The following is a 140,763-nucleotide window of genomic DNA, read 5'->3' on the forward strand; positions in this document are numbered from 1 at the left end:
AGAAAATTAGGGATGGAATAATCTTTTCTGTTTTATATATATATTTATGTCTATTTTTTTCTTATTTCTTTATTCTTTTTTCAAACAAAAAGTTAAAGCAGATGAGGAATGTCAAATGGAGGTGGGCCAGGGTACAAAAACATAACCACCAGGAAGAGTTAAAATGCCACGTGCAACTTAACCATGGTTAACCTCGACTTCAAACCCATATTAAATTCCCGCTATAAATACCCCACTTTTCCAACCTTCTCTCTCACGGACCCCAAACATTCTCTTCAAAACAACTGGTATTAACTCAGCCACTGCAGCCTCAGGAAAGAGAAAACGAAGACCCTGAAACCCTAATCTTCTCTCTCTATAAACGTTATCTTTCTCCCGCTCTAGATCATTCACTGTTTCTCTCTTCTCTGATTCTTCGATCTTCTTTCACTTCGGGCGTCAAAGGTTTGATCTCATTAGTATGCAGATGAATATTTTGTTAATCGACTTTTTTCTGAGCTTTTTCTGTTTTGTCATTTCTGGCTTTCGCGATCTTTCTGCCATTTTTGTCTTCAAATCTGAGATTGCACTGGCCTAATGCAAGCTCGCCCTATGTACTGTACTCTGTTTTGTCGACTGCTCTGTCGCAGTAAATTCCGCTTCCGCTTTTCCATTTCTTGTGCTTTCTCTCGAGGCCCTTTATTTTCCAGGAAAATGTGTTAGTTTCCTTTTTAATTACAGCAACTTTTCTCGATTCTCAAGAAACCCCACTTTTGATACAGCGCTTTGGTTTCTTTGCAAAACTAGACGTCTACGATTTTCCCGGAATGTGTATAAAGGTATCCCAAACGTTTGCTTTTGATTGGGAACTTAAGATTTGTTTTCCTCCTTTTGTTTTGTTTTTTTTTTTTTCATGGAAAATGTAAGACTTCCCAGTTCTGATTTGTTGCTTGGGAATTTGAACACTGCTTCACTTTTTGGAGTTTTTTTTCCTTGGTTGTGCTTCTTTACAAGGTGTTCTTCGTTTTGTTGATGCGCTTATTTTAGGTTAAGAATAGCTCGTGAGTGGTGAGTTAAGAACATGAAGTCAAATCGTAACCAGTTCGTCATATTGACGGTTGTTCTTTGACTGATTTATTCAGATGATGTGATATATATACTCCTTTTGTGTTGCAGATCTTGGTAATCGAGACTAGACCATCTCCATCACTTCTTTTCTTCGCTGAGCTCTCACCGTGCCTCTTTCTATGGCGGTTTAGGGTTCTGAAACTCAAGCTCACAATATCAACAAGGGTGTCTGTTTTTCATTTCGCTTGCAACAGCTAGATTCACCGGCAATTTTTTGTGTTTCTTCTCAAGGATGAGAGCTTTCTCCAATCGGCCATTCTCTGTAGTTGCGGCTACATTCCTGTTCTTTCTGGTGCTTCTGCTTGCGTCTCATACAGGTTTGTCTATGTACATCCCAGATTCTCCACCTTCATTGTTTCCTTTTTCTCAGAAATAAAAGAAAAAGGTCCTCATTATTTTACTATTTCCCATTATTGCGCTTTAGCCCACCTTTTTGCTTATCCATGGCCTCTCTTTCTGCGACATGATGTTCTCCATATTGATTTCTTATTGTCTTCAGCTCTCCACTATGTTATTAACTTAATATTCATTTTTCTTTCTTTTGTTCACTCAGCTTTGCAACACGGCAATGGTTCCGAGAAGTCAAGGCTGATGGGATACATCACTCTCTCTGTCCCTCATCGCAAGCTTCTTCATCGTGGTAAGAGACCAAAACCCATCGTCGTACTCGGCAATTGCAATTGTCTTTTATCTTCATATCTCTCTTTTCGGGTTGTGTTAACGCGGAGATTTGTAGAATCTCTACTGATATGACTGTGTTACCGCGTCCCTGTTTTCTTCGACTTCGAGTCTGAGTCCACCCCCAATCCTCCGCCCTTTTGCCTCACTTTATTTGCTAATCAACACTCCCTTTTCTCCCACACCCACGACCCTACCGTCCTGCTCCAGATGCGTACGGCTCTGTTGTGGGAGATGGCGCACGTCTACTTTTTGGTTACCAATGATTCTAACATGCACCGGCCCCGCTCTTCATCCGGATGCTTTATTTGCCTCACTGCGCATATTAGCACCTCCAGACAAAAAAGTGTATTTTGTCTGGAGACGCGTACGCTCATTCCTTTGGTGGTGATGGTGGTGGCCATCGTTAGTAACTTATTACTCAGCGTAAGGTTTATGCGTGTGACTGCAATTGCATGCTGTGTACTGTGGAATTCTGAATACGTGGCCTCACCTTTTGGCCTTTTCTGTTGTTTGTTTGTCTTGACATGCTTTCTGTAGCGCTGGTGGAACCGAACCGAATATGGGGAGAGAAATGTTCCAAGGCTGATATAGTGATCAACCAGGGCCCCACGTCTCCACTCCCTAGCGGCATACCCACCTACACCGTTGAGATCATGAACGTGTGCTTCACCGGCTGTGACATCTCCGGCATCCACCTCAGCTGCGGATGGTTCAGCTCCGCTCGCCTCATCAACCCTCGAATCTTCAAGCGCCTCCGCTACGACGACTGCCTCGTCAACGACGGCAGACCCCTCACCAACGGTGGAACACTGTCGTTTCAGTACGCCAACACCTTTCCTTACCCACTCTCTGTCTCCTCCGTTGTCTGCTGATATTAATAACCACACCTCCATGCAATAAACGACAACCATATAAAGAACTCGAAGCAGGACTTGCTCCTCCTTTTTTGTCTTCCGGCTCTGCTTTTGCTTTATATAGTTCGTTTCTCTTTCTTCTTTGCCTTTTACGCATTTTTTGAGCTGGGGATGGTTCCACAAACTCACACATTGTAAAACTTCCATTCCAGGGTGATGATTTCAATTTTTGGGTGTTTGTATATATACTGCTTGCTTCTTGTACGTCTGCCAGCAACGCGAGTTTCTAACTGTGATTAGAGGAATGTTCTTTGCTTTCTTAGTTTGTTCTTCTTGATGAATTGAATACATCTGAGAGATGATTCTTGCTTCTGATTAAGTTTTCAGTTATCCCCCTCTCATTGTCGGTTGATTAAATCACATCCTCAAATTCGCCATTATCATTTTTTATTTACTATTTTATTATTCCCATTTGCCTGACTTGTGACCTAGCCCACTAGCTAGGTGGCTGCAAAGCCAAAAAGTAGTGAAGTAAAAGAAAGAGAAAGTGGGCAGGAAGAGTACGTGTGGCGCTGACAAGGACAAGGGCTCATTAGCCAAGAATTAGCTGAAACACCCGTCTATATAATATATATATATATATATATATATATATGTACATATATGGGTTCAGCATTAATCATGGAGGTCATTTCAGTGATGGACGATGAGTTGCTTTCATAGCTAATGCAGCGCTAGCGTTAGTAGCTGGTAAGCTCACTCACCATCAAACCGGCAAAACCCCCGTGGCGCGTGTGCGGTTCATATCTTCCCTAAGTTCCCTTCATCAAATCTTTCCAGCGCCGCTCTCTTCTGAACCGCCTAGAAGTATCCACCATCGAGTGGACCTCCCCCCAAATTACATTACTGACCTTACGGCCTTCCTCCCCCGTGGCAACATTCTACGGACAAAATAGGAAGTGCAGTTTCAAATGTGAAAAATGTCCTTCCATTTTTTTCTTCTTTTATGAATGTATGATTTTCAGAAAATTATGAGTACATATAGTACGTATTTATTTTGAGGTAAGGCTATTAATATACCAAATGGATTTCTCAAATAATTTTGTCCATCGGCCTCATAAATGAAACGCTTCTTATTTTGTGAAAAATCGGACATTTGCATGCAATTTTGTGTTACGCTGGAGTGGAGACGAAATCATTTGATTCCCAATTCAATCAATTAAGCCCTTCTAAATAAAGCGAACTGAAAGGCTTGATTTCCAAATATTTGTCATCTAAGTCACTTCTAAAAAGCATTATTAATAAAAGAAATAATCACGATATAAAAATATATGACTAGGACGCAGAAGATGACCAAAATATTTCTACTTTTTATTTAAAAAAAAAACAAGTATTAAAGTTTTTTTTATTAAGTCAAATAATAAAGATTTTCTGATTTTGATGATAATATTTAAAAATATAAGGTAATTTTTTATTTTTAGTTTGAAAAATTTTCGATTATTTTTTAATATAAGAAAGATAAAATGTATCCTACCCTCACCAAACTTAACAAATATAATATACATTTTCGTCTTCCGATGTCTTATTGCTTACTTCTTCTCTCTTTCTGGTGAGGACTGAGGAGTACTGCATACTTTATATATGATAAGAATTTGCCAAAAGCTGTCTTTGAAAAGTTGGAATACTCTTTCCATTTTCACCTTCTTGTCAAACGGTACAAGCTGGCAAGGGTAATGAAGATAAAAGTCATTATTTTTGTAATTTTTTTTTAAAAAAATTGGAATAATAAGAAGTTGTTATTAAAAGTGGATTTGATAGTGATTTTAAGAAACATTTTTAATATTTTTTATTATTAAAATATAAAATAATTTAAGTGTTAAAAAAAATAAAAACACTTCCTGTAAAACATATTCTAAAATCTAATACTTATTACTTAATTACTTAAGTTTACTTTAAGTTAAATTATATTTAAATTATTCAATTAAAATTTTTATTTTTAAGTATTAAAGTTATTTAATAAAATTAACTTAAAATTTATTATAAATCATCAAATTTATATATTTATTTTTATAAATTATAATTAAAATAAATAAGATTGAATAATAATAAAAGTCATCGAGTAGCAAAAGAAATACTTGATGTAATTAGGATAAATGAAGATAAAAAAAATAAAATAAAAACATGAATTTAAAATATAAATTAACCATCTTTACTTATTATTTAAAATTATTTTTTACTTTAAATCATAACATTAAATTATTTTACTAAATATATTTAATTTACATAATAATTTAAATTAAATTATTAAATTGGTTTACACCCACTAAGTGGAATCTCCAGTTTGTTTAACAATATTTTGGAAACAATTATATTAAAAAATATAGTTATTAAAAAGGGTTTTTTTAAATCTTAACTAATTTTCAATTTATTATATTACGCTTATAATATAAAAATTATTAAAATGTTTTTTTATGTTTGTAATTCTTTTTAATTAAAAATATTAAAAAAAATGAAAACAACATAGATTTGTTGTAAAAAAACAAATTGTTTTAAAAAACTACTTTTAATTTAAAAAAAATTTATCAAATCTGTTTTTTGACATTTTAAAAAGAACATCCTTTGTTCTAAAAAATATAAAACTATTTTTAATACGATCATCAAAGACGCCTCAACCCCGTGCTGGCCTTTTCTTTTTTTACTTTCTATTTTTTAGTAATAATATATATATATATATATTTTGGCTTATTTTATTTTAATAACTTGATAATTAGAATTAGTTGAGTCCAACCACCGGAATCTGAATGCACCCATTCCGGGTCAAACTTTTGGTTGGGTCTTGAAAGGCAGTGCCTTGTAGAAGAGGAAATGAATTTTGCCCTATAGAATTGAGAGTAGGTGTTACTTCCCATTTTTTTAATAGCTTAGTCAATTTGCTTTTTGAAATAAAAGAAATTGCATGATAAAGTATTAAATAGTAATTTTCATATCATATTAAACCCTGTGGCTGTGGAAAAGCAAAAACTCCTTGTAATCTTAATAACAAATTTCATATTTTTTGAGGAATTTTCTTTAAAACAATAATGTGAAAATTATAAAAATATTACTTTTATAAAAGCTTTATATTTGATATTTGGGTGTTTTCGGGTACCCATCCAATCCTACCCTAACCCGTCCCGTCCCGTTGCCTCGCCGCTCACCCAAATGGGCAGGGTTTGAGTATAAATCCATAAACTTTTATTACACTTAAAAATGGAGGACAAATACTCATGTAGACAGCCTATAAAAACAAGTGGCTTCCAAGGGGGAAAAGCAGAACAAAGGGGTTTATCCACACTTTCTCACAGGAGCTGCTAAAGCAAATACAGCAAATAGAGGTTTCTCTTATCTTGTTGGTTTGAGAGCGCAGAGGGGAGGAAGATAATGGCGAGCGTATCTGGAGGAGTGGCTCTCTCATGCCCATCAAGGCTCTCTCACAGATCCTCTTCTTCATCTCGTCGCCGCCATGTCTCTTCTTCTTCCGTCAAAATGGCAGTTTCAGTTGATGAGAAGAAGAAGAGTTTCACTCTTCAAAAATCTGAAGAGGCCTTCAAAATCGCTAAGGTATGATTGCGATTCTCCTTCCCCTCTTTTCTGCTAATATTTTCCCAATTCTTTGTGGCCTGGTCGGTTAATTGGGCTGTTGGGTGTATTTGTGGGTATTTACGGGGTAATCTAATTTCTTCTATTTGCGGATGATTTGATCTGGGGTAATGCAGATACCGATGTGGTTGAGTTCGTGTTGGTGGTTGCAGTTGAGATAAGATTGTGGGTTTTGTTTAATTTTTTTAGTTGCAAATTCATATGATTTCACCAACAAATGTTTGATGTCAGTTCAGGTGGTATTATACGGTATGGGATTGGACGGCCATTTCCAATTCCGCCGGTTTTTGCTTGATGTATGCATGGTCAACAAAAAAATAATAATGATAAATATATGGTGAAATCTGAAATATATATAGCCGATGAGAGAAACAGAAATTGGGTCTTGTTATAGCCTGAATAGGAGCGATATGTTAACTTGAGAAAATGGAATTTGAATTTTGGTTAGTGAGTTACTGGGTGATGTTTCCCTTTAGCATTATGAACTAGTTTTATGGTTAGGAATAGTTCCACTGGGAAGTGGCTAAATGGTTGATTGTTGGGAGTTTTGAATTGGGAAAAGATATTAGTTTGAATTTAAGTTTCAATCTGATAATTAATTTCAGTGCTTCAACTGTGACTCGTGAATAAAAATTATTTAGCGGACACCTTGTTTACTGGGATCCATAAATGAGATGTTCCTCTTGTCGTGCCGAGGAACCAAATACCAGTCAATGAATTCTTTTGTGAATCTAACCCAAGAAGGGTAGGAGGGGAGGGACGGGGGCAGGCGGGGACACATGGGCTTGCTGAATGTGTAATTTCATTGAAGTATACTAGGACAGTGAGATATGAAACTATACACAAATATTTCTGAACATTTTGCAAGTAAACAAAGATGGGTTCATTTGAAAGTACTGTAGACAGGTGCTAAGATGGATAGATGTGCATGTTGTGTCAACACATGCCTAATGTACCTGTTAGTGATAATTAGAAGGGTCTTCAACGTAGCTGATCCTGATTGCCTTTAATATTGTGACCTCTGCTTGGTAAGCTATTATTCTTGAAGTGGTTTTTTCACTGAATTAAATAAATAATGTGCTAAAACTTCTATAGATCCTGTACTTTCTTGTTACAGTGTGTCTTTCACTGAGTAGAATGGCTAGGCTATGGAGTTATCTTGCACACTGAGGTCTGATGGGTTGTATATATGTGTCTATGTCTAGAAGAAAAAAAAAAAAAAATTAACTCTCTAACTGCCACTAAAGATTCAGTATCAGATGATTAAACTCTAGGTCTCTATCTTTTTCAGATTTTGTTCTCCATGATCTTTCTTGAGCATTTCCTGATGAATGCATGAAATGTTTTCTTGTTAAAGTATGCAATTTGATGTGTGGAGTTGCAGCAAAAACTCTTTTTTTTCCTTTGATAAGTGAGTTGCAGCAAAAACTCTACGAACATTATTAGGGATATTGATCTAGAGGTTGGCATTGGGACCTCAATGTTTAAGTTTCTAAAGCTGCTCTATAGGTCACAGATATATAGAGAAATGGTGCTTCATTAAATGTGAGATTTTCCCCAATACACAGGGTAGCGGTTTTATCAGAGTGTAGCATAGGAACTTCAATTGAGTTTCACAGTTTCCAAAACACTCAATACCCATGATGACATGGTGACAAGAATGATCCAGAGTTTTGTTTGGCATTGGGTCGCCGTCCTTCCAAAATTATTGATGTTTAGATGTTCTCAGGAGCATCTTCGATGTAACTTATTCTTGTACTGGTGCTTAATGGCATTATTTGTTTGAAAATTCTTTGATTATGAACTCACTTGAGACCATTGGCAGGAGTTGATGCCTGGTGGTGTGAATTCACCTGTTCGTGCCTTCAAATCAGTTGGTGGACAACCTATTTTGATTGATTCTGTCAAGGGCTCTCACATGTGGGACATAGATGGCAATGAATACATTGACTACGTTGGTTCATGGGGGCCAGCAATCATTGGTCATGCTGATGATGAGGTTCCATTCCTTTTCCCTGTTTTCTTAATACAAATTTACCATGGAATATCTATAAATGTTGTATATGGGATATCTTGATAATGCAAGTCAGTGGTGGCATTCTATGTTTGAAGAATTCCCTTCATGATTGTAGTAGTGCAAAGAATATCTGTTGCTATATGACTCTTGACATGGTTTCATCTAGGATGCTTTATTTAAGAGAGAGATCTCTTTGCTTGAAATAGACAATGTCTGCGCCAGCAAGCCTTTTTTACTAACCACAGAGAAGAAAATAAATCTAAGGATTTTGTTGCCATATTTTGCTGAGTCAATCGCTGAATGAAGGCCCTCTTGGTGGAACCAACCCTTGTCTCATTCTCCATGTGTCTTGGGATTCTTATACACTTGGGCGATGAATTATGCTTTAAGTTACCAGTTTATCCGGATTGTCCTGGACTAACCTTTACCTGCAGGTACTGGCAGCCTTGGCTGAAACAATGAAGAAAGGAACAAGCTTTGGTGCCCCTTGTCTTCTGGAGAATATTCTGGCCGAGATGGTTATATCTGCTGTTCCAAGCATAGAGATGGTTCGCTTTGTTAACTCGGGTACTGAAGCATGCATGGGCATGCTCCGCCTAGCCCGTGCCTTCACTGGCAAGGAGAAAATCATAAAGTTTGAGGGTTGCTACCATGGCCATGCTGATCCGTTCCTTGTCAAGGCAGGCAGTGGAGTTGCAACCCTGGGGCTACCTGACTCACCTGGTGTTCCCAGGGCAGCCACCTTTGAAACTCTAACATCACCCTTCAATGACTTATCAACTGTGGAAAAACTCTTCGAGGCAAATAAAGGAGAGATTGCAGCAGTCATCCTTGAACCTGTTGTTGGAAACTCTGGCTTCATAGCTCCCAAACCTGACTTCCTGAATGCTCTCCGAGAAATCACCAAAGAAAATGGTGCTCTCCTTGTCTTTGATGAAGTTATGACAGGTTTCCGCATATCTTATGGTGGTGCCCAGGAATACTTTGGCATTACACCTGATATAACAACACTTGGAAAGATCATCGGTGGTGGCCTGCCTGTTGGTGCATATGGAGGAAGGAGGGAGATCATGGAGTTGGTGGCACCAGCAGGCCCAATGTACCAGGCAGGAACCTTGAGTGGGAACCCATTGGCAATGACAGCAGGCATCCAAACACTAAAGCGGTTGAAGGAGCCAGGATCATACGAATACTTGGATAAAATCACAGGTGAACTTATTCAGGGCATTTTGGATGCTGGAAAAAAGGCTGGGCATGCCATATGTGGTGGGTATATTAGTGGGATGTTTGGGTTTTTCTTCACAGAGGGACCTGTTTACAACTTTGGGGATGCAAAGAATAGTGATACAGCAAAATTTGCAAGGTTTTTTAGGGGAATGCTGGAGGAAGGTGTTTACTTTGCACCTTCCCAGTTTGAGGCTGGGTTTACTAGCTTGGCACATACACCTGAAGATATCCAACAAACGATAGCAGCAGCTGAGAAGGTTTTCCGGCAAATTTAGAGCACTGAGCTCTGTTGCAGTTAGTTTTAGACCTTTTACTCCTTCCCTTGGTTGTTCTTTTTGTAGGCTAAATGAAATGGTTGTTCTTTTTGTAGGCTAAATGGAACGGATTTTTTGTATGGTCTCTTTCTGTTGTGATAATGGCTTATTTAAGCCTTTTTGTTTGTCTTGACGATGTATTGTATCATGTACTCTAAATAACCGTGGAGAGCACATCCCTACTCCGTTTCCCCTCTTAGAGCTCTTCCTATGGCCTGACAACAAGGAATCTCTTGTCTAATTTCTTTTTTCTCTATTGGACTGTTTGTTTATGGATTCCAATAATTAATGGACCAAATCGATTGATGTACAGTGAGAGGAAGTCAAGTCTTGTATTTCATTCTGCATAACCATCGTTTAGGTGACTCATCTTTGGATTTAAGAGTGAGATATTGTGACACACCTTAACGAATCCTTCTCTAACATGACGCCCTTTGTGGCTCAAGCCCATTTTCAACTTCGATGCCAATTTTTGAATCATGATTTAATTAATCTTAAAAATAGTTCTCAATTATTAAAATAAAATTTTATCTGAGAATGGAAAAGAAAAAAAAAAAACCAGTATCCTCAATTTATCTTAGGAAATATACAATGCAAAAGTTTACCAAGTCTACTTCATGTTTACAATTGTTTCTTAGAAAACTCGCAAAACAATGAATGGTGTCATGGAAAAGAAACCCAAAGCTAATGGGAGCTGTGCCACAAGGTCATATGCTCATAGCCTGGTGTGTGCCTGTTAGCCTACAATTTATCAATTTGCAGAATCTGCAAATCAAGCATGCTAGAGGTGATTGATACGATGAATTATTAAAAAGCTTACAGGAGACACCAGGTATTCTGGCATTTGAGAAGAGAGCAATATATGCCATTAATAGCTGCTTCTTACTCCCAGCTGCTCTAGCCACTTAAAACCCAAGAACAAGTAACTCATCATGAACACAGATGTTCTTTCTCATTGAAATCTGATTGTTGTTTTTGTCTTTACATTAAAGGGTCTATACAGCTTCAGATTGCTGCTACACATTTTTCATGCTATTTAGGAAACAAGAAAAAAAGAACGAAATTGAGACTCTATTGATAGAAAAACCAATGCGCCACTAGATTCCATGAACAACACTGATATTATATAAACACATCATCCACACTGCACTTGTACACATGAATGCTGCAGTGACTAACACCAAATAATGGTGGATGGAAGTTTCCGCAGCTAAAAATGTTGAAACCAGGGTGATCAACTTCTGGGTTCCTGCATGTTAGCTTTCATAATATGGAACATGAGCAGACAACTTTCTTGGGTGACTTATCAATCTTCTTTTCTGCTCAGAAAAAGAAATGCACACAAAAAAAAGCATCATATATTAGAACCCAACCTAAAGAATACTAATGAGTATACATTTGTATTGTTACAGATGAAGACACATTTGCAGTGATATTGCACTGAAGTAAATCTCATAACATGAATGTCAAAAGCTGTAATGATGCTGATGGGTGTGAACTGTGATGTTTGTGTAAGATAGAAGGATCAACCAGGATTATTTATCATCATATCAGCAATCACTTATTGCAAACTTAAGATAAATAGCAACCTTCTGATATAGCCGGGTTGTAATTTTATCGGCTGGCCAAAATAAGAAGCTGGCTTACAAACTAAGGGACAGGTGAAACATCCTAATGGAATATGCATGTGACGCATGCTAGTAATGGTATTTTTGATACAAACCTCAAACTTCTACTTACCAAAAAAAGAAGCACAGAAAGGCATAAATGTTCACCAATAATATCCTCAGTGATTTTCAGACCAAAAGAGTTGATTATTTAATGTGGGAACCGTATTTCATGTTGCTGACTTTCGGAAAATAAAAAGTTTTTTCAGATGCCATCGATGTTATTGTCCAATCATATCCCACCACTGGACAATTCCACCCTCCATGCCTGGGGAATATCCAAGAAAGAAAATGAAAAAACAAATTGAGAATCACCTACTATTAATATGATTTTCCATTAATGGAACAGTTCTTAGCATTTTCTACTTTAGGAAGGACTAGAGGCAATAAGCTCGATAATCCTATTTTCTTGGACTAGGGCCTGCAGTGGCCTGACTTTAATTTTGAATTCACTCCTCTATCTATCAGCCAACCTATTTCAAAAATTTATGCCCGTTTCTTCTCATAACAAACCATATTGATAAAAGAGAAGTACAAGAGACAAAAAAAGGAAGTAAAGAAAACTGCCTAACAACTAGATTACTGAGCCCATTTTGAGTCATTAGTCTTACTATACTAACTTCCCTATAACAGTCAAAAAGCTCAAACAGACATTTTGCAATCTTCTTTATAATAATAGAGGAATGCCATGCAAGCCGATAGCAAACTACTAACCAAACTAGAATCAATTAGTCTATTGATATGAAAAAATCCTCCACCTAGAAATCAGATATTGCAAGTTACAAAATGGGTCCAATCATCAGCAAGTAAAAGTTGCTACTAAATGCAATTCCAAAGTTCAGGTTAAGAAATTTTTCACAACAGCATAAAGTGCACACACAACCATCAAACTAAGCTTCAAATCCACTGTTACAAGCCATCCTTATATGGAACAGAATAGTCCTAAATCAACATGGAACATACCTGTCTTTGTTTTTGCTAGAGATGGTTGTACAACAACGTGCATTACAAGAACCCCTCCTGCAAGTTCACCAAAGGGTATTCTACACTGACCAACAGTCTTGTCATTTTCCAAAATTTTACCAGAACTAATCAGTTTAACTTCATTTGCAGCCTTCGGTATAATGGTTTTACCTAAGATAGAAAGAACATATAAGGAAATCACATTGAAAACAGAAAGAAAAGAGAAAATATCCTCCAAGTGGAAACAAAAAAAAGGCTGATTCAGCCCATGTCTTTCCTGTACCTTCTTCCCAACAAGTTTCATATTAAAATCCAAATAATTACAAATCAAACAATTCATCAATAAGCATCGATCTTGAATGCTAGGGATCTCAAACCGAACTATCAAAAACCATCAAACTTTTGATGAAAAAAGAAAACGCCAAGTTGGTTACCGGCTAGGAAATACAATTCAGTAGTTGGGATTCAAATGCCATAAATTATATTTGTTCTCAAGATGCTGATTATTGTTGAACCATGTATGTCAAAGATACTTGGAACATTATTTCATAGCAGGCAACAAGGAAACCTGCACAAACTCCACAGGGCTCAAAACTTGAATTTATATTATCCATTACCCAATAACAGAACGGCTTCATCCAAACTGAGGCTGACAAGCACAAATAATATCTCATCTTCCAGGAGAATTGTCATAAAAAGGACAAGAAAATTAACATTCAGCAATATATTCAAGCCCTATAAAGGCTTCCTCCCAAAGGAATTCTACATAAAATTCTAAAACCAATAAAGTCACATGTAAGGAATAACTTTACTGACAAGAGTTCTCCAATATGCTTATTGAAACAAAGCTTGACATATATGCTCGTCCCCTCAATGGATATTTGTGAACATTCATACTCAGTCCTCTCCTTCCCTCCCCCAACCCAAATCCATTGTTTTGCTCAAAGAAAAGGGCATTATAGGAAACAACACACAAATGAAAATTTCTATCCCTATATTCCATTTTGGAGTTCAATAGAAATGGCTTTCTCAATCAACAAGCCGAAACCTCATAATTTGGAAATCAGCAGTGAAATTCGGCAGCTGCCTTAATGAAAATCTCATGGGTCAGTTCCCAATTTCATCAACAACCAATTTTGAATCTCTTACAACTGAATTAACAAACAGAAATGGAAAACAGTACAAACCAGTACCTTTCGGCCAATCCGAGACAACTCTCTCCTTGAGCATATCGACCGTGGAGGTGGATGAGTACCGAAAGGGTCCAACATCAGATCCATCGTACAGCCTAAACTTTATATCAACCAAATCCGAACTCATCAATTAACAATAATTAAATCCGCAACTCCCCTGTATTTGTACAAATCGACCCATCAGAAAAAATCAAAATAAAAAAAAGTTATTAAGAAATTAAACCAAATCAGTAGCAGAGACCTTGAATGAATCGCTCAAAATGGTGTAGATCTGTTGCAACCACCGATTCAAAATTTCAAGTGCTTGTAGCCTTTTTTCTCTGGGGTTTTTAATAATATATATACACAATATCTAATGAATCAAGTAAACTCAGTGATACTCCTCCACAGACGACGCCGTTTTGGGAGATCTGTAGCTGTACCCGATCGTGACGGCATCACTGCCCCATAATTCGATGACTTTTTCTTCCCTTTTCCTTTTGTTTAGATGGAGTTGGTGAGCCGACTGGGGATGAGCCTCTCTAATACGACGTCGTGCTTAGTTTAAATAAACGACGTCGTGTTTAGTCTAAACAAACGACGTCGTTTAACAGAAAAGTTGAGAATAAGAAGAGTGTCGTCGATCCGACGTCGTTTTAATTGTCGTTCTTCGTTTTCGGCTTGAACGAGTTCAAACAAGACGACGTCGTTTTTAGAGCGGAAAATGAAGAGGAGGAGAGATGAGGCGGCGGAGATGGAGATTGTGTGGCAGACCCCAGCGAACCCGCCGGAGCGCCGTGATTACATATTCCGCAATGGTAATAAAAAGAAAAAAACATTAGAAATTCGTTTCAAATAATTGCGATTATCTCTCAATCATCGGCTTTGTTGCAGGGAAACGCTACGTCAGACCTTACTACTTCGAGTTCATCTCTCATGTACTCCTCCATATCGCTCTGAATCGTATTCGAAATCCTAATTTATCATTTCGGAAATCTTTACTGATTTTCTTTGTTTTTTATTGCGAAGGTTAAGAATCGTTGGGCGGGAAAAACCATCGTCGATTTGTTCACCGAAGAGTTCAAAGGACGACCTTATGATTATTACGTATGATTTATTTAATGTCTGCTTGGTTTCCGAGTTCTTAGATTCGTTGACTCATCGTTTCTCTGATTGTTTGAAAATTTGCTTTTAGTTTATGGTTCCGAAATAAAATCTGTAGAAAATCGCCTCAAGTTGTGTTTATGCGTGATTATGTGATGCATCCTTGAAATGTGTGTAGAGTGAGTTCGTAACAAGGTTTTTGATCTGTTGTATCTGGGTTTCGTAGTTTGTTTCTGTGATTTTCACTCGTTTGGTTTATGTAATGCAGTTCGAGTTTGTAAATTACATGTTGTGCAATGTAGGTTAATGCTGTCCAATCGGGAAGGATACAAGTTGATGGAGAGATGGTGCCTGTTTCGTACATAGTCCGATCATCGCAAAAGATAAGCCACTTTGTACACAGGTTGTTGGTCTTAATGATGCTTTTTCATTCATCAGTAACATAAGTAGCGGATTTCTTCCATTAGATTTTGTTTGGACATTTGATTGTTCATTTTAGGTTTTATTATTCAATTGAAAATGATTAATATTATAATTTGATTCTCTTCAATGCCTCTCCAATACACTCAGTGGTGCATAGGCCTTTTTTAGGGACAAAATTAGGGTTTTTTTGGCTGTTTCTTTCAGAGAATCACTTCTAGCAGTTTGTTCAGTTGGTGTAACATCACTTTTTTTTTTTTTTTTTTTTTTGGGATATATTGTTACTTCTCTTTCTTTTTTAGCCTTTTTCCTTTTTTCAAGTCTGCTACTATAAAATTATCGAGCTAGCAATTGATGTTGTGAAGGCTGTAGGCATGAACCACCAGTGTTGGCGTTGGATGTCTCAGTTTTGCAGAAAGAACCAGATGTTTTAACCATTTGTAAGCCAGCATCTGTTCCAGTAAGTCAAAAAATGGTTGTGCTTTTCATGGTGGCTGGACAAGTTGATTATTGCTTTATTTATTTTCACTCCATTCTCGTCAATACAGATTGAACTTTCTGTTGGATCCACCTAAGAGTTCTGCAAGAAAATTTGTTCAGAGACTGATTTTACTTTTTCCATTTGGTTGGTGGAAATATTCTTTTATCAAAAGTGCTGTAGAAAATTCACAGACACTAATTTTTTTGCCTCGTGGGCATTTTCATATGATCCTGCTTTTGGTGTGCCCACCATGAGTAGTTATGCATGCCCTATTTCTTATTGTCTTTTGATGTCTGACTTTTGATTTGAACTACATAATCAAATGACTTGCAGTTGGCAAAGTAATTTCCAAGATTGAGAGATTGCAAAGAGATGTGGTTTGGTGTCAGGGAAGGGAGCTAGGGTAGAGAGAACATGTCATGGGTTGGAATCAGGAGTGTCAGCCCTAGAGGAAAGGAGATTCTAGCCATGTATGACAAGGTTTAGCCCTTGAGGCTAAGATTCTTGCCCTTTGGAGGGTTCTTTTGTAGGCAAAAGATTTAGACCTCTTCAATCTCTTAAGTAGAAGAAGATTCTACATTATCATGTCATGTTGACAATGGAAAAAAAAGTGGAGGTTTAATGGGTGGTTTGGTTAAATTATTGATATTTCTTTAGAGTTTGCTTGTTTTTATCAGGTTCTTCTCCTAGGTAATCATTTAGAGAATGCATGAGCAAAGCATTGAGCACAACTCTTTGTTTCTTTAGCAAGATTTTTTTTTTTTTTTTTCAATTGTTAGATAGTGTACAGTTATTTAGGTTATTTACTTTTCCTTTTCCTTTTCTTTCTTTATTGTATTGTGGGTCTCACTAACATGTATATATATACCCAAGTCCAATGTGTATTATTTACAGTTTTTCAATAACAAAAATTAGGGATTCTCCATTTTCTCTCTTTTCACATGGTATCAGAGCCTAGGGAGAAAAAAACCCAAATTATTTCCGGTTTATCCGTGAATCCATTCTGGAAAATCTTTCAGTGACCGTGTTTCATTCTGGTCACCTTTCCCATCTCAACTTTCCGATCAACCGTATCGCCGTTAGAAAACCCTCACCACTGGCTACTTTTCCGGCGAAGTCCTTTTCCAACACCGACCATACCATCAGGTGCGCAAGGAGGAGATCTTCAAGTTTTCTCAAAGCACCAGAGGGAGATTCTCTACCACGCGCCGGCCACGTGCGTTTCTTCTCCAGCGGCTTGAACCTCATGCGCCGGCGCGTGAGGGCGCGTGGAGCACTTTCCGGCCACGCGCTTCCACCTCCAGCCTCACCTGACGCCGTCTAGCCGCCCTCCATACGTGCTTGTGCCATCCGAGCCCTGCAAGTGCATTTTTTTGAGTTTTTTGTCTCCACCGGCCCTCTAAACAGCCTTTCCGGCGACCTCCAGTGACTTCCTCTCCACCCCGAGCCTTGCACGTGTCTTAGGAAGTGTTCTTCTACCCTTCCAGTAGTGCCACATTTGTTTTTCTTTACTATTTGGTCCCTCACAGCCGCGGACCTAGGTTTTTTCTTCTTTCAGCTGCGATCTGAAGCCGTATTAGGGCTCTCTTCGATCCAAACATATTTCGTTCTCCAGATAAGTAGATATGACTACTAAAAGTTTCACTTTTTCCTCTGTCATATTTGGATCTCTTATGATTATTTCGGAGAAATTGGTTGGCAGTGAAAATTATTTGTCCTAGTCTGCCTCTGTGGAGCTTTGGTTTATGGGTCAAGGTTATGAGGATCACCTTGTTATGCAGGAGGCGGATATCCCTGAGGTTGACAGAGTACAATGGAGGAAGATAGATGCACAATTATGTAGTGTGTTATGACAATCAGTTGATTTTAAGATTCTACTTCATCTTTGGGCCTACAAAACATGCTTTAAATTTTGGAATCAGGCAAAAGGGCTATACACGAATGATATCCAACGTCTTTATAAGGTGGCTTCTTCTATTGTCAATATCAGACAACAAGACATGGATTTATCTATTTATATTGGCCAGATTGCCTCTCTTAAGGAGGAATTCTTGACCGTGATGCCTCTTACTACTGATGTTGGGGATCAACGAACACAGATTGACAAGTTCTTCATGGTTCTTACGCTTATTGGTCTCCGTCCAGATCTTGAGATCGTCCGCGATCAGATTCCTGACAGTTCCTCCGTTCCATCCTTGGATGATGTGTTTGCTCGCCTCCTCCGTATCTCTTCCACTCAGACTTTGCCATCTGATAACACTTTAGATTCTTCTGTGTTAGTTTCTCAAACTAACTCTCGAGGAGGACGCAGTGGTAACCGAGGTAGAGGTCAACGTCCTTATTGCACCTATTGCAATAAGCTTGGCCACACTAGTGATCGGTGTTATCAATTATATGGGCGGCCTCCCCGCATTGCCCACGTGGCCCAGTCATCTGATTCTCAGCCGCCTCAGCCTCCCAGTTCCTCCACATCTTAGGGTATTTCCCTCACTGACAGTGAGTATGATGACTATCTCCGCTATCAGGCCACCAAGTCAGCTTCTGTTGCTTTTGTTGCCCAGACTGGTAATGCTTCTGCTTGTCTTACCCACACATCTTCTCTTGGATCTTGGATTCTAGATTTTGGCGCTTCTGATCACATATCTGGTAATAAGGATCTTTTCTTTTTTATTACTACTACCTCTGCCTTACCTACTGTTACTTTAGCTAATAGTTCCCAAACTATGACTAAAGGTTTTGGTTTAGCTCATCCTCTCTCTTCCCTACCTCTCTATTCTGTCCTTTATGCCCCTGAGTGTCTTTTTAATCTTATTTTCATCAGCAAAATAACTCGCACTCTTAACTGTTCTATCACTTTCTCTGATAAATTTGTGACCTTGCAAAACCGGAATACGGGGAAGACGATTGGCATAGGACGTGAGTCTTAAGGCCTTTATCACCTCACCTCGCCTTCAACTTCTGCAGTTTGCATTTCCACTAATGCACACCTCCTCATCCACAGTCGCCTAGGCCACCTTAGTCTATCCAAGTTCTAGAAAATGGTCCCTCGTTTTTCATCTTTGTCGTCGCTTGCGTGTGAGTCCTGTCAGCTTGGGAAACATACTCGTGTCTCGTTCCCAAAGCGTTTGAATAATCGGGCAAAGTCTCCTTTTGAACTTGTCCACACTGATGTTTGGGGTCCTTGTCGGACCGCGTCTAGTTTAGGATTTCAGTATTTTGTCACTTTCATTGATGACTATTCTCGATGTACTTGGTTATTTTTAATGAAAAATCGAGCTGAGTTATTCTCTATTTTCCAGAAATTTTATGCTGAAATCCAAACCTAGTTCAATATTTCTATTCGTGTGTTGCGCAGTGACAATGCTAGGGAATATTTTTCTGCACCATTTACTTCATTTATGTCCCAACATGGGATCCTTCTTCAGTCTTCTTGTGCTCATACTCCTCAACAAAATGGGGTAGCTGAACGTAAGAATCGACATCTTGTTGAGACAGCTCGTACTCTCCTTCTCCATAGTAATGTTCTTTTTTGTTTTTGGGGGAATGCTGTTCTTACAACATGTTATTTGATTAATCGTATGCCCTCATTTGTATTACACGATCAGATTCCTCATTCCCTTCTTTTCCCTGACCAACCACTTTATTTCCTTCCTCGTGTTTTTGGTTGTACTTGCTTTGTTTATATTCTCACTCCTGGACAGGACAAACTTTCTGCCAAAGCCACAAAATGCATCTTCTTGAGATATTCCAGACTTCAAAGGGGTTAACGTTGTTATTCCTCTGAGACTTATCGCTACTTTCTCTCCGTTGATGTCACTTTCTTTGAGGACTCACCGTTCTTCTCCACCTCTGAGTCTCTTTCTGTTTCTGAAATCTTACCCCTTCCCATTATCTCCCCACCTGATGCAGTGCCTTCTCGCCCACTTTAGGTTTATCATCGCCGTCATCGCCGTCATCGTGTCACTGTTCCTCCTTCTTTGGCCGAGGTACCTGCTGACTCATTTCCTATCCCTTTGGCTTCTCCTGACCCGACTCTGTCTCCTTCTGCTGATTTACCCATTGCTTTTCGGAAAGGTAATCGACCTACTCATAATCCTCATCCCATTTACAATATTTTGAGTTACCATCGATTATCTTCACTATATTCTGCATTTGTTTCTGCTATGCGTTCTTGACCTCTTTATCAGTTAGATATTAAAAATGTTTTCCTTCATGGGGATCTTGCTGAGGAAGTTTATATGGAGCAACCACCTGGTTTTGTTGCTCAGGGGGAGTCTGGTTTAGTATGCAGGTTACGCCGTTCTCTATATGGCTTGAAACAATCTCCTCGACCATGGTTTAACCGTTTTAGTTCTGTTGTTCAGGAGTTTGGCATGTTCCGCAGTACAACAGACCATTCTGTTTTCTATCATCATAACTCTTCGAGACAGTGTATTTATCTGGTAGTTTATGTGGACGACATCGTCATTACAGGCAATGATCAAAATGGTATTCAGAAATTAAAGCAACACCTTTTCACCTACTTTCAGACTAAAGACTTGGGGAAACTCAAGTATTTCTTAGGGATTGAGATAGCTCAATCCAGTTCCGGTGTGGTTCTTTCCCAAAGGAAGTATGCTTTAGACATCTTGGAAGAAACCGGTATGTTAGACTGTAAACCGGTAGACATTCTTATGGATCCAAATGTCAAACTTATACCAGGGCAGGGGGAGCTTTTAGGAGATCTTGGGAGATATTGACGACTTGTAGGTAAACTGAACTACCTCACCATTACTCGTCCAGACATTTCTTTTCCTGTAAGTGTTGTTAGTCAATTCCTACAGTCACCATGTGATAGCCATTGGGATGCTGTAATCCGCATTCTTCGATAAATCAAAAGCACACCAGGCCAAGGTGTGTTGTATGAGAACAGAGGTCATACCCAGGTTGTTGGTTACACAGATGCAGATTGGGCTGGCTCACCCACAGATAGACGTTCCACTTCCGGGTATTGTGTTTTTATTGGAGGTAACCTAATATCCTGGAAGAGTAAGAAACAAGATGTAGTGGTCAGATCTAGTGCTAAAGCCGAGTATCGAGCTATGGCCCTGGCAACATGTGAACTCATATGATTGAAACATCTTTTTCGGGAGTTGAGATTTGGAAATGATGAACAAATGAAGCTCATCTGTGACAACCAAGCCGCTTTGCAGATTGCATCCAATCCAGTCTTCCATGAAAGGACCAAACACATTGAAGTTGACTGTCACTTCATTAGAGAGAAGATCACATCAGGATGTGTGGCGACTAGTTTTGTCAATTCAAATGATCAACTAGTAGATATTTTTACTAAATCTCTCAGAGGTCCTAGAATTAAATACATTCGTAACAAGCTTGGTGCATATAACATATATGCTCCAGCTTGAGGGGGAGTGTTAGATAGTGTACATTTATTTAGGTTATTTACTTTTCCTTTTCCTTTTCCTTTTCCTTTTCTTTCCTTATTGTATTGTGGGTCCTACTAACATGTGTATATATATACCCAAGTCCAATGTGTATTATTAACAGTTTTTTAATAACAAAAATTAGGGATTCTCCCTTTTCTCTCTTTTCACATCAATGAATTGTAATGAGCATTGTCCTACCTATCTTCACCTGTGCTTATAGATTTATTTTATTAGACTAATATATATATATATTCCTTTTTGGATCTGTGCATGTATGTATTTTGGATTGTGTGCTTGTTCATAGGATTTCACGTCCTATATGCAATTATACTTATTATTTCAATGTAATGAAATGGTTGTTTCTGATTTTAAAAAGTCAACTTATTAAAGTGATGTGAGCAATTGTCGATCAAATACTAATCATCTTCATCCTTTAAGTTCTTCATAGTAAAGTTTTGACAATCCTGCATGTGTGCTATTTCCATGACTCAGGGACTCTTCTCTCCACTCACACACCTTGATTTGAGTTTACTTCTTTGACTATTACATGGTTCTAAATTTTGGAGTTTCCACTGTTATATAGGTGCATCCATGTGGTCAATACCGTAAAAACACTGTTGTTGGCATCCTTCAGGCGGAGCATGGCTTGGCACCTCTATTTCGTATCCAAACAAATTATCTTTGATAGCAACTATTGTGATTGTACTTGAACATAATCCACATAAGTTTCTAATTCATCACAAAAAGGGGGGAAAAAAAGAAGAAGAAAGGACAAAGAAGAAGTCTTAAGTGTGTTTTCTTGTTCAAATTATTCATCTGCTTATTTTTCTGGTAAAGTGTTGCTACTCTGGATTTCTTTCCTTCCCTTGACGCTAATGTCAGCGATCCATAGGCTAGACCGCCTAGTTTCAGGACTCCTGATCTTGGCCAGAAGTGCTTCTAAGGCTGACAGTTTTAGGCAACAGGTTAGCTTTATAATGCTCATATTTGTTTATCTAAAACTTGAAGTAGGAAAAAACTGAGTTCCTTTTTCTTGTAACCCTATGGCTTGCTATTGGGTGTACTTATGTTATAGTTTTAGCTGTTTGCTATTGGGTATTACATGTTTTTACCTTACATGTGACATTTTGCACAGTGGAGACTCATCATATCCCTTTCGTTATGTACAGCATGTTTGATAATAACTTTATCTTTCTATTTCAGTATATGTAGTGAATATAGTTAGGCAGATCCACAAACTTGTTTTTATGATTTTTTTGTTTTTAGTTGTATCACTAACCATGTATGCCTAATTGTAAGAATACTTGGATTTGTTTGATGAATTTTAAATTTTTTCAGAAATATGTTGTCATCATTTCAATCCATATATACATATATTGAAATTGTATTTAGATAAAAGAACTATTAGATACTCAGTACATATGCTTGGATTTTTCCTTCTGGATAGTTATATAAATATTTTAAAAGAAAAGTAAAGTTGTTAACATCTTAAATAAAACCCGGTTACTGCAGATTGAAGCTGGGATGGTGCAGAAACAGTATATTGCAAAGGTCACTGGGGTATTTCCTGATGATGAGGTATTCTTTTGTCCAGGCTCTGGTCATGCAATTCATGTGAAAGTAAATATGTGATGAAAGAAACAATAAAACAGACAAATATGCATGGTTGTTCATGCTATTACCTTCCTACTTTGTGTGCTGAAAATATTCAAAGATGTGTGCTTAGCAGTGCCCAAACCACGGGCATCAAATCATGTGTTTTCTCAAATTCTGCTTTTCAACTCTGTCTCAGAACTTTGTGTATATCATTGCCATGTGTGTGATTTTACCTTTCTCTTTTTCTCATCCATGGATAAGGTGCTGGACATTTGTATCATTCTCTGCTCTCTCTCTCTCATCTGTGGATGAGGTGCTCAACATTTTTATATCATTCTTTGTGATCTTACTTTTGTTGCTTAAGACAACACCCTTGAAGTTCAGAATATATTGATTAGTTAGGTTATATTGCTTTGTATCTTTAAGTTGCCATTAGATATTTATTTCTTCTTACATTCTCTCTTGGAATCCTTAATAGCATTCTAGAATACTTGTCAACTGAGTCATAATAACAAGGGGCTAAATTCACCTGTTTGCCAATATTATGTTGTTGAGGCAGTTGTTATAATGGACACTATTTAGCAGAACCTAAAATCTGTTGCATTCATTTACATGTATGCATTTTTTGGGGAAGTTGTACCTCTAAATTTTGCTTAATGGTAAGGAGACTAAGTTTTTTTTTTTTTCCTGTTTGATAATTATAGTTTTTCTTTGCAGCAAGTTGTCAATGTGAATGTAAATTATAATGCTCGGGAAGGAAGAAGCACAGTAGAGGCAAGGCTTTCCACTCAACCACTTAACTTTTATAGATAGTTGTTGATAACTGTGAATGGAAGAAGTGAAATCTACACTAGTAGCCTTGCAATTGACCAATGTCTAAAATAGCATATTGTATGTAATGTCTAAAGTAGCATATTGAATTTTTCTTTCCCATGGTACATGCTTTGTTCTATTTCAATAATTAACTGCCTCAAGTGTCGTTCTTTGTTCCTTTTCAGTGCTTTGTTAAGATAGTGACTTTTTACTGGTGTTACATCCATTTTTTACCAAACTCCTTGCCATATTTAATTCATTGCTGAATGGTTAGTTGAGGCATTTTCATTGAATAAACATATATCAATCATATTTGCTTAATTTGGAAGCATCGTTCCTTTATGCAGGTTGGCAACTGTTGTGGCAATACTCCCTTGAAGGGAAAGTCAGCCTGTACAAAGTTTACTAGGATTAGTACCAATGGAACTCATAGCATTGTTTTGTGTGAACCAATCACTGGTCGAACTCATCAAGTAAGAACATTTATAGTTTATCTTAAATAAGTATTTGTCTGTCCATTCTCTGATCAGGCTTTTTGGAAATATAGTTTCCCTTTTGTTGGTTCTGCTTTGTAGTTAGTAATTATGAATAATTCTATAATTCTTTTACCATGGCTTAAAGAAAGAAGTAGCTCACTTCCATCATTCTTTTTATGTAAGTCAGAAATATTCTCATCCTTATGAATGATTTTATAGCTTACATTTGCATATATTGCTTCATAAGAAGAAACAGTGTTTCCCTATTTTGTTGGAATTTTTTTAGAAGTAATCATATTTCATCAACTGTCCTGCATTTTATTTTCAGAAATTTCAGTGACAATCCCATAAACTGATTGGAGAAATAGTAACTCCTATACCAAAATTTTGTTAAAACTTTGATCATTTAAACATAAATTATCATATTCAGATCAGTCTCTCTTTGGTGTAGATTCGAGTTCATTTACAATATACAGGCCATCCAATAGCCAATGATATGCTCTACCTCTCCGAATTTGCTGTTGATCGTTCTACTAAAGGATTGAGTGCTGATAGAGATGCAGCTAATTCAGGCTGTTCTCTGCCATCCAGTTCTCCCAAAAGTTGTGTTGACGAATATTGTGATGATAATTCCACTGTAGATTTCAGCATTGATCCTATGTGTACAAATTGTCCAAATTTGGCCCCTAAAGGGTAAGAAAATTCTCCCATAACGTGATTCTTAGTTAATAGGACTTTTCAACAACCACACCCCTACCCCCCTTTTTCTCAAATAAGACCATGCAAATGTAATTTCAGATACTTCACTAAATATGCCTTTATGTGATGGGTCATTTATTATTATCTGACATTTCTAGCTTCCTCTGAATGTTGCTGCTGAAATTGCAGATATGATGAGGATGAAGAGGGTTTATGGTTACACTGCGTTAGATACTCCGGGCCTGATTGGGTTTATGAATGCCCACATCCAGAGTGGGCATCGCATGACTAACTGTTCTTTCCCTCTTTTAGAAGAAACGGTATTGCTCTTTCTTTCTCATCCAAAATTGTGTGTGAATTGTAGACATAGCTAATCCAGGAAGGGTCCAACTAGATTTCTTTATACCAATACATAATTCTACAATTACTAGACATATGAGCAAGAACATAGTCACTAATTTTGATTTCAATTTTTTGAAGGGGGGAGGCTTCATCAGCGGCAGCCCCTTTTAGTTGACAGCCAACGGAGTTAAAACTTGGAGCAGGCATTCTATTAGAGGATACTACCCTCGCATTTGGATACAATTTTGTTGATGTTTCCTCTGTTTGGGATGGGCTGCTATTTCAATGTGTAAGGACTCTATGTGCTTTTGTTATTTCAATTAAAGAAGGGCCTTTTATGATGTAGCTGTGTCCAGTTATCTCCCAAAAACTGTGGAGCATGGTTCAAGGGGTGAACAATTTCTTCCTTTCTGTCTCCCTTTTTTTATTTTTTATTTTTGAAAAAAAAAAAAAATCCTTTTTCGGTTCTATTGGGTGGCAAGCAGGTGGTGTTAGAAGATGAGGCAGAGAAACAGAGTGGGAGTCTGTGTTGTAAGTGTGCAACCAACTGGGTGGCTGGTTCTGGCCTCTTCATTGGTAGCTGTCCGGATGTTGTATCGAGCAGGTGCATCCCACTGTTGGATGGTTTTAGAGAAATGATTGACCTGGGAATCTGGTATAGCTCTGGTTGGTATATCTCATGGTCCCGCCTGACGAGGCTCTAATCCAAGGCTAAACTCCCCATGTGGTCAGCACCCTCATCCCAGGCCCAGATGGAGCCAAACTCACGGAACTAATTAATTAGGCTCACCATTTGGCAGGCTCATTTTTGTCGCCCAACTCTAGGCCCACTCAAGGTTGATCAAGCCTATAGTTGGGCCCATAACTTCCATATTTTAGTACAACCCACTTTTACGTATGGTCTAGAGTGGTTTGGCAGAATCCAAGGCTAAACTGGCTGTACCCTATTTGGGTTGGGACTCTGAGGCCCAAAGCATAGATAGACTTAAGGGAGTCATTTAGGCCCAATGCCCAATTCCAAACCAGCTTGGCCGAGCAGATTCACATTTGATCCTCAATCTCAGGCTCAGGTCATATTTACTGGTTCAAAACCCGACCCACACAAGGCCGCCTGAGCCTAGCCTTAGCGCCCAACAACTTTCATCTCAGTCAGCGGGCACCCATGGGCCCATTGCGGGCCCACTTATGGCCCATCCCACTAATCTCACCTTATTGGGCACGAGCCCAAGGCTAAACTGAGCGTAGCCTGTTGGCCCACGTAACCCCATTTGAGCCAAGACTCCATCTGTAGTCCTGTAGCTCAACTTAAGGGACTGTATGGGCCCAATTAGGCCCATTTCAAAACCAGCAGCATTATCGCATTTCAGTATCAATCTCAGGCTTAGACAGATTAGCCCATTTTCTGGTTAAAACCCAGGTCCAATGCAAGCCATTAAGACCAACGTCCATCTTAGGCTCCGGTAAGGCAGAATTCATGGGCTAATTACGGCCCTTTCGTGGTGCGGGCCACTTTCACCGATGGCCCCTCTTTGATTAGAGACAAATTCACAGCCAAACCGAGCCTGCCTCCTGACTGCATTTGGGCCGTAACTGAATCGGAGGCCCAGATATAGCTCAGTTAAGGGACTAGAATGGGCCTGATTAGGCCTAATCTCAACCCAGCCTCACTTAGCAGGTTCCTTCGTTTGAGAACCCAGGCCCACTCATGGTCAACTGAGCCTCACATTTGGGCCCAACCTACACCTCACTCCCAGGCAGAGCCTATTGCATGGGCCTAATCAAGGCCCAATCCGAAACCAGCCTTGTCATACTGGCCTCTCCCATGTGAGCCTCGATCTCAGCTCAGGCCCATTTTGATGGGCCATGACTAATGGCTTTGCCTGCGCCGGTCCATCCCACCCCTAGCCCCACCCATATACCCGCTTTTCACGTTGGATCTGCATCTCGTCTCATGGCAGTTAGGCCTCGCTACCCAAGTCGATGTCTTGGTCTGATCAGCAACCAGCCCAGCTAGCGTCGCCCCAAGGCCACACTCTGGGCTTCAATCTCAGGCCCACGCCCACCCGGCGGAATATAAGACAATTGGGGTCACGAGCCACACAGGCTAACCTGCTGCATCGGCCCCACAAGGCCACACTCTGGGCCTCTATCTCAGGGCCAAGTCCAACCGGAGGAAGATAAGACAATTGGGTCCACGAGCCACAGGCTAACCTGCTAATTGAGTAATAAACTGAAGAGAACCATCCACCAACAAGAAGCTGGCTTCTTCAAAAAATTTATCAGCATAATTAACTAATATAACTGTGAGCTTTACGATAATCTAAGTAATTTACATGTGATATTACAAGAAGCTTCATCTTCCATCATCAAGGAGGTTGGTAAATTTCCTACGAAGTCAAGTTGCCATGTAAAACTTCTAAAGCACCAACTACATACCTCGCAGTTCTAGGACCTCGAAATTGGAGGTGTTGCTGGTATGGGCGGCTGACTGAAGAAACCTTCTGGCCCCTGAAAATTCTGGTATGGAATCGGCGGAGAAGGATAAGGGACAGCAGTTAGTGGGGTTCTAGGCATTGGAAAGCCAGGAGGTGGAGGCAGTGGTGGTGTATAGTTGTACGGTGCACCTATCATAGATCCAGCTGTCTGCATAAATGGTGGCGTGGCTAGCTGTGGGAGAGTTGGTAGCGGAGGTGGTGCTGCCTGATGCATGGCCAGATCTGGATGTGACACCTGAGGGGACAGTTGGGGAGGTGGCTGCTGCGGAGGCATTTGCGAGGTAGCTGTCGCCTTGTTTTGGAGCGAATCAGGATGGGGAAAAGGGGGAAGTGGTGGTTGTTGGGAATGCTGAGGTGGGAAGTAGGAAAAAGGAAGGTTTTCAAGTTTTGGCCTTTTCTCAAAAGGAAGAGCATCAGGAGATTCTTCCTTTGGATTTCCATCCGCCGATTCTGACGCCAGAGAGGAAAACACATAAGATAGCATTTGGGCCGAGGAGGTTGAAGCTGCAAGCTTTGCTGCCACAGCAGCAGCTGCAGATTTCCGTGGATCTTCTTCAAAGCGGGAAGAAGATTTACCAGTGAAAGATTCCTCCCTTGTGTACATTACCGGAGCTGATTGTTCCTTGTCTCCACCAGTGGCTGGAGTTTCTGGAGTGAAAGTGGAAGGTGCCTCAGCATGAGCGTTAACATCCCTCTGCTCTGCTGTCATATGCCCTCTGTTGCAGTTCAGCAATTGTTGCCGAATGCTGCTTATATGTGCTGATTGTGACTCGGCAACCTGAAACAAAAGATAATGCAAGAATATTAAATCCTAACCCCATGAATGATATTAAAACATCGAAATTAAATGGTCCATCACGAGTTTATCATTGAATATTATTTTAGTAATGACAAATACTTTGGTAGGAAGCAATATTTGATGAACCTTGTGCATATAGCCTATCATTTGATGTGATCCCTGATATATTACAGAACTGGTCAGGATTGCTATTTCAATGTGTCACTTCCTCAATACAGGCCAGACTGTTAAGGCACAGGGGCCTCATATATAGGATATCAAAGCATTGGCAGAAAATTCAATTGTTGAGTAGACTGTTGAAATCACTCCTGAAGATCTGAAAATGACATACTAAATCCCTTCAGTATATCTCATTCCCTCTCATTATTCCACTCCTATTTCCTTCTCCTGACATCTATCTCCACTCTCTAGTCTTCATCTTCTTCATCCTTCTTCTGAATTTCTTTCTTCACAAGCTCATATAGTAGTGGAGCTATTCAAATCCAGAAACCTAGCAGCAAAAGCAGCCAATCACCAAAGAGAGGTCATGGCATTAGCCAGTAGCCTAATTTTTAGGCTTTTTCTCAGTTTATTGTCAATTTCAGAGTTTTTTTTCCAGAAGTTACTATATTTCACTAGATTCTTCATTCTTCATTTGAGTCAAGATATGACCTTTTATTTCAAGGAAATTGCCATATAATTTGCTAATATGTTTTGTCATAACTGATCTTTTATAGAGGGTTAATAGGCAATTAGCATCTGATTAACAAATTTCAGTAGGCTTGGCCTTCAATTGGATCAGTCATCTCATGGTAAACAATGTTCGCCTGGTTTTGAAATGGAGTATAAGAACCAAGAAGAAGAAAGTACCTTGACAGAACAAATACAGAGTAACCATAGATGAAAGAAACCAAGCTGCTAGACCCTCATTTGTAAGGTATAATTCTAAGATCTAAGTTCAGACCACTACAATATGAGAAATTTTTTTAAGAATGAACAGATTCTTCTATCATGCATGAATTTTTCTCTCATGGCTCAAGACCATCTGTAGTCTGTGCTGTGAACTTTAGAAATCCAAATGAGAAGATGCTGAAAATTTTAATTAAAAAAACGCCATGAATGAATTGTAGGAGCATTAAAGTATTACCTGAAGTTGATTGTGAACTTGATCCAGCTTGAATTCCTGGAAATAAAACCATCAGTTCATTAATGAAATATAAAGAAGTGCTAACAATCTAATACCATGCATTCTACAAAAGCAACCAAAAGATCAACCTGCTCTTGGAGAGCCTCCTTCAAATGAGACACGAGACTTGCTCTTGATGATTCAGCTGTTCTCAGTTGCTCAATACATTCTGTCAGTATGTCATGCTGCCCTTGCAACTCCTCAACATATTTAGATCCATTGAATTGCCCTGTTTTCAAGGAAGGCAACATAAAAGCAGTTATACTACCACTACATATGACATGACATTCAATTTCAGTCAAAGAACAAGAACAGTTTTACAGAAAAATTTATGAGTTGGAAATTTAGATGCCTATCTACAAAAGCAATTAAAAGAAAGCACTATGCACTGTAAAATTCTAAAAATCACCACCAGCTTCTCATCCCTTACCACAGTACTGAAGGCATAATATTTAATAGTTGACGGCAATCAATAAAGCAAAAAAAGCAGATCCCATCATATCATTCCTCTCCCATAACCTGTGTAATTGTGAATTTGACAAAGACACTCCTTGCAGTCATGTTCAAATACAACGTAGAAATGCAGCATTATAATATTACTTGAGTTCATTTAGAAGTAGCAAATTCAATATTCATTTCAGACTGAAGCCAACTTAGATTAAAGTGACCCATAACTACTGTAATACAAGAACCAAAATACACTTGTATCTTAAGTGGAACTGCTTTATTAATGCCACTGCAGAAACAGTACAAGGTTAATCCTTTTTGTTATGGAACAACTGATGAATGCAGTCCCCATCCTCCCCCCATTGATTTGCCATATCCATGCTCAATGCAAAACAACAAAGCCTTATCTACACTCCTCAGGTTCAGCTACATGAATATGTTCAGGCTTGGCTACATATTATGGTTTCACAGTTCCACTCTTTCTAGGGTCATGCATACATATGCACACACAATTGTGTGGACCACAAGCATAAAATTATGCATACATCCCAAGGGTAGACCAATGTGTGTGTAACATAATGTCTCCAAACATAAACACTCATTTTTGAATATTTATTTAATAGAGGGACACAGTAAGAACAAGTCCAAAGAAACTTTAGTTAGCTAGAGGTGTCTTTTTTGATAGGCAAAAGACTATATAAACTATTAAAGAGAGCACAATCCAGGAACATGGACTAATTAGGAATATGCTCTATTTCTTTGACAAAACACTCATGGGATACACATCCAGTGACACTGTGTCAATACATATCCAATACCATGTCATGAGCTTTGCACATTTTCGATTGCCCATTCAAGATTTCTTTTTTTTTTTTTGGCATTAAATTATGCTTCTAAAATTTAGTAGAAGGAACGGACAAGCAAAATAAACATCTATATAAAGATGATGAAAATTTATAAAACCAAGCCTTAGATAAGAAATATCCTGTTCCCTACTTACAAGTACCTGAGCTGTAATCACCACCAATCTCCTTCTCTGCTTTCTCAATGCAACCAATAGCGCTCCTGCATTTGCTCAATAGAGTTTCTTCATCCACTGGACTACCATATACATTTTCATAACTTGAAATGATTTTTTCCACTGCAGCTTGGAAAGGATGTTTCTGCTCCACAAATGAGTAAATAATTGAAACTCTTCAACTTAAATGAAGAAGTAACATCCAACAAAAATGCACATGACATCATTGAGATGATTGCACTCACATGTCTAAAGCTCAAGTTCTTGCTATATGAATTGTTATTATTATTTTTATCATTATTCTCCACAGTCTTCCCCATGAGCTCTTCTTTGAGAATTTGTCCCCTAGAACCGAATACCTTTCTCTCATCCCATATATTAATCTGTGTGGAAACAAGGAAAGTGAATCAATAATAGAAATAAAGTCCATTTGAAATATAATTGGAACTATTTTATATTTCAACAAGAGGAAATGGGGAATGACGCACTGCAGGGGAGGGGTGATCAAATAAAAATACATTAACACATAGAAGAGGTTATCATACTTGGGCAGATAGGTCATTCTCACTATATTTTACAAGTGAATTAGAATTAGAGCCTCTTCAGCAGGCAATCTTTCCATGAGAATGTGCTATTTAAAAATAACCCAAAGGAGGCACCATAGTTTACAATTAAGGGACACAAGCATAGAACCATTTTCATATAACTCTTGTACTTCACAAGATTGATGTTAGTTCATCCTAAACTAGAACTGATAGGTGGCTTTCAAAAATCAAAACCATAATAAGAACACACAAACAAACTTCTAAGCTTTAGCTTTGTGTAGAACATCAGTTGCTAAAAGTCATGTTCCTTACCACTTCATTTGGTTGCTAAGAAAATGAGTAAACTAAAATGAAACCCTGTGAGGAAAAAAACATGAACATGGCAAACTTAAAGCATTTTTCTTCTCTTTTCTTCCATTTTCTCAGCAACCGATAAGAGGCTAGATGTGAAAACCAATTAGATCAGATAAAAGCTCATTACTAGTAGCATATTGGCTAAGCATTGCTTTGAAAATGTCAAATCTCTATTTTTTATCTTTACACAAAGGTTAGGTGACAAAAAGCTGCTAATCTGATGGCTCATAATAACTCCTTTGCATAAAAATGAACTTCAAAGTTTCAATACATCTTTAAAATAGTTCAAAACTCTTGAAGACGCTATTGTGCCTATGAAAATTGGGTTCAGAGGTCTAACACCACTAGGTTTTTTTTTTTTTTTTTCCGTTAACAAAAGCACCAATAAGACTGTTACCCTTCCCAATTCCACTACAGGACTTCAGCTCTTATGCAATAGCAGAAAGTTCTGCTTTTATATAAGAGGATTGGCCTCTTGGCTAAAAACAAAGGTTGCATAAATTGGCAAAAAGTTCCTTCTTCTGTTGAATTTTATGAGCCTATAGAGCTCTGCGAAATTTTCTTGCTACATCTGACTTTAAGAAGTAAAAATGCATGACAACAGAATCAGCTCACTATCATCCACTATTGTTATCTGCAAATAGTTGAACACAAAATTAACAATTCTTTCACACAGAGCAAACCATACCCTAGAATTTGATATCTTCTACATCAGATTCCCATTGCATGACAGAAGTTTTCTGGTGAATTATATCATTTTCGAGATAAAGAATCAACAAATAAGCAAACAAAACTAAGATCTATATACCAGTCGCAGCACAGCATTTTTCCCAAAATCGTCTCCACTTTCTACTACATCACGAAGAGCATTTGGAAGAACCTTCCAAAATTCACCAACAAACTCCAAACCATTTCGCCTACTATTCTGCAAAATATCATTTGCAAGATATAGAAAGGAGAGTCGCTGCTCCCTCAGGGAGCAATGGAACTGTCTTTCCCATGTTTCAACAACTTGTTTTGCTCTCTTCCTATGGAAAATGCACCAGTGTGATAAAGCTTGATGACGTTAAGGTTCACATCAAAATTATGAGAAGACGAGCAAAATTAACAAGTTTAATCCCAAAGAAAAATATATGAAATGAACTACAAGTAGACGTAAAAAAAAATGAAAAAATTGTCAAAAAGAAAGAGAAAAAACAGAAAATGAAGATGAAATTGTCTGTTAGTTGACCTCTTGACTTTCAATTTATTTGTAACTATGGAGAAAGATTAGCATAAAATTAAGTCCCCTTTAATTTACTCTGCTTATTTACCTATCAAAAAAACAAAAAGATTAGCATAAAATTAAGTGCTCCAACTAGGATTAAAGATGTTCAAGAAAATAAGCATCCCAACATTTTTGCTAAAAAGAATCTGCCAAATTCTTTCCATTGAAAGCATGAAGATTGCCTTGCTTGACCAATAAAGGTTTCACCACCTAGAAGATCCTGTGCCTGGGGCTGCTCCCACCTCAGAACCTTACTCTAGCAATACAGGAGTAATTCTTTTATAACCGAGCTCCAGTTTTTCTTATCCTCTTTTTTTTTTTTTTGCAAGTAAGAGAATGTATTAAAAGGTGCTAAAAGCGCACAAAAGTACACAGGACGTATACAAAGTACACTTGGCAAAAAATAGGAAAAAGGGAATACACAAAAAATACGCCCTCCCTCATCCAAGCCCCAACCAATCTAAGAAGTCAACCATATTCCTATACCCATCGCCTATATACACCCTAACCCACATAGAGAGATTGTTAAGGAAAATAAAATAGGAACAGTTTTTCTTATCCTTGGTCTTAATAATATAACAAATAAAATATTACATGGTTTTTCAATAATATTTTACTTAAATTTTAATCTGTATATCTTAGTAGGTACCCATATAATCACCTGTGTGTGTGAATATATATATATATTGATTGGCATCTGCAGCATGGATATATGTATAGGTTTTACTTCTAAGTATTTTATTTTGGTTCAATTTATCTTTCCAGTCAATTTAAGCTCCAAGTTCATACATCAGTGAAGTTGTGCACTTATTCTGTCAAAATAATCATGCCTCACCACTTTTATGCATGTCATAGAACAGATATTAATGCAACCAATTGCATGCTGAATTTTGCCTCTAAAAGTTCTTTCCAATAAAATTGTCATTAAACTCGTCCAAAAATGATCGTCACACCTCTCTCTCCCCTACTAAGAGAACATCTTCCTTTTTCTTTTCATCCCCAAATATAATTTTCTCAATATAGGATCATCTCGAAAGGCCATGATGTCAAAAAGCTCTATACTCCAAGCTGCAAATCATCTTTTAAAGCTTTCAATTTTTTTGTAAGAATGAAACTAGGGGAGCCCTTAAGAACATGATTAGACCAACAAGCCTTCAAAAAGTCACCAAATCCCTCCACTTTCAACCACGTATTTCAAATCTAAATAGGCTTTTACCTCTCCTTATTCCCCACATTCTAAAAGGATAGGAGCATGATCTAAAACAAGCCTTTGAAGGCTTGCACCAAAATAGCGCTCTGAAGTACACAAGAAATATACTACGAATGCTTAAAAGCACTAACAAAAAATAGGGACCAACAAAAAACTAATTTTTTTTATAGGTAAAAGGGTATTGTATTAAATAAAAGTATACACGATGTACAAAATGACAAAAGCCAGTCAGGGTGAATACACAAAAATAAGCAACCGCACCCTATGGGGAACCTAACCAATGCACAAAATCTAACAATGACATACCACCAACCCCAATGTACAATCTAACTCAATCCCAAAATAGATACAAAAAAGAACTTTTAATTGTTTGGTCCAAACTTTCATTATTCTCAAAAGCTTTCCTATTTCTTTTCCTCCAAATTGACCAAAAAAGGCATAAATGGGCAATTTTCCAAACTTTTTTCCTCTTTTTGCCAACTAAGGAACCACTCCAACTCAAGAGCACCCCTTTCACAAAAGAGTGCATCATCCACTATACATCAAATAGAGGAACTCAACCAGTCCACAAAATCTACTATAGAAGGAGGACCAAAGTTTAAATAGAACCTAGACCAAGTGCAAAGATTACAAAATAAAAAATATTTTAGTCCTTCAAAACAGGCCTTCAAAGTATTGATTGGGTTGCATTAGAGAAGTGATCCTCTAATCCCACAAGACAAGAAAATGATCCAATCAATACATTTGAAGATCATCTTGTCCCTTGAACCAAGTGAAAGGCCATCCTGATAAAGGCACATCCTCCAATTGAAACTCCTTAATAAACTATGAAAAGTCTCTCATAAAGGAGGAAACATGGCTACAAGTTCTTTTCCCTAAGAATTAGATCACGCTGATATCCCCTCCTATGCACCAAGGTTCCTTCCATAGCCCTCGAATGGCATGCAAATTCCTCCCAAAGCCCCTTTCTTTTCAACCTCACAAAAGGAGGTGTGACCTATGTACACAAGAGGTATACAAAAGGCATATCTAAACTAATTAAACTTTAGGTGCTACTTCTTACCTCAATATCCATCCAAAATGCTATGGATATGATTTTTATGCCTATCAACTAATATTCCCACATTTTTACAAAACGAAAGGTATTTTCTATTAATCCATGGGTATAGGACCACCCCAACCTCTCCATTCCAATTTTTGACTTCTAAAGACTTTGCCAAACACTCTAAATCCCTTGATCCTAACAACAAAGCCTCATCTAAGGGATCCATACATGCCAAAAATCCCTTATTCTTGCCAGCTTCAACCTCCATACTAGAGGAATTGTTCAAAATGTTTTCGTAGAATTCCATTGAGTGACCATCCTAGAGAATCATTCATAAAAAGGAAATCCCCACTAAGACTCACTAGACCAAAAAGAGCAAAGGAAGAACGAAGGAAGCAATAGAGGCTCCTATCATCTCAAGACCCATCCGGCAAAGAGAGAGGAATCAAAGACTTACTTGGCGTTGAAGCAAGGTTGCTTCCCATTGGACGAGATAATGCCAACACGCCTAGCTCTATTTGTGACATCCCACATCGGATAGGGGGAAAAGTTCCTGGCGCTATATAAGTATGGACTCCTCGTAACCTTGTAGATGCGTTTTAAAGCCGTGAGGACCCCTTTGGGTCAAAAGCGGACAATATCTACACCGTTGGGAGCGGGTTGTTACAAATGGTATCAGAGTTGATCCCTAACTTCGGTGTGGGTTTTGTTTGGCCCCATAAGGGTGTTTGTTTGTTTGACCCCACAATCTCGTGAGACACAACGAGGACGTTATGTCTACATGGGGCAGGTATTTGTGACATTCCACATCGGATAGGGGGGAAAGTTTCTGGCGCTGTATAAGTATGGACTTCTCTTAACCCTGTAGACGCATTTTAAAGTTGTGAGGGTCCCTTTGGGTTCAAAGAGGACAATATCTACACGGTTGGGAGCGGACAATATCTCTGATACCATTTGTAATGACCTGCTCTCAACCGTATAGATATTATCCGCTTTGGACCCAAAGAGGTCATTACAACTTGAAAACACGTCTACAGGGTTAAGAGAAATCCATACTTATATAGTGTCATGAAATTTCCCCCAATTCGATGTAGGATGTCACAAACACCACCCCCCTCCCTACCCCTCCATGCAAACACAATGTCCTCGTTGTATCCCACAAGATTGTAGGGTTAAACATACAAACAAACACCCTTATGGGGCCAAACAAAGCCCACACCAAAGTCGGGGATCGACTCTGATACCATTTGTAACGATCCGCTCCCAACCATGTAGATATTGTCCACTTTGGACCCAAAGAGGTTTTCACGGCTTTAAAACGCATCTACACGGTTATGAGGAGTCCATACTTATATAGTGTCAGGAACTTTCCTCCCTATCCAATGTGGAATGTCACACTATTGCCCTTGAATCACAAAAACAACAAGCTTGGCTTCATTTACCTTTTGCTCCATGGTACCCCCTTCTCCACTTCCTAAAAGGGAGCCTCAACTTCTCAACCACCTTGTGCACATCCCACAGAGGACTACCTCAAGGTGAGGGCTAGAGGATCCAAATCTAGGTCCAATCTGTTTGGGCTCCCTCAAATTTCTAGCCTTTGCGTTCTCAACCTTGGCCCAAAGATTGGCCCAATTCCTCCTCCTTAAAGGCCCATTAACTTTCTCAGCAACTGTAGGCAAAATGGACTCCCAAATATATTTTAAGCTGAGAAGTTGCCAATATGAAGAAAAAAAAGTGCAATGATTCTTTTATTTGGTGTTTAAGCCTGGATGTTTTGGAATTTTGACACAGATTCAATATTATTCCACATTCAGAAAATATAATCATCACAAGCAATGGATCCAGGAAGACAATAACCATGATTGGCAATACCAACAATAACCATTAATAGCAGGGAATCCATATATCAGAAAACTTAAGCAACAAGTAAAAGGATGAAATAGTATAAGAAGAATATCATATGCTTTCACCAAATTTTAACATGCATCCATAATAATCAGTTATAAGGATACTCTCTATGCTCTTTTGTGAGCTATTGAGTTTGGCTAGCTTCTCAACCAAAATCTGCTCATTAAATATTCCATTCATTGTTCTGGTACCAAAAGCTGTCCAGCTAATAGAGATAAGACCTACAAAGGGAAAAAAAGAAATGATACACAATCAGATCTATCTATGACCCAAATAAAACACGAATTTCTAATATAGAGTAGGTAATATGAAAAAGAAATTATCATTAAAAGAAAATCATAAACTTGAGCAATACTATTTTTCATGATCTTAGAGAGAGAAAGATGGGCATCAACAATTCTGACAAATTTTAATAAGTGCATACCCTTGCCTGTCAATCAGAAAGGCCCAAAGAAGACCATAGTATACCGTAATAATGTACTCTTACAGTTAAGATCATATCTAAACTCAAAATGATTTTTTCCGTTATTCAGGGTAAGTTGATAAAAAATTCTTCTATATTGCCATTTCTGCACAAGTACATGATGAAAACCTTGCTGCCCTTGAGGCCTGGCTTAAGTGGTGGCAAGAGGTTTGGGGTGGGAATGTTGGGAGGGACCGGGTTTAAGTCACAGCAGGGACCAAAAAAGGTTACCTATCAAAGTAAATATATGGAAACCTTGTCAAAGTCAAACAAGTTTGCTGCCTAGTAGATTTGAAACAAACTACACAACACATAACAAAAGAATCTTTTCTGGAGCTGAAACCACAGAAACATCAATCCTCCAAATCTCCATAATGCTATAATATGATCCATGTGTAATCAGTGAAGTCTATTGCATTATTAAAGAATTTAAATGAATGCATAATTAGAACCATTTTGTACTTCAAGAAATCTATTTGTGATATAAAGCATTTTGCATTTTGCAAGATCTATTTGACATAAAACATTTTCCTTCTCAAGGATGGCAAGCACTATGTGAATCAGGATTGAAGTCACAAAGAATGAAAACGTGCAAAACAGAGAGAAGCCAGGAGATGGAATAGTCACTAACTAATTATGATAATGGTTATAAAGCAACTTGTTGACATGCTAGACAATTTAGGAAATCTAATGGGGAGACAATCCATTTCTCCAACTTTCCGCAAGTTATGGAGTGATCATTTTTATATTTATATTGTCCTCAATCTCCTGGTGTTCGATTGTCAATTCAAATTTTTTTTTTCTTAATACATGTCTGTCCTTTAAGTTGAGTGGCCACAGGAAGATTACAAATACACTAAGTCTCAATAGAGAATGAATTGAAAACCCAATTTCTCCACAATCTCCCTTTCGTACGTACAAGTTGCAACTACAATTCAAAACCTAATGCTCGGATTGGTTGAAAATTGGCATGGGAGTAGTGGAGCAAAACAAAATCAAAACCTAATGCTCCACTCAGAATGGTCGAAAATCAACATACGAGTAGTGGAGTAAAAAGAAATCAAAACCTAATGCTCCGTCCGGTCCAAAATCCGAACTTCAGCTGCGTTCCGACAAGAAACGAAAACACAAAATCAACTCAACCTGCCTTTTATACCAATTCTGCTCTCAAAGCTAAGAATCTTGTTTTCTCATGAACAAACAATAAACTTCCAATTCCTTTTCCTCAATTTTCTCGGCAACCAAACAAACCTAAACAAAAGCATAAAATTCACAGTAAAAGCCATTATCCCTAATAAGAAGACAAAAATCAGACCTGTTAAGGTTAATGCAGCGGAGGCTCTTGCATTTAGACAGTGAGAAGGTGGCGGAGATTAGGGTTTATGGTGAAATTTTCGAGGTAGATTCATGAGTTTGTGTTTAATTTGAAGGGATTGGGAGGAGTGAAAATCGAAGCTCGTGTCGAGAAGCTGTGGGTCGAAAATGAGAGTACCGCTCTCTCTATTTTTTCAAATATGCCCTCGCTATTGCCCTAGGATTAAAATGGACTTTGGAGAAGGCTCGTGGAACAAATATATATATTCTTTTACTTTGCAATAAAATTGTATATATTGTTTAATCAAATATTTCTTGTTTAATTTACATTCCTATATTTAATATACCATTTTAAAAATTAATAAAAAATAAATTAAAAGAAGAGCACGCAACAATTGATGAAGGTTTCTTAACAATTTTAATACAAATTATTAAAATTCATTTATTAAAGATGGTCATATTAAAATACATTCATTTTTTCAAAATATTATCACATGTTTTTCCATTTTGCTTATGAAATTGTGGGAGACCATATTAGTATCTATCACAATAAATAAATTACATATATAAAGAAAAAAATGAATTATATTAAATCGAAAAAAGTTTGTTTCATACGCTCATGTGAAAAAAATTATAAAATAAGAATCCAATTTTATAAAATACCAATTTCAAATAACTATTTAAAAATAATTAACATTTCTTCTATTTTTATTATCAAATATACTACTTTATACTATTAAATCAACGTTTTCAATTTGAGTGAAAATCGATTTTTGGGCCTCAAATCAGCCCATGTCTAAATCGAGCCATAGATCATTGGGTTAGCCAGGCCCAAACACTGGGCTGGCCCAACCTAGTGTACGATCTTGTTTCGTTTCTGTAGCTGGGGTTTCTCCCGTGTACGAAGAATTAGGTTTAGGGTTTTTCCCTGTTCATCGTTTGCGAAAGAGGATGGTTTCAGTGGAGAATTCTTCTACCGATCCAAATCTTTTCCTCACGAATAGGCTTGGAGATATTCGAGCATATTCATCTTCTTTAGCGTCATTCACTCTCCAATGGAGGGACCTGGAGGAGTTGTTCGAGTCAATTCAGTTGTCCGTCGACGACTGCTTCAACGATATCCAACTGAGACAGAAGCAAATCACCGAAGCATTATCTTCATCAGTCCCATCTCAGCCTCGGCCGGAGTTGAAGTATCTCTGCCTTAACATGGACGGTAAGGGCTTGAGATCGTTCCTGATTGAGAAAACAAAGGCGCGTCCACCGTTCTCGATCGGAGACGAAGTCTCGGCCGCCCTTTTATCTGCTCCCGATCCGGCAATGCTTGTGCTGGATGCAGTGGATGACTTTTACCCGCGAAAATCTAAATCTAAGGGAAAGGATAAGCGCAGCGAATTGGTTGATATCAGAAGGACCTGTGTTCTTCTGTTGGAGCAGTTGATGAAAATCTCCCCACGAATTGGTCCTGCTGTGACTGCGAAAGCCAAGAAATTGGCAATTGAATGGAAAGCGAAAATTAATGGGGAAAACGATAATTCATCGAGGGTGTTAGGCCTTTTGCTGCTCTTAGCTGCGTATGAATTGGGCTGTGTATTTCAATTGAATGTGTTGTTTGATCTTTTCGAGATGGTTGCTCTGCACCACCAGGCTTCCGAGTTGTATCGGAGGCTTGGGCTCATGGATAGGGTTTCTGGTAAGCTTGGTTATGTAGGCCATAGGTATAGCGCAAGAACTACAAAATTTGGGCTAGTTTTGTATACTGTCTTGTGTCCAGGGTGCACATTTTGTTTACATGCTCCATTTGTAATGTATGAGTGCTTCATTTGTGAGTCTCCCAAGTTGAATTTTAATATACAAATATATATATTTTTACTTATCAAAAAAATATTTTTATGAGTTTATATGACAGGGGATTTGACAAAGAAGCCCCTTACTAATTGGAGCAAACAGCTAATATTTGCAAATTCCTTAGTAAACTTTACAAAGAAACTTCTTGGTGTTGATGGTCCTTTCTCATGGAAGCTCCTCCATTGAGTGGAGGTCTCATATTTCATTGCCTTGTGGAGTGGCATTGCTGCCATTACCTCTTGGGACTGTCCATGAGACATGTTTTCTTCATTTGTGATCATGTGGGTGTTCTTGTTAAATGAATTACTGGGAAGTTTTATTTACAAGCGTAGTGCAGTTGTTTAGCAGTTCTTTTATTATGTGAGTGGGAAGTTCAATAAAGAACTTCCTTACTTGATTGGAGCAAACTGCTAATGTTTGCAAATTCTTTAGTAAACATTACAAGAAAGCTCATTGATGTTGATGGTCCTTCCTTATGGGAGTTCCTTCATCGATGATGGGTGGTCTCATATTCCATTGCCTTGTGGAGTAATGTTTCTGCCATTACCTTTTGGGACTGGCCATAAGACATATTTTTTTATTTGCTTAATCTTTGTCTGTATATACGCTATTCTTTTTTAAATGTATCATTTGTAACTTCTATTTACAAGCTTAACACAGCATTTTGGCATTTCTTGTATTATGTGACGGGGAAGTTCCTCCAAGAACTCCCGTAATGGGAGCAAACCAGTAATGTTTGTAAATTCCTTAATAAGCGTCACAGAGAAAAGCTCATTGATGTTGATGGTCCTTCCATTTGGGGGCTCCTCCATTAATGTGTGGTTCCATATTCCATTGCCTTGTGGAGCAGCATTGCTGCCTTTACCTTGTGGGACTGGCCATGGAACAAACATTTTTCTTATCGCAATTTTGTTTATGGTTTTTATGTTATAGAGTTTCAAATATGCATATGTGTGTATGGCTTTTGTCTAGATAGGAGAAATGTTTTCTTCTTTTTTTTTTTTTGCCTAGCTTCTTGGGCATTGCTTGTATACTTCATGTGTACTCTTTTCGCCTCTTCTAGGCTTTTCTAATACAATCTCTTATTTACCTATAAAAAAAAATATTGTATATGTGTGTATGTGTGTGTGTTATAGGCAAACTAGGATAATTAAGTTAGAATAAACCCCAAATGAAAAGGGGGTTTCACCCATATACACACTAAGTATACAAGCAAAGCACATTTATCTTTATTTCATTTACAAGCTTAACTTACTGAAGAAATTGCTTAGTTAAGAACTTCCTTACTGTATCACAGCAAACAAGTAATACTTGTGAATTCCTTTGTAAATGGCAGAGAAATGGCCCTTTCTTTTAAGAATTCCTCCATTGATATCCAGTCTCATATTCCATCACTGCTGCGTTTACCTCTTGGTACTGGCCATTAGACAAACATATTTCTCTTTATGCATTTTATTAAATTAGTTTTTGTTGAGATTTTGTATAAAAAATATTGCCTATGATGATATCAGCTATCAAAATACCATCTTTTGGGACTGAATGGCTAGTAGGCCTTGCTGTTATTCTACAATTCTGAGGCCTTGCCTTATTACTCTTAATTCCTCTGTTTCCTATCTTGTCATTGAAATTGCTGGTCGTGTTAAAGCCATTGCACAGGGGATTCCAATAGTGTATTAATATTTTCTATTAATTTCATATTAATTGTGTCCATTTTGTTGCTATTGATTTATTTATCAACAGGATAATAGAATATTGTGAACTGGAAATTGCAATACTAGCCCCATAGTGCTTCTTGTTTGATTCCTCCTCATGTTCTTAGATCACTTTTATTATTGGATGAATATGATGTTACAAACAGTCTTTTATGTGATTAAACTTGGATGTTCAACCTATAATTTGATTACAATTTTCAATTCTATGCATATACTCATCTGAATGTGAAAAAAGCTTAATGGGCTGCTTTAATTTCCATAGGTGTCGTTGTCTTACGCATCCCTAATGCCGTCTTGATGATACTTGCATCTTTATTTCCTTTGCTTCAGATTTCATTCAAAATCTTATTACAAAGAGGAAGCAAATAGAAGCTATTAAGTTTATATATGAATTTGGGTTGGTTGACAAGTTCCCACCATTCCCCTTGTTAAGAGCCCACTTGCAGGATGCCAAGAGGGCTCACAAAAAGGCTACAAAGGAAGCCGACTCACGTCGATCAAAGGTACAACTAATTCCTTTTTCTCTTTCAGGACTCAGGATTAGTACCCATTCTTAAATCCCAGCATTCCAATATTCCCTCATTATACAAACTCACCACAGGATGAGGCCATTGACAAAGAAATAGCTGCAGTTAAAGCTGTGATCAGTTGCGTCAAGGATCATAAGATCGAGTGCAAGTACACGAGCAAAAATCTGGGAAAACGAATAAATCAGTTAAAAGCCCTGAAGAGAAACAGAGAAAAAGAGATTGAAGGAGGTAAGGACTGTACCAGGACAGCACCTCAGGCTCAACAACAGCATCACAATAAAAAGAAGAGACTCCGGGCAGAACCAGCTGCAAACAGCAATCCCAAATAGACCTGCCATTTCCTCTACCATTTACCCTTTTTTGGACAATCTGGGCAAGCAGCAGCTGCAGCATTTGCATATTACATTCCTACATGCTGAATGTAAAATTGTAAACTATGTGCCTGCCTGTAACATGTAACTAGTTCAAGTTCGTCTTCAGTTCATATTCCAGTTACTTGTAGAGCAACTTCGGCTTCAGGCCAGAGATTATTGAAGCGCAAGTGTACATTATTATTATTATTATTATTCTTTTGTTCATAAATGTTCGATTATTGTTCTTTTGTTCGCTTCAATATTATTATTATTGAAGTGTGCATTATTATTGTTATTGTTATTACTTTTGAAGTGGGGATGTATGCCTTGACTACATTATTGTTCTTGTTTAGTCATAATGTTTGATTATTTCTTGTAACATGATTAGAATGAAAGAATCACGATGACAAAACGGGCGCCTTCCAGGAAATTTCAACGGTTTTGATTTCGAGGATTTCAAAAGCCATATATTTAAATGAGCCTTATAATAGAATTTCAATTATTAAGGTTGTTTGAATATGTCGTCTTTTTTTATTTGGTTTTTTTATTTCTAAATCTTATACACAAACAAGAGGGATTTAGATTTAGATTTAGATCGATAATGATTTTTTTAAATGTATAGTTATTTTGATTATTATTTTGTGTTTTTGATAAACAAATACACTTGAACTTTAAGAGGTGTAGAATGCTTGAATTTTCTTTCTTATAAAGATTAAATGTTTGATAATTTTTTAATTTTTTTTTATAAATTTAGAGTGGAATAATTATTTGGTAAATATTATATATATATATATATAACACATTTATTTAAGAATTCAAAAAAGAAAATAAATTGAAGGGAACATACCTTCTTAATTTTTCCTCTTTTACTTTTCTTCCTTTTTCAGCATTGTATCCTTTCCCTCACCCTTAAATCCATGTACAGAAAAGAAGAAATATATAATATTGAGAGAGAGAGAGAGAAAAAAAAAAGACATGAAAGAAAAACATATAGATATCCAAAAATCTTTTTTATATCTCCTTGCGGAAATCTCGAATGTATGTCCTAAGGCTCCCTGTCGGGTATTAAGAAGCTTCGAACCCATAAAACCCCATCAGCTATAAAACTCCAAACCAGCGATGGAATCTGATTCTGCTCGGAGCTCAGGTCTTTCTTGGATTCTCAGTCCTCTGATGATGAGATCCACCGCCCCTCGAAGGCGTCGTCTCTCCGTACTGGGACTCCTCCTCTGCTGTACGATTCTCACCTTCTACACTCTCTTACTCCTCAGCCTTACTGCCGTTGTGCCTTCGCCGGAGCTCAGTTTTCCAGGAACTTTGCTGGAGACCAGCCTTCCGGTGGCGTCTCCGGAGATTCCGACTGAAGATGTCCAGAGTGCGAACTCAACTTCTCCGACCAAAGGCTCGGCGGAAATTCAGCGCCGCAAAATGCAGAAGGAGCTTCCGTGCGCGACAGTGGAAGAAATGGGGGAGGCGTTTGGGCACGTGTCTTGGAAGGAAAGCCTCAAAGTTAGGCGGTTGATTCGAGATCATTTCGCTTTGCACGGTTTGTTTTCTGGAATTTTGTTTCTGTCTGGTTGGTTACTTAGAAAACCGAGGAAAAAAGGGGGAAATTTTAATGCCTTTTTTTTCTTGTTATTTTTCTCTTAGGTTCGGTCGAGTAGAGACTGGAGAGACCATGATCAACTATTTAGGATTAAAAATTATGAATTTATTTTTGTTCCAAAATAAATTACAATCACATTTGCATAGTGGCATGGTTCAATAACTGTTGCTTATGAATTGCCCCTAGCTTAAAATGCTAGTTGATTTGATTCATAATTTGTGGGGATTTTGAAGATCTAGATGATATTGTTCATTGTATTACTTTCAGGTTTGAATCGTTGAACTTTTCTCATATAATCCTTTGTCAGATGCATTTGTTTCTGCTTGTGAAGATTAGTGACTGTTATAGACTGCATACATACATATGCATTACTGTTAATTTTGGTTGTACTGAACCTTGTAGATTGTAATTCAAAATTTCCAAGTGACTGAATAAGTTTTGTTGGATGAAATCAATTCATGCAACAACTGTGTATGGGTTCAGATGAATTGTATTTCACCATTAAGTTGTTCATTGTTTGTTTTCCTCTGTTGCTTGAAGCTCCTCGTCCTTGATCATATCATACTTCTCATTATGGGAGTGATTATTGACCTGTCATGTGACTAGATCACCTTGAATGCATTTTGACGTGTACTTCTATTCTTGAAACCTCTGTTTGTTTTATCTGTTGTTTTCCCACATTAGCTTGAGAGTGGTGGGCAATGTGCATTACTGCTGTCATCAATAACCCATCCATCGACTCTTTATTTCTCTACATTCATTTTTTTTCTTTTTTTGTTTGTCATTTTATTTTTTTGAAAGAGATAGCTAATGAATCATTGCATTGAAGCCTTGAATTTCATCAATCTTCCTTATTTTGAGTTTCAATTAAGTCAGCCCCCCATTGGCATTAGGATATATGGATGCTAATCTTTAGTTTCACCTGCAAAAAGAACAATTTTGTACAAAAAATTTCGCCCTCCCGATATCTGGGCTTTTACGAAGCTGGATCTCATGAACCACAGACACCAACTTCTCTGGTTCCATTAAGAGAATCTTTGTTGTGTCTGTAAGCAATTGTGGCTTTTATATTAGAAAAGCAGATTAAAAACTGAGAATTTGTGTGCCCCTCAATTTGCTTTTCCCTTTTCCATGTCTGTGTTCTGCTTTGTTTCTGTGCTGGGAAATCCTTGGAATTTTTCCAGTATTAGTTGATTTCGCTTCTACTGTTTGTTTCAACTCATATATAGTTTGGAGTGTCAGATGTTCATTTGTTTGATTTCTATTTCAGGAGCTTCTAGAGTCCGAGAGCTCCCACCTGAGCAGTTTTGCAAACAAGGTTTTGTGATTGGTAAAGCATCACAGGCAGGTTTTGGGAATGAAATGTACAAGATCTTAACCTCTGCGGCATTGAGTATTATGTTAAACCGTTCACTCATCATCGGGCAAACCAGGCATATTGGTTCTCCCTCCTGCCTTTCCTTTTTTACTAGAACAAATTTAAATTGGTCATACTATCACTTCAACCTGGATTTGTTTGTTCCACTGCCATATTGGTGATTCCAGTTGATTGCTCTTAAAAACTTTTTTGGCAGTGAAACTAATGACCTGCTTTATCTATTACCAAAATACCCTTTTATGAAATAACTATATATTAGAGTTTAGACCAGTCATAGTGGAATTTGACTTGGCAATAATTTTATCTGTGTTCTAATTATTGATCTGCTTCCTTATTTCAGGGGCAAATATCCATTTCAAAACTACATTTCATACACAGACCTTTCCTTTACTATGAATGAAGTGAAGCATCTCTGGAGACGAAATGACTGTGTTGGTAAGTATGGAAGGCATCTGGTTATGAGGACAGATGATTTTGAGAAGCCTACAGAAACAAATGTCCTTTGCAGTAATTGGAGAAAATGGAAACAGCCGATCATATGGTAAACTGACCATATTACATATTTTTTTATTGATTTACCCATCACTATGTGTCAGGTATCATCATTGAGTATGAGAATTCTAATGGCAGGTTCAAAGGTACAACTGATGCTGTGGCAGCTCAGTTTTTCTTGAAGAACATACATCCTCAGATGAGGAAGGCTGCTTCTACATTATTTGGGAAACCAGGGTATCTTCAATCTAGGCCTAATACATTTGGAGAGCTGATGAGAGCTATCATATCTCCTTCAGAAAATGTCCAAGAAGCTGTGAATTGGACCCTTAGGGGAGGTCCGGATCCTCATATTACATTACACATGCGCATGCTGATGAACAAGTAATTTATCTCAACATCTCCTGATTACTTCAAGATCTTTATGAGATGTCAATGTTTGGTAACACAAGCCTCTGGATGATTGATTTTTAGGTCTCCAAGAGCAGTAAATTCAGCATTAAGTTGCATTCAGAAGACCCTGTTCAGTAATCACCTAAAAGTGCCAAGGCCTCGTGTGGTTTTGGTCTCAGATACACCTTCTCTTATTAAAGACATTACACCAAAACTGAAGGAATTTTCTGAGGTAAATTGCTTGTTTAACAGCTTATATTCTTCATGGTTCACCACTTAAACCTCCATGTCTAAAATATGCAAAAGCAAGTTATGTGCACTATTAAACCGTTTTTCATTGTGTGGCAAATCCTGTTTTACATGGCCAGGTTGTTCATTTTGACTACAATCTTTTCAGTGGAAAAATTTCAAGGGGAAAAGTAAATGATCTGCACCAGTCAGAGTTTAGGGTGAAAGATTGGGGATCAGCACCTAGGTGGGTTGCATTTGTGGACTTCTTTCTTGCTTCACTGGCTAAACATGCTGTTGTTTCAGGCGCCCAAAGGCGTGTTGGAACTACCTATGCGCAGCTAATTGCAGCACTGGCAGCAGCTCACCAACTTGGTATGCTTACACCATTCAGTGCTGCTGCATTACTTTAAAAAATCTCGCTTGATTTTTCAATTTTCCAATTTATACTATTCCATTGTTTTTTTCAGAAGAGAACGATGCAACTGCTTCAAAATTTTCGTTCTTCAGCAGTTTTCAAAGTAACTTGTTGAGGGAAGGCTTGCACCATCAAGTTGGTTGGGGACATGTATGGAACAGATTTGCAGGCCCCTTGAGTTGCCCCAGCCAACCCAAACAATGTGCTCTGACACCACTTCTAGCTCCTGCTTGGTGGGATGGGAATTTGCAATCGCCTATTCCACGAGACATCCGCAGATTGGAGCAGTACGGGGTCAAACTTTCCAGTTTTGGCATAGTGGATGAAAAGCGTCTCCATTCTTTCTGCAAGTCTCGGAAGACTATCGTTAAAACCATTCAAGTTACTCAGCAATGAAGCAGGTTGAATTATTCTTAACAAATTATGCCATTCTTTCTCTTAGTCCCGGAAACTATGGTTAGAACCTTTTAGAAATTAGAACTGCTTCACTCTCGAACGAAGCAGGCTGAGTTGTACTTAAATATTCGGATATCTGTAGGGTATTAATTTATAGGGATAAGTTCCATTCTTTTTGTAAGTCTTGAAAAAAGACCATTGTTATAGGTAACTAAAAAATGAAGCTGAAGTAGGTTTAGTTGTACTTAAACCTTTGGCTTTTTATAACAATGAGTTTCAAGTTCAATTGTTCTATCCTTTTTCTTTGGTTCCAACTGCAAGTACTTTGCCTTAGTATACTGAATCTACTACTATGTCAATCTGTTTCTCAGATAGATGAACAAACTTGACTGGGGTGGTGTCTTCCCCTTTTACGTGGAAATTCCTGATGCTGAGTCAGAGTGAGAGCTCAAAGAGAGGAAGCCAAGGGGAGGAAAAATAAACCGTGAACTTGCTGTGATGAAAACAAGTATGCACTGACAGATGGACCAAAAAGGGAAACAATCAGGTTGGAGAGTTAGGCTCAGACCTGAAAACCGGGCTAGTCATTCTATGACTAGTTTGATCAAGAATCCATTTGATGGTGATTATATTTAAAAACTTTTACCAAAAGAATTGTTTTTAAGTGTTAAAAATGGTAGAAATATTTTTTAAAATCACTGTTAAATAAGTTTAAGCCTTACATTGAATCAGGTGCCGACTAATGTTTGGATTATGACTATTTTTTTAAGGTTTTTTGATGGGATGTACAACGATGTCAAAGCTATATCCCAATTCCCCTCCACACACATTATTTATTCTTTGTTATCCAACAACTTAAACATTTGGACTAAAGCCTTGTTTTTCGGAAGGTCATTAGTTCATTGTTTCTTTATTTTCTGATCGACACCTAACCACTTAAGCTTTTGAGTCAATTGTTAGTTTACCTTTATTTTCCGATCAATTGTTAGCTTACTTTTATCTTCTGATCAATACTCAACTACTTAAGCTTTCAAGTCAATTGTTGGTTTAATGATTATAATCACAGAAGCTTCAACCACAAATTTTCCCTTTTTTTGCATGATGAAAAGCTCAAAGCAAATCCATGGTGTTTGAGTGCATCGTGGAAGTGACCCATCTTTTAAATCGTGAAAAGCACGAAGCAAATGCATGGTGTTTTGGTGCCTAATGGCAATGACCCTTTTCAATGAAAATGTTGCCTCTGTGTCTAGATCTTGGCCAAAAGTCACTTTATTTCTCATGACTTTCCCTTTCACACAGCACCTTTGTTTAGGTTATATTTGATTTCCAGAAAATATTAAAAAAAAAAATGCAAAGGAAAATGATTTTTTCAGATCGTCATTTGAAAAATATAAAAGAAAATAAAATATAATTAAAACTAATTAAAAACTTATATATTTTTAAATTATTTAATTATTGTATTGATGAGTTAAAATAAATAAAATAAGTTTGAAGTAACAAAAAAAAATAATATATCGACTTTTAATCTATTTTTTATTTTTCTTAACTTTTTCTTTCCTTCTACTTTTCCTTTATATTTTCTTTCCCTTCCATTTTCCCTCAAATTTTATGGAACCAAACATATCCTTGATCTTTACACCACCTTTGAATCATATTCCTTAAATTTGTGAGCCTTCCAACACTGTCATGACTAAAACTAAAGCTCCGAATTCGTTTGAATTCCAAGTCTGGATCCAGCTTCATAGCTAAATTTCTCACTTGGGATGAGAACCTTAACACCCTTCTCTGGTGGGATTGGGTAGTACATTAGCTATAGAACAAAGTGGAATCCACGCTAAAAGGTGCTTATACTTATCTATCTTTCTATACGATCTAAACCCAGTACGAATGGATGAGGCCCATAAGTAACAATATTTCGAATCCAAAGTTTCTAGTGTGTATGGCCAAAGGAGTCGATAGAGCCACCTGATGTATAAATATATTGGCCCCAACATCCATAGCTAACACATTCTTTTCTTGCGTGTCTCATCCTATCACCATAATTTTCAAGCATTTCCAAAAAGGCTTTTTGTTTGGGGCATGTATCAGCTAGAAGAAGTTAAAATAGCTTAAATCATAAGGTATACTTTTTAAAAAATAATAGAAAAGTAATATTTGCCTAATTTTTTAATTTTAATTTCATTAAAAAAAATGATTGGTAGGTTATTTTTTGGAACAAATTTGGGTTGTTTGTGGATGTTTTTATAATTTGATGTGTTTTTTTTTTTTTTGGAATGATACAAGTAATAATTAAAAATATAAATGAATTGACAAAACTAAAAAATTGATTACTAGTAATTATTTTTCTCAAAACTTATTTGAGACCCTTAAATCCTCATGAGTCAAATCAAACTGAGCCTACGTTCCCTTTATTCGTCATCAAAAGGTTAAATTTTAAGTTCCTTTTATTCGTCATCAAAAGGTAAAATTTCAACCACTAATAAATGTTTCACGTACTCCCACCATCTCATCTCACGCTGCCCTCATCAATTCTTTTAGCTTTTCAGACAATAATTTTATTTCATGAGGTAATGATATCTTCAACTTTTGGTAATGATTTATTTGTTTAATTCAAAAGTTATATCGTATAGGAAATAATCTTACCTATATCTAACACAAAATATAGATTAAAGAGAATAAATATTTGTCTAACTTTTATATTAAGCTCTATTTTTAATTTTATTTATTTTCAATAAAATTACTTATATAGATATATAACTTAAAAAAATAACTTATGACTTTATTTATAGTCTGATTTTATAAATATTTTTAATTTTTTTTTATTTGAAAAAGATGATGGATAGATTACTATTTTGAATAAATTTGAAGTATTTTAACAATTTCATATGCGTTTTGGGTAGCATGTTATGAGTAATAACTAAAAAAATTAAAGATTTAAAATTCTACGTGGACATATAGGATTTGTATAACAATTATATTTGAGAATAATTTTTCATTTTTTATAACAAAAAATTAAAAAACATATTTGACAGTTGAAAATTGCTTTATATTTTTATTTTTTAAGAACTCTAAACAACAATTTACAAATAACATGTTTTAATTATTTTTTATTATTTTTACTTGTTTTTTAATAATTATTATTTTTTAAAATATATAAAATGATTAGAAATAAAATATTAGATATAAAATTGATTTTAACATATTTTAAAATATTAAAAATATATTTTAGGTTTTAACATATTTTCATTTTATAAAATATTATATAATAATTTTAAAAAATGATTTTCAAAAACCACTCTTAAAAAAATGGTTTCAGAAACAACTTATACAATCAAAGAGCATAAGTTATGAAGACAACTAATATTTGAATTCCAATGCAGAATTTTACTCTTAAAAATAACGAAAATTTATTATAAATTATTTTTTTCTGAAAACTTATTTCAGACCCTTTATTTCTTATCAATCAAATCAAACCGAGCCTGAACTCCTTTTAATCGTCATCCAAATGGTTAATTGTCAGCCACAAATAAAAGTTTCACTACGTCCCACCGATCTCATCTCCCACTGTCCTCATCAATTCCATTAGCCTTTCGGACACGATCATTCTTACTTCATGAATGAGGTAATGACATCTAACCAACTTGATTTGTTTGTTTAATTACAAAATTCTATCACGTAGGAAATCTCTTACCTATAAGACAAAATCCACATTAAAGCGAAGTAACGTTTGTCCAACATTTATATTGACCTCTATTTTTAATTTTATTTTCTTTTAATAAATTATTTAAATAGATACGTAAATTAAAAAATTAACTTACAACTTTATTTGAAAAGTATTTTAATTTAATTTATTTATTTTTTTGCATTTTTCTAATTCAAATTTAAAATATTTTCGGTTGTTTTTTTGTCTTAATAATTTAATAATTCATTTTTTAAACATGTTATAAATAATAATTAAAAATATAAGGAATACTCTAGAAGCTTTTGAATTCCACATAAGTATATAATATTCTTTTATAAAGAATAAATTATAAAAAAAAATAAGATTTTATTTGATAATTATTTTGAAAATGGTTTTTAAAAAGTTTTCTTTAATATATTTTTAAAATAATTTTTAATTATACTTTATATTTTATATAATTATTTTTTAGAAACCAAATCTTAAAAATTAAATAAAAATAATTAAAAGATATTTTTTGAAAATACTTTATTTTTCATAAATGAATGATTAAAAACAACTGTTTAAATGTTGTTTTCTGGAAACTTTTTTGTTTTTTGAAACCCTTTATTTCTCATGAGTCAAATCAACCTAACCAAACACCCTTTAATCGTCACCAAAAAGGTTAATTTGCAACAACAAATAAAAGTTTCACACACTCCCAGCCATCCCTATGTCACCCTGCTCTCAGCAATTCCATTAACTTTTGGACTCAATCATTTCACTTCATGAATGAGGCAATGATATCTAATCAACTTCTAATATTCATTTATTTATTTTATATACTTCAAATGTGAAGAATAATATTTCTAAAGTATGTTAAGATAATTTCCAAAACCATAAAGAAGAATATCCTATAATTTCATCGTTGTCACTCATCTGCCTAGCAATACTGATGATATGGTGGGCCACAGTTCCACTCGATACAAACTTTCCAGTCATTTGACACTAGAGACAGAATCTCAACGCTTTCCATTATTTTGAGTTTAGTGAGCCATTTTCTCCGTTTGGTATGGTAACAGGCTCACATGCTTCTCTACCATGCCCAATTAGTGGATAAAACTCGTTCAGTTTCTGGAAAACCCCATTCTCAACATGCTAAGGTGAAGATTCATTACTACCCCACAAGTAGATTGGTTTGAAAACTAGAATTATTCAATTCACTTTTTCACTTTTTGTTAGACTCTTCCTATTAAGTTGTTTGATTATGACACTTAGTGATGATATTATTAATTAATTTCCTCCATGAACCTACAATATTATTCTAATGTGTGTGTCCGCATCGTTAATCCCATGGCATTTGGTAAAGTAATTGATTAGGTTCTCCCACTTGACCCGTAATCCCGACATCAAAGCTTTTTAGGAAAGAAAGATTATTAGATTTGTACGTAGGGATCACGACACGATATTAATATTTTTATGAAAAATTATTGAGTCTGTCATTATCTAATTGATTAGCTCCATATAAATTGTTCACTTATTACATGTGGCATCATAAACTTGGTTTGAACTCACCCTTTGTTTATTTCCTCCAAAGAAGGTTTTTCAAACCGAAGAGTATAGATTAGAGGTGTAATTTAATTAAATTTAAGTCTTTAATTAGTGACCGCTTACCTTATCTAGGAGATCATTAGGCCTATGAATTAAAAAAAAATAGGAATAAGGATCCATTTTGAGCAATCAAATAAAGACACATGAAGAAGTAGTAGAAACATGGTTTATTTCTTCTTAAACCTCAAAGTCAAAGAGAGACTTGGGGTTTTGATTAATCACCAATTCAAATTCTAAATGTGAATCACATTCTAAAGGTAATAAGAATAATAATAGAATATTCATTTTCATTCTTCCATTTTGACCTACCAATAATACCATATGATTACCACATGATTGATTATTCTTTTGCATATTTTCCAATTTTAGTACTTCCATGGGTCATGGAGTACCAAAAAACCCCACTCCTGCATCATTTATTTCCTTAAGCCTCAAACCAAAAAAAAAAAGGGACACATGGAGCTTAAATTCTAGTGAAAGGAACATAAGTATTATTTTATAAATTTACTAAACCCTCCTATGATTGAAGGTCATGCAGAACCTATCTTTGTGTCCCAATTCTTATGAACCAAACGCCCCTTTATTTCGTTTTCTATAGATAGACATGGTATGTGGGAAAGATAGAAAGCTAGCTCATGATTATTAAATCTTTAACACATGCATTATAGAGTTTTTTGGCCCTTTGTTCTTTACTCCTTTTCAAATGTTTGAGAACACCTTTCCGTTAATTCAGAAGACATGGTTCAAACACGTCTACGTGAACCACGCTTTTCTCAATTGTTTTGCATGGATGAGAGAGGGAAGGGTCATATCATCAATTAATCAACCTCATCCCCATGAGGTGCCGAATTGTTATTGGCTACCCATAATGTGGAATACCTGGTCATAAAGGATGATTCTTTCTTTATGATCAAAGCCCAAAGACGACGTCAATCATTTAGCAAAGGAGATAAACTTCTCTCATTGCATCACCCAAAGGAACCCACTGAAAGAAGAAAGATATAATAATATAATGGACAATCACCCTCAATATTTCTCATAACACCCAACAATTTAATATAATGATGATAATAAATAATCATTAGTTACATACGATAAAGACACCATATGATCATCGCCAATTACACAAGATACAGATGGAGATTTAGAGGGACACACACACATAAAACAGAAAAGAGACTACTAATTAACATGGCCATGTCGCAAGGCCATGCATATCGAATGAAATTAAAACCGTAGCTACGTGGGAAGCCTTTGTTTTATTACAGAGCAACTATGACTTCAAGGCCTTGTTTCTCTGTGGTGCCATGTCCTTCATTGCTGTGCTGCTGGTTAGTTAGGTTCACTTCTGCGCACACCATTGTGCTAAGCTTCACAACGTCAATGATTTGTTCGGATAGTTCGGGCAATTTCTCGTTTTCCAGAACTTTCTTCCCGTTTCTGTAGATTAAGTAGAGGACCATCTGAACAATCCCGAAGAAGAAGCCCAGGATGTTTGGACCCTGTTGAGGTAAAGAGAGAAATAATATTGGAATACTAAAATTTGATGTAGGTAATTAGTAAGGAATATTAATGGAGGGTTAGAGTACTCACAGCAATGTAAAAGTCTTTGAGCATCAGACCATAAAAGAACCACATTACAGCACTCAATGTGAGGAAAAAAGATAGAAGAAATGGCATGTACTCAACGCTCTTGGTTCGGATAACTTGTCTCTGCAGATAAAAATGATAAAATGGGTATGAAAAATGATTATATTATAAGAAAAATGGACAAATTTCTTCAAGGAGAAGCCATAATATACTCACCATGATGCAAAGGGGTGCAAGGAAAACGCTAAGCGAGAACACGAGACAAACCCATCCAACAATACGGACACGGTTAGCGCCTTTAGCTAGGAGGAGGGTTAGGAGCAGGATGGAACCGAATCCGCAGATATTCATTAGAAAAACGAGTTTCACAGTCGTGATCTGCAAATATTTGGAATATATGTATAATATTCTTGTAAAAATAAACTTCGAATAAATAAATAAATAAATAAAAAAGAAAGAAAAGAAAGGTTGTTGCTAATACCCTAGCCTTCTTCGGTGCATACACAAGGAACATAACAATGTAGCTGGTCTCAATGACGCAGCCAACGGAGTTGATGGTGATGAGAAGGCTAGCATCAGTGTCAAGGAAGGCATAGTATATCCAAAGCATAGAACTGAATAATGCAACCACGTAGGGAACAGACTGAAACCCTTCAGTGGATTTCCTTTTGTAAATTTGGTAGAAAGTCGGCCTGCGGCGAAAATTAAAGAAGGGATTGTCATTCTTATGTGTAAATTATCTTTGATCGTGTAAAGAAACCTCGAAGATCATTAAAGAAGAATCGAAGTAAAGGACTTACAGTGGAGCAAGGTACACCATGAATGAGATGAGGTTACCTGCAAATAAATTAATGGAAAAGGAGAAAAAACAATTAGTTCTTTATGAATAGCATGACCGTTACCCCTTGCTACATTGCACTACCTCAAAACATACAAGTATAATTCTAAAATTAAAGTAAAAACATCATCAACTCAATTATCAAGCCTAAAACATGTGAGTATGAATGTATGCATGGTCTCTTCAGAAATTCAATTCGGGTTATGCTACGAAAGGTAGATTCTTTTATTTTCGGGTATGGCCGCGAGATTACCGACATACTAGAAGATGAAGATGAGAAAAATTAAAGAGGAAGAAGAGGAGGAGGAGGATAAGGTGGCAAAAGAGAGAGACTGTAATAATTTCTACCTAGGATGCCAAAGATAAAAACCAAAGGATGGTGAATGGGAAACAAGGCCATCTCTTCAGCTGGGAGGTGGGCAAGGACAGAATGCAGGAGGGGTTTTTCTTCTACAAGCTCACAATTTGAGGATTGATGCAGAAGGGGCATTTATATAGGGAGGGGGGATTGAATTAAGTCTTGTTTGCATGTGAGAATGGTGGATCAATAGAACAGTAGGTGGTGTGAGATCTTTTGCTCTCCTTTCCAGTTGTTAAAATCCAATTACGTTATCACATTCCAAACAGCTTTCCCCGGGCTATAGCCTCTTTATCCATATTAAGCTTTTTTTTTCTCAAACAGAAGCCCTCTAACATCACCTATACCCTACTTGTCAGTGCCATTCAGAGAACACCCCCAAACTATTGGGGACCCACCTCGGTTCTTTATGATGTGTCACCCACCAAATGGTTTAAGCTGTACAACTCATACAAAGAGTTCCAGAGGTTTTTGATATAAAACTTGTATATTCTTTCTCAATGTGAGCCTCATCTTATCAAAGGAAACACATCCATAATGCTCCAATTTCCAATCTGCTCATTTGCATTCTTTTCTTTTTAAGGGACAATCTCAAATGGCTCTACCACTAGGCCAATAATTTCATTTATTTAGAATGAGGGATGTCATCATCGGATCAAGATTAAGATGAGGATAAGTTTCAGATGAAGCTCCGGCCAGCTTCCTAGCTTTAAAATTATGCTTTTACATCCTTTTTCTTAGGCTGACATCGCAGTAGTACTATGGTTGTTGCATGCCACTTGATCCATCAGCCCCAGTACTGGTAACGGTTTCATTGTTAGAGCAGCCTAACCCACTTTCCCAATCTCTCCTCAAGATATATCCTAGAAGGTTTGAGACTTCTCTATCGTTTATTTGGATTCCACTAAGGAACTTTATGATGTGTAATGCACTTGATGGACAGAGCTCTGCCGTAGATTTGCTCAATTTGCATAAAGAATCAATCCAAGGGCGGACAGGAGCCCTCAGCATCAAGATGGAAGCCCTGCTGTTATACCCAAAACAAGAAACAACTTTTGTCAGTTGACTCGGAGCCGCCATGCCCAATCCTAAATATATGTACCTCAGTGTTTCTGTGTATTCCTAGTAGTGGAAGCAGAGGATGACGTGTCACTGGCTTGCGCATATCTGGCGCCTAACACATCAATCCAAACACGGTAAAATGATAGGAAAGTCCACGTACCCTCCCAACAGCCTAACACATTATTTATCCCCTCGCACTGTTTTTGGTTTTTCTGAAAAAGGAAGGCGCATGGATTTCATATTACATCAGCTTTGTGGACTCGGTATTTACATCTTTAATTTCCCAAAAGGTTTGAAGTTAAAAATCTTCCACGTTTCTCCTTTCATCATACTGAGAAAATTTGAAATTTAGCCACGAAGTTGTATACTTGTATGGCATATGATTAGATATTTTGAAATGTTAAATTAAGGATTAGTTCGAATCTATTAGGAGTTTTGGAAAATTGAAAAAGTGGTTAAATTCCTTGCCCCTGGACATTCCCTCTAAGCCAATCTATGTACAATATTGTACAGCCTTGCGGGGAATAATCTCTCAAAATAGACATCTGTATCACTGTGTCTAGCTATATCAACCATGTCCTTGAATTTCCAAAAATGAGAAAAGCTCCTTCTTTCCCTAAAATCTCCAGGGTATGTTCTTGGCACTGCTGGAATAACTCACCGTCATACCGTGTCTCAAATTGGTTTGCCTTTAGTTGTACAGATTCCATCTTTATGCTACAATTTTTGGGTATGTATACATGAAATCTTGTCAGATTCTTGCTTTATGGTACAATTTTGGGGAATGTACATATGAAATTAATCCAAATTCAAGCACTTTGATCTAAAGTTTATCTGTCTAAGACACGTAATGTTTTATGTATAGCACTCCTTCCCTCAAAACCAATAAAATTTGTGCCTTGCATTTCTTGTTTCTCAGGCCATGCATATCCTCAAGAATTAAAGTCTTTTAATTAATTTGTAGGCTAATCACAAAGCAAATTAAACAATAAAACCTTTAGTGAGCAAAGTTTCGGATTACGTGAGGCTGACGACCTCCGAGAATATTTAAAAACAAAGCACCCAATCTTTTTAATCTTGCTATCCTAATAGTTCCTCCAACAGATTTAGCCATACGTCATGTAATCTCAACACTTACATATTGTATATTTGCTAAGAGAAATATCTTGGAAAATCCATGAAAGAATCCAACACTAGTACTAGTCTTTTTAAAAAGCAGTCTAGATATGCCCGACAATCGTTCAGTCCCACATCGTCTTTAGGATATAAAAAATTTTGAAAAAAATCATGCTTTTCTTCTGAATTTGGAGGTTTTCAAATATGAGAGATATATCCCATTATCATCGCGAAGAAAAGGACAAAGAAAAAGCAATATATTCTCAATCAACATGGCTCCTTGATTCAGTGCACGAGAAGTTGAGCATTAATGCATAATATAGTAGGAAATAAGCTTACAGTAGTAGTTCTCATACTCTCCCGACCCATCTTTATACAGAGGTATGAAATACAGGAACATAAAGAAACTAGTAATTACTTCACATGCATATGATATAACTAAAAGTGATTAAAAGTTTTTACATGCACTTAATTATTCAAACTCTCGATCCGTCGGTCGGTCGGTCGATGTTCACATGCACTTCACTAATCAAACCCGGTTCGATCCTTCCATGCTTTCCTCAGCATGCTCGGTTTCCTTACGCGCATTTTGACCATTTCCGCCTTCATTTTCATCACAATTGGGCTGCAGGGTGGACACCGGGTGTACCTCAGGAGTAGAGTTAGTGTTTAGCTTCACAATATCGATAACTTGTTCGGGCAGCTTCTGTTCTTTGGTAACGGGGGTGCTGCTCCTGTACATGGCGTAGAGTATCATCTGAATCAACCCAAAGACGAAACCCAGTGTGTTCGGCATCTGTTATTTTGAAAGAACCAGCATTAGAGTAGGAAATAAGTGGCAGAAAGGGAAATTAAGATAGTTTTTCTTAGACGATGACCCATGAAACTTAATACTTAGTACTTAACCATTAACGATTTAAAGTGATCTGAAGTAAAATTATACTTAGATTATGAAACCACTAAATTGATTTAGCGAAGTTGTTTATCATATTTTAGAGTTATAATATTAAGTTACTTTATCATATATGCTTAATAAATTAAGAGCCTTAATACATGATACTAATTTTAAAAAGTATTTATAATATTTTTTAGTACTTAAAAATAATTCTTTTCATAAAAATATTTTAAGTTAGAAACGTGAAGAAGTGTTCTCTAGAATCATTGCTAGAAGCATTTTAAATTAATTATTAAATCATTAAGTTGGCAAAGAAAGAATTTTTAAGGACAAAAAGCAACTTCTTCAGAATTTAGTAACGATGTAAAGATTAAATGATTTGATCTTTCAGAGATAGAGCAGTTACCGCAATGTATATGTCCATCTGTAGGATGCCATAGAAGAACCACCCGACTGCACTCAGAGTGAGGCAAATCGATAAAGGCAACGGCATAAACTCCACGCTCTTGGTTCGAATCACCAATCTCTGTAGAGTTCATAGAATAAGATAATTAAGTATACTTACAGTTACTTTTATAGGGAAACCGATAAAGATTAGCAGTATTAAAATTTTCTTTTTCTGTTTTTAGTATTTCTCTCAATCCAAACAGATATAAAAAAAATAAAAAAAGAAGAGGAGTGCATAATCTCATGCACGTAGAGAATACTTGCCATAATGCTCAAAGGCGCTGCGAATACGCTCACAGCGAATACGAGACACACCCATCCAACAGCTTTCACACGGTGTGGGCGTTTTACCATGAAGTTGGTAACAATAAGAATCAAGCAAAATCCTCCAAGGTTTATTAGAAGAAGTAGCCTTAGAGTTACGATCTGCCATTGGAGATGAAGACTTCGATTAAGAAAATATTTGAAATATAAAAGTAATTAACTTAATCAAAAGGGAAGGGAAATCTATTTCTTTTTTCTCATTTTGTTAGTACCCTAGCTCGCCTTGGTGCAAAAATGAGGTAGATGCTGATGTAAACAATCTCTATAAAACAACCAAACCCGTTGACGGAGAGGAGAAAGGATGCGTTCGTATTAACCAATCCGTAGTACATCCAAAGCATTGCGCTGAACAGCGCAATAACATAAGGAACCGATTGAAACCCTTCTGTGGATCTCTTCTTAATAACCCTAGTAAATGTCGGTCTGCAAGGAAGTTAAAATTTTCAATTAAAATTAGTCTAGGCCAAACTTCCATCGTTTGGTGCTCAATTGATTTCTATCACATAAGAACATATCTAATAATAAGAAATAACTTACATAGGAGCAAGATACACCAAGAATGACATGAGGTTACCTGCACATCGACACAAAAGCGAAGATCAATTCATGCAAGGGAAAAAAAATTTGTTTTACAGTGATTTTAGAAAGTATTTCTAATATTTGTAACGCTGAAAAACAGAATGACTAATTATAGATATATACTAGATAATATATAGTCCCTGTATACCTAGAATCCCAGCGGCAAACACCCATGGATGGTGACCAACTGTGAACATGGCCATCCCTTCAGCTCTCTCCAAAGAAGTGTGGATGACAACTGATTATTAGGGAAAAGACCTTGCTCGCTCTCTCACTCACCCAAAGCTGAAATGCTGGTGAGACATTGAGCTTGCATGTGAGCTATAAATAGAGGGGGAAAAGGTGAGCTTTTGCATGAAGGGTGGAGGATTGTCACTGTAGCAGGTGGCAGCGTAGGATACTGAGACGGGGCATTTGCTGACGAACACAAGCATGAAATGAACCAAGTACTAATTAACTATTAATCCCACTTCCAAATTGCTGTCGAAATCTTCCCTTAAACTATGAAAAGTTTGCCACAATTACAGCACTTACTATAGTTTTAAGCCTTTTCCTTGGCGTCCCATTTGACGTTACGACTTCCATGTACAAATCCTCCAACCACAACCCTTCTTACCCATTAATATATTTGTAACAAAAGAAACATCACTAATCTGAGTGTCATCAGCAAATGCTATTGCGTTTTATCTCATAGCTTTTGTTAATTTTGAATGTTCTAAGATTCTCATTGTCGAAAGTCTGCTATATTTGATCTATTAACAAGGGCATGCGCAAATACCTGAAACTCGTTTAAGAATACTAAACCCTTCCACTAACTCCCATCTTTTGGCTTCTCTTTCGTCCTTTTGCTATAGCGATGTGTTGTACGGATCTTATACTAGGACGACAGTTCAAAGAATGAAATAATTTAAGGTTGACGGTCCATTTTAGGTAGGTAAGAAAGGGCTTGGAACTGGCAGGTGTAGAGTAGTACATTATTTTTTATCAGAAGGTGGAGAGTAGAATATAGAGAATACTTTTAAAAGATAAGATTAACTAAGATTAGTATATCCCCTGAGATTTTTTGAACGATCAAATCGTAGATCTTAGTATGCCACGAGATTTCGTATCTATTAATTGGAATTCTAGCCAATTATGCTAAGTTTCAAAGTTAATCTTTTGACCATATAGAATTCATTTGCGGGATTTGGGATTTCTTGCTCCAAATGATATCAATTAGCATATAAAGCAACCAAACACAGCCAAATTAATTTTGACTTATTTTAGCTTGGTGGAAACGTGCGGGAACTTATTCCATGAATTGAATGACAGCTAATTGAAGCAATTACTAGCTAACAAGCATGCATAAGATTCATGTGTAACGTGAAACATACTACAAAATTTAAATTCTTTTAGGATATGTCTAGTTGCTAGAAAATAAAAATAAAAACATAATGTCCAGCATTTGATTTTAGTGTAAAAAATATAAAAGAAAATCAAATATAATTAAAATTAATTATAAATTTACATATTTTCAAATTATTTAATTTTTATATAAAAGAATTAGATAAATGAAATGAGTTTGTTAACTAGTAATTGCTTCAATTAACTGTCTTTTAATTCACGGAATAAGGTATACGTGAAAGTGAAGCATATCACATAACTTAAATAAAATATTAAGAAAAGAAAAAATACGGATCAAGAAAAATTATTTTCTTACATCTAGTTTTATTATAAAAGAAATAAAAAATAAAATCAAATATAATTAAAATCAATTAAAAACTTATATATATTTTAATTAAATATGAATCCCGTGAATGATTAAGAATGAATCTTCTATACTCTATTTATTCATGTTTGGGTTATTTTTGGTCTAGATCTGAAATTGAATGATTAATTTGACTTTGACTTTCATAATCTTGAGGGGTCAAAGTAACATAAGAAAATAATTTTTGATTTTAAATTTATGTTTTATTTTCTTATATTTTTTTTTCTTCCTTTCTTCATTTAATTTCCTCCCCATTTTTTTTTTCTTTTAAATTTTCCTGCAAGGTTGGTACAAGATGACTTTATAATAGGCAACCTAACTATCAGTAACCAATTAGACTTCTCATTTTAAACAATGGAGTGTGACCAGCTAATTGAATCAGACCTAACTGCTTTCTAGTTCTTAATTACAGGCAAGAGGTGAAGCCAGTTTCACCAATATTTTCCCTTCCTTTTTGAATTGCCAGCAAAGACAAAGTCGGCAGCCATCTTCCTCATTTTGTACCCACCTCTAGAACCAAAAAATATTTAGGAAGCTTCCTTGGAAAGTTAGTTCCAAAGGTGTTGCTTGAACAGTCATAGGATAAATGCATGCGGCTGAGCATCTATTAATTCTTTGAATGGCTGTAGATGGGAACAAATAGTTCCTCAGGAAATTGCCTCAAGTGTTGTGTTGGCGAATCAGGCCTCAGCTGTATCCTAACACCTGTGATTTAGTCATTTTTTAGTTTTCACGTCCAGAGAAAGGAAAGGAGGCTGAAAAGAACTAGCCCTGTCATAATTGGAACGTTCTAGATAACTTCTAAATTATAAACTGCATGTCTAGTAGGATTACATGAAATCCAATACTAATTAAGATCTCGGTTCGCTTTTTGATCATCAAGTTAAGCGTGAGAGGATATTAACGTCTCATTTGGAATAATTTTTTATTTTTAGTTTTTACAAAATATTAAAACGGAAGTTAAAATCATAATTTTTAAAAGATAATATTAATATTATAAAAGTTTCATTAAAGAAGAACTTATTAAAAGTTTTAACTCTTTTTATAAATCATAAGTTCGACAAAATTAGTCAAACATACATGGAAGCTCTTATATAAATTAAAAAAAATATATTTCCTTAGAAGTAGAACCAAACAAACCTCACAGAAAAGGCAATAGGGCTTAACTAATTCAAAATATAGATAATGTGTGGAGATAGCTTCAGCTAGCTCTATAGGTTTCTTGCTATTCTTGGAGATTAAGTAACAGAGCACCATCTGAATGATCCAAAAGATAAAACCCATCATGCTTGGATCTATTCATTCGGAAAGGAGAGGGATAATTAAAGAAAATCGAATCAGCTCCTATCTGTGACATATGTCAGAGAAACCTAAACCAAGAACTTTAGCTGCAGTAAACAAAAGGTTGATTACAGTGAGTGGCATCATTTTAAAATACTTCAGTAAAGTGCTTTTCACGTGGGTTCTGATGTTGAAATTAATCAAAGCCCATTATATGGGATTAAGCAAATCAACATCACTACTCGTATTATATAATCCTAAAGGCATTTACCCCTTAGAGCAATACAAAGGTCCTTTACTGGCATACCATAAAACAACCACACTAGCTATAGCACTCATTCTGAGGAAAAAATGAGAGAAATTGACATGAAGTCTATCCACCTATTTAGTAATTATTTTCTAAAATGGTTCTGAAAAATAGTATTTGAGAAATATTTTTAAAATTATTTTTTAATATTTTATAAAAATAAATATTTATTTGAGAACCTCAAATACTTTTAACTTATTTTTTATATTTTAAAAATAATTTTTATATACGGTACTTCACTATTATTCATTCTCTATATATATTTGAATAACTATTTTTTAAAATAATTTTTAGAAAACAATTAAAAAATATTTTTTAAATTAATAACCCATGGAAGGACCGATTTGAGGACGAGGAATTAGCAAATCATGTATTTTTTTTTTATTTTTTTTTATATATAAGAACATGAAGCCGTGTTTTGTTTTTGGGTTTTGAAACGTGTTTTCTTAACATTTTAAGGCATAAATGAAAAGGGTAAGACAAGTATATGGCAAGCTCACCATAATTATGCTTAGTTAATTAAGTTGCTGCAAATACACTCACAGGTAGAAGAACACAAACCCATCCAAACAATTTGACCCAGTGTAATCCTTTTGCAAAAAAAAAGTAGGTCAGAAGAAGAATTGAGCATAAAACACCCCAATATTCTACAAAAAGTAGTACCTTCAAATTCGGTAACTGTGAGTTGAGTTCCAGACAAAACTTAATTAAACAAAGATTAATTTTATGAGAATGACAAAGCATAGGTTCAAGGGCAGGGTTTCTTTAAGTGGTACCATAGATTTGTTTGGTGCATGAACAATGTAGATCGTACCCTCTATCAAAGATTTTGAAGGTCACCTACAACGATCTCAATCTTTCATTGACCTTAGCAGGTGATGGATGTTTCTAGAATACAAAGGTCACAAAGAGAATAAAGCAATTAAAGATAATCTTGTTTTTTTTTTTACTAAATAAAAAAACTCAAAGTATATGATTTTTTTCATTCGATTAAAAGTAACTTATTGATGTCAATTAATATAATTAAACTAAATTTATTAAAAACAAGTTTACTTTAATTTTATTGGTTAATATCAACAAAGTATTTTTAGCTGAATAAAAAAGTCAAATATTTTGGTGGTGTTTGTTTTTTGACTAAATAAAAATTAAGGTTAAATTTCTAAAACAATTTTCCTCACATAAAAGAAAATAAAATTCACATTTTTAAGAAAATGTTTTGCCAACATATGATCGTTTATAACAATTTGAGTCTTTGTGATGAATCACTAAGAGCTTGTTTAATAAATAAAAACGGTTATCTATTTTGAAAAAAATATTTGATATCAGAAAATTAAAAAATATGATGTTTTTAAAAAAAAACATCTTGTAATTATTTTTAGTTATTTTTTCTTATTTTTTAAAGGTTATTTAAAAAAATAATTATATAAATATGAAAAATAATTAAAAATAAAGTATTAGATGTAAAAGTTATTTTAAAAATGTTTTTGAAAAATATAGAAAACGAGTTTAAAATATTTTTTCAAACATAAATATGTTTTATGAAATATCATAAAAAGTCTTCAAAAATTATTTTCAAAAACCATTTTTAAAAACAATTATCAAACATGACTTATATTTTTACATAGAAAGCCAAAAATAGGTAAAAATCCATGGACCGTGAGTCAATGACTATCTCTTCTGCTAAGATCAATCTTTCTCATTCAAACAAGGGTCACAAAGTCAAGCATTTTCAATGTCGATGTATGGCATATAAATGGTATAAGGGAAGAATGGTACGTAGGCATTGAACATTTTGAAGCTGCAAGAAGACAGAAGGACAAGAGAATTAGTCATGAGAATACGAAAAACCTCTTATCATCTAACTGTAAAAATATGCATGTTAATATATAGACTTGTTAATATATAATAATTAAAATAAGTGAGATGAAGTTGAAATAGTATATAAAAATGATTTATTGAACTTAAATTTATTTTTTATTTTTTCTTTCATCTTTGATAGGTAAAGGAGAAAGAGATAGGAAAAGAAAGATATCACCTGACATATGTGACTGGTAGCTCCGGAATCGACGAATCCAATCACTGGGAATGGAAGAAGAAGCAGCAGATCCATATACCTGATTTGCCATATTCGCAGAATGAGAAGTCCCGAGAAGTACTAAATTTAGCCTTTCTCTAGTAGTTCTTTCCCTCCTTCCTAACTATGCTTCGCTTGACTTGAGTTGGGAAGTTTTTTTAAAAAAAAAATTCTCTTTATTTTCCTTTCCGTATTTTTTTCTCAAATCCTCAAAGAATGAAGCATAAACTACATCTAGATAATTTTTGGTTTTTTATAAAAATCTAAATAGAATAAATTTAATTTTAAATGCAACTTAATAGAATTAAGTATTATATTGTTTGTTTTTCTATTATTTTATTATTGTTAAATATTAAATATTAATAGGATGAGGGTTGTGTTAAGATTGTATTTTGCTTGTTTCAAAAAGTTATTTTTAATATTCAAGAAAAAGCCAAATATTTTTATTTTTTCTATTTAATAAAAAAAAAACTTTAAAAATAAGTAATAAGTAGAAAAAAAAATTAAAAATTTAAAGTTTAAAAGCAAATTGCATTCATTATTAAGTTAAAAAATAAAATAAACACTACCTAAGAAGATTACCAGATCGACCCAATACTTTCCTCCTTTGGAAGAATTTTGTTCACATACAATTATTGAAGGATGAGCCATAGAGAATGAGATATACACTGAAGGTAAAGATGAAACCAAGACAAAGAAAATAATTCAGTTGTTATATACGACCATCTCAGTTCTTTTTAGCACGTTTGCATACTAATAATCATGATTAATATTACCCCGCCATTAAAATACCAAAAAAATATAAGAATTTTCATTTTTCTCCAAGAAAATGGAAGTGGGAGTTCTCTTTACTAGCTAATTACTAGTTCAGTTTATTCTCTTCTTTATGATGTGTTACCCACCAATACCATATACGGGGGTATATTTGGTTTCCGGAAATTATTAAAAAATATAAAAAATATATATAAAGGAAAATTATTTTCTCATATGTAGTTTCATTATAAAAAATGCAAAAAAAAATCAAATATAATTAAAATTTATTAAAATAAATTATATATTTTTAAATTATTTAATCTTTATATAATAGAAAGATAAATAAAATGAATTTTAAAAAATATATAAATAATTTATTAAATTTAAACTTTTTTTCTCTATTTTCTTTTTCTCGTATTTTTCCTCAAATTTTATAAGAACCAAACATAGTCATAAGGTTTATCTCGGGGTTTATAGCTAAAAGTTTTCTTAGGTGTTAATCTAGCTAGGGTTTGAAATTCTACCTCACACTATACATGCAAGCTTCTCTGCAAATCAACCTGAAACTGGTAATTAATCATTACTGTATGCATGAATTCCTGTTTATAAACTGCAGCAATATTAGTTTCTCTTAATATTTTCAGTCTAATTTCCTTGTTTTTCTTACAATGAACAACCATTTCCTCATGAATAATTCTCTTTCTTGTTCTCAAAGCCTATAGAGCTGAAATTTCATGACTTCTCCCTTTTCAAATGCCATGGCTTCATAAGAAAAATGCCTCATAATTAATCTCTAATTAGGTTGCGTTTGGTGGCATTTATTTTATTCAATTTATGTTTTAACAACTAAAAATTTGAAAATTACATAAAATAAAATAAAGTTGTTTTTTTTCATTTTTCAAAATATTATAAGACAATCTTAAAATGAGAAATTAACACTCACATTCACCTATACCTTTTTCTTTTTTTTTTTATAAATGAAATTAACAACATTAATTAGAATTGCCAAACATTTAATATTTATAAAAATTAAAAATATAATTGAAAATTAATTTATATTTATTAGTTTTAAAATAGTGAAAGTAGAAGTCTATCCATAGAGTGCCACAAATTAAGGTGCATACATGGCCCATTTGCTAAGCTACTGTAGAATATATTAGGAAGCATACGATCATCTTTGGCTCAATTAATTCATTTTATGGCACGCACCCAGTTGCATTTAGCCTCTCTATCTATGCTCATCATCTCAGTTTATTAATCCCATGTATTTTACTTAGAAATAAATCACAGTACAAATAAATTTTATCTGCCAATGGGATGCCGTCATGGTTCTATGGTGTAGTGGTTAGCACTCTGGACTTTGAATCCAGCGACCTGGGTTCGACTCCCGGTAGGACCTTTTTTTGATTAATTTCTGATCCTTAAAACCCTTGTATGTAATAATTTTAGCTTTATCAAAGCTCATATAGTAATGGGCCTTGTTTGAATTGGCTCACATGTTAAATGGCCTTATTTGATATGACTTAACTTTTAGAAAGCTCATAAATTACTGGTCCTGTTCAGACTTAGTTCATGTGTTAATCGGTCTTATTCATATTCATTCATGTGTTAATCAGTTTTATTTAACTTAGCTTTTGAGATGCTCTCTTATTTATATTCATTCATATATTAATCAACTTGGCTTTTGAGAAGCCCATGCGTTGATTCTTCTTTTGTACATCCACTCACATGTTTATTTAAACTCACATGTTAATTGATCTTGTTTGGATTCACGCATATATTAATTAGTCCTATTCAACTGAGATTTTGAGAAGGTGAGTTCCTGTTATTTTGATGTATATTTTATCATATCATTTTCATTGAATATTATATCCAATAAACATCATATCCTAAGATACTATATACAATATGAGATATATTATGTCATATTTGTATTCAGAATTCGTTTGGTCGAAATTTCAGAAAACGTTTATAATATTTATAACACTTCAAATTTTTTATCTTTAAAATATTAAAAATGATAATATATATATTATAAATACTTTTTAATTTTTTTTAATTAAACATTTATTTATTTTTAATCCAAAATTTTTTATTTTGAAAAATAAGCAACATGAAAAAAAATTCATGAAAAAAAATAAAGTTATGACACATTAAATATAAAAATTAAATGGATAATATATTACACCACTTATTCTATTTGGTATTTGATTGAACATAGAATAAGACCATAGGATATGTGATGGAATAACATATCCCATTTTATTACCAAACATAGAAAAAAAATATAAAATCCTTCATCTTATTATATTATATGTTATATCTCATCAATCAAATAAGACATAAATTTATAATATAACAAATCATAATTCTTGTAATAATTTTAACTTCATCAAGACTAACATACTACTCAAAACATGATAGCCCATATTTGATTTTTTTTTTTGAAAATTTAAAAAGATTTTATTTAAATGTAGCAGTAGGCGATAACATGAGAACATGTTTTGATCATTTTGCTAAAAGAGTTTATGATCGGTAAAAAAGGTTTTCCAATAAAGATGTTGCTTGAAGATGATTGCTTTTAAGTTATTGGATGAATTTTAAATTAATAAAAAATAAAAAATGAAAATCAGTCTTATGATATTTTCTTTTCAAATATGAACTTCAACTTTGTTTTGGTAAATCATTCATTAGTTGTCTCTCTTTTGAGTCTTTGGATGAATATATTGTAAAATCATATTAATTACCATTACTTTTAGATTGAATTTTGGTCATTTCATAAGACTAATTATGTCTGATAAAAGAAAATTAAAATTTTTATGTTCATAGATTTATTTTAATAGTCATCAATTAAGTGACATATCTATTGGGCTTAATTATTATACCTCAATGATCCTTTCTCTTATGACCGGAACTTATAACTTATTTAGCTTTAATATAAGTTTTTTTTATAAGACTTAATAATTTTATTTTAAAATTAATTAATCTTAATAAGAATAAATCAAATCTATTATCACTTATAACGCCATACCTTACAAATGTGTTCTAAGATGGTCACCCATTTTATTAAAGTACTTCAAAGAATGATATGATTATACCCAACAATCACAATTGGTAAATTCAAACTTTAATCACAATACATGAATTTAAATTCTCAGTTAATGTTTGATCCCGTAAAATTTTTTTAAGGGAAAGTGCCTGAAAAAGAAAATAGAAGGAAAGAAAAAAATAATTAAATACCAAATAATTTTATATGTTACTTAAATTTATTTCATTTATTTTTACTTTTTATATAAGATTAAGTAATTTAAAAATATATAAATTTTTAAGTAATTTTAACTATATTTCATTTTTTTTAAAAAAATTATCATAAAACCAAATATGAGAAAAATCATATTTTTAATAATTTTCAGGAATACGTAACCTTAGACTTATTATAATATCTAGTTTTTAACCTCGCTAAATTAATCAAAACATCTGGTTTTCTCACTTGAATTAGGAAACACTCTTGATTATTTGTCGTTGTCAGCTGTCTCTCACCTCTCTCCCTCCCCCTATCTCTATGAAGTTAGTCTTGTAAAATAAAATTAATTACTATTCCAATGTCCAATTTGATGGACTTAGGCCCAATATCCAATTTCATGGACTTAGGCCCAAGTGAAGCAGAGAACACATCATCTATGTCTGACTCAAAGGGTGCGATTGCTCTCAATTCAATTTTTGTAAAATTAGAGTAAATAGTATGCCCTTCCAGTGTCCAATTTCATGGACTTAGCCCAATTGAAGGTCAATGATGATTTATTATATTAAATTAGAGGAGAGAGTATATCATCTGTATATAACTACAAAGTGACACAATCTCTCTTAACAATTAAAAAATAAAAATAAAAATTATTCTTATAAATATTTTATAAGTGTGTTTGATAATGATTTTGAGAAGTGTTTTTGGTATTTCTAACGTTAAAATTTTTTATTTTTCAAATATTAAGAATATTAGAAATAATTATGAAAATCATTGTCAAATACGTTTTAAATCAAATCTAAAAGTAAAAGGAAGTTCTAAAAAAATTAAAATAAAAAATTAAAAGTTGAAAATATTAGAAGATGTATAATTTGAAAGTAACATCTCTTAAATCCTAAAAATGGTGTTTGGAAGTTAAAACCAACTTTTATGTTATGTTTGATTAATGAAATTTTTGAGAGAAAATACAAAAAAATAAAATAAAATAAAATAATAGAATTAAAGAAACGGTAAATGAATTATATTTTATGTTATTTTGTATTTTTCATAGTAAAATTAAATACGAAAAAATTATAAATTTATTTATTTATCTATTTTTATTACTTTTCATAAATCAAATATCATTTTAAAGATAATTAGATAAAACTCTCAAACTTCTACTTACACTATGTAATAAAAATTATTTATATTTGAAAACTTAAAGGAAATTTTTCTTTTTGATCCATCCTAAGATGGAAAGAAATTTCATTGAATTAATATAAAATTTTAAAATATCATAATTATCCTTATTTTTAATAAAATTATTTTTAAGGTATAATTTCCAAATTAAAAATACTCACACAATAAAAATAATTATTTTTATTTTTATTTCTTCTACTAAAAGTAAAAACTAAAAAAAAAAAATCCAAAACAAAACCACAAGCCTTTAGTTTTAAAAAATATTGGTGCATGTATCATTGCTATTTAAAATATATATAGACATCAAACTTGATAATGAGCTTTTCTTTGCAAATTTATTTAATGAGAGTAGGAACTTTGGTGGACTTTGTTGGAGGATAAGGTTTGTCTTTAAGTTATTCTAATTAAATATAAAATATTACCAATGGTGTAACAATAATGTCCAATTTGTTCACAAAGTAGTTGGCTTTATTTGACCAAAGTTTAGATTGAACTCTTCTACGCCCTCCAAGTCAACACCTAACACTTTTCTCCTTGTATTCTTGGGTGTGCATTTTAGAAAGTATTGTCCAAATCCAATTTGAAAACTTCTAAGTAGGAAATAATAAGGCGGGATTTACTCAGTTATTGGATATTAAAAATAAATTATCTATGAATTCCTTGTCATCAGAAAAGCAAAAAGATATTTTTTCTACGATATTGATATTGAGATGTAGTGGCTAGTAAAAAAATCACGCGATTAAAAAATGTCTAATTTATTTATATTTTAATTTTATTTAAAATTACATTTAAATTTATAGCACATGCCAATTATCTATCAATATTTAAAAAAAAATTAAATCTTATTTAAAGACCATTTTATAGTAATTTTAAGAAACGTTTTTAATATTTATAATATTTAAAAAAATTTATCATTTAAGTATTAAAAATATTATCAACATTTTATAGAATTACTGTCAAACACATCCTTAATATCCAAAGTTCAAATTAATATTTCAAACATGTCATTTTTTATTTGAATTAAATAATCAAATAATAATATTTAAACAAAACAAAAATAATTGATAACGGTGTACATATTAACCATATTAACGAAACAAATCAAATCACAAATATACACCTTTTAATTAAATCACAAAAAAATGATTTAATCAGGCTCTTAAATAAATTTCACTTGCAATTCAATATTTATAAAATATAAAAATATTAAAATAGTGAATTAATAATACATTGAATTTGAAATTTAAGTCATTAATAATAATAATATTAATAAGATCAAAAATAAAATACAAGTAAATAAAACTATTTTTTATGTTGTATTGGAAAAAATAATTTTTGGTATCATAGAGTGACGCTTATCTATCGTTGCTGAAGGAGGTTTTAATCGAAACAGATTTGCCTAATTATTTCTGTTAGTAGTCACCTACCATAAACAACCTTAATTATAGTAATAATTACATCGAATTTAAAAACAATTTAGTAAATAAATTCATAATTTTTATAAATTGTTTCAAATAAATGGTTAAAAAAAAAAGTTAGCAGTTATTGGGAGGGCAAATGAGGGCCCGCCACGTCAGTCAAAGCAAAAATGGAAAGACGATAGAAGAGAATCCCATGTTGTATACTCTGAATTTTTCGGGAGGAATCAGAAGAAAGTGGAATGATACACATACTCGAGATTTGACTCGCTTTTTTCTGAGAAAAGACAGTTCTTTTGTCTGCAATTGGTCCAATTATCGTCGCTCGGCGGTGGGCGCCGGCGGTTGCCGCAGAGCGACGTTGTTGTTACTGACTCTCCGGAGTCCTTGGCGGGAAAAGTCAAAGCCTTCAAAGAGGTGTCTCTTGCTTTGCTTTTTGTTGTTTTTCCATTGGGTTTAGGCCGCCTCGTTTGGATATTGAATTCGTTTCCAAAGAGAGAGAGGGGGAGAGAGGGAGAGGGAGATGTACGTGGTTCCACCGCCAAACGGGTCGGATCCGAACGCCGGAGCGGGCGATGGCGCGGCCGTGCTCCGGAAATATCAGGCATGGAAAGGCAGCAATGTGAGTTTTGCTCTCTTTTCTCGGTGGAGAATTTAGGGTTTTTTTTCTTTTTTCTTTTGTGATTAATGTCGGGAGTTTAGGTATGATGGGTTCTACTGATGTGAAAATTTTTCCGATGAAATTAGGTTGATATTTCTAAGGTGCTTTGTTTTTTATTTTTGATTTTTTGGGATCTTTTGTCCATTTTCTTTCATTTCTTTACTGAATTCAGGTTGTGTGTAGTCGTAAAGCTTGGGTTTTTTGAGATGGGGGAAGAATTATGAATTGGGAGATTAACAGAGTGGAGGTTTTGCCTTCAATTCTAGTTGCTTGAAATCTGTCTGTTTATTGGAGTCGCTTATATCTTTAGAAATCAATTTGGCAAACGAGGGAATCAATTTAGCTTGTAGAAAATGTAACTTTTGCACCAAATTTGTACTTCTCTTCAAATAGTGTATGATTTGATAGATATTCGGATGTTAACAAGTGATTGTTATCTTTGTACTTTCTGTCATTCTGATTCTGCTAATCAAAGCTTTTTGCTACACCGCTTTAGCTGTGTGCTATTCAAGGGGATTTGGGTATGCAGAAATTTACTATTGAGTGATGTTACATTTTACTTTATGTCATTGTCACCTGGCTTCTCATGCAAGATTCTACCTATTTAAGTTTTTTCTTTGGTTTTCTCTCTGAAATAAGGAACCCATATCTGCAATTGGTTTATTCAATGAAGAAAAAGGAGGGACTAAAATCAGTAAATCTGTGATAACTAGCATTTCGTTAGATTGCATATCCATCCATGTGGAAAGTGTGATATGGGGATTGCATTTGCATGAAATTTTAATCGAGGTTGTGCATCTGAGGCTGAATATTCAAAGCTTGAGTTAATTACTCTAATTTTCCTAAAAGCATGATATGGAAATTGCTTTTGGATGTCCCTTGTTTGAGATCAAGCCGTTCTGTTATTTTGGTTAACTTTTGAAAGCTTTTTAGTAAATTTTACTAAGGGGTGATTTTGGAATGGAATATATTCTTTTATTTTTGTTTCAGTTTTCTGAATCTCTTTTTTGGTTGTTCTGTTGTGCAGATATTTTTTCTTCAAGGGAGGTTTATATTTGGACCCGATGTGAGATCTCTTGCACTAACCATATTCCTTATTGTAGCCCCTGTTGCTGTGTTCTGTGTATTTGTTGCAAGACATTTGATGGATGATTTTCCTCATCACTTGGGAATATCAATAATGGTTGTTGTAATCGCATTCACATTATATGTGAGCCCTACTCTCTGAACTCCTGCTAATTTTCTTCTATATTCTATATCTTAGCACCTTCTTCCCTGATGAAGTTTTATATTTAGCAACATTTTTTGGTTATATTTAGCAACTAATAATGATTTCCAACAAGTTGAAGGTCAGCAGGGGATTGCTGATGCATATATTGTAACTTCCATAATTCACATTTAGTTTCCAATTGGTGCCTGTTGGTGGCCACTGTATATGACCTGTGTACTTTGGGGTGCTATTTCTTTTGGTGCTTTTTAGTATAATCATCTTATTTGTCTATCAAAAAAAGAAAAAAAGAAACACCATTTAATTGCCAATTGTCTAACCATGTAAAACCTCACTTTGCTAAAACAGGTTAGTTCATTGGGGTATTGCATTTGCATTAGTATGAAGAGTAAGAGAACTTTAATGATGCCTCTTTGGACAATGTTGACATGTCAAATTGTCAATAATTACATTTATTGTTTGTCAGAAGGAGTTTCTTTTGGAGCTGTACCATTTGGTTGGAGAAAAACAAAAGATTTTTTATGAGAGGGATTTGAGGCAAATTTTGGGATGGCCTTTTTTTTTGCTTTAATTATGGGCATGAATCATCAAGGATTTGTTCTTTTGGGTATTATATTATGTCAGTTTGGGTTTAGTTTGTTTTACCTTGTATCATGCAGATGATGCCTCTTCTTCCTGGCAACCTACAATAAAAGAAGGAATTAATCTATTGATGAGTTATTGTTGGAAATCCAATTCAAATGCACATAATTTTGGATATTTTTTTAAGGACTCGATGAAGTGCAGTATGCCCATTTTCTCTAGGCCTTTAAGGGGGTTGGTTTTGCCATTGAGCCTGATGTTAGAGCAATTTTTGTAAGAGTTGAAAGAAGCTTTTTAATAGGTTTCAGAGGCTTCTTGAGTGAAGGAGATGCTGAGGTTCTGATCAATTGGATCAAGTGGGGAAATTGGTACCCTGTTGATATGGTCATTCTATGTGGGAATTCAGGGAACTTCAGACCTTTTTAGGTGTTGAAAGAGGGAAGCAAACCAGAAGTTGATTCTTCATTTAAAAGAGCTAACACTCTAAAGATATTTAGAGGTTACCATTATCCTCCTTCCCCCAATTGTGGGGATAATTGGACTTTTGTAGGGTTTGAGCCTTGAGGGTTTGCTTCTGTCTTTGAAGGATGTGTCTTCTGCTTTGTGTGTTGGATTCTCTTTTCAAAGTTTGCATTTTGTTGTGTTGCGACATCTCATCAAACATGGAGTTGTGTTTCTCTTGCTTGTATGGTCCTTGTTGTGTCTTTAAAAGAACTCTAGTTCCATATGAGCTTGGCACTAGATTATTCTTTCTGAAGACACAAGTCTTGATTCCTTTTAAAGACAAATCGGGTCTACAAGTTAATACGAAACTGGGTCCATGGAAAACGTGGGAATATTTTTCTGTTTTGATTCTCCATTAGGAACATTGCATGTGGCATGACAAAATCCTATATAAGTGACCAAATATGGAAGTAGAGTTTTCTTAGGGACACGACAGTCCTCAAATCCTATAGGATCTAGCCTGTGTAACAGTCACTTTCCTCTTTTCAAAAAGTACTGTATAGCTATGTCTCATGAACACCTATTCTTCTATGTTAAAATTTTTTACAGTCGCGCTCATGTGGGGTATTGTTATTTACTAAATTTCTTTCTATTCCATGCACTTTTTAAACTTTATGGAAGTTGAAGACTACCATAATAAAATATCATACTGGTGTAGCCAATAGTTGGAGGCCTTCGTAGCACCACTTTCTTTTATCTTTAGAAGGACAAGTTACAAATTATTCTTTAAATTTAGCTTTGAGGTTGGATTCCAAACTTCCTTACCATTCTAATCATGGAAGAACTAGTACTTATTATTCTTTCAGTTTAGCTTTGAGGTTGGGTTCCAAACTTCCTTCACCTTTCTAATCATGGAAGAACTAGTGATAACAACAAATTTTTTCCACTGTGCTTTTAACTGACGGATGTATGTTTTCCAGATCTTAGTTCTTCTTCTGCTAACCTCTGGAAGAGATCCTGGTATAATACCTCGCAATGCACACCCTCCAGAGCCAGAAGGTTATGATGGTACTGAAGTTGGGGCTGGCCAAACTCCACAGTTGCGTTTGCCTCGAACGAAGGATGTGGTTGTGAATGGAATAACTGTGAAGGTCAAATACTGCGATACCTGCATGCTTTATAGACCTCCTCGCTGTTCACACTGTTCAATATGCAATAATTGTGTGGAACGATTTGACCATCACTGCCCTTGGGTTGGTCAATGTATTGGACTGGTAATGAACATTCTTTTAACTGTATCACATGCTTTCTAAATGTAAATTAATGCCATTGACAAATACTGCATTATGGGAACCTAGATTTGTTGTCTTTATTTCTCCCATTTCTTCTTCCCTTGTTTAGGTAGGGTGGTTATTGTGATCTAGAAAGTAAATTTATTGTGATAAAAGTTGCATTCATTTTTGTGATTTCTGTGTAATTACTATCCAGCAGTCAAAATTACTGGTAAATTTAGAAGGGCTTGCTAGACTACCTCAAGTTTATCCATATATGTTTCTCATTTCTCACAATGAATTATCATTAATTCTTGGTGCAGCGAAATTACAGGTTCTTCTTCATGTTTGTCTTCTCCACAACTCTTCTGTGCGTGTATGTATTTGGATTTTGCTGGGTCTACATCATGAGGATCATGGATGGCAAGGAAACCACAATTTGGAAAGCAATGGCCAAGACTCCTGCCTCCATTGTGCTAATAGTTTACACTTTCATAGCAGTATGGTTTGTGGGGGGGCTTTCTGTCTTCCATTTGTATCTCATCAGTACAAACCAGGTAAGAAACTCTCCATAGTCATGGTAGGATCAATCATTGTTTCCCTCTGCCTAAGCATCCCTCTGGTTGTCTAATCTCCTATTGGGGTACTCTGCATCTAGGTGGTAGACATCATTTACCAAATAATTAGGGGAATCTTCTGCAAAACCCCATTCCAGTTTTTTGGTAAAATGAATGTTATACCCTTTGTACCATGATGTAAAGTGCTGTAAATGGTGACAAGTCAATTCCTGAAGTTCCATTGATGCACTCAAGCTAAGTTTTCTTGGAGGTGTAACACATTGCTCTCCTTGTATGTGTTTGGCAGTCTACCTATGAAAATTTTAGATACCGATATGACCGGCGAGCCAACCCATATAACAAAGGGGTGATTGAGAACTTCATGGAGATATTCTGCACCAGCATTCCTTCATCCAAGAATAATTTCAGGGCAAAAGTGCCAAAGGAGCCTGAAATTCCAGCTCGGACAGTAGGTGGTGGTTTTGTTAGTCCGATCCTGGGGAAAGACGCAGCTGACATAGAGATGGGGAGGAAGCCATTTTGGGAGGAGGCTGCAGCAGAAGCAGGTGAATATGAAGGACAGCTCAGCAATGATGATGGTGTGGACAAGGATGGGGAATTCACTGATGTGTCCCCATATTCAAGCAGAGCACTTCATGCAGAGGGCACGGAGGGGCCTGGTGCCTTGCATCACAGGCGTTCTAGCTGGGGAAGAGTAAGTGGAAGCTGGGATATATCACCTGAAGTTATTGCAATGGCAGCTGAAGTTGGAGGCGCAGATCGAGTCAGTGGTGGCAGCACAAGCAGCGAGTCAGTGGTGGCAGCACAAGCAGCTTGACAAAGCCTACTGCCGGTACCAACTTACAGCCCAAAACCGCACAATCCATAAATTCTACATTGTAAAACTAAAAGGAGAAAAAAAGGCCAAAAAAGAGTTTTTCTTTTTCTTATTCTTTTTTCCTTTTTCTTTTTCTAGAAAGGAAAGAGACGAAGTGATGGTTTGGAATGGGGTGTGGATTGGGGGATTGATGCTCCTAGGCAGTCAATCCTTCATGTTACAGTGTGTTATTAGTGTGGCATTTGTTTTTGTGGAATGTGAGGTTCTTGGGCTCTTGTATTTTTTTAAAAAGGAATGTGTGCCATCATGAGTTTCTTTATTTTTACTTTTCACTTTTTTCACCTTGATTGTGTGAAGCATTGGTTGAAACAATTATTTGGAACCATGCCCCATGATAGAAAAAAATTATCAATGATTTGATTTTATCAAAATATTAGGAATAAGGTTATGACATTGGAATTGTATCACTAATTAGGGGTTGTAACTTCCCTGCATTCTGAAAATTTACCACCAATCATGGAGTATGCCTATACTTGCTGATCTCATTTTGATTCAATTGATTTGGTTTCTACCTTAATTTTATATTTTATACTTCATTTTTACCCGATTTGCATCTTAGTTTGTTAGTTATATTTGTTTGTAATCTAGATAGCATCAGACAGTTTTCTATGATTGCCACAGATTTTTCATAGGAATATCATTGCATTCATTTGAGTTGCTTCAAATGTGATATGATGTAAGACTCACCTCCATTTTTCAATTTGTTTGTCTACTTCACTAATGCTCGGGAGTTCATGAGAAATCTTGATTTATAGCTATCTCAAGTTTATCTCTCTTGGCAACAAAGTTATTCCATTATAAAAAGACCTAACAATAAAACTTTGAGGTAGAATCAAAAGCATCCATGATTCACCATCATAAGAGAGAAACTAATGCAGAAGTTTACTGAAACTGCCAATACAGCTAATTCCAGAAAATACAAACATTTAATTCAAAAATGAACTTATGATGGCACCATCAAAATATAGCCAAAAATTAACTGAAAATCCAGTAGATGCTCTGCAACCTTCACTGCATTGATTGAAATCGTTTCATGATTATGAGGCTCATATCCATATAGCGCTGAGCACAGTTGGAAAGACAAGTTGATTCGCTGGAGCTGAACTTGCTGCCCGGTGTGCTAGTGATGCATTTATCCCAGCATACAGTTGTGAGCTTTGCCACCATTTCGTTAACCATGGCCTTCTCTTTTTCATGCTGCACAGTGACGAGTCATTCAGGATAACACTATTAGTGAAAGGCAGCAAGTCTACACATATGCCAGAATAAATATCAAAGGAATTGTATTGTTAATCCCATACCAACCATGGTCACAAATTTAATCCATGGCAAGTAAGTTGGTGTATGAATTTTGTAGCCGCTCAATTCTATTTTAAAATGGATGCATTCATAGGAGGCTTGGTGTGATAACCATCAATTGAGATAAGAGAATGGAGAAATCATATTGTTGGGAGAAGTGAGGAAACATATGATATTTTGTAATGTGATTGAAGACATGAACTTGATGGTTGGGATTTAGGGCATGGTTATGGTTCTAAACCCTGCTCGGGCTTTGTTGTTGTTATCACAGTTTAAAAACATATGGACAGAGGTGTGGTTGCAGGAGGCAGGAGGCAGTACAGATGAACAGATGGTCCCATGTAGAATATCATCAAGATTATAACTCTCTGTTTGTCATCCTCTTTCTTCTTATGTGTGCTTTGCAGAGTTCCCTTGGGTGTCCCCTTGTGCAAATCCAAATCTTCCCATGGAAGGAATTGAGTCCAATATTCCAGGACGAGGGATTCAAATAAAAAATTAATTAATTTCAATCAACAGTTCTACATATTTGATACCTTTTCTATAACACCATGAACTAAATTGTCGGTCTTTGAATCAAAAGAACTGCATATACTATACTGATAACTGGAAGACTTACAAACCAATTCAATCAAGGTACTATCCCAACCATTGGATACTGACTACTCATCATGTTCAGTCAATCTGCTGTAACATATATACTGTTATAACACTGGTCATGAGGTTTTTTCTCCGCATCTTCACTAATGCAGCTAATGGACTTTGAAAACTGAGTAAACCATCTCAGTAAATGATTTTCATAAAAAATGAGAAAACATCAGTACACCTACTCTTGTCTTAGTGAAGGGGTGAGATTTGGTAGAGTTCGGACTGATTCTCCCTATATGGATCAAAACTTACAAGAAAACAATGATAAATGCACATGAGAATGTGATAGAAGAAACAATTCCCTTCTTCTCTTTTCATCAAATGAATAATTGTAAAAGGGAAATTGAAGTTGGGATAAGGTTTTGTTGTTAAGTAAAGTGAAATTGAATTTGTATAGACAAAACAAGAAAGGAAAAACAAAGGATGAACCAGGTAAGGCCATGTTTGGAATGCTGGAATAGAGAAGGAGAATGGGCCATGGCCAAATTTCACTCTCACCAGGACTTTGATTTCTCTTTTCTAGGTGTTATTATGATTTACCTCCATACCCATCCGATTACCATCACTATTTTCCATATACCAAACGCACCCTAAAATGGCTGTTTATACAACATGAACCGACCAAGAAGCAGAGATTTTCTATTCCTATTCCCGCAACCAAACGCACCCTAAAGCAGCTGTTTATACAATGTGAACTCGCCAAGAAGCAGAGATTTTAATTTTGAAGCCTAGAAAGCCTACATTCTTACGAATTTTCCCTTTCATTATTCTATGAACTGAAAAGGATAAATAAATTACCAAAGATCAGCAAAGAAAAGGCTCAACAAGCTGTCCCGCATACATAACAGTGAATTCATATCAGAGTTCATGAATGGTACAAACTAAATGCAGAAAAGCAAACCCAAAAATTTAAAACTAAAAACAGAAATTGAATGGAGAAACACAAATGATCTGTTTGGAGAATGGGAAAAGGAAGGAACAGAAAAGAAAATTCTGAATCTCATATAAGCATCCACACAACTGTGCTTAATAGCAGAAATTTGGGCGTTTTGCAGTAAAAACCAAAATGCCATAAGACGAAAAATCAGAATTTTAATTCTTTTATTTTCCCATGGTTTCTCAGCAACCAAACAAGGAAAGAAGAGAGCGCAACTTACAGAGATAAAGTGCTGGAGCTCGGCGGAGTTCAGAGATGAATCCATGGAAGCTGATTGTGTTGACTGACTCTTCTGGAAAACCTCTCACCCCTAAATCTCCAAAAACCCTAATCTAATCGGGCCAAGCTAAATGATAAAATGGGCCGACAGTGAGTGGCCCAACTGATAGAGAATGTGGGTTGGAGCCTACTGAAATCACACGGGAGAATACGTAGAAACTAAAAATAGTTCTAATTTTTTAGAACAGTTTTACATTGTTTTTAGAAACAAAATTTTTTTTGAACCATTCTCCATGAAGGCATTATGGTGCATTGTTCTTGACCTATTTTTCATATTTCCAATTATTTTTCATGTAAAAAAAGCTTAAATTTGTAATATTTTTTTTTTTTTATATTCTCAACAACAAATTCACAAAAAACTATTTTCAATCCAAAATTTAACAAATATATTTTAAAAATTAGAAAATTGTTTTCTATTATAAATAATTAAAAATTGCTAATTACCCTAAATATCCTTTGGAGAGTATTTTTAGGAAAAGATTTTTTTTTAAACAATTATATTTTTTTTTAAATTATTATATCAAAATGCAAAAAATAAAAAATAAAAAAAATCAACCATGATCGAAGGATTGTTTGATTTGGATGATTGGCTCTTGAATTTTATTTTTTATTTTTATTTTTATTTTTTTGGGGTTGGTTTAAGAATTTTATTCTTTGTATAAAAGCATAATCAATGTTTTAAATCTTTTATTTATTAATGCAAGTGAAAATATTTTAAAATATAAAAAAAATTATCATTGATCTAAGAAAAATGAGCACAACCCTAGATACAATATAATAAGCAAAAATTTGATGTAGAAATGATATTTTCTAAAATAAATTTTTTATTATGACTAAATTTTCTTTTTTAATGTTGGGACAAAGAAGGTTTATCGTTGTCATACATAATAGAGTTTACATATCTTTGTAATGACGAGATTATGTCTGTAGATGATTTTCTTATATTAATGAGTTGTTTGAGTTGATAAATTTTCACTCATATGATATTTCTTTTTTTTCCAAACGAACTGCTTTCATTCTTTACAAAAATGTCATAAATATAATTTAAATTCATTAATTTTCTCATATAAAATAAAATATGTTATAATTTTTTTTGAGTGAAAAAGTGAAAATAAGTCACATTTTCATAAATATCTATATTCAACTAGTTTTTCCATTCTAATTAAAACACTATGACTAGTTTGATTCTCAAAGAGTATCGGGAAAGGAAAAAAATGTTAAGAAGGATGATTTATTATATTTGATTTTATTATGAAAAATATAAAAGAAAGTCAAATATAATTAAAATTATTAAGAAATTTATATATTTTTAAATTATATAATTTTTATATAAAAGAGGTAAATAAGTAAAAAAACTTTAAGTAAAATATAAAAATAATTAATTGATTTAATTTTTTTATTTTTTATTTACTTTTTTTCTCTTTTTTTTTTTCCTTACAATTTTTCTTCATCTTTTCAAAAGCCGACCTATACATAAAGAGACACACATACTATATACCTTTTTATTTAATAAATTTTCTTTATCATAAACAAATACCCAAAATAAATACGATGAGGTAGGTACACACAATAAAGTAAATTTTCTTTATCATAAACAAATTAAAAATTAACCCTCTAAAGAAAAAGGAAAGAACGTGGTAAGTGTTAAGTATATAATTACAAGGAAAGTCTCAATTTCTTCTCCATAATTAACGGGGTCTCTTTCACTCTTGCACAACCATCTTTTCTTAAAAATTAAATTGATAAGCAAAATGTAGCTTTTTGGTTCCATGCAGAGGTATCCAAACTAATATAAAAAATGCTATATCATAAAAATAATCTTATTTTAGAGTTGTAATTCATTTGTTCCATTTTTATAATTAGATTTTCTTTGTATTTTGGTTTTATTTTTTATTTTAATATGATATGATTCACATACAAAGTTTAATAGCACCCTTTTGGTATGATAACTTTTATTTAGGTTTTTTTTTTGGTTTTTGGAAAGTATTAAAAAAGAAAAAAAAAATTAAAGAAAATAATTTTTTAAAGTTTGATTTTACTATAAAAAATATGAAAAATTATCGATCATAATTAAAATTAATTAAAAATTTTAATGGTTATGGGAGGAAAAAAAGGTATTAGATCACATGTGGTACTATACTATTAAGACACGAGTTAAAAGGAGATGTAGACAGACAAGAACTAAATTTTGGTTGCTATTCTCTTAAGCAATAAACTTACGGCACTGCTTTTTTCATTCACCATTAGATTGACTCATTGAGAAAGCAAAGCAACTACTTCACTACTAAGAAAAGTTCCTCAGGATGAAGAAGAAAAAGAAGTGATTGCTCTAAAAAAAACACACTGCCCATACAAAAAAAAGGGGGTGGTGGGTCTTTGGCCTTTATGTGTCATACCTTCAAAATCCAATGTGCCAATGTGGAAAGATGTATTTGTTAACTGAAATAATCAAAAGTCACTAATGAAAGATAAAAGGGACGTTGCAGATGGGAGAAATCTAAAAGCAGATTAAAAGGAAGGGAAACAGCATTATTTTGATAGGCATTCTGCAGTTGGAAAACTCAGCTGAAGCACTCAACTCTGTAGGGTTTTCTTCAGTGGATTGGTCAAAAAAACTTGGTTCCTTCCTACTTTCTTCAAATTCGAAAAACTGGAGCAGTTACTTAGATGCGAAGATGTCTCAGGAAACAAGGCCCTGATCATCAACTAGACAAGTAATTTACTATGAAAAGCATTGAAGTATAAACTATTAGCTCATATTTTCTATGAAAAAGATGGGAAAAAAAATCATTCACTTCAAATAGAAATGTTTATAGTAGATATGGAAGGAAAGTGATTGAAGCCAAACAACTTTTTCAAGTGCTGGAGAAGAGGATCCTTCTTTATTGAAAGTACACTGGGGTGGGCCAGTATTGCCATTAGATGACCTCATTCACAGGGTTTGATCTAGAAACCCAACTAGAATATCTGTTAGAAACAGAAAATAGAAATCAGAATATTTGGACTTATTTTAGGCAACAATTTTTTGAAAACAATAATTTGTTTCTCAACTTATTTTTCATAAAGAGAATATAGACTAAGGTATAATTCAAAACTTTTCAAGAAATACTCTTGACAACATCCTATATATTCTAAAAAAACTATTTTTAGAAAACAAATTCTCAAAAAATTGTTTTCCATGTTTTGCATGTTAGAAAACTATTTTTTCCTAGCAAACCCTTTGACTTGGCAAGACATTTTTGTTTCCCCTTTCATTCCAAAGCCCACTTATTATCATCCATATATATCATGTTAGTTTGAGAAAATGCATACCCACCTCCATGCAAATATTCATTTGAATATATATCTATATATTGTGTTCTGTACTTACTTGAAATTTTCAAAAGTGGGGTAGACAATAATAGTTGAACAGCATTCGACGTTTCCCCTATAAAAGTTTCCGTGAGCCTAAGCTTTCTTTATGTTAATCTACTGGTAGAATCTTTAGGTAAAAGCTCATGTAGTCTCAACTTTCCCCATGCATGAATCTATAGTCTCCCCCAACTCACACCAACGCCTTTGCGGCTATTACAACGCAGTTCCTCTTGTGTTCCAAAAGGACCAAAACCCATTCCCAAATCCTCTATATATACCCCTCTGATGCACTACTAGTCTACACCAACTCAGCAGACATTATTTGAGTTGACTAAAGCTCAGTAATTCATCTAGAGAGAGAGCTTAGTTTGATCGATATGGAAAAGTTCAATTTTGTTAGAGACGGGGTGATTAGATTGCCACTTGGGTTTCGCTTCCAGCCAACAGACGAAGAGCTTGTTTTTCAGTACTTGAAATGCAAGGTCTTTTCGCGTCCACTGCCTGCTTCGATCATTCCTGAGATTAATGTCAGCAAGTATGATCCTTGGGATTTTCCAGGTTAGAGGAAAATACATATACTATACCCCCATTGATCTTTGTCTCACTGATAGTCAAATACGAATTTGAATGTTACTTAGCTGCATGCACTGCATTAATGCAGATGAATATTGAGCTTAATCCCTTGTAGTGGGATGGTTCTGATAAATGGGTTTTTTGAGTTCAGGTGATTTGGAGCAAGAGAAGTACTTTTTCAGTAACAAGGAAGCCAAGTATCAGATTGGAAACCGGAGCAATAGAGCAACAAGTTCTGGTTACTGGAAGGCGAGTGGCACAGACAAACAAATCACATCTTCAAGGAATAGTCAGCTGGTGGGGATGAAGAAGACACTGGTTTTCTATAGAGGGAAGCCTCCATATGATTCTAGGACTGATTGGGTCATGCATGAATATCGTCTTCTCATTGCAGGAGCTCCAGAGCCAAAGAACACACCCTCAGTTTGTCTCCATTGATATTGACTTCAACCTTGATATACTATGTATATACCCATTTGATCCTTCTTTTCTAACCCTATATATTCTTTTTTGTTTCCCTCAGAGCTCTTCGATCCAAATGGAAGACTGGGTTCTGTGTCGCGTATTTCTGAAGAGAAGAACAAGGGCTGAACATCATGAGGCCACAGAGTCATGTAAGGAAAAAAACATGCAGTTTTTTCCAACGTGGGTCTAGATTAATATCTAGTTGGTCATTTTATCTTCTTCTTCATGATTGTCAGGTTCCAGTGGGATCACAGAAATTTCTTCAAGTGAATCAGACCATGAAGAAAGCAGTAGTACTGCTGGCTACAATTTCTTCCACTGATCTCTACTTCAGAAGACAAACCCACCATGAAAGCTCTTCTTCTTCTTCTTGTCATTCCTGCCGACCTCCTCTCCTAAACCAACAGCTTCTTAAGCAAGAGCTCCATTAATGGAGAATTAAGAACTGGCGATCATTCTGTGTGCCTTAGCTAGTGTGTGCCTCTAGGCTATATTCTCAACCAGAGGATATATATCATATCTGTAAAGAAGAGAGATATTAAAGTATTGGTGTGAGAACTGATTGGTTAGCCAGAAAATTTGCAGCTATGAGCTGGAGCTGATTCTTCTAGTGTGAATTTAGGTAAGTTTCTTAACATGCATTCAACCTTGTTGACTTATAATGCATAAAAAGCTTAAAATCTTTAGCTTTTGATATTAAAAGGCAGTTTATTTTTTCAAAGAACATGTGGAGACAGTGGAAAAAAAGGAGAAGAAAGCAGAGAAAAATGATAATTCAAACTTAATTTGAATAAAGAAATATAGGTAGAGGAAGTGGTCCACAACATGATCATAAGAAAGAACATAAAAAAATTAATGGGGTTCCCTTGAGTTTCTGTGTTGGGATTTGAAAAAGTGAAAATCATTTTGATGACCTGTTACATGCTGATAAGATCACAAGGAAAAATCAAAGAAGAAAACCCTAATAATAAATTGAAGAAAAAAAAATGCAATTATTTTTCTTCTTTTCAAGATTCAAAGGAAGCTTCTTTATGTAAAGGAAATTGGGGAACAAGATTCACATTCAAAAGCATGCCATTCAATTTAAAAGTTGATCTTTTATCTTTCAATAAGGAATGGAATATATTTTTTTTTCCTTTATTTTTCTGTATTTATTGATAAAATTGGGAAATCTATCAGGAAAAAGTCAATAAAACCACAAAAAAACCTTTGATTTTTTCCAAAATTTTAATTTATTGGTTTATTTTGGGAAGAATTAAATAAAATTTTTTGATTCGGTTTATAAGTTATAAAAATTTTAAAATTTGAATTGAATATGCATAATTTTACAATTTTATTTAGTCCCTAAGCTAACCCACCACTTTGAATGTTATTATCATGTGATCATGATTTGATGTTTTAGGTTGTGCCACTATGAATATTTATAAATTTTCATTTAAAATATTTGTATCATCCGGTGAATATGTTTGTTAATCAAATCACATGAGTAAAAAATAATAAAAAAAATAAAAGATTGGTTTGACGATTAATGTGGTCCTTGTTAAGATATGGACTCACATATCTAATAATAATTTATGACTAAGTTATTCACCTTACGGTATTTGTTTTTTGTTCGTTCAAGAGTATGGGTTACCTATGTGTAGAGCCCAAATGTCATCACGAGTCTTAGATGATGGGTCTAAGACTCGTGAGGCCCAATAGCCCAATGGGTATGGTTCCTAAGGCAGGAGGGTATAAAATGTCAAGGGTCTGTTCATTTTGTAAAATCACATCATTTTTTGAAATAAGAACACACTCGTTTTCTCTCCCGCTCCCATCGTCAGAGAGAAATAGAAAGAGGTGGTGCCCTCCACAGCCTTAGAAGATCCATACTTTGTTCATTCAACATTCAAAATGGAATCAGGTTAGTTCAATATCTGTATGTCCCTTTCTATAGAAATGTTTGACATAATTTCTTCATATGATTCAACATGCGATTCCTGTCTAATAATTGGATACAAGCAAAATGGAGTACCAACAGTCCTTACATTCACAGAGTGCACCAATACTCAACAATCCACTAATCAAAAGAATGAGAAGAGTTATAATGGTGAAGCTCTCGAAAAACCCTCTCAATTATGGTTGAACTCTTTAGAAAACAAAAACCTAAACATAAAAAGATTAAATATATATAGAATGGGGGTAAACTCAACACTCATTGTATAGAAAATAATTCTCCAAAGGGTTTCAGACTTTACAATCCAACAATGTTATGCTTTAGGTTGGATTAATTCTATATTATAATATCATATGATTTTCATTATATATTATATAACTTGTATTTAGTTATTTAGTGTTAAAAACGAGTAATTTAATATTATTATTTTTTAAAAAATATTGTAAGCTCAATATTAACCCAAATCAAGAGAAAAAAAATCAAACTAAATAAAATTGATATTAAATGGAATTGATGTGATTAATAAATTAATTGGTTCCAATTTAATTAAAATTTATCCCAACTCTTTCCTGAGGCTAAGGTTTTTATGATCCATACAATATAGGATGTTTTTATGATAATGAAAAGTCATATAGAAAATAAGATTTTTGAAATTTGTTTGATAAGACCAATTTTAAATCACTCAACACTAAATACCATTAAAAATTTATTTATTGAAACATATCTGACTAACCACTTAAGATTATATACTTTTATTTCATATTAATCGTTCTTTTAAAATATAAGATTTATATTTTTAAATAATTTTGTAGAAAAATTGATCCTCTTTTCAAATAATTTTTTTATTAGTTTCTCATGCGATAAACTTAAAATTTTGAATACAAAAGTATATTCTAATTGATTTATAGGAATTACATTAAATCAAATTTTATTTTTAATTGATTTATATTGAAATTGATTTTTTTTAAAAAATAAAATCTTTTATTTTTAATTATTTAATATAATAAAATTAAATTTTCAAATCAACTTGATAATTTATTTGTAATAACTAATTTTTTATTGAAGGATTGATGAAAAAATGGAAATAATGATGATATTTCTTTAAGGAATTTTGGTTTTAAAAAAATAAAAATGATAGTGAAATAAATTAGATAATATATTATTTTTATTTATTATGAATATAGAATTTTTTCTTTTTTATTATCCTCACTTACTCTAAAATTTATTTTCATTGATTTTATTATTATATATTATTTTATACTTCATTTTGGTTGCCTAAAAATTTGAAGAAAAGAAATTAAAAAGAAAAAATATAAAGAAAAAAATTATTAACACTTTTTTTTAGTAAGTTTTCCACAAAAATTTTGTAAGAAAGAAAATTAAAGCATTAAGATTTTGCTCAAACATTCTTTTTTTTTATATAGAAAAAATATCAAGAGAAATACTTTAAAATTTTCAAATATTTTTTATTTTTTATTTTTTATTTTTTCTATCTGATTTTCCATGTTATTCAATTATATTTAAAATTAATGATTTTCCTTTAGCATTTTTATCTCTTTCCCTACTATTTTCTAAAACCCGAAACATACCCTAAATGTTTTTCGTTAAATATTTAGTCATAGTTCCATACATAATTCATTTATTATATATAATTATGGAAAATATAATAATAAAAGTAATGGATTTATAAGAAGTATATATAGTGAATCATATTTTTAAATTAAAATTGAACCTTTTTAAAATAAAGCATGTACAATTGTATAAAATAAAATTATAATTCTAAATAAAAATTATACTTAATTAATTTATTCTTATAATTAAGATTTGAAGATAAGAAAGACTACTTGATCTGATATCCATTCTTTCTGTAGTGGAAATAACTGCTCACACAATTTTTAAACATGTAATAATGGTTCGAAAACAATCGTTACATTTTTGTAAAGAAAAAAAATGATAATATTTCAATAATTTTAATCATAATATATGAAATTATACTGTTAAATAAATATTTAATCACTTTATTTGGACATTATATTTTTTTTATCCATGAGTTATTATGTACAATATTTAAATTTTGATAATTCAACACTTAAATAAATAATTTTTATTGTCAAATTGTTAAATTAAATTCAACACTTAAATTTAGGATAATCTCAAATACTTTTCGTTTTTACTGATCAATATTTTTAATTTCTATTGAGTGAAATAAGAGGGCAGACATTGAAAGAAAAAATGAGTTCAGGTCAAACCAGATTACCTAAAAATAACTGAAAAAACAGACACTACCACCACCAAACCTCCCGCGAAGTAGCCGCAGAACCCCTCGTTTGCAACTTTAAATCTAGTCTTTGCATATTCCACCTGCTGTCTCCAACCCTCCATTTTCACCTTCCTCTCTTTCTCTCTCTCCAATCTCCATGGGTTGCGGGGCGTCGAAGTGCAGCCATGGCGACGATCCGTCGCCAGCCGGACTTCGTCGACCCCTCTTCCGCTGCTCCGGCGATGAGATAAAAAGAAGAAGCACATGTATGTTCGGATGTGGCACCACCCTCTCCAAGAAGGAGCTGCTCACCAACGGTGATGCAGACATCGACGATTACCCGATTAATGGTTCCAACGAGGATGGCCGGAGAAGCATGTCATCGTCCTCGTTGGAGGATGGATCGACGAGGTTGAAGGTGGCAACGGAGTCTGATGGAGAGGCTATCATGAAAGCCCCGGGAACTGAGAGTGGGATAACCTCCTTATTGCCTATACAAGAGGAGGGCAGCAGGGGAGAAGAAGAAATGGGGAAGAGAGGCAGAGAGGAGGAAGGGGATGATGAAGAAGAAAGGGAAGAGGATGGAAAAGCCAGTGGTGAGGAGGTTGGATTGGTGTGTCCTGGTTCACCTAGTTTCAGAGAATATTGCACAGCCACTGATAATGGTAAGTTTGTCTCTATCTATATATTTATTGGACTGAAACCAGATGATGTGTGAATTTTCTCATCATCTTTCTTACAGGTACGAATGACGCCACAAGGAACAACTCGCAGAGTGATCTGAAGAATGCTGAGAGTTCCCAATTTTCGAATTCCAATCAGGTATCTGTTGTTGGTTTAATATACATTGTTTGTTTAGAACCTAGACCTAACGGGGATTCGGTTCTGGGCGCTAATACCGTATTGGACAACTAATTTTTCTAAACGCTTAAATATTTAAAATTTGGATCATGATGATGTTATTGTGCTTAAAACCAATGCTGAGGTTGTAGCTACATATTTCTATTACAAGAGATGAGCTACAATCTCCTATTTATCTATCTTAATCTTCGGTTTTTCTCAATTTGTTTCTTCTACTGAAATACAGGGCTCCTCGATGATTCAACCAGTGAAGAAAGACAAGAAAGGAAGGAGATTTAGGAGGGCGGTAATGAATCTAATGGCCATCAAGTCATCTCCATCTAGTTCTTCCCAAGTCAGAGCCTCAACTTCTGACTGAGAAAGCATCAGCTTGAACATGCTAGGAAGAAAGGGGACTGCCTTCCACACCTATTCCCTGATGGGTTTTTCGCCTTTTTTTCCATTCTTTTTCTTGGTCACATGTTCTGCTCTTTAGCAAAGACGGGAATAGTTAATGCGACCGAAAGAATGCTAATTATGTACCCAATGTAACATGAAGCTGAGATGAAGATGCGGCCTTATGTTGATCTTCAGTATCGGCATAAGTGAATCTCTATTTAGAGTGCTTAATTACATATATGTGAAAAACCGATCATCCTCGCCTGCATTGCTGGTGAGCCAAGTCCATGTACACCGATATATCACTTTATAACAATATAAACCAGGGTGATCTCTTGCTGGAAGTTTTGTCCATGAACAATTTCAAATCTTTAAATTGAAGCAGGTCACGAATCTGTTGTTAATCTCAGGAGGAAAAGGAAGGTTAAGCACATTTCTTTCTTGTATTTGAAGTTCACAAACATAAGCCTTATGACCATAATGGTACCTTAATTGCAAACAAGTAGCTAAAAAGGCAAGCACAGGGGCAAAGTTTTTACAATATATACTACACACTGATGGGTTGCCTGAGTAGGCCATTTCACACCTGATTAATAAATACTACTTATTATTACTAGCTATGTGTATTCTTTGCCCCGGGACTTACCAGCCCTTGGGTATTTCAGTCTCTCTTCAAAGGCTACAAGCGAAAAACCTGTCCAACAAGATTTATAGAAGCCTCCCGGTGCATGAGGAGTCTGCTAATCATACTCTATGTCTTGGGACTTACTAGCCTCTTGGATGCATGAGTCCTCTTTCAAAGCCTGTGACAGTGTACTCCCCAATTTAAATAAGTCTCTTAAAAGCCTTCCCTCTAAGGACATATAGCACTTTGGAGAGTACCGACCGTGCCCTATGCCTCTTTCGGTATCATACAAAGACACTATGCAGGACATGAGGGTGTCTGCCATGCGTACTTCTTGGATGGTCTACTTGTCTTAAGTGTTCCCTTGCTTTAAGAGTGCTTGAAAGGCACCATGGGCTTTCCCAACCTCCTTTAAAGACCTTTGAAACAAGAAGGAACATTCAAGCAGGGGAAAGTTCTTCAACAAGGAGATCTAACAGCACACACCAGTACAGATTTCAAACGGGGGGGAAAATAAAAATAAAGGAAAAGGACACTTTCAACTATTTATTGGTCATGGCATAGGGCACATACCTGGTCGACCCTCGACAGAAAAAGCTGAAGAGAGAAACTCCTCGTCCTCCATGAAAACTTGGAGATTCTTGGATCTCATCAAGAACCCAACTGCTTCCTCGTCAAAATCCAGGAGGAATGCTAACTTGATCAGTTTGGCAAGAGCGGATATATGGTCTCCATTCCCCTGTAACACAGCTTCAGATATTACTTCAGCGAAGATTGTAGCATATTCAATTGTACTTTTATGTCCACCTGACATCTCCATCTTCTCCATGATAAGCTTGAAATTCTCCTGGTCCCAGCACATCATTCGTCTTGCATTAATGTCCATGGTTTCCCCGGAAGTCGTTGACAGTCTATAGCTTACTGCAATTGGATCCTCCGTCTGAAAGACCTTAAGATTGAGAAGGCCTTTGACAACTTCCTGCCTTTGTCCTGCTTCCATTTCAATAGAAGGATCAGCGAGAAAGCCAAGAATGAGTCTCAGCAGGCCTCTTCCGATTAAAGATTCCTTCTGAGACACTTGCTTGAGTTCACTAGCTTCCAACTTGGAGATATCCTCTTTCTGTACAGAATCAGAGATAGTTCGAACACCAATTTTTCTGTAGATCTCAAATAGCTTAGTCCAGGGCAAGGAAGGGATGCTTGGCTGGGGATACCAGACAAAAATTGAATGAGGGGAAGATTGTTCGAAAAGATACTTCAGCTGGAGGTCATCTGCGATGAAAACATCATGTTTGTCAAATAACATGATTCCATCTGAGTCCGATTCAACTGGCAGTTTTGACAAGTTTTCAGCAAGAGTTTTCTGTGTCTTTTTACTCCAGTGATTTGAAACATGGGCCCAGAAAGCACAACACTCTGAATGTGACAATCGCTCCCTTGAATTTTCCCAGTTATTCCAAAGTTCGCAGTAGTCATCAACAGAAGGATTGGACTTAACTTGCATAACTCTGGAGAAAAAGGTGAATAATTCTGGCATATAGTGTTTCTCTAAAACATTGAACTGTGAACTGAAGAGACCATCCTTGTCATAAATAACACACTTTTCAGGACTGACCCACTCTCCACTGTCACTACCATTAGGGATCCAGATCCTTCTAGGAGCATCTCTGTGAGGCGACCAGCTGTTTTTATTCAAGTAATTATAGACTCGAACAATGGTTGAAAATTCAGAATGAAAATCAAGGTAGCCGGCAAGCAAAGAGCACCCATTTGACACATCAACGGTCACTCCTATTTCTCTGAGCTCGTTCTTGTAGGCTGTAATGTTGGGGCCATAGAATTCGTCATCAATGAAAGGCCCGTCATTCCTCTGTAAGAAAGAACCCCACTCAGAGCCAAACAACAAACTTTGGTCTGGAGACCTATACCCATAATAGGTTTTTAACCAACTTTGGGAAACCTTTTTCCGGAAAATGTCAGGTAAATGAGGATCATATTTCTGTAAAATCTTTATGCACTGCAGCAGAGAGAGCACACTTTCAGGAGTTATAGTGCTGGGATCTTGGGGAAAACAGATACCAGCAGCCACAAACCTCACACCATCTCTATATTTGATGGTAACGCCCAGGCTATTCAGCTCTTTTCTGTATTCATGAATGCCCTTGCCGTAGGAATTATCACTATCATCAATGAAAGGAAGCAGAGTAATTGAGCTTACAGGTTCCCACTCCGGGCCAAAAAGAATGCACTCTCTTGGAGATCTAGGATCACCAAAGCGTGTTTGCAGCCATTTTGCCTCGTAGATGCTGCACACAAAATCTGAAGGAAACTTGTTGTTTGTCTTATTAATCTGTCTGTAAGATGCGAGAAAAGACAGAACATGTTCTCTTCCAATGGAAGATGAGGATGCACGTTTCTTGAAAACAGGAGAAAATTTCTGGGTTGCCGCCTCAAAATCTACCACTACTCCTGCTTGCCCCAACTCTCTTTTGTAAGACAAGATGGTGGTCCCATAGAAGTCTTCATCAATAAGTGGGAAATCATTATGGAAGACTTTCAGAAGGCAGCCCCACTCAGTATTAAACAGGAAACATTCACTAGGAAACTTGTAGCCCATGTTTGTCTTCAAGCATTTATTACCTTTAAGCGCCTGTATAAGTTTATGGGCTGGTCTTGAATTGCGCTCACAATCACGCATGCATTCAAATATCAAAAGAATAGCCTCGGCTGTTGGATGATTTGAGCATGCTTGAGACTTTAAGTGATCAGTAACAAGCTGGTAATTTTTGTTGAAGCCAACTACCACACCTAGCAATTGGAGTTCCATTTTGAAACGAAGGATTTCCTTGCCGTAGTGATCTTGGTCGATGAAGGGGATGTCACTGATTTGTGATGCAGCTTTCCATTCTTGGTCAAATAAAACAGATCCAACTGGAGACCTGTGACCACAGGAAGTCTTCAACCATCTTCCATCCTTGATAGTCTGGATGAACTCATCAGCTGGAAGAACTTTAAGCCGCAGAAATTTGATGAAATTAAGTATTTGAAAAACATTAGATTTGGTCAATGCAGAGGAAGTTGCAAGAGACATTACGTGCTTCCCTGCAAACTGACACACGTCACGATATTCAAACATTACTCCAATTTTTTTGAGCTCCTCCTTATAATTATTTAAGCCATTGCCATAAAATTCTTGGTCAATCAATGGAATATCAACCATCACTGACTCGTCCTGAAGAAGATTTCCATCTGATGAAGCAAATAGAAAAGACACTGATGGTGGCCTGTATCCAGGACTGCCACTGAGGGAAATTTTGAGCCAGCTTCCTGTCCGAATGGATGCCAAGAACTTAGCAGGCAGATTTTCCTTATAATTTAGATTATGAATCCAGTCCAACAGCAAGAATGCATTTCTCTTGGTGAGTGGTGTATCTGCAACAGATAACTCAGCGTTGGGAGGAGATATATCAGGTATATCAGAAACTGCAATATGTGTTTTGAGAAATGTTATTAGCTGACTTTCTGGTGTGAATGAACCTGCATAATTTCCTGAGCGCAAATAGTCTTCTCCTAGTTCAACATAGCCTTCTTCCCTCCACGGATTTGCACCCATCAATCCCACCCATTTGCTTCCATTGGCAGGGACGAGAACCCCTTTTCTTCGTCCCATCACATGCCCATAGTTATCTACAAGTGGCATAATACCACACAAATAATCAACCTTCTCCTTTGGTAGATAACTCTTTGAGAACGAATGATAAAGGAAGTGAGCATAGGCAATTGCAAGCTGTCGGTCATCATTGAGAGAATTATAAAGAATGACCGCAAAGTTGTACATGCCTACAACACGAACCTTAACTTGAATTTTAAGCCATTCCAACAGAGTCTCTCTCCTAAAAAATGACATTATAGCTGCTTGTGTGCTTCTGGGCATAAAATATCGATCTGTCATAAATCCAAATTCCCTGTTCCAATCTATCATCCATGAGATATGCCGAGGCTCATGGGACATACAAATCATACTTTCACCATCCCGCATTGTGACGTTGCTTATAGCACACAAAGCAACCCTTCCGTCAAGCCCAACATATTTCAGGAGAGGCACATACTTCATAGTAGTGCTATAGAACGAGAAACTCCATTTCTCAGCAATAAAGAGTAGAAGCTCCAAATAGTCATCCTCTGTCACTCCCAAAACAAGCTTGGAACTCATGATACACTTGGCATACCATTCGCTATTGACAGGTTCCACACCAAGGAAATTCAATATGTGATCGTACTCCTCTGTATCAAATGAAGAATTCAGAATATACTTTCCATGGGATGACAGAGAATCCAAGCTTACCCCTTGATCCCTTGCCTTTTTCAGGATATTCCAGAAAGAAGGCATTAACCTACCCACTTCACAAGGTTTACGAAAGATCTTCTGGTCTGAATACGACTCACATGGTATGATATTCTCCTTGAGCAGTTTTGCTTTGATAGACTCCCTCACGACATTGAGCTTTGGATAAGAAGAGCTGTCGATAGGTAAGAACTTAAACATTGGGGTCAGTGTAGAAACTGGAACATCTTGTGATGTTGTAACCAGTGAAATAAAGGCATTAAGAAAAGCAGAAGGTACACAATCTAGAATGCCTTGGTTCCATTTGTTGTCCAACAGGATTGTTTCCCTGGATGATGCAAGAACAAAATCTGCCTGAATAATGAAAGGAAAATTTGTAACCATCTCCGTAGGAAGAAATGCATAGATTCCAGGAGAGCTCATCCCCCTATTCAGTCGCTGTCCAAGCGGAAATGCTAGCTTAATAACCCACTCCTCCACTCCAAGTCTTCTTTCTACTTGATTTTCCTGCCTGACAGGGAACTTCTGCCTCCACATATAATAGCTGCATTCTTTTTCAGTCACATCACTAGCTTCATCCGTGGAGAGATGGAGAGTATAGGAATCAGCATCAATATTTTTCCTTGTAACAAAGTTAATTTCACTTGAAATAGATATAGCATTCCCTGTATTGAGCCTTGGATCCTTGTTATCTTCCTTGACAGAAAACTGCTTAATCTTTGAAAGAAATAATAGAACTTCAGGTTGAATACTTGAGAGCTGTTGCTTCACAGGTTTGATCTTGTCTGGCTTTAGAGGCAAGATTATAGTTGTGGTTGGAAGCACAGCATGAGAACCATATATTTGTTTTATGTCAGCAAGACTTGGATTCTCCTCAACCCATTCAGGGACGATGTACCCAAGATTGCTGTGCGAGCAAGGCTCTTCATTGAATCGTATCTGATATCCATTACTGAATATGTAAGGCTGAGCTGTGATCAAAAATACACTTTTGAACCCAATTCCTGCAGATTAGCCAGATGACAATTTGCATAAGAAATAGTCCTAATAGGTAACTAAGTAAAATAAATAACAAATAACTGGTAGAGGGATCAAATTGGTTAACAGAAAGACTTGTTCCCATTAGACTAATTGAGAACTACAAACAAATTTGTCATCACATGTTCATACTGTTGATTGGTCATGTAGGTCATCAGTCACTTTTAGTACTCATGGTCATGAAACACTCTAATTGAGAATGGTTGTGAGGAAATTCTAAAGAAGCTTTGACCTTGGAGGTGTGAAGATAATTGGTAATGGAGTGGTCAGGCATTTGAAATGTGATATTTGGGCATTATTCAACTTCTTATGGTGACCATAAGTCTTCCATATGCTTAAAAAGACATTCAATAATCACACATAGAACATGATTTGTTTTTGTTAATGGCTTTGATAGAGAGAGGCAATTTGAAAAGAACAACGGTGTGTAGAAGAACCTCCCTAACAAAATTAAAACATAGAAGGAAAAACAATAGATCGGTGCTGCTGTGTTGTTCTTTCTCTTCTTTTTCTTTTCTTTTCTTTTCTTGTCTTCTTTTTCTTCTTTATTTATTTATTTGTTTTTTGGTGTGTGGATGGGCCTAGGGCTGGTGTGGAGTCTGAGGCAAATTCTCACTGTCAGCACACTGCACACAACTAAGTATTTCTTCCCATTTTCTTAGTCCTGTGCAGTGTGCTATATTTTCTTTCATGCTCTCCATAGTTCCAACCAATATTTCTTAAATAAATTCATTGTATGGACATATTCTATATTTCTTTCTGCATTTTAAAATCCTTAAATATCAATAAAGGAAATAAAATTCAAGATTTAAGGTTCTAATACCTTTGCTTGTCAGTTCTTAGGCATGCTTCTGAAAATAAAAAACATCGCCTTGAACACGTCAGCTCAATTAATAAGTTTATTTAGTTCTACTCAACTGAAAATGACTCACAAATACATATAATATGAGATAATAAGGAAAATATAAAGCCATCTGTGTTCATCAATCGAACTTATGACTTGAAGAAACTGTTTTGGCTCCACAAGTTCTATGACATTAGGATCTAACTACCTGATACTTAAAGCTTAGGGATGAGAGTAAAGGGCTACTCTGTTTCCCTTTAAAAATACAGCAATTGTGGCATATAAATCTGTAACTAAAGAATGTAAAAATATGACAGAAGGAATCCAGGAATCAAGGACTGAATGCATGAGATGGCCATAAGAGTCCTACAACATGCATAAAAAAACATCAAAGATCAGAAAGGAAATGCCTACTCTGTTTTTGTTAATGGCTTTGGGGAAAAATAATAGAAAGCCAATTTCAAAGGAGCCTAAGTCTGCAGAAGAACCACTCTAAGAGAATTAAACATGGAGGGAAAACTAGGACAATTCATTGGTGGTGGTGTTTTTAGGTTAGCACACTGCACAAAGTTAAGTATTTGGGATAATCATGATTTGCCTGCTATAGGAAGAGCTCATATATTTTGCTTCAAATGATCCTCTGGAACACCAACAACATGATTGTAATTACAAATTAAAAAAATTGTCAGTTAGTGTTGGATTTTAATTGCCAAGCCAACTTTGCTGTCATATCATTCTGATGGTTTCCTATTATTGAATTCATGCATCTCCATGCATATGAAACAATTCCATTTATTGTACACCTATTTGACTTGAACTAACACACATGTTGTTGAGAACTTCCTTTCATATTCTTAATATTTCTAAGGTAAATTTATATATGGGCATTCTATATCTCATATCTGCATTTTAAAATGCATATATTTCACTAGAAGAAAAGCAATTCAAGATTTAAGGCTCTAATACCATTCTTTAGGGGGAAGGGTAAGCATTGGGAACCACATACAGAAAGCAAGGGAGGGAATCTGGAATCTCATTCGCACATTTTTCATTTTATTTTTATCCAGTTTATTTATTTTCCCTAATATTTATAGGATTATCCTAGATTATTTGTTAAACTGTTGCATATGTTTCAATATAATGCCTACACTGCATTGACTTAGTGTTGCATCAGTCATGTTTTAAAAAATTAACCAATAATCCATCCAAACGCATTTGCCCCTTTGATCTTCATTACCACCCTATAATGTTGTTTGTAGGTAAAGTGAACCAAGATTCGATATTGGTAAGCTACTGTAACAGATAGAGCCTCACGTTTTCATTTCTTCCCTATGTTGTGTCATTTAAATGACATTTAAGACTTTATGTATCATAGTGAATTCGAGTTCCATTAGTATCATGTATGATGCATAGGTAAATCTTCAAGCTCCAAATTTTCTCCTAATTATGAGAACAATACAGGCAATCGTCATATCTTAAAAGAACTTCAAATGCTCAACCTCCATTAAGAAGTTTGTAAATTAGAGGTTACCTAGATGGTTCTGAACAACCAAAAATAACTTATACAAACACATAATTCAAGATAATAAGAAAGAAAGCTCTAGCTGACTTGATCAAGCTAACTTTTGACTTGATTAAAGTGTTTTTACTCTATAAGTTCAAAGACTTGAGGATCTACCTGCTCTGTAGTTAAAGCTTAGTATAGAGAGGTAGGTGTTCCTCTGTTTCCTTTTCAAATTTACACCATAAAAAGGGAAAAATATGAGTGAAAGAATCAAGGAATGGAGATACCTTTCTCTCCAATATAACCCTGCTTCCTGTTGACTTTCTTGGTGGACCTCCCAACACTGCATATAGACTCTATGTTTTTAGCTGAAAACCCCTTCTCGTTATTGAAAATCAACAATGTCGCCGGTGCTCCAGTGTCTGTTATGTCCTGTGAAGTTATAACTAGCTCCAGCGATGGATTCACTCCTTCCCTGTACTCATTATCTTCTGCATTCTGTTATGCAAAATTCACCATATTTGGTTAATTCACATGTAGATTATCCAAAAGAAAAAAAAAATGTAACTGAAATTTGAATGTAACAAAACTAAATCTCAGATAGATCACATTCTGGTCAGAATCAAAACAATACATACCTGATTCTTTAGTCTATGTTGGAAATCAAAACCAAATGATTTTCCAAAGTAATTCATTAGCATACCAAGGAAAGGAAAAAAAAAAATGGAAAAACTCCTCTCCATTCAGAGCTATTTTAGAAGTACAATCTCCAGTCCGTCACCTCCAAGAAACAAAAACCACATGAAGAAAACAAAATACACAAAAGTTCCATACGTTTCATTTTCCTCCGTTTTCTGACAACGGAACTGATGAACAAAACAAGGATCAAAATATTAAATAATATAACAAAACAATCCCCGCATACAACACAGTGCCGATCACATCTCAAAAAACAAGAGAAACGTATTAAAAACAAACCTGAATGAGCTCCATGAGGAAATGAACATCCTTAGCGTAAAGCTCAGCAGAGAGATTCTTGACCGCCTGGTGAAGATCCTCCGTCAGAGGATTCAGCTCTCCTCCGATTGAGAACTTCGTCCTCCTTATCTCTTCTATATGCTCTTTCGGCGTCGCCATTACTACTCCTTCTCGATTCACTCAAAGTACTCCTCTTCAGTCTTCACTCTTAGTAGAGAGATGCCAAGAGCACCAAACGACATCACACCGAAGAAGTGTCATACATATACATAATTATATATACACACTATGAGACACGCAATCCAATGCCTAATCCTTGTGGTTTTGAGAGTGATAAACTTAGTGGAGAAGTAAACCTGTGGAGAAAGTAGTAAGTAACCAACGAAGTCGACGTCTACGAGAAAGAGTAAGACAGAGGAAAAGGGGGTGTACGGGCAAGGAGACTTGCTCAGGTCTCCTAGGAGGCGAACGGTGAGATTTTAAAGTCGGAGCTTTTCGGAGTGTTGCCCAATAATTAACAGCCACGTGGAAAGTTTAAATTTATTTGTATTGAATTTAGATCTCATTTTTTTTATTCTTAATTTTATCCTATTCAATTTTGTGTTTCAAAAAGTAAAAACACTAGTTTAAAGGTGCTCTTGTAATTAAACATGACTATCATTATGATATTTGAAAACAAAAATTAATCCAACAAAAATCTAGTTTGGTGGGAATTGTGATTGAAGAAAAATATAAATCTTTAATATTTTTTAAAATTAGAAATAAATTATATTAAAAAGTGTAAAGTTGGAAAATGATGGATAAATTTTATGGAAAATTTTAAATTTACTTTAAATTAATTACTTCTCATTTTTTTTTAAAATATACTTAATTGAAAGTTAAAGAAGAGATTTAAAGTATTCGGTTAAAATATTCATCAATAATAATATAACCACCACTCATCAATAATAACAATTTAACAAAAATGAGCAATAATAAAAAAGAATATCTAATAAAAAAGAAACACTAAATATAACATGAAAAATCCTTTCAAATAGAGGTAAAATACCACAAAGAAAATTTTTTCCACTTCAATAATATTGGGATACAAATAATCAAGTCCTCAATACCTTTTTCACGTTGAAAACCTATATATATATATTAAAAAGAAAGATGAAAATATCAGTAATCACGGATATATCAGTATTTCGATTTTACGGATATATTGGAGATATATAGGATATATCAGAGATATATAGGATATATCGGAGATATATGAGCGGATATTTTGGAAAAAAATATTGGTAAACTTAAAATTGTTAAAAACTCATAAAAATGTAACGAAAACCTCATAATAATATAATTAGAAGTATAATATACATTTTAAAGTTATTTTATTGAAAATTTTGATATATGTATAACATGATTTATCATATTTGATAATAATATCGTATGTATCGATAAAAATATGAATTTTATAAGTGTACATTTATTATTAAATTATATCTAATATTATGATATTTGATTATAATATGTCTAATTTTAAAATATATATTAATATTAAAATATGATCCATTAAATTCAATTGTATTAAATAATATAAAATAAATTATGATATATATATATAAATTTTTAATATTTAATTAATTATTAATGATATTAAAAAAATTATTAAGAAAATTATATAATTTTTATATTTTTGGTAATTAATTAAAAGAAAAATTTGCATTTAATTATAAAATAATTATAATTAATTTGCTTTTTAAAATATTCTTTTAATATTTTCTTTATATAATGAGTTTAAGTATATATAAGTTTAGTGCACATTATATATCAAAGGCCAAGTTAACCCAGATGCCAAGTGGAACGAACCTAAACATTTTGGTTTGGATTCAAATCCCCTCGGAAGCAAAATGTAGCCCATTTACATGATGGAGGGAGCCCACTCTCCCAATCCCTCTCCCCTTGCTCCTTTTTCTTTTTTTCTTTTTCCCAACTAATCTTTTGTATCCATGTAAGCATCCAAAATCGCTGATATATTACTGAAATAATTTCGACAATACATCATCGAAATATCGCGACATTTTCCTCCTTGATCATACCACAAAGATTTTTCTAAAAGGTTGATGAAAAAACTTAATTTTACTATTGAGTCTTAGAACAGTTCCAACAAAACAATCCTAAATTTATTTCTTTTTTCATTCACCTTTCTTTCTTTTGAGATTTCTTTTTTTGATATACTAAAACCCTAATGCTGTTAATATTTGGGTTAAAGGATATTCAATTATAAAATACCCTAATACATACATTGACGGGTTGAACAAACTTAGTCCAACAAATTCTATCTTATTCCATTTAAGGTTTGAAAACACTAGTTAAAATTACATTTTTAAATTAAATATGATGATAATTATGACATTTTAAAAAAAAATAATCCAATAACAATCTAGGTTTGTGCTTGTGATTGAAGAAAAATACAAATCTTTCATATTTTTTTAAATCACATATAAATCATATTAAAAAGTGTGAAGTTTGAAAATTTATTTACAGATAAATCCTATTGAGAAATGTAAAGCTTGAAAATGATAAATAAATTTCTAATCTAATAAATTTGGTAAAGAGGATTTAAGTTTCATTTCTTTCTATATCATTTTTAATTTTTTATACTTTTTTTTCTCATTTCCTTGTACTTTTTTTATCATCCAAATTTGAGTCTGATTTAACTTTCATTATGGTACATATTGTATCCCTTATTAATTTTCTTAAATGTAATATGACCTTTTGATAGAGTTTTTTCTACGGTGCAAAAAGGTTACACCTGCTTGACTACATTCTCAAAGAGCAATTCTTAAAGAATGATTTTGGAGAATCGTTTTTTAAAAATATTTTTTAATTATTTCAAAAACAAAATTTGATTTGGGAATTTAATATGAAAGGGTTAAAGCACCCAACCTAAGAAAAGGGAAAATTCATAGATTTGATTCTTGTTTACATGTATTAGGAATGTTTCCAAAAATAGTTCTCAAAAAACAACTTTTAATAATAGTCCTTAAAAATAGTTTTTAATTGTTTTCAAAAATAAAATTTTATTTAAAAATTCAAATATAAAAACCACTTTTCTCACTTATTACTCATCAAAGTACAACATATTTATGTATACGAAAAAGTTTTTCAAATATTTTCCGTATTTTTAATAGTTGCTTAGAGTACTATAAAAATAATAATTTAAAACACCTAAAATTTATTTTTTTCGTAAGTATGTTAAATATATTTTTTGAGTTAAAAAATTGTTTTAAAGAAGAATTTCAAACGGAATGTAAAAGTATTATACATTTTTCCACTTTTCTCACTTATTACTCATCAAAGTACAACATATTTATGTATACGAAAAAGTTTTTTAAATATTTTCTGTATTTTCAATAGTTGCTTACAGTACTATAAAAATAATAATTTAAAACACCTAAAATTTATTTTTAAAAATAGTATGCTTTTATAACAAATTCTTAAAAATTTATTTTTTTCCATAAGTTTGTTAAATATATTTTTTGAGTTAACAAATTGTTTTAAAGAAGAATTTCAAACGGAATGTAAAAGTATTATACATTTTTTTTTACATATAATATATATATATATATATATATATATAAAAGAAGACGAGGGAGCCATTTTGATAACAAATTCTTAAAAAATTGAAGAATATGTTTTATTAAATTAAAAAATTATTTTTCAAACACAAAACTATTTTTAAAAATAGTTTTCAAATAAATCCTTATACAAAATGGTACTTAATAAAAACAATATGACCTTAAATTTCATAAGCCAGTATTTATATATAATAGTCTCATTCCTTTTTTTTATATATATATTTTTTACATTTAAATATTTTTTAATATATTTTTATTCAAAGGTTTATATTTAAATACACACTAAAGACTTATATTTTAAGTTTAATATGACACTAAATCCATATCTCAATCATCCGTTTGGAAATTATTATTGAAACCCGTTTTTGTTCTTTATAACAAAAACAATTTTCCAACCGAAAACATAATTGGTAGACTTTTGAAAGAAAACCGTTTTTGAAAATTTATTTTGATAACATATTGTTTTGAAAACAAATTTAACATATTTTCAAATGTCTTAATAAACAATTAAAAATATAGAACACATTTTAAAAACAATTATATTTTATTTTAAAGTTTATGATACTTTCAATGAGAACAAAATCAATGAACTATTTTTCAAATATCAAATATAATTTTGTTTTTGAAAACAATTAATAACTATTCCAAAATTGTTTTCTAATAATCTAATAAAAATTAAAAAAAATGATACCTAACATGTTTTAAAATTTTGTTTTGGGTTTTATTAAACTTCAAAAAAGAATTTTTGAAATTAAATAAATTAATTAAAAAATCAACAATGTGGTTAATAAATTAAATTAAGTATTAGATTATGTTCATTTATTAATTTTATATATCAAATACTCTCAAATTATCTCATTAATGTAATGAAATCATTTCTATTGGTGACTTATAATGCAAACTAAGTTCCAAAGTGGTTACGAGAGAAGTGGGTTAAAAGGGGGAGAAAAATTCTCTTCAAGTGATAAATTTAGGTATTGAGATGGAGTATTCAATATAGCAAATAATATACTTATTTAAAAAATAATTAATGATGACAAAAAAAGATAAATTGCAACCATCTATTTTGAGGATGATATATTGTAATTTTATTTTTATAATTTGATATGTTAAGTTCAATTCTTATAGTATAAGTTTTTTTTTCCCAAAAAGTATTAAGAAAAAAATTATTAAAGAAAATAATTTTCTAATGTGATTACAATATGAAAAATATAAAAGAAAATCCAATATAATTATAATTAGTTAAAAATTTATATATTTTAAAATGATTTAATCTTTACATAGAAAAGAAAAAATATGTTAAATGGATTTGAAATAATTATAAAACAATTTATTAATTTTAAATCTATTTTTCATTTTTTATTTTTTTTCTTTAAGTTTTTCTCCCTCACATTCTCCCTCATATTTTTTGGGAATCAAACATACCCTTGTTTGAAAACAAATGGAAAAATTAGGATATCTTAACATCTCCTTTACTTAAAAAGGCAAGCACAAGGACATAATTATCACAATATCAGGTTTACTACACACCAGATTCATATATATTACATATTAATATTCTAATAGCACACACCAGTAGAGACTTCAGACAGGGGGAAATATAAGGAAAATGACACTTTCAACCATTTATTGGTCATGGCATAGAGTGCATACCTAGTCGACAGGAAGGGCTGAAGAGAGAAACTCCTCGTCCTCCAAGAAAACTTGGAGATTCTTGGATCTCATTAAGAACCCAACTGCTTCCTCATCAAAATCCAGGAGGAATGCCAACATGATCAGTTCGGCGAGATCAGGTATATGGTCTTCTTTCTCCTGTAAGACGCCCTCTGATATTACTTCAGCGAAGATTGTACCATATTCGATTTTATTTTTATGTCCACCCGATATCTCCATCTTCTGCATGAAAAGATTGGAATCCTCCCGGTCCCAGCGCATCATTCGTCTTGCATCAACGGCCATGGTTTCCCCTGAAGACATTGACAATCTATAGCTTGCTGCAATTGACTCCTCCGTCTCAAACACCTTAAGATTGAGAAGGCCTTTGACAGCGTCCAGCCTTTGTCCTGCTTCCATTTCAATAGAAGGACCAGCGAGAAAGCCAAGAATGAGTTTCAGCAGGCCTTTTCCGATCAAAGTTTCCTTCTGAGACACTTGCTTCAGTTCACTGGCCTCCAACTTGGAGATTTCTTCCTTCTGTACAGATTTAGAGATAGAACGAACACCAATTTCCCTGTAGATGTCAAGCAGCTTAGTCCGGGGCAAGGAAGGGATGCTTGGCTGGGGATACCACACAAATATTGAGTGAGGCGAAGATTGTTGGAAAAGATACTTCAGCTGGAGGTCATCTGCAATGAAAACATCACGTTTGTCAAACAGCATTATTCTCTCCGATCCTGATTCAACCGGCAGTTTTGACAAGCTGTCGGCAACAGTTTTCTGTGTGTTTTTACTCCAGTGCTTTGAAACATGGGCCCAGAAAGCACAACACTCCGAACGTGACAATTGCTCCCTTGAATTTTCCCAGTTATTCCAAAGTTCGCAGTAGTCATCAATAGAAGGATTGGATTTAACTTGCATGACTCTGCAGAAAAGGCTGAATAATTCCGCCTTATAGTGTTTCTCTAAAACATTCAGCTGTGAACTGAAGAGACCATCCTTGTCATGAATAACACATTTTTCAGGACTAACCCACTCTCCACTGTCACTCCCATTAGGGATCCAGATCCTTCTAGGAGTATCATTGGAAGGCGACCAGCCGTGTTTATTCAAGTAATTATAGACTCGAACAATGGTTGAAAATTCAGAATGAAAATCAAGATAGCCAGCAAGCAAAGAGCACCCATTTAACACATCAACGGTCACTCCAATTTCTCTGAGCTCGTTCTGGTAGGCTGTAATGTTGGGGCCATAGAATTCTTCATCAATGAAAGGTCCATCGTTTCTCTGTAAGAAAGAACCCCACTCAGAGCCAAACAACAAACTTTGGCCTGGAGACCTATACCCAGCATTGGTTTTTAACCAACTTTGAGAAACCTTTTTCCGGAAAGCATTAGTCAAAGTATAACCGTCTTTCAATAATATCTGGATGCACTGCAGCAGAGAGAACACACTTTCAGGAGTTATGGTGCTGGGATCTTGGGGAAAGTAGACACCTGCAGCCACAAAACTCACCCCATCTTTATACTTGATGGTAACACCCAGGCTCCTCAGCTCTTTACTATATTCATGAATTCTCTTGCCATAGTACTTGTCACTATCATCAATGAAAGGAAGCACAGTAATTGAACTTACAGGTTCCCACTCTGGGCCAAAAAGAATGCACTCTCTCGGTGATCTAGGAACACCAAGCCGTGTTTGCAGCCATTTTGCCTGACAGATGTCGTGCTTAAAATCTGAAGGAAACTTGTTGTTTGTCTTATTAATCTGTCTGTAAGATGCGAGAAAAGACAGAACATGTTCTCTTCCAATGGAAGATGAGGATGCACGTTTCTTGAAAACAGGAGAAAATTTCTGGGTTGCCGCCTCAAAATCTACCACTACTCCTGCTTGCCCCAACTCTCTTTTGTAAGACAAGATGGTGGTCCCATAGAAGTCTTCATCAATAAGTGGGAAATCATTATGGAAGACTTTCAGAAGGCAGCCCCACTCAGTATTAAACAGGAAACATTCACTAGGAAACTTGTAGCCCATGTTTGTCTTCAAGCATTTATTACCTTTAAGCGCCTGTATAAGTTTATGGGCTGGTCTTGAATTGCGCTCACAATCACGCATGCATTCAAATATCAAAAGAATAGCCTCGGCTGTTGGATGATTTGAGCATGCTTGAGACTTTAAGTGATCAGTAACAAGCTGGTAATTTTTGTTGAAGCCAACTACCACACCTAGCAATTGGAGTTCCATTTTGAAACGAAGGATTTCCTGGCCGTAGTGATCTTGGTCGATGAAGGGGATGTCACTGATTTGTGATGCAGCTTTCCATTCTTGGTCAAATAAAACAGATCCAACTGGAGACCTGTGACCACAGGAAGTCTTCAACCATCTTCCATCTATGATACTCTGGATGAATTTATCAGCCGGAAGAAATCTAAGTCTCAAAAATCTGATGAACTTAAGTATTTCAAACACACTGGATTTAGTCAATGCAGAGGAAGCTGCAAGAGACATGAGGTGCCTCCCTATAAACTCACACGCTTCGCCATATTCAAACATTACTCCAACAGTTTTGAGCTCCTCCTTATAACAATTGATGCCATTTCCATAAAATCCTTGGTCAATCAATGGAATATCAACCATTACCGACTCGTCCTGCAGAAGATTTTCATCTGATGAAGCAAGCAGGAAAGACTGTGATGGTGGCCTGTATCCAGGACTGCCACTGAGGGAAATTTTAAGCCAGCTTCCCATCTTAATGGATGTCAGGAACTTATCTGGCAGACCTTGCTTATATTTCAGGTTGTGAATCCAGTCCAACAGCAAGAATGCATTTTGCTTGGTGAGTGGTGCATATGCGGCAGATAACTCGGCGTTGGGAGGAGATATATCAGGTATATCAGAAGCTGCAACATGAGTTTTGAGAAACGTCATTAGCTGCATCTCGTGTGTGAATGAACTTGCATAACTGCCTGAGCGCAAATAGTCTTCTCCCAGCTCAACATAGCCTGCTCCCCTCCACGGATTTGCACCCATTAATCCCACCCATTTGCTTCCGTTAGCAGGAACGAGAACCCCTTTTCTCTGAGTGCTCACATGCCCATAGTTATCTACAAGTGGCATGATACCACACAAATTGTCAACATCCCCCTTTGGTAGATAACTCTTCGAGAGGGAATGATAAAGGAAGTGAACATAGGCGATAGCAAGCTGTCGGTCACCCTTAAGAGAATTACAAAGAATGACTGCAAAGTCTTTCACACTTACAGCGCGAACCTTCACTTGATTTTGAAGCCATTCCAAGAGAGTCTCTCTCTTAAAAAAAGACCTGATAGCTTCTTGTGTGCTTTTGGGCATAAAATATCGATCTGTCACACGTCTAAATTCCCTGTTCCAGCCTATCAACCATGAAATATGCTGAGACTCACGGGACATACAAATCATACTTTCACCATTCCACATTGTGACATTGCTTGTAGCGCACAAAACAACATTTCCATCAGGACCAACATATTTTAGGAGAGGAACATTCTTCATGTCGGTGCTGTAGAAAGAGGAACTCCATTTCTCAGCAATAAAGAGTAGAAGCTCCAAATAACCATCCTCTGCCACTCCCAAAACAAGATTGGAACTCTTGATACACTTGGCATACCATTCGCTATTGACAGGTTCCACACCAAGGAAATTCAATATGTGATCGTACTCCTCTGTATCAAATGAAGAATTCAGAATATACTTTCCATGGGATGACAGAGAATGCAAACTTACCCCTTGCTTCCTTGCCTTTTTCAGGATATTCCAGAAAGAAGGCATTAACCTACCCACTTCACAAGGTTTACGAAAGATCTTCTGGTCTGAATACGACTCACATGGTACGATGTTGTTCTTAAGCAGTTTTGCTTTGATCAACTCCCTCACATCATTGAGCTTTGGATAAGGAGAGCTGTAGATAGGTAAGAACTTAAACATTGGGGTCAGTGTAGAAACTGGAACATCTTGTGATGTTGTAACCAGTGAAATAAAGGCATTAAGAAAAGCAGAAGGCACACAATCTAGAATGCCTTGGTTCCATTTGTTGTCCAAGAGGATTGTTTCCCTGGATGATGCAAGAACAAAATCTGCCTGAATAATGAAAGGAAAATTTGTAACCATCTCCGTGGGAAGAAATGCATAGACTCCTGGAGAGCTTATCCCTCTATTCAGTCGCTGTCCAAATGGAAATGCCAGCGTAATAACCAACTCCTCCACTCCAAGTCTTCTTTCTACTTGATTTTCCTGCCTGACAGGGAACTTCTGCCTCCACATATAGTAGCTGCATTCTTTTTCAGTCATATCCTTAGCTCCATCCGTGGAGAGATGGAGAATATAGGAATCAGCATCAATATTCTTCCTTTTAACAAAGTTAATTTCACTTGAAATAGATATAGCATTCACAGTATTGAGCCTGGGATCCTCATTATGTTCCTTGACAGAAAACTGCTTAATCTTTGAAAGAAATAATAGAACTTCAGGTTGAATACTTGAGAGCTGTTCCTTCACAGGGCCGATCTTGTCAGGCTTTAGAGGCAAGATTATGGTAGTGGTTGGAAGGACTGCATGAGAACCGTATATTTGCTTTATGTCATCAAGAGTTGGATTCCACTGAACCCATTCAGGGACTATGTACCCAAGATTGCTGTGCGGGCAAGGCTCTTCATTGAATCGTATCTGATATCCATTACTGAATATGTAAGGTTGTGCTGTGATTAGAAATACACTCTTGAACCCAATTCCTGCAGATTAGCAAGACGAGATGTTGTATAAGAAATACTTCTAATAAGAAGATAAGTAACATAAATAAATAAATAAATATTTGGTAAAGAGATCAAATTGGTTAACAGAAAGCCTTGTTCCCATTAGATTAATTGAAAATTACAAACATACTTGTCATCACATGTTCATACTATTGTTCGGCCATCTAGCTCATCAGTGAGCTTCAGTACTTCCGGAAAAAGTCCAAGACACAAATGCTCTCTCAATTATGAGTACATACACAAATGTTCTTGCGTAAAACTTCCGAAAATTAAAATAAAAGCACCCCAACTATTAAAGTTGACTAGAAATTTTGCCTAGGTCTACTCAACTAGAAACGACTCACATAAAGACAAAATCTAAGACAATAAGGAATATGTTTCCATCTGTGTTAATCAAACTAACTCATGACTTGAATAAACTGTTTCAGCCCCACAAGTTCTATGACATGAAGGTCTAGTTGCTCTATGCTTAAAGCTTAGGTAAGAGAGTAAAGGGCTACTCTGTTTCCCTTTCAAAATTACAGCAATTTGTAGTATATAATTTGCCACTAAAGAATGTAAAAATATGAGGGAAGGAATTGAGGCACCAAGGAATGAAGGCCTGTGCATGTGATGGCCAGAGTAGTCCTTTCACATGCGTAAAAAAACATCAAAGATCAGACAGGGAAAAGACTAAGAAGGCCAATTTCAAAGGAATTGAAGTCTGCAGAAGAACCTCTCCAAGAAAATAAAAAAACTAGGGCAATCCGTTATTATTGTTGTTTTTGGTAGCACACTGCACACAACTAGGTATTTGGGATAATTATGATTTGCCTATTGTAGGAAGAGTTCAAATATTTTAGGTCAAATGATACTCTGGAACATCGATAACATGATTGTAATTCCAAACCTTTTCACTAACATTGGTTTTTAATTGCAAAGGTAACTTGGGTTTCCTATTACTGAATTTGGAAGCCATTTCTACCTTTGTAATCATGCATCTCCACGCATATGAACATTTCCATTTATTGTACACGTCTTTGACTTGATACTTAAAACTAACTCTCACTCTTATATGTTGTTGAGAACTTCCTTACATGTTCTTCATATTTCTAGTCAATATTTCTTAGGTAAATTTATATATGGGTGTTCTATATTTCAAATCGGCATTTTAAATGCATGGATTTCAATAAGGAAATGCAGTTCAAGATGTAAGGATCTAATACTATTCTTTAGGGGAAGGATAAATGCTAAGGAGCCATAGATAGAAAGCTTGAAAACGAATATTCTTCATGCATCTTTCATTCTTATTTTTATCTTGTTTATTTATTTTTCCTAATATTTACATGAGTATTCTAAATTAAATGTTATACTATTATAAATTTTTCAATACTTAACGCCTATACTATATCGACTCAATGTTGAATCAGTCAAGTTTTCAAAACCAATAATTCATCCAAAAAAATTAAACCCTGTGAACTTCACTACTACCCTATGTTGTCATTTGTAGCTAAAGTAAACCAAGAGTCAATATTGGTAAGCAACATTAAGGTTATGTTTGGCTCTTGGAAAGTATTAAGAAAAAAAAAAAATTGTTAAGGAAAATGATTTTCTTATATTTGAGTTTACCATGTAAATACAAAAGAAGATTAAATATAATTAAAATTAGTTGGAAACTTATATATTTTTAAATTATTTAATCCTTATATAGAAGAATTGAAATAACCTTGAAGTAGCATATAAAAATAATTTATTAGATTTAAATCTATTTTTTATTTTCCTTTATTTTTTCTTTCTAATTGTTTCTCTATATTTTCTTTCCATTAAATTTTCGGGAACCAAACATAGCTTAACAAATAAAGCCTTTTGTTTTCCTTTCTACCCTATGTTGTGTCATTTAAATAACATTTGAGACTTTCTCAAGCAATAACAGTATGAAGCATGGTGAGTATAAGTTCCAAGGTATACTTTTGTTTGGGACTGGAACCTTGACCCTCCCACAAACACTCCCTAACCCTTTACCACTTGAGTCAGGCCTCAAGGGCTATATCACAACCTGCTCAATGACCCTCCCTTAAGTTTATATAGATGAGCAGAAAGCTTTTGGAACCTCTTGGAGTCATCTACACTAGTGGAGGAGTGTGAAAGGTTTTAGAGAGATCAAGAGGTGTTCACATATCTCTCACAAGAGTGGAAGACAAGGGAAGCATGTGGGATGTTCTACAGAGTTCCAAACAAGTCTTGTAAATACTTGTAAATAACCTTCATACAAAGAATTCTAGGTTAATGGGGAACCTTTATGGTTCCAAAGAGTTCCTAAGGTGCGTATAAATAGGTGATGGTCTCATTTAGCTAAGGCACCTAACCAACCAAGCAAGTGAGAGCTTCCAAGCATTCTAAAAGCTTCTTTGTGCAATAAAGCTTCATTTCTCTAAGTCTTGCCTATAGTTTTCATTTTAGTTTCTAAGTCGTGTGCATCTTAGGCTAGCAAGTTAAGCAAAGGAGAAGGTTGACTTAGTAAAGACCAAAAGTCTTGCCTACAGTTTTCATTTTAGCTTTTAGTGGTGTGCATCTTAGGCTAGCAAGTTAAGCAAAGGAGAAGGTTGACTTAGTAAAGACCAAAGTTGGGTTGTCTAGCTGAATTGATAAAGCTAACTTTTTGACTTGAATAAAGTGTTTCTACTCTAAAGGTTCTAAGAATTGAGGATATACTTGATCTGTAGTTAAAGATTCCTCAACTGAATCAATAGTACCTCTAGAGTCCACTTCTTCCCCATACTACGAGTGAAAGAGAAAATGTAAAGACTACCATTAAAGCAGCCCAAGCGAGACTTACTATATCCATGTGAATTATGTCCCCTATCTCTATGAATATGAAAGAATTTTTCCATTATTGCTCACTAATAATAGTGGAATCGATGGTGCAGAGTCAAAAAAGGATTCTGACCCAAGACCATTGATGAACCAATCCCATAAATCCACTTATAACAAAACAAGTTCTTATAAGATTTCTAGTAGAATCAGAAAACATTAAGCACAAGCAAAATACGAGTGACACCCTTGGAAAGTATCAAGGGAATGTTTCTAATGAACATGTAAGAATAATAAGATCCCTTGTTTCTTTTGTTCCCAGTATTAATGAAAGGCATAAAAATATAGAATCAAGATAGATCACTATCTACTATCACATACCTCTATTTCCCATTTTATCTAATCCTTATTGTCTCCCGATTGTTTCACAGAGACAATCGGGAGACAGTCTATCGTTGACTAGGGATTACCGAAAAGAAAGAATTTCTTTTTGCACTTTTCTATTTGACAGAGAGTTAGAGCCTGCTCTGTTTCCTTTTAAAATTTACAACATGGAAGATGGAGAGATATGAGCGAAAGAGTCAAGAAATGAAGGTACCTTTCTCTCCAATATAGCCACACTTCCTATTGCCTTTCTTGGTGGACCTCCCAACACTGCAGATAGACTCAATATTTTTAACTGAAAACCCTTTTTCGTTGTTGAAAATCAACAATGTCGCGGATGCTCCAGTGCCAGTTATGTCCTGTGAAGTTATAACGAGCTCCAGTGATGGATTTACACCTTCCTGGTAGTCATTATCTTCTGCATTCTGTTATGTAAAATTCAGAATATGTGATTTCTTCACATTTAGATTTTCCAAGAGCAAAAAAATGTAACCGAAGTTTGAATGTAACAAAACTAATTCTCAATCCATATCACTTCACTTTCCAATCATGATGATCGAATTAGAATAATAGATAAGTAACATATTCTTCAGAAAGTTAGTGCAAAACTAATTCTCAATCCATATCACTTCACTTTCCGATCATAATGATCGAATTAGAATAATAGATAAGTAACATATTCTTCAGAAAGTTAGTGCAAAACTAATTCTCAATCCATATCACTTCACTTTTCGATCATAATGATCGAATTAGAATAATAGATAAGTAACATATTCTTCAGAAAGGTAGTGCAAAACTAATTCTCAATCCATATCACTTCACTTTCTGATCATAATGATCGAATTAGAATAATAGATAAGTAACATATTCTTCAGAAAGTTAGTGCACCAATTTAATATTTGGGTTGAACTTGTGTTAAAGTTTTCTCAATACGAACCAAAACCAAACCTGATTTAGTGTTTTTATACTTGTATAATAATATTCATCTCCTTTTTAAATTTTAAAAATATCAAATTATAAATATATCATATACTTTCCTAAGTTTATTTTTACTTTGAAGATATATCATATAATTATAAATCTCTAGTTAGTCATCTCCAAGAAACAAATACCATATAAAGAAAACAAAATATTCAAAAGTCTCATAACCGTCATTTTCCTTAGTTTTCTCAGCAAGAGGAACAGAGCAGCGCTCAAAGCGCTCAAAATTTTAAATAACATAACAAAACAATGGCTGCATACAACGCAGAGTGCCCATCACATCTCTAAAAACAACAAGACAAACATATAAAGCACAGACCTGAATGAGTTCCATGAGGAAATGAACATCCTTAGCGTAAAGCTCAGCTGAGAGATTCTTCACCGCCTGGTGAAGATCCTCCGTCAGCGGATTCTGCTCTCCTCCGATCGAGAACTTCGTCCTCCTTATCTCCTCTATATGCTCCTCCGGCGTCGCCATTACGACCACTCCTCCTTCTCGATTCACACAAAGCACTCTTCAGTCTTCACTCTCAGTAGAAAGATGCCAAGGGCACTAAATGGCAACACACAGAAGTGTCTACATATATAAAGAGACGCACTTAAAGAATGTCCAATCCATCGTCGTTTTGTGTGGACTAGAATGTGAGAAACTTAGTAAAGAAGCAAAACTTGTGAAGGAAGTAAGCAATCAACGGAATCGACATCAACTAAAGAAAGAGAAAAAAAAAGGGGCGAGACGTACGGACGAGGAGACTTGCTCGGGTCTACGAGGTGTGGTTCCATGAAGTTGGAAATTTGGAATCGTCCTTGCATGTGGGAGTGAGATTTCAAAGTGGTGTATTTTGATTATTTTCGATATGCCCAATAAGAAACGACCACGTGTAAAATAGATTTATTTCTACCTAATTTTATATTATCCAATTTTTTTGTTTGAAATTTCTAATTTAAAATAATTACTAAATCTTATAAAAACTTGATTCAACGAATTACAGTGAAGAAAAAGGCATGTTTTATTTTATTTTTTAAATAAAGACAAATCGTATAAAAAAACTATAGAATTGTGATTGAAAAATATATCCAAAAATGGAGAAATTTAAAATTGAATGAATTTCCATTTGAGAAGCTTATTCTTTTATACCTGATTCCTAATTTTCCATTCTGATCCCATTTCCTATTACATTTATTCAATCATTCAAATTTAATTATAAAGATCAATAATTTAGATTTAGTGGTAGATATAATAACTATTTGATAACTTAGCAATTTTCCTAAATATAAATTTTTGCAAAGTTTTATTAAAAAAAAAAGCTCTTATTACAGAAAATACTTTTCGATTTATTTTAAGAACAAAATTTTCTTAAAGAATTTAATTTGAAAATTTTATTCCACGTATAATACATCTGTACATAATACATAATGTAAAAGTTTTTAAAATATCATATTTTCAATTGTTTTTCTAAAACAACTCAAATTTGTTATTATATATATATATATATATATATATATATATATATATATATATATATATATATATATATATATATATATATATATATATATATATATATATATTCAATAATAAGAAAAATTAATCAAATATGTTTTTTTAAAATAAATAAATATTTTCCAAATACAACTTATTATTAACTGTTACCAAATAAGCCTTATTTTTTTTTATATATATAAAACACTACTTGGGCAAAAATGTTTATACAAAAACTATAAATTTCATTTTTTTGTACTTTTAATGTTTTTTTCCCTGATAATTTGGTCCTATATATTTATATAAATATTTCATTTTTTTTTTATATTTTTACTTAGTGATATATTTTTAATCATACACGATAAAGATTCATATTTTGAGTTTTGATATGATACCAAATCCATATGCTAAGGATATATTTTAAAATTATTTTTGAAAACAACCTTTTAGGTTATATTTTTGAGCTATTTTAACAAAAAAAAAAAATTTAAGGAAAAAAAATCAAAATATGTTTTTTTATTGGTTATCCCAAAATAAGTTTTTGAGAATTATTATAAAAATATGATTTATTTTTTTTAGAATATATAATGGTTTTTCTTGTTTTAAAATAAAAATCAATACATATAAAAAAAGTATTTGTAAGGAATATTTAAATACACAAAATAAATTAAAAACATTTCAAATTTATAAACATAATTTTGTTTTAGAAATTATCATACAAATATTTTTTAATATTATTTTTGATCAACCTATATTTTTATAATTGAAAGCAATTTTCTAACTTAGAAAACAATTTTAATAGACTTTTGAAAAAAAAAAATAGTTTTTTGAAAAATTATTTTAAAGATGAATTGTTTTGAAAACAAATTTAAGATATTTTCATTTATTACTTTTAAAGTGTTTTGAGTAATAATTGAAAATATAAGTAATATTTTAAAAACTTTTATGCTAATAATACTTTAATGAAAAATAAGATAAAAAAAAACTATTTTTCAAATATCAAATGTAATTCTATTTCTAAAAACAATTAAGAAGTGATATAAAACTAATTTCAAGAATAGTTTTTAATTAAATCCTTAATTATTAGTCAAAATATTATATTATTTAATCATATTAACTTTGATGATTCACTTTAATGCGATTATTAATGAAAATGTTATTTTATTTAATATTTTTTTACCTTTAATGATTAACTTTAACCAAAGGGGAAACCTACGGGCGAAGGAATTCGAAAGTGGAGAAGGAATCAATAAAGAATGAACAAAAATAAAAATAAAAAATTTAAAGATTTTAAAAGGCACCCACCCAGTGGAAAATGAGAAAAAAGTTTGGGCCATTGTACTAGAAAGTGACGTCACTATTCCTCCACGCCGAGTCTTTATGGACCATAGAGTTCTTGCATTGTCTTTTCCTCTCATTTTCCAAAGGGAGATGGATAAAAACGCATTAAATCACTGTACAAGTAGAACGGGAGTTTCCAAGAGGATAATAAATTAGGAGAGAGGAAGATCCCAAGGTCTTTTCCGGGAAACCTGCCACCAATAATACACACTATTCGTTATTTTCTATATAATGGAATTGTAAACTATAAATATGAGCTAATAATGAGACCGACAATCTTCTAAAAATACTCAAAATAGAGGGTGGCAATCTTATAAAAAGACTAGGGATAGCAACTCAATGGTTGAGGATGGGTACCTATATTATTTAAAATTACTCATATTTCCATCCTAAAAAAAGTTTTAACTAAAAAATGGTAGATTGAGATAGGTACGGAATTTCTAAGGTTGCAACTTGGACAGGTTGAAAGTTAACTTGAGTTTAATTTAAATTAAGAAATAATTAACCAAAACTCAATCCAATCCGATTTCTAACTTGAAGTACTCAATCTTGTTTTTTTAAACTTGGATTAAATTTGGGTTAATAGAGTTAAACTCAAGTTGATTGGACAAGAGTGGAGTTAGTTGGGTTACATAATTTAAAATTTATTCATAATGGTTTTTTTTTAAAAAAAAATTATATATATTTATATAAAAAATAAGACAAAATTTCAAGATAACAATAAAAAAGTAAAAATTATTATAAAACAAAATAAAAGAAGAAGAAATCAAGAAAGAGATAATAGAATGCACTAGAAAACTCTATTGAATTTCATTAGAAGTCTCTTTCTTTTATAAAGAGTTACAAAAGATATTTATAGATTATCATCCACAAGTTAAAGTATAAAAACATTAAACTGGGTTTGGGTTGGGTACATATTGAGAAAACTTAATAAAAGTTCAACCCAAATATTAAAAACATCTATCTAAGCCCGTCCAAATATAGGGTTAGGTTTGGGTTGGCCCAATCCAACCCGGCCAAGTTGCACCCTAGCAATTTCTCATACTTACCTCTCTCATATCTCCTTTAATTTTTAAATTATTTTTCAAAATTTTTAATTTTAATTTTGTTAAAAGAAAATGAAATGAAATTATTTTTATCTAATTTTATATAATTAGTTTTGGTAAGAAAACCTTCTTTGATGACTCTAGTTAAAAAAAAAAAAAAAACAACAACAACAATAACAATAAATCCCATTCAATACACATTTCTTCCAAATTTGTCCCATGGGCATATAAAAAAAACTTATCCATTATCATCCCTGTAAAAACATCAAGACTAGTCGCATTAATTCTTCAATGTGCTTATTGGGTCAACCACCCCTATGTTCATTGAGCCAATCATCCCAATATATTGGGCCAACCACCCTGAAATGTGGATCATTCAAGACACATTAGCATAATATACTCCTTTTGCTTTAATTAAAGTCTAAGATCAAGTTTTTACTCAAAAGAATTGATGAGGCAATTTAATGTAGATCAACAAGACAATTCAATGCAGATCCAATTTTTTATTCACTTTTGGGATTCAAGTTCAACTCATTTGCAAGAATCACAGTGACTCTATAGGTATTGCATGGAGGTTGAAAAAAAAGGAAATATGAATTTATTGTTTCTCAACTATAAAGACATTAAAACACAGCTATTTTCAAAAGAAGTTTTCAAATAAATCTTTTATATAGAATGGTGCTCAATAAAAAAGGTTTATGCAAGGACCTTGAATTTCGATGCTTGTAATAGTTTTGTTCTCTTGTTTTTTATTTTTTATTTTTTATTTTTTATTTTTTATAATGTGGTCCAATATATTTAAATTTAAATATTTTTTTCTATATTTTTATTCAGTGATTTATATTTAAATACATAAATTTAATATGGTACTGTGGACCCCGCATTTTTAATCGATGCGTTCCCACTCGATGGCGTGACTCGCTTTTCATTTTATTTATTGAAAAATATGATTTTGTTAGAAATAGACTTGGAGTCACCACTTAATTTAATTTTTTTTAAAAAGTAAAAACGAAATAAGAAAGAAAACTCTATATGATTCATTATTTGGAAAAAACATGTCTGCAAAAACAGAATCTGGGCTCGGGGGTCAGGTTACTTATTAGGATGGTACGGTAAAGATCGTAACACCCCTCTAAGTCCCTAAAAATGGGTCTCTACTAATAAAATGAAGCAAATATGACAATTGATTGATCAGATATGAATATCGAATGAATATCAATCAAAACAAAATAACCGAATGAATAAAAGAAGTAAAGAGTGTACCTGAGTGATAAGTTGATTGCTTCACGGAAAACAAAAATTAGTGAACAAACACAAAATGATCACATGTGTCACAAAGCAAATCAATCAAACATAACAATCAATCAGTCAATGAAAAAAACATCACTGATATTGGGCTCCCACCAAAGCCCAATTTATCTTGCATGAATTAGTCCCACAAATTCCATTATTTTAGAATTATGAAAATTGCATGTTTATGCTTATTTAAAAAAATCAAGGAAAACAAAATATTATTTAAAAATCAAAGAAAATTTGTGAATTAAAAATATTTGAAAAATGGAGTGGAATTAAAACTAGAGTTTTGAAATTTATTTGAAAATTGAAGTCTCGAAAATTATTTGAAAATTAGAGTTTGACAATTAAATCTAAGAATTGGAATTTTGGAAATTAAATTCGAAAGAAATTGGAATTTCAAAAATTATTTGAAAATTGGAGTTTTAAAAATTAAATTTAGGAATTGGAGTTTTAGAAATTAAATTTGAAGATGGCATTTTGGAAATTAAATTTGAAAGAAATTGGACTTTTGGAAATTAAATTTGAAAGAAATTGGAGCTTTAAAAATTAAATTTAGGAAATGGAATTTTGGAAATTAAATTTAAAAGAAATTGGAAATTTGGAAATTATTTGAGAATTAAGATTTTGGAAATTAAATTTGAAAGAAATTGGAGTTTTAAAAATTAAATTTAGGAAATGGAATTTTGGAAATTAAATTTAAGAATTGGAATTTTGGAAATTAAATTTGAAAGAAATTAGAGCTTTAAAAATTAAATTTAGGAAATAGAATTTTGAAAATTAAATTTAAGAATTGGAATTTTGGAAATTAAATTTGAAAGAAATTAGAGCTTTAAAAATTAAATTTAGGAAATAGAATTTTGGAAATTAAATTTAAAAATTAGAAGTTTGGAAATTAAATTTAAAAGAAATTGGAATTTTGGAAATTATTTGAGATTTGAGATTTTGGAAATTAGATTTAAAAACCAAAACTTTGAAAATTAATATTTGAAAACGTGAATTGGGAATTAAGAAAGATACGAGGGCATTCAAAGAAAAAAAAGAAAACAGACCATCAAATGCTAATGGCAGAGGCTTCATATATTTTATAAATGGTTGTATACAATCAAATTGTACTTTGTTGACTTTTTTTTTTCTTTTGCTTCATCTAATCCAAACTTCTCTCTCATTATATTAATGTTGTGAATATCACAAATTCGTGTAAGCTGAAAGTTGCATTGACCCACAATCTCACTCTGCCTAGCTCACTCTAAACCACAAAACAAATGCCCGTCCTCCATTGCAAGCCAAAAACAGAGGAAAACCACAGCAAGGAAATAACCATAGAAACAGAGCTTAAAAGAAACAAACAACTAGGCCATCAAATGAGGCTTATCAGTGAGCTTAAGAGCCAGTGTGTGGAAATCCCAAAGTGGGTTCAAAATATGAATGTAAATAATATCCTCAAATGTCACACAGTGAGTATAAAATAGAGCTAGAGAAGACAGAACATAACCTAAACTGTTGAAGCAAGAAAAACAATCTCAGGCTCAAAAAAACATGATGGTTTCTAATACACACTCAATCAACAAAATGAAACATAGAAACCAAGATGAAACAGTGTTTAACAGTGTGAAAAAAATTAGGAAAACATGAAGCTTGCAGTGATCAAACCTAGACCAACTCCCCCTCGGCTTCTCCCTCTGTTTTTCTTCTTCTTCTCCCAACTGCTTTCTCTGGCTCTCCCGGGTAGCTTGTTTCCTTTTTTTCTTTGCTCTGCCTATTTTTCTGCAACCCCAATCTCCTTCCTTTTCGGTTCAACTCACCCCCTCTCTGTTTTTCTTGCTCCACAAAAATCCCTCTACTCTTAGCTCTCTAAAATGAATTGCCCACGGACGAAAAAAAAACTCCCCTTTCCAAACTGGTTTCTAGCTCCCTCCCTTTCAATGCTCCCAATTCCACCAAAATATCACCATCAGCCCACTGTTTTTGTCATCATCCTCTACAGCTTGCTCAAAGGCGTCTCTATTCCCAACCACCACCATGGCAAGGTGGCGGTGTCCTTAGCCATGCATCCCATGCATGTGGCTCCTTCGAAATCCGACCCCCCCACTCCAAAAAAACCAGTTGCCAGCTCTCCCCAGGGTGGTGAAAACATGTTCCAAAAATAACCAAAAGACTTAGACCAAAATGAGGGTCTACAGGTACTAAATCCATATCTCAAGCATATGTTTGGAAATTATTATTGTATAACTAAAAACAATTTTCCAACCTAGAAAATAGTTGGTAGACTTTTGAAACAAAATTGTTTTTCAAAATTTATTTTGATAACATATTGTTTTGAAAACAAATTTAACATATTTTCAAATGTCTTAATAAACAATTAAAAATATAGAACACATTTAAAAAAAAATTATATTTGATGTTAAAGTTTATGATACTTTCATTGAGAACAAAATCAGTGAACTATTTTTAAAATATCAAATATAATTTTGTTTTTCCAAATTGTTTTCTAATAATCTAATAACAATTAAACAAAACGATACCTAACATGTTTTTGAATTTTTTTTTGGGTTTATTAAACTTAAAAAAAGAGTTTTTGACATTAAATTAATTAATTAAAAAAATCCATAATTTGGTTAATAAATTATATTAAATATTAGATTATGTTCATTTATTAATTTTATATATCAAATACTCTCATATTATCTTATTAAAATAATGAAATCATTTTTATTTGTAACTTCTAATGCAACCGAGTTTCACAGGGTTAAAAGCCGAAGAAAAATTTTCTTCAAGTGTTAAATTTAGGTATTCTCTATAGCAAATAATATACACATTTAAAAAATAATTAATGATGATTAAAAATAAATAAATTGCAACCATCTATTTTAAGGATGATATATTGTAATTTTTTTTTTTTTTACAATTTGATATGTTAAAGTTGAACTCTTACAATATAATTTTTTTTTTACTTTTAGTGTTTGAAAACATATGAGTAGATTAGATCTTCACATGCATCTCCTTTTAAGTATTTAATTTTGACTCTTGCATGTCAATTAATATTAAATCGATTTAATAAAAAAGGCAAGCACAAGGGCATAATTATCACAATATAGGCTGCCTAAATCAGCCATTTCACACCAGATTCATATACATTACATAATATTCTAATAGCACACACCAGTACACACTTCAAACAGGGGGGAAATAAAAGGAAAATGACACTTTCAACTATTTATTGGTCATGGCATAGAATGCGTACCTAGTCCAGAGAAAGGGCTGAAGAGAGAAACTCCTCGTCCTCCAAGAAAACTTGGAGATTCTTGGATCTCATCAGGAACCCAACTGCTTCCTCATCAAAATCCAGGAAGAATGCCAACTTGATCAGTTCGGCGAGATCAGATATATGGTCTTCTTTCTCCTGTAAGACGCCCTCTGATATTACTTCAGCGAAGATTGTAGCATATTCGATTTTATTTTTATGTCCACCCGATATATCCATCTTCTGCATGAAAAGCTTGGAATCCTCCCGGTCCCAGCGCATCATTCCTCTTGCATCGACGTCCATGGTTTCCCCAGAAGACATTGACAATCTGTAGCTTGCTGCAGTTTGCCCCTCCGTCTCAAACACCTTAAGATTAAGAAGGCCTTTGACAGCTTCCAGCCTTTGTCCTGCTTCCATTTCAATAGAAGGACCAGCGAGAAAGCCAAGAATGAGTTTCAGCAGGCCTTTTCCGATCAAAGTTTCCTTCTGAGACACTTGCTTGAGTTCACTGGCCTCCAACTTGGAGATTTCTTCCTTCTGTACAGATTTAGAGATAGAACGAACACCAATTTCCCTGTAGATGTCAAGCAGCTTAGTCCGGGGCAAGGAAGGGATGCTTGGCTGGGGATACCACACAAAAATTGAGTGAGGCGAAGATTGTTGGAAAAGATACTTTAGCTGGAGGTCATCTGCAATGAAAACATCACGTTTGTCAAACAACATTATTCTCTCCGATCCTGATTCAACTGGCAGTTTTGACAAGCTGTCGGCAAGAGTTTTCTGTGTGTTTTTACTCCAGTGCTTTGAAACATGGGCCCAGAAAGCACAACACTCCGAACGTGACAATTGCTCCCTTGAATTTTCCCAGTTATTCCAAAGGTCGCAGTAGTCATCGAAAGAAGGATTGGATTTAACTTGCATGACTCTGCAGAAAAGGCTGAATAATTCCGGCTCATAGTGTTTCTCCAAAACATTCAGTCGTGAACTGAAGAGACCATCCTTGTCGTGAATAACACATTTTTCAGGACTAACCCACTCTCCACTGTCACTCCCATTAGGGATCCAGATCCTTCTAGGAGTATCATTGGAAGGCGACCAGCCGTGTTCATTCAAGTAATTATAGACTCGAACAATGGTTGAAAATTCAGAATGAAAATCAAGATAGCCAGCAAGCAAAGAGCACCCATTTAACAAATCAACGGTCACTCCAATTTCTCTGAGCTCGTTCTTGTAGGCTGTAATGCTGGGGCCATAGAATTCTTCATCAATGAAAGGTCCATCGTTTCTGTGTAAGAAAGAACCCCACTCAGAGCCAAACAACAAACTTTGGCCTGGAGACCTATACCCAGCATTGGTTTTTAACCAACTTTGAGAAACCTTTTTTCGGAAAGCATCAGTCAAAGTATAACCATCTTTCATTAAAATCTGGATGCACTGCAGCAGAGAGAACACACTTTCAGGAGTTATGGTGCTGGGATCTTGGGGAAAGTAGACACCTGCAGCCACAAACCTCACCCCATCTTTATACTTGATGGTAACACCCAGGCTCCACAGCTCTTCACTATATTCATGAATTCTCTTGCTATAGTAATTATCACTATCATCAATGAAAGGAAGCACAGTAATTGAACTTACAGGTTCCCACTCTGGGCCAAAAAGAATGCACTCTCTTGGTGATCTAGGAACACCAAGCCGTGTTTGCAGCCATTTTGCCTCACAAATGTTGTGCTTAAAATCTGAAGGAAACTTGTTGTTTGTCCTATTAATTTGTCCGTAAGACCTGAGAAAAGACAGAACATGTTCTCTTCCAATAGAAGACGAGGATGCATGCTTCTTGAAAACAGCTAAAAATTTCTGGGTCGCTGCTTCAAAATCCACCACTACACCTGCTTGCCTCAACTCTTTTTGGTAAGACAAGATGCTGGTTCCATAGAACTTTTCATCAATAAGTGGAAAATCATTATGGAAGACTTTCAGAAGCGAATCCCACTCAGTATTAAACAGGAAACATTCACTAGGAAACTTGTAGCCCATGTTCGTCTTCAAGCATTTATTACCTTTAAGCGCCTGCACAAGTTCATGGGCTGATCTTGAATTGCGCTCGCAATCCCACATGCATTCAAATATCAAAAGAATAGACTTGGCTGTTGGACAATTTGAGCATGCTTGAGACTTGAAGTGATCGGTAACAAGCTGGTAATTTTTGTTAAAGCCAACCAGCACACCAAGCAATTGGAGTTCCATTTTGAAACCAAGGATTTCCTTGCCATAGTGATCTTGGTCAATGAAGGGGATGTCACTTATTTGTGATGCAGCTTCCCATTCCTGGTCAAATAAAACAGATCCAACTGGAGACCTGTGACCACAGGAAGTCTTCAACCACCTTCCATCTTTGATACTCTGGATGAATTTATCAGCCGGAAGACATCTAAGTCTCAAAAATCTGATGAACTTAAGTATTTGAAACACATTGGATTTAGTCAATGCAGAGGAAGCTGCAAGAGACATGAGGTGCCTCCCTATAAACTCACACGCTTCGCCATATTCAAACTTTACTCCAACAGTTTTGAGCTCCTCCTTATAATTATTGATGCCATTTCCATAAAATCCTTGGTCAATCAATGGAATATCAACCATTACTGACTCGTCCTGCATAAGATTTTCATCTGATGAAGTAAGCAGGAAAGACTGTGATGGTGGCCTGTATCCAGGACTGCCACTGAGGGAAATTTTGAGCCAGCTTCCCATCTTAATGGATGTCAGGAACTTATCTGGCAGAGCTTGATAATATTTCAGGTAGCTTTGCTTATATTTCAGGTTGCGAATCCAGTCCAACAGCAAGAATGCATTTTGCTTGGTGAGTGGTGCATATGCGGCAGATAACTCGGCGTCGGGAGGAGATATATCAGGTATATCAGAAGCTGCAACATGAGTTTTGAGAAACGTCATGAGCTGCATCTCTGGTGTGAATGAACCTGCATAACTGCCCGAGCGCAAATAGTCTTCTCCCAGCTCAACATAGCCTGCTCCCCTCCACGGATTTGCACCCATTAATCCCACCCATTTGCTTCCGTTAGCAGGAACGAGAACCCCTTTTCTCTGAGTGCTCACATGCCCATAGTTATCTACAAGTGGCATGATACCACACAAATAGTCAACATCCACCTTTGGTAGATAACTCTTCGAGAGGGAATGATAAAGGAAGTGAACATAGGCAATAGCAAGCTGTCGGTCACCCCCCTTAAAAGAATTATAAAGAATGACAGCAAAGTCGTACACACTGACAACGCGAACCTTCACTTGATTTTGAAGCCATTCCAACAGAGTCTCTCTCTTAGAAAAAACTTTGATAGCTTCTTGTGTGCTTTTGGGCATAAAATATCGATCTGTCACACGTCTAAATTCCCTGTTCCAGTCTATCAACCATGAAATATGCTGAGACTCACGGGACATACAAATCATACTTTCACCATTCCACATTGTGACATTGCTTGTAGGGCACAAAACAACATTTCCATCAGGACCAACATATTTCAGGAGAGGAACATTCCTCATGTCCGTGCTGTGGAAAGAGGAACTCCATTTCTCAGCAATAAAGAGTAGAAGTTCCAAATAATCATCCTCTGTCACTCCCAAAAGAAGATTGGAACTCCTGATACACGTGGCATACCATTGGCTATTGACAGGTTTCACACCAAGGAAATTCAATATGTGATCGTACTCCTCTGTCTCAAATGAAGAATTCAGGATATAGCTTCCATGGGATGACAGAGAATCCAAGCTTACCCCTTGATACCTTGCCTTTTTCAGGATATTCCAGAAAGAAGTCATTAACCTACCCACTTCACAAGGTTTACGAAAGATCTTCTGGTCTGAATACGACTCACATGGTATGATATTCTCCTTGAGCAGTTTTGCTTTGATAGACTCCCTCACGACATTGAGCTTTGGATAAGAAGAGCTGTCGATAGGTAAGAACTTAAACATTGGGGTCAGTGTAGAAACTGGAACATCTTGTGATGTTGTAACCAGTGAAATAAAGGCATTAAGAAAAGCAGAAGGCACACAATCTAGAATGCCTTGGTTCCATTTGTTGTCCAAGAGGATTGTTTCCCTGGATGATGCAAGAACAAAATCTGCCTGAATAATGAAGGGAAAATTTGTAACCATCTCCGTGGGAAGAAATGCATAGACTCCAGGAGAGCTCATCCCCCTATTCAGTCGCTGTCCAAGTGGAAATGCCAGCGTAATAACCCACTCCTCCACTTCAAGTCTTCTTTCTACTTGATTTTCCTGCCTGACAGGGAACTTCTGCCTCCACATATAGTAGCTGCATTCTTTTTCAGTCACATCACTAGTTTCATCCGCAGAGAGATGGAGAGTATAGGAATCAGCATCAATATTCTTCCTTGTAACAAAGTTAATTTCACTTGAAATGGAGATGGCATTCACAGTATTGAGCCTTGGATCCTCATTATCTTCCTTGACAGAAAACTGCTTAATCTTTGAAAGAAATAATAGAACTTCAGGTTGAATACTTGAGAGCTGTTCCTTCACAGGCTTGATCTTGTCAGGCTTTAGAGGCAAGATTATGGTAGTGGTCGGAAGGACTGCATGAGAACCATATATTTGTTTTATGTCAGCAAGACTTGGATTCTGCTCAACCCATTCAGGGACAATGTACCCAAGATTGCTGTGCGGGCAAGGCTCTTCATTGAATCGTATCTGATATCCATTACTGAATATGTAAGGCTGAGCTGTGATCAAAAATACACTCTTGAATCCAATTCCTGCAGATTAGCAAGACGACAAGTTGTATAAGAAATAGTTCTAATAAGAAGATAAGTAACATAAATAAATAAATAGTTGGTAAAGAGATCAAATTGGTTAACAGAAAGCCTTGTTCCCATTAGATTAATTGAAAATTACAAACATACTTGTCATCACATGTTCATACTATTGTTCGGCCATCTAGCTCATCAGTGAGCTTCAGTACTTCCGGAAAAAGTGCAAGACACAAATGCTCTCTCAATTATGAGTAACGTGTAGTTCCGAATGTTCAAATAAAAGCATCCCCATGAACGCTTAAAGTTGACTAGAAATTTTGCCTAGGTCCACTCAACTAAAAATGACTCACATAAAGACAAAAGCTAAGATAATAAGGAATATGTTTCCATCTGTGTTAATCAAACAAACTCATGACTTGAATAAACTGTTTCAGCTCCACAAGTTCTATGACATGAAGGTCTAATTGCTCCATGCTTAAAGCTTAGGTAAGAGAGTAAAGGGCTACTACTCTGTTGCCCTTTCAAAATTACAGCAATTTGCAGTATATAATTTGCCACTAAAGAATATAAAAAATATGAGGGAAGGAATTGAGGCACCAAGGAACAAAGTCCTGTGCATCTGATGCCCAGAGTAGTCCTTTCACGTGCATAAAAAAACATCAAAGATCAGACAGTGCATGTTAATGGCTTTGGGGAAAAGAATAAGAAGGCCAATTTTGAAGGAACTGAAGTCTACAGAAGAACCCCTCTAAGAAAATTAAAACATAGAACACTAGGGCAATCCATCAGTATTGGTGTTTTTGGGTGGCACACTGCACACAACTAGCTATTTGGGATAATTGTGATTTGCCTATTGTAGGAAGAGTTCATATATTTTAGGTCAAATGATACTCTGGAACACCAATAACATGATTGTAATTCCAAACCTTTTCAGTAACATTGGTTTTTAATTGAAAAGCTAACTTGGGTTTCCTATTACTGAATTTGGAAGCCATTTCTACCTTTGTATTCATGCATCTCCACGCATATGAACATTTCCTTTTTATTGTACACCTCTTTGACTTGATGCTTAAAACTAACTCTCATACTCTTATATGTTGTTGAGAACTTCCTTGTAGTTCTTCATATTTTTAATCGATATTTCTTAGGTAAATTTATATATGGGTGTTCTATATTTCATATCTGCATTTTAAATGCATAGATTTCTATAAAGGAAATGCAATCCAAGATGTAAGGATCTAATACCATTCTTTAGGGGGAAGGATAAACTCTACGGAGCCATAGATAGAATGCATGAAAAGTAATATTCTTCATGCATCTTTCATTCTTATTTGTATAATCATCCAAAAAATTAAACCCTATCAACTTCATTACTACCCTATGTTGTCATTTGCAGCTAAAGTAAACTAAAATTAGTTGAAAACTTATATGTTTTTAAATTATTTAATTCTTATATAGAAGAGTTAAAATAAGTTAAATGAGTTTGAAAACTATTTTTTATGTTTTTTTTTATTTTATATGATAGGTAAACTTTTGTCCTCATTGGGACTTAAACCTAGAACCTCCCACAAACCCTCCCCAACCCTTTACCACTTGAGTTAGGCCTCAAGAGCTATGTCATAACCTGCTTAAATGACCCTCCCCTGAGCTTATATAGGTGAGCAGAAAGCTTTTGGAATCTCTTGGAGTCATTTACACTAGTGGAGGAGTGTGATGTTCACACATCTCTACATAAGATTGGAAGAAAAGGGAAGCATGTGGGATGTTCTATAGAGTTCCAAACAAGTCTTGGAAATAGTCTTTATATAGAGAATTTTTGGATAGTGTGGAACCTTTGTGGGTTCTAGAGAATTCCTAAGGTGCGTATAAATCGGTGAAGGCCTCGTTTGGCCAAGGCACCTAACCAACCAAGCAAGTGAGAGCTTCCAAGCAATATTCTAAAAGCTTCCTTGTTCAATAAAGCTTCATTTCTTTTAAGTGCTGCCTACGGTTCTCATCTTAGTTTCCAAGGCGTGTGCGTCTTAACATAGCAAGCTAAGTATAAGGGAAGGCTAATTTAGCAATTTCAAATGTCTTTAAGTTGTCTAAGTGCCGCTTGTGAGCTTACGAAAGGCTTAAGTTCATAACATTTTGCTAACTTGATCAAGCTAACTTTTGACTTGAATAAAGTGTTTCTACACTAGAAGTTCCAAGACTTGAGGATATACTTGCTCTATAGTTAGAGCTTATGACAAAGAGTTTCCCCTTTCAAATTTAGGGCATAGAAAATGGAAAAATATGAATGAAAGAATCAAGAAATGAAGGTACCTTTCTCTCCAATATAACCGCGCTTCCTGTTGCCTTTCTTGGTGGACCTCCCAACACCGCAGATAGACTCAATATTTTTAGCTGAAAATCCCTTTTCATTGTTGAAAATCAACAACGTCATCAGTGCTCCAGTGCCAGTTATGTCCTTTGAAGTTATAACGAGCTCCAACGACGGATTTACGTCTTCCCGATATTCGTTATCTTCTGCATTCTGATGTGTAAAATTCACAATATTTGATTTATTCACATTTAGATTTTCCAAGAGGAATAGGGGAAAAAAAATTGTGTTTTCAATTCAACTAAAGTTGGTAATTGAGGTAAAGTCCTCCTATCACTCATAATTAAACTCAAAACTCAATGAAAAAGTAGAAATTGAGAGAAAGGATACTACCTTTAAAAAATCCCTAAAATATGCTTGACTATTAAATGAAAAAGCTAACCGACCATCCCACTTTTCTCATTCTCTTTTTTGCTCTTTCACCATTCTCTCACGTATTTATTAGTGGGACCTAGTTGAATAATTTCCTAATCATTTTTCTCCATCAAATTCAACATAAAAGATAAATGATTAAAAATTACATTCACTAAATACACTTTTGAAGTAAATAACTTTTAAATATTTCATCAAATATTATTCTTTTTTTCAAACTTACATAATATAGAATAAATATTTTTTAAATACCTTGGAAACTTACATAATATATGATAAATATTATTCTTTATTTTAAACTTATATTATTTATCATATATATTAAACAATTTTTAAACACCTCATAAAATATTAGTATTATTTGTTTGTTATAACTTACAAATTAGACATCATCAAATATTGTTTTTTTTTTTAACTTATAGAATATATAATAAATACTTTTTAAATGCCTTAGCAAATTTTCTTTTTGTTTTTTACTTTCAAAATAATAAATATGTTGTACATTATTTCTTATATATATTAAATAATTTTTAAATACCTCATAAAATATTATTATTATTATTTTTTCTTTTTTTCTAACTTGCAAATTAGACATAGAGTGTTTATTATTTCTCATGTTATTTTGGAAATAATGTGAACACTCACATGCTATATATATATATATATATATATATATATATATAATATTAATCAAGAAAACAATTTTTCTAAGATTAATTTACTAACATTCCAATAATTTTGAAAGTGTAAATAGGGTAATTAACAAAATAATTTACTAACATTCCAATAATTTTGAAAGTGTAAATAGGGTAATTAAGAAAATTAAAGTCTTCAAGATATTCAAAATTTATCCATTTCAAAATTACCTAATTGCTCCCTGCATTAATCCTAAATATTTTTAAATAAAGATTTAAATATTTAAAACTATTAAAATAAATATTTTCTTATTAAAACAATTTTTTAAAAGCAATAAAATAAAAATCATGAAATCTTCAAAACTATAATTACAACAAATATTTTTAATTTAAAAACTAATTTCATAATTTAAATTAATGATTTTAAAAAGTAAAAATGTTACAAAAATAGTTTTTATTTATTTTTAATTCCATTTAAATATTATTTTTTAATCTCTATTGATAACAATAAAATTATGTTTATAAAGGCAAAATAGTAAAAATATATATATTTCATTTAGTTTACTTATAATGAACAATTCAAACATGATTGGTTTTAATTTTATTTTCTACATGTTAATTTTTGTAGGGAATGTGTTAATGACATAGTTTGGTAAAAAAAAAAAAAAACTATCAATAATCGTCTTAATGTCAAGTTCAAATTGTTTAAAAATCGTACAAATCTATTAGGAGCCTTGTACACCATTATACACTTAACACATTTCTCTTGTACAGTTAGTGTAATATCTTTATTCACTTAGTATATTTCTCTTGTACATTATACAATGGTACAAATTTCATGTCCCTCCTAAGTTATATATTCACGTAGGTGTATTTAACCATATTTCTAATGGTTTAGTTGAGAAAATAGTGGATGACTTAGGGTCAAATTTTTTTCTCCAAATATCATTACTGGGAAAATATTGAAATTTTCATGTGAGAATTAGATAAAATACATGACATAGGTATACAATTTGTGTGTGATAAGAAAAATAAAGGAATGGTTCAGAATAAATTAAAATCTTTCACAAAATGTAGCCTAATACACTCTTGTACACTTAGTATATTTCTCTTGTACAGTTAGTGTAATATCATTGTATAGTAACATAATGTTTTCAATTTTTTTTATTATTTATGTATAAAAAAAAAGTACTAAACAAGGTTTTCAATTTTCATTTTTAAAAATAGTTTTCATTTTTTAATTAAACGTATTTTCAAAAAGAGACAATATAGAAAATAATAATTTATATAATTTTTAACTACTTTTTTTCATCTAAAATTAGTAAATATACTTTTCAACCTTTTTATATAAGAAAAACTCAATCTCTACCATATTGATATAATCTATTTCTAAAATTAGGTTATACAAAAACATTTTAATTGGGTATTTAAAATAAAAAAACTCTTCCTCCATCATCTTTCTTTCTTTTTCTTATTTTAATAAATTTTCAATTAATGGAAATCATTAAAAAAAAAATCTTTAATAAACAAATTTGTAACATTTCATATAACTTATTAGTAAAAGTTATGTTCAAAAAGTTATTAAAATAAGAAAAGAAGAAAATTAAAAAAAAAAAAAAACTTTTTATTTTATAATAATAAAAAAAACTTCAAAATACTTTTTAGTATAAAAGAAAAGAAAATAGTAAATATATTTATTTTAAATAGTATTTTAATTATTAAATTATTTACTTTTAAAATGTAAAAGATAATCTTTATTTATTTAAATTAACATTTTTTAAAAAATTATTTTTCAAAATAGCCTTTAAATCATTAATATAATTTTTGTTTATTTATAATTTAAACATGGAAAACAATGTTGATTTTTTAATAATTTATAAAAGAGTTTTAAAAAATAATGAAAAATCCAAAAATGGTTAAATAAGAGAGAATTTGACGGTAGTGGCATATGAAGAGTGGTAGAATAAAGACACAGATGAGTTAAAATAATATTTTTGTCCATTAATATCTCATATCTTTATAATCAATTTTGAGTAATCGAGCCCAATTGTACTGAAAACACAATTCTTCAAATGTAACAAACTAACTCTCAATCCGTATATGAGGGAATCAAATGATAGATAAGTAACTGATTCTTCGGAAAGTCAGTATACCGTAGATTTAGAACTACAATCTCTAGTTAGTCATCTCCAAGAAACAAAATACACATACAAAAAACAAAATACTCAGAAGTCTCAGCAACCAAAAGGAGGAATAGAACAACGCTCAAAATTTTAAATAACATAACAAAACAATCGCTGCATACAACGCAGAGTGCCGATCGCATCTCAAAAACAACAAGACATACGTATAAAGTACAGACCTGAATGAGTTCCATGAGGAAATGAACATCCTTAGCGTAAAGCTCAGCAGAGAGATTCTTCACCGCCTGGTGAAGATCCTCCGTCAGCGGATTCTGCTCTCCTCCGATCGAGAACTTCGTCCTCCTTATCTCCTCTATATGCTCCTTCGGCGTCGCCATTACTACTCCTCCTTCTAGATTCACACAAAGCACTCTTCAGTCTTCACTCTCAGTAGAAAGAAGCCAAGAGCACTAGATGGCAACGCACAGAAGAAGTGTCTATATATAGAGAGACGCATTTACAGAATGTCCAATCCACTGTCGTTTCGGGTGGACTAGAACGTGAGAAACTTAGGTGAGAAGCAAAACTTGTGGACGAAGTAAGTAATCAACCGAATCGACAAAAGAAACATAAAAAGGAGAGCGGACCAGTGGTTCCATGAAGTGGGGAATTTGAATCGTCCTTGCATGTGGGAGTGAATTTCAAAGTGGTATCTTTTCGATCTGCCCAATTAGAAATGACCGCGTGTAAAATGGATTTATTTGTATTTAATTTAAATTAAATCTCATTGTTTCTACCTAATTTTATATCATCCAATTTTATGTTGGAAAATTCTAATTTAAAATAATTACTATATTTATTTCTAATTTTAATCTCATAAAAATTTGATTCCGTGAATTACAGTGAAGGAAAAGGGAAGTTTTCATTTTTTTTAAAATAAAAATAAATCATATAAAAAAGTACAGAATTCAATCGAAAAATATATCCAAAGATGAGAAATTTATAATGGAATGAATTTCCATTCGAGAAGCTTACTCTCTTATACCTTGTTTCTAATTTTCCATTCTGATCCCATTTTCTATTATATTTATTTAGTCTTTCAAATTTAATTATGAAGATCAATAATTTAGATTTAGTTGTAGATATAATATTTATTTGATAACTTAACAATTTTCCTAAATATAATTTTTTTACTGAGTTTCATTAAAAAATAAATAAATAAACTCTTATTACAAAAAATACTTCTCAATTTATTTGAAAAACTTATTCCATGTATTATGTACCTATACATAATACATAATGTAAAAGTTTTTAAAATATCAATTTTTTTATTGTTTCTCAAAACACCTCAAATTTGTTATTTAAAACATATTTTGAGAGCAAACTTAAAAAAAATAAAAAAATAAATGTTATTTTCAATTAAAAAAAATATCAAATATGATTTTAAAAATATAAAAATGTTTTCAAAATACAAATTATTGATAGTTCCAAATAAGCCTTATTTTTCATACAAAGTGCTACTCAGGCAAAAACTTCTATATAAAGACCACAAATTTCATTTATTTGTACTTATAATGTTTTTTTTTTTCTTGATAATTTGGAGTTATATATTTATATTATTTTATTTTTTTATGTTTTTATTCAATGATATATTTTTAATCATACATGATAAAGATTCATATTTTGAGTTTGATATAATACCAAATCCATATGCAAAGTATATATTTAAAAACTATTTTTGAAAACAACCTTTTAGGTTATATTTGGAAATTATTTTAACAAATTTTTTGTTTTCAAAGGTAAAAAAAATCAAAATATGTTTTATTATTCTGTTATTCCCAAAATAGGTTTTTGAGAATTATTATAAAAATATGATTTTTTTTTTTTTTTTTTTTTTTAGAATATACAATGGTATTCACTAGTTTTTTTAAAATTTGTTTTAAAAAAAATTAGAAGTACTAAATATAAAAATTAATTTTAAGGAATATTTAAATACACAAACTAAATTGAAAATATTTCAAATTTATAAACAGACTTTTGTTTTAGAAGTTATCATAAAAATATTTTTGAATATTATTTTCAAAAATATTTATGAACAAAGTTTTTATAATTAAAAGCAATTTTCTAACTTAAAAAAACAATTTTAATAGACTTCTGAAAAAAAAAAAATAGTTTTTTAAAAAATTATTTTAAAAATAAATGGTTTTGAGAACAAATTTAAGATATTTTCATTTTTTTTTTTTTTTTGAAGTGTTTTGAGTAATAATTGAAAATATAAACTTTTTTAAGTTGATAATACTTTCATGGAAAATAAGATAAAAAACCATTTTTCAAATATCAAATACAAATGTATTTCTAAAAACAATTAAGAAGTGTTCCTGAAATTTTATTGTAAGTAGTATAAAACTAATTTCAAGAATAATTTTCAATTAAATCCTTAATTATTAGTCAAAATATTATTTTATTTAATCATCTTAACTTTGATGATTTACTTTAATGGGACTATTAATGAAAATGTTATTTTATTTAATCGTTTTACATTTAATGATTAACTTTAACCAAAGAGGGAACCTACGGCGAAGGAATCAGAAAGTGGAGAAGGAATCAATAAAGGATGAAAAAAAATAAAAATTAAAGATTTAAAAAGACACCCACCTAGTGGAATTGTACTAGAAAGTGACGTCACCATTCCTTCACCCCAAGTCTTTGTGGACTATGGAGTCCTTGCATTGTATTTTCCTCTCAGGAGATGGACAAAAAAGCATATAAGTCACTGTACAAGTAGAACGGGAGATTCCAAGAGGATAGTCAAGTGGAGAAGGAATCAATAAAGAGACACGTGGCAATCTACCTTACCACATGCTTTAAACTTGAGAGTCACCAATCAATATGTCACATTATTTTTCCTTTTTATTTTTCTTCATTTCACCTTTTAACTTTTTTATAATATGATAGTTACACATTCTCATAAAAATATTTTAAATTTCATTTTTTTCACTCTTTCTTCTTTTGATTTTAATTATTTTTAAGGACTTTAAATATAAAATAATAATAATAACATATAATAAATAATTAATATAAAAATAAATACATAATAAACAAATTTAACCTTTTACTTATGGGTATGTAACTTTGCCCGGTTTTAACTTCTTTTTTTTTTTTTGTTAAAATGTTTAATATTTTTAATTAAAGAAGATAAAAACTTGGTTGTGGCTTTAATATTTTGATTTGTTAATATTTTTAATTGTTTATTATATAAAATAAAAAATAAAATATATTTTTCATAAAAAATAAAAATAAAAATTGTTTTTAATCATTTATATTAATTTTCTCTTAATTTTATTAAAAATTAAAATTTTTGCATACTTTACCATAAAATAAAAGAAAAATGGTATTCCCTTCCCACTACACTGGTACTTTTAATACATTTCAGTGTTAGGTTTTTCATAAAAGAGTGATACCATTTTTTTTTCTAAAATACCAAAGAAGATTGGTATATGAATATCATTCTCATCACACTGGCATTATTAATATACAATGGTACTCTTTTTTTTTGTCAAAAAAGTGTAATCTTTTCAAAGGGTTATGTCGATGGATGCACAATTTCAATGTGCAAAAATTTTAATTTTTAACAAAATTAAGAGAAAATAATATAAATGATTAAATACATTTTTTCATGAAAAATATATTTTATTTTTATTTTATATAAATAAAAAAATTTAAATTTTAACAAAGAAAAATGTTAAAAGTTAAAACCATAATCAAGTTTTATCTTTTTTATTTTTTATTTTTTTGTTAAAAAGCTTCGTATTACCTTTTAAAAAAATCCAAGATCCAATAAAATTGTTTCACTATTCAAATCTTCAGCCCAAGTCTTGAATGGAATCACACTCAACTTGGGAACCACTTAGTTTCACACATGGATGAAAATATCGTCATATATCGCCTATCGGAGCCTATGGAAACGAAATATGGTGGAGAAATATCGACCAGGAGATATATCGAGAAAAATCGCCAATGGTGATATATTGACGATATTTTGCCTTGGTCAAAGCACGGCTTAGGCAGTCAACATAAGCATTGGGTGTGGTCAACGTGCGGGCACTTCAATCAAAGCTCAAAAATAAGCTTTTGTTTTGCAATTAAGGGGATTCAAACCTCCAACAAAACATTCATTTTGCCATTAGAGTTGGTTTGCCCTTTGTTAAATATTATGCACCTAACATATATATATATATAGTAAAAGTGAGTATATAAACAAAATTTTTAAAAAATATTTGAAAGAACAAATTAATTATAATTATCTTATAACTAAATGAAAAAAATCTCATTTAAATGATTGCCAAAAATATAAAAATTATTATGATAATTTTTTGCATAGTGTTTTTAATATCATTAATAGATTAATTAAATATTTAAAAATTGTGCATATATCATCATTTATTTTATATAATTTAATACAATTAAATTAAATGAATCATAATTTTAATATTAAATATATTTTAAAATTAGACATATTATAATCAAATATCATTATATTATTATGAAATAATATTTGATGTAATTTAATAATAAATGTACACTTATAAAATTCATATTTTTTTTTATTAACGTATAGGATATTATTATCAAATATGATAAATTATATCATATATATATATATATATATATATATATATATATATATATATATCAAATTATTCAACAAAACAATTTTAAAATATCTATTATACTTCTAATTACATTTCTATGAAGTTTTTTTTTGTTATTATTTCTATGGATTTTGATCAATTTTAGGTCTACAGATATTTTTTTCCAAAATATCCGTCAATATATTCATAAAATCGAAGTATCGATATATCCGTGATTACTGATATTTTCATAATTGGTTTTACAATACAAAAACTTTTCACCTATTTTTAGAGAACTTTTCTTTTGAAGTTCTCTCTGTCTTTTTGTTTTAGAGAAAAAACAAAGGATGTGGGAATTGGAGAGCCAGAAAGACAGAGTCAGAGAGAGATTATATATATATATATATATATATATATATATATATATATATATATATATATATATATATATATATATATATATATCTCTTTAGTGGGAAGGTTTTTAGGTAGTTTTTGGTAGTTTCAACTACCAAAAACTACTTCCCCAGATCTCTGACATATTGGATTAGGTTGGGTCAGCCCAACTTGGGCACCCACCCAATTCCAACATCTCCCGCTTGCATAAGATAGGTTGATACAACTGATAAATAATCATCCAAGTCCATTCTCTCAGTTTTTTGAAAGTGATTTATACAGGCAAATGAGTTGTAAGACCATGCGAGCACATTTACAATTTGGGAGCTTATAAAGTTATGTACCTATTAGGGATACATAATAGCTTAACCCCAAAATTATGAGTGAACATTTATAATCATGTTTAGTTGTACCCCAGATTATTTAGTCATATTTTAATGTATACACCTAATCCCTCAAAGTTGTATACTACACAACAATATAAATGTATTCACAATTATATTAGCTACAAAAGCAATATAACTAGTCGACCATGAACACATCTTTATCAATGTAACTAAAAAAGAAAATCTTTCTTTTAGGCTCATATATTTTATATTCAAATTAATTGTTTGCCAAATATGTCCCATAAGGATAAATTATTTTATTCACGTCGGAAATATACCAAAATAGCAACATTAATTTGTCACCTCAAAACATAACAAAAAATACAAAGAGTACAATAATGAGTTATTACAAATGTAATAAGCCCTAAGGATCTTACACAGTGAGGATGTAAGGATTAATCACTCACTTTCCTTATTAGTCACTTTCATAACACATGTAGTATGAAATACATGCTATGGTGATTTCTCTTCAATTAGAGAGTGTATGTCAAACTACCACCATACGGACCTCAACTAAGAGCTTCATAACAACAGCTTGTTTGAGTTTCACATCTATAGTTCTCCTCAAACTTTTTATGATACAACTCAAGTCCGATTCAAATAGGCAAATGTAATTGTGGGTGATTACATTCGATCAAGATGTCATTTATTATAGACCTCATCTTGATACTTAACCAAGGTGACACTCATTATCTTTGTATATTTTTTACTTATTTATCATCATCAATATACCATGTTTCATCCCAACTCATAAACACATTGATTGGGACGGTTGCTTATGTGAGAGAGCCAACATCTGCCTATTGACATACATTTAAGAGCTTATATGTATAAGTACTATTTACATATTCAATGATATGAATAACGAATATTCATCTCATTTGATCATTTACAGAGTATCTTATATCCAATCAATAATGATCCATGTAATATAATCAACATAAATTATAACCTACGCAATCCTAATGACTTTACATGTACAGAAAACATGTCTCTCAATATGACCTAATTTTCCATATTTATGAGAAGGATTGTGAATATAAACCGCTGACCCTCATGGTCGCAAATTGCTAAGATCAAGCTTTCGATTATTCCATCACTCATATGGAGTAGATGCAATAGTCTTTGAGGGCACTCGATTAAGTACATAAGTAGTAGTCAACAATGCATCTCCCCAATATGAAATGGGAAGATTTGCTTGAGCCATCATTGACCTAAACATGTCTAACAACGTTCTATTTTTCCTCTCAGCAACACCGTTTTGTTGTGAAATCCCTGGAATAGTCAATTGTCTACTAATACCATTTTCATCACATAAATCTTTAAATTGTTCTGATAGATATTCCCTACCTTGGTCTGTTCTTAATGTTTTAATCTTTTTATCCAACTGATTCTCAACTAAATTAATGTAGCATCTGAAGTAATCTAATATTTCTAACTTATGAGAAATCAAATAAACATGACCGTAACGAGTAAAGTCATCTATAAATGTGATGAAATACAAGGTGTCATGCCTTACTCTAACACTCATAGGACCACAAATGTCAGTATGGATCAATTGCAATGGTATTTCAGTTCTAGTTCATTTTCCAAATGGTTTTCTCGTTGTCTT

At 34.0% G+C, this 140,763-nt stretch overlaps 15 protein-coding genes and 2 non-coding genes across 27 annotated transcripts; 10 read left to right on the forward strand and 7 right to left on the reverse strand.

Annotated features, from left to right (window-relative positions):
• The first annotated feature begins 270 nt into the window (after positions 1-270).
• On the forward strand, positions 271-3,021 carry LOC117905046 (protein TAPETUM DETERMINANT 1). 2 transcript variants are annotated; one of them, XM_034817917.1, is made up of 4 exons: positions 271-444; positions 1,156-1,424; positions 1,661-1,747; positions 2,326-3,021. In XM_034817917.1, the coding sequence occupies exons 2-4, from the start codon at positions 1,340-1,342 to the stop codon at positions 2,658-2,660; spliced, it is 507 nt and encodes a 168-aa protein (XP_034673808.1). In that variant the 5' UTR covers positions 271-444; positions 1,156-1,339; the 3' UTR covers positions 2,661-3,021. The 2 variants fall into 2 exon arrangements, with proteins under 2 accessions (XP_034673808.1, XP_034673809.1); XM_034817918.1 differs by lacking the exon at positions 271-444 and adding an exon at positions 499-818.
• A 2,905-nt stretch (positions 3,022-5,926) lies between these two features.
• LOC117904649 (glutamate-1-semialdehyde 2,1-aminomutase, chloroplastic-like) lies at positions 5,927-10,149 on the forward strand. Its single transcript, XM_034817358.1, has 3 exons — positions 5,927-6,242; positions 8,107-8,280; positions 8,733-10,149. The coding sequence occupies exons 1-3, from the start codon at positions 6,063-6,065 to the stop codon at positions 9,798-9,800; spliced, it is 1,422 nt and encodes a 473-aa protein (XP_034673249.1). The 5' UTR covers positions 5,927-6,062; the 3' UTR covers positions 9,801-10,149.
• Positions 10,150-10,766: 617 nt separating this feature from the next.
• LOC117904932 (membrane-anchored ubiquitin-fold protein 3) lies at positions 10,767-14,158 on the reverse strand. Its single transcript, XM_034817754.1, has 4 exons — positions 13,904-14,158; positions 13,663-13,819; positions 12,470-12,640; positions 10,767-11,158 (listed from the first exon to the last, which is right to left on the reverse strand). Exons 2-4 carry the CDS (start codon positions 13,787-13,789, stop codon positions 11,103-11,105), a joined length of 354 nt encoding a protein of 117 aa, XP_034673645.1. The 5' UTR covers positions 13,790-13,819; positions 13,904-14,158; the 3' UTR covers positions 10,767-11,102.
• A 147-nt stretch (positions 14,159-14,305) lies between these two features.
• Positions 14,306-25,405, forward strand: LOC117904930 (RNA pseudouridine synthase 7). 2 transcript variants are annotated; one of them, XM_034817751.1, is made up of 13 exons: positions 14,307-14,459; positions 14,536-14,579; positions 14,671-14,748; positions 15,048-15,148; positions 15,538-15,625; positions 21,656-21,734; positions 21,955-22,037; positions 22,585-22,650; positions 23,386-23,442; positions 23,829-23,954; positions 24,409-24,650; positions 24,846-24,976; positions 25,137-25,405. In XM_034817751.1, exons 1-12 carry the CDS (start codon positions 14,366-14,368, stop codon positions 24,946-24,948), a joined length of 1,161 nt encoding a protein of 386 aa, XP_034673642.1. In that variant the 5' UTR covers positions 14,307-14,365; the 3' UTR covers positions 24,949-24,976; positions 25,137-25,405. The 2 variants fall into 2 exon arrangements, with proteins under 2 accessions (XP_034673643.1, XP_034673642.1); XM_034817752.1 differs by lacking the exon at positions 23,386-23,442 and having other exon boundaries at positions 14,306-14,459.
• A 1,811-nt stretch (positions 25,406-27,216) lies between these two features.
• On the reverse strand, positions 27,217-39,237 carry LOC117904929 (regulation of nuclear pre-mRNA domain-containing protein 1B-like). Its single transcript, XM_034817750.1, has 8 exons — positions 39,030-39,237; positions 37,356-37,472; positions 32,630-32,877; positions 31,168-31,305; positions 30,911-31,067; positions 29,547-29,686; positions 29,419-29,454; positions 27,217-28,271 (listed from the first exon to the last, which is right to left on the reverse strand). Exons 2-8 carry the CDS (start codon positions 37,429-37,431, stop codon positions 27,444-27,446), a joined length of 1,623 nt encoding a protein of 540 aa, XP_034673641.1. The 5' UTR covers positions 37,432-37,472; positions 39,030-39,237; the 3' UTR covers positions 27,217-27,443.
• Positions 39,238-39,943: 706 nt separating this feature from the next.
• On the forward strand, positions 39,944-43,696 carry LOC117905067 (FRIGIDA-like protein 2). The gene is made up of 3 exons (XM_034817945.1): positions 39,944-40,721; positions 42,919-43,091; positions 43,190-43,696. The coding sequence occupies exons 1-3, from the start codon at positions 39,980-39,982 to the stop codon at positions 43,445-43,447; spliced, it is 1,173 nt and encodes a 390-aa protein (XP_034673836.1). The 5' UTR covers positions 39,944-39,979; the 3' UTR covers positions 43,448-43,696.
• On the forward strand, positions 42,369-42,457 carry LOC117905285. The gene has a single exon (XR_004649691.1). It is a non-coding gene; the product is annotated as a small nucleolar RNA SNORD96 family (small nucleolar RNA).
• A 797-nt stretch (positions 43,697-44,493) lies between the features above and the next one.
• On the forward strand, positions 44,494-49,327 carry LOC117934469. 3 transcript variants are annotated; one of them, XM_034856169.1, is made up of 8 exons: positions 44,494-45,017; positions 46,348-46,510; positions 46,796-46,996; positions 47,086-47,331; positions 47,422-47,572; positions 47,709-47,815; positions 47,875-47,943; positions 48,039-48,064. In XM_034856169.1, coding segments are annotated over exons 1-8 (1,365 nt in total). In that variant the 5' UTR covers positions 44,494-44,590; the 3' UTR covers positions 48,040-48,064. The 3 variants fall into 3 exon arrangements, with proteins under 3 accessions (XP_034712060.1, XP_034712059.1, XP_034712057.1); XM_034856168.1 differs by adding an exon at positions 48,754-49,327 and having other exon boundaries at positions 44,495-45,017; positions 47,709-47,943; positions 48,039-48,387; XM_034856166.1 differs by having other exon boundaries at positions 44,495-45,017; positions 47,709-47,943; positions 48,039-48,676.
• A 5,356-nt stretch (positions 49,328-54,683) lies between these two features.
• Positions 54,684-56,550, reverse strand: LOC117904882 (bidirectional sugar transporter SWEET14-like). Its single transcript, XM_034817689.1, has 6 exons — positions 56,428-56,550; positions 56,042-56,078; positions 55,723-55,933; positions 55,458-55,619; positions 55,245-55,364; positions 54,684-55,153 (listed from the first exon to the last, which is right to left on the reverse strand). Exons 1-6 carry the CDS (start codon positions 56,477-56,479, stop codon positions 54,914-54,916), a joined length of 822 nt encoding a protein of 273 aa, XP_034673580.1. The 5' UTR covers positions 56,480-56,550; the 3' UTR covers positions 54,684-54,913.
• A 2,354-nt stretch (positions 56,551-58,904) lies between these two features.
• LOC117905020 (bidirectional sugar transporter SWEET12-like) lies at positions 58,905-61,168 on the reverse strand. The gene is made up of 6 exons (XM_034817878.1): positions 61,009-61,168; positions 60,819-60,855; positions 60,494-60,704; positions 60,222-60,383; positions 59,917-60,036; positions 58,905-59,411 (listed from the first exon to the last, which is right to left on the reverse strand). The coding sequence occupies exons 1-6, from the start codon at positions 61,061-61,063 to the stop codon at positions 59,145-59,147; spliced, it is 852 nt and encodes a 283-aa protein (XP_034673769.1). The 5' UTR covers positions 61,064-61,168; the 3' UTR covers positions 58,905-59,144.
• Positions 61,169-68,349: 7,181 nt separating this feature from the next.
• Positions 68,350-68,421, forward strand: TRNAQ-UUG. The gene has a single exon. It is a non-coding gene; the product is annotated as a tRNA-Gln (tRNA).
• Positions 68,422-73,073: 4,652 nt separating this feature from the next.
• Positions 73,074-78,850, forward strand: LOC117905028 (probable protein S-acyltransferase 7). Its single transcript, XM_034817888.1, has 5 exons — positions 73,074-73,482; positions 74,549-74,731; positions 76,756-77,049; positions 77,370-77,603; positions 77,911-78,850. Exons 1-5 carry the CDS (start codon positions 73,384-73,386, stop codon positions 78,439-78,441), a joined length of 1,341 nt encoding a protein of 446 aa, XP_034673779.1. The 5' UTR covers positions 73,074-73,383; the 3' UTR covers positions 78,442-78,850.
• A 382-nt stretch (positions 78,851-79,232) lies between these two features.
• LOC117904249 (mitochondrial import inner membrane translocase subunit TIM8) lies at positions 79,233-81,712 on the reverse strand. Its single transcript, XM_034816767.1, has 2 exons — positions 81,606-81,712; positions 79,233-79,698 (listed from the first exon to the last, which is right to left on the reverse strand). Exons 1-2 carry the CDS (start codon positions 81,648-81,650, stop codon positions 79,510-79,512), a joined length of 234 nt encoding a protein of 77 aa, XP_034672658.1. The 5' UTR covers positions 81,651-81,712; the 3' UTR covers positions 79,233-79,509.
• A 3,474-nt stretch (positions 81,713-85,186) lies between these two features.
• Positions 85,187-86,742, forward strand: LOC117904890 (NAC domain-containing protein 83-like). Its single transcript, XM_034817697.1, has 4 exons — positions 85,187-85,576; positions 85,743-86,014; positions 86,115-86,205; positions 86,293-86,742. The coding sequence occupies exons 1-4, from the start codon at positions 85,396-85,398 to the stop codon at positions 86,376-86,378; spliced, it is 630 nt and encodes a 209-aa protein (XP_034673588.1). The 5' UTR covers positions 85,187-85,395; the 3' UTR covers positions 86,379-86,742.
• Positions 86,743-90,375: 3,633 nt separating this feature from the next.
• Positions 90,376-91,835, forward strand: LOC117934473. The gene is made up of 3 exons (XM_034856172.1): positions 90,376-90,917; positions 90,995-91,074; positions 91,340-91,835. Exons 1-3 carry the CDS (start codon positions 90,410-90,412, stop codon positions 91,469-91,471), a joined length of 720 nt encoding a protein of 239 aa, XP_034712063.1. The 5' UTR covers positions 90,376-90,409; the 3' UTR covers positions 91,472-91,835.
• Positions 91,836-91,910: 75 nt separating this feature from the next.
• LOC117934471 lies at positions 91,911-101,058 on the reverse strand. Of its 2 annotated transcripts, none has more exons than XM_034856171.1 (4): positions 100,826-101,058; positions 100,135-100,345; positions 92,690-97,465; positions 91,911-92,535 (listed from the first exon to the last, which is right to left on the reverse strand). In XM_034856171.1, exons 1-4 carry the CDS (start codon positions 100,982-100,984, stop codon positions 92,528-92,530), a joined length of 5,154 nt encoding a protein of 1,717 aa, XP_034712062.1. In that variant the 5' UTR covers positions 100,985-101,058; the 3' UTR covers positions 91,911-92,527. The 2 variants fall into 2 exon arrangements, with proteins under 2 accessions (XP_034712062.1, XP_034712061.1); XM_034856170.1 differs by having other exon boundaries at positions 91,911-92,588.
• A 4,861-nt stretch (positions 101,059-105,919) lies between these two features.
• Positions 105,920-134,247, reverse strand: LOC117903961. Of its 6 annotated transcripts, none has more exons than XM_034816481.1 (4): positions 133,978-134,243; positions 130,551-130,761; positions 126,258-128,246; positions 105,920-108,884 (listed from the first exon to the last, which is right to left on the reverse strand). In XM_034816481.1, exons 1-4 carry the CDS (start codon positions 134,134-134,136, stop codon positions 106,102-106,104), a joined length of 5,142 nt encoding a protein of 1,713 aa, XP_034672372.1. In that variant the 5' UTR covers positions 134,137-134,243; the 3' UTR covers positions 105,920-106,101. The 6 variants fall into 6 exon arrangements, with proteins under 6 accessions (XP_034672372.1, XP_034672373.1, XP_034672374.1 ...); XM_034816479.1 differs by lacking the exon at positions 105,920-108,884 and adding an exon at positions 118,043-118,061 and having other exon boundaries at positions 123,454-128,246; positions 133,978-134,235; XM_034816478.1 differs by lacking the exon at positions 105,920-108,884 and adding an exon at positions 119,091-119,276 and having other exon boundaries at positions 123,454-128,246; positions 133,978-134,235.
• Positions 134,248-140,763: the final 6,516 nt, after the last annotated feature.

The sequence above is a fragment of the Vitis riparia genome, chromosome 17 (assembly GCF_004353265.1).
Source record: "Vitis riparia cultivar Riparia Gloire de Montpellier isolate 1030 chromosome 17, EGFV_Vit.rip_1.0, whole genome shotgun sequence".
NCBI lineage: Eukaryota > Viridiplantae > Streptophyta > Magnoliopsida > Vitales > Vitaceae > Vitis > Vitis riparia.

Excerpts from the sequence above, each read along its gene's own strand:
- LOC117904930 (XM_034817751.1), top strand. The coding sequence starts at position 14,366 with ATGAAGAGGAGGAGAGATGAGGCGGCGGAGATGGAGATTGTGTGGCAG. Across the intron at positions 14,580-14,670 it reads ACTTCGAGTTCATCTCTCAT|GTTAAGAATCGTTGGGCGGG; the intron begins GTACTCCTCCAT and ends TTTATTGCGAAG. Across the intron at positions 15,626-21,655 it reads GTAAGCCAGCATCTGTTCCA|GTGCATCCATGTGGTCAATA; the intron begins GTAAGTCAAAAA and ends ACTGTTATATAG.
- LOC117905046 (XM_034817917.1), top strand. The coding sequence starts at position 1,340 with ATGAGAGCTTTCTCCAATCGGCCATTCTCTGTAGTTGCGGCTACATTC. Across the intron at positions 1,425-1,660 it reads TCTGCTTGCGTCTCATACAG|CTTTGCAACACGGCAATGGT; the intron begins GTTTGTCTATGT and ends TTGTTCACTCAG. Across the intron at positions 1,748-2,325 it reads TCGCAAGCTTCTTCATCGTG|CGCTGGTGGAACCGAACCGA; the intron begins GTAAGAGACCAA and ends TGCTTTCTGTAG.
- LOC117903961 (XM_034816479.1), bottom strand. The coding sequence starts at position 134,136 with ATGGCGACGCCGAAGGAGCATATAGAGGAGATAAGGAGGACGAAGTTC. Across the intron at positions 130,762-133,977 it reads TCCTCATGGAACTCATTCAG|AATGCAGAAGATAACGAATA; the intron begins GTCTGTACTTTA and ends TTTACACATCAG. Across the intron at positions 128,247-130,550 it reads CGGTTATATTGGAGAGAAAG|GAATTGGATTCAAGAGTGTA; the intron begins GTACCTTCATTT and ends GCTAATCTGCAG.
- LOC117905020 (XM_034817878.1), bottom strand. The coding sequence starts at position 61,063 with ATGGCCATGTTCACAGTTGGTCACCATCCATGGGTGTTTGCCGCTGGG. Across the intron at positions 60,705-60,818 it reads TTGGTGTATCTTGCTCCTAT|ACCGACATTTACTAGGGTTA; the intron begins GTAAGTTATTTC and ends ACTTCCTTGCAG. Across the intron at positions 60,384-60,493 it reads TTGCACCAAGGCGAGCTAGG|ATCGTAACTCTAAGGCTACT; the intron begins GTACTAACAAAA and ends CTCCAATGGCAG.
- LOC117904649 (XM_034817358.1), top strand. The coding sequence starts at position 6,063 with ATGGCGAGCGTATCTGGAGGAGTGGCTCTCTCATGCCCATCAAGGCTC. Across the intron at positions 6,243-8,106 it reads AGGCCTTCAAAATCGCTAAG|GAGTTGATGCCTGGTGGTGT; the intron begins GTATGATTGCGA and ends GACCATTGGCAG. Across the intron at positions 8,281-8,732 it reads TTGGTCATGCTGATGATGAG|GTACTGGCAGCCTTGGCTGA; the intron begins GTTCCATTCCTT and ends CTTTACCTGCAG.
- LOC117904932 (XM_034817754.1), bottom strand. The coding sequence starts at position 13,789 with ATGAGTTCGGATTTGGTTGATATAAAGTTTAGGCTGTACGATGGATCT. Across the intron at positions 12,641-13,662 it reads TGTCTCGGATTGGCCGAAAG|GTAAAACCATTATACCGAAG; the intron begins GTACTGGTTTGT and ends TTTCTATCTTAG. Across the intron at positions 11,159-12,469 it reads TCTAGCAAAAACAAAGACAG|AAAAGAAGATTGATAAGTCA; the intron begins GTATGTTCCATG and ends TTTTCTGAGCAG.
- LOC117904890 (XM_034817697.1), top strand. The coding sequence starts at position 85,396 with ATGGAAAAGTTCAATTTTGTTAGAGACGGGGTGATTAGATTGCCACTT. Across the intron at positions 85,577-85,742 it reads TGATCCTTGGGATTTTCCAG|GTGATTTGGAGCAAGAGAAG; the intron begins GTTAGAGGAAAA and ends TTTTGAGTTCAG. Across the intron at positions 86,015-86,114 it reads AGCCAAAGAACACACCCTCA|AGCTCTTCGATCCAAATGGA; the intron begins GTTTGTCTCCAT and ends TGTTTCCCTCAG.
- LOC117934469 (XM_034856168.1), top strand. The coding sequence starts at position 44,591 with ATGGAATCTGATTCTGCTCGGAGCTCAGGTCTTTCTTGGATTCTCAGT. Across the intron at positions 45,018-46,347 it reads AGATCATTTCGCTTTGCACG|GAGCTTCTAGAGTCCGAGAG; the intron begins GTTTGTTTTCTG and ends TTTCTATTTCAG. Across the intron at positions 47,332-47,421 it reads ATGCGCATGCTGATGAACAA|GTCTCCAAGAGCAGTAAATT; the intron begins GTAATTTATCTC and ends ATTGATTTTTAG.
- LOC117904929 (XM_034817750.1), bottom strand. The coding sequence starts at position 37,431 with ATGAATGGAATATTTAATGAGCAGATTTTGGTTGAGAAGCTAGCCAAA. Across the intron at positions 31,068-31,167 it reads AGAACTTGAGCTTTAGACAT|AAACATCCTTTCCAAGCTGC; the intron begins GTGAGTGCAATC and ends TTTGTGGAGCAG. Across the intron at positions 29,455-29,546 it reads AGGAGGCTCTCCAAGAGCAG|GAATTCAAGCTGGATCAAGT; the intron begins GTTGATCTTTTG and ends TTTTATTTCCAG.
- LOC117934473 (XM_034856172.1), top strand. The coding sequence starts at position 90,410 with ATGGGTTGCGGGGCGTCGAAGTGCAGCCATGGCGACGATCCGTCGCCA. Across the intron at positions 90,918-90,994 it reads TTGCACAGCCACTGATAATG|GTACGAATGACGCCACAAGG; the intron begins GTAAGTTTGTCT and ends TCTTTCTTACAG. Across the intron at positions 91,075-91,339 it reads AATTTTCGAATTCCAATCAG|GGCTCCTCGATGATTCAACC; the intron begins GTATCTGTTGTT and ends ACTGAAATACAG.
- LOC117904882 (XM_034817689.1), bottom strand. The coding sequence starts at position 56,479 with ATGGCCTTGTTTCCCATTCACCATCCTTTGGTTTTTATCTTTGGCATC. Across the intron at positions 56,079-56,427 it reads TTTTATCTTTGGCATCCTAG|GTAACCTCATCTCATTCATG; the intron begins GTAGAAATTATT and ends ATTTATTTGCAG. Across the intron at positions 55,365-55,457 it reads TTGCACCCCTTTGCATCATG|AGACAAGTTATCCGAACCAA; the intron begins GTGAGTATATTA and ends TTTTATCTGCAG.
- LOC117905067 (XM_034817945.1), top strand. The coding sequence starts at position 39,980 with ATGGTTTCAGTGGAGAATTCTTCTACCGATCCAAATCTTTTCCTCACG. Across the intron at positions 40,722-42,918 it reads GCTCATGGATAGGGTTTCTG|ATTTCATTCAAAATCTTATT; the intron begins GTAAGCTTGGTT and ends CCTTTGCTTCAG. Across the intron at positions 43,092-43,189 it reads CCGACTCACGTCGATCAAAG|GATGAGGCCATTGACAAAGA; the intron begins GTACAACTAATT and ends AACTCACCACAG.
- LOC117905028 (XM_034817888.1), top strand. The coding sequence starts at position 73,384 with ATGTACGTGGTTCCACCGCCAAACGGGTCGGATCCGAACGCCGGAGCG. Across the intron at positions 73,483-74,548 it reads AGGCATGGAAAGGCAGCAAT|ATATTTTTTCTTCAAGGGAG; the intron begins GTGAGTTTTGCT and ends TCTGTTGTGCAG. Across the intron at positions 77,604-77,910 it reads ATCTCATCAGTACAAACCAG|TCTACCTATGAAAATTTTAG; the intron begins GTAAGAAACTCT and ends TGTGTTTGGCAG.
- LOC117904249 (XM_034816767.1), bottom strand. The coding sequence starts at position 81,650 with ATGGATTCATCTCTGAACTCCGCCGAGCTCCAGCACTTTATCTCT. Across the intron at positions 79,699-81,605 it reads AGCTCCAGCACTTTATCTCT|CATGAAAAAGAGAAGGCCAT; the intron begins GTAAGTTGCGCT and ends GTCACTGTGCAG.
- LOC117934471 (XM_034856170.1), bottom strand. The coding sequence starts at position 100,984 with ATGGCGACGCCGAAAGAGCATATAGAAGAGATAAGGAGGACGAAGTTC. Across the intron at positions 100,346-100,825 it reads TCCTCATGGAGCTCATTCAG|AATGCAGAAGATAATGAGTA; the intron begins GTTTGTTTTTAA and ends TTTGCATAACAG. Across the intron at positions 97,466-100,134 it reads GGGTTATATTGGAGAGAAAG|GAATTGGGTTCAAAAGTGTA; the intron begins GTATCTCCATTC and ends GCTAATCTGCAG.